This window comes from Phyllobates terribilis, unplaced genomic scaffold (genome assembly GCF_046119375.1).
Source record: "Phyllobates terribilis strain yellow unplaced genomic scaffold, ASM4611937v1 Scaffold_9__5_contigs__length_417890890, whole genome shotgun sequence".
Lineage (NCBI taxonomy): Eukaryota > Metazoa > Chordata > Amphibia > Anura > Dendrobatidae > Phyllobates > Phyllobates terribilis.
This window is the reverse complement of record NW_027362769.1, coordinates 317257861-317402039: the sequence shown is the minus strand read 5'-3', so window position 1 is coordinate 317402039 and position 144179 is coordinate 317257861.

The following is a 144179-nucleotide window of genomic DNA, read 5'->3' as shown; positions in this document are numbered from 1 at the left end:
GGACAGAGACTTGGGGGTAATCTCTGCTTCGAGGTACATCTTGTCAAGCTCACAGGAAGAAATAGATGGGTTATCAGGTACATAATGAGGAAAAGTCACTGTCTCTTTGTTATCTGGTGGTACCCCGGAGGATTCAGGAAACAACTGGAGGTCCTCCGCCGGGTCAGAAGAGTGCAGAGGCTTAGAGAAAACATCTGCTTCAGAGTACACTAGGTCAGACTCACTGGACGAAGCAGGCGAGGTATCGGGTACCGAGTATAGGAAAGTCTCTGTCCATTCACCACCATGTGGCACCCCGAAGGGTTCTGGAGACAACTGGCGGTCCTCCGCCTGGTAAGAGGGGTGTAGAGACTCACGGGTAACCTCTGCTTCAGAGTACACTAGGTCGGACTCACTGGACGAAGCAAGCGAGGTATCAGATCCAGGATATAGGAAAGTCTTTGTTCATTCACCACCAGGTGGCACCCTGAAGGGTTCTGGAGACAACTGGAGGTCCTCCGCCTGGTCGGAGGGGTGTAGAGACTCGTGGGTAACCTCTGCTTCAGAGTACACTAGGTTGGACTCAGTGGACGAAGCGAGCGAGGTATGAGGTATAGAGTATAGGAGAGTCTCTGTCCTTTCGCTACCAGGTAGCACCCCGAAGGGTTCAGGAGACAACTGGAGGTCCTTCGCCTGGTCGGAGGAGTGTAGAGACTCGGGGGTAACTACCACTTTGGGGTACCCATTGTCAGGCTCACAGGATGAAGCGGACAAAATATCGAGTACCGGGTGTAGAGAAGTATCTCTCCATTTGTCATCGAGTGGTATCCCGGAGGATTCAGGAGGCAACAGGGGGTCCTCCGCCAGGTAGTAGAGGTGCACAGACTCTGAGGTAACCACAGCTTTGGAGCATCCTTGGACATGCACACCGGTTAAAGTGGGTGAAGCATCTGATGCCGGGTGCAGGAAGTTCCCCTGTGTGGAGTCTGGATGGGCAGAAGTCTCTTCGGGCAGGAGAACTGGTGCAATACCCACGCACATTACCCGTTGGGGCTTCTCCGGGATACAGGGAGATGAAGCTTCAGTAGGGACTTCAAGGTTGGGGTCAGGAGGTCTCAGGGAGGACAGACCCTGGCGTGACGGCTTGCCTCTACGTCTAGCACGTCTGGACTGCCTCTTGAGGTTGGGAGAAGTATTCCGGAAAGCATAGTCACCCTCTGAGGATTCTGGGTGGGCAGTAGTCTCATTAGGCTGGAGGACTATTGCGCTACCCACACACATTACCCATTGGGGCTGCTCCGGGATATTGGGAAGTGAAGCTTCAGCAGGAGCCTCCGGGTTAGGATCATCGAAGACCATTAGAAAGGCCACCAGGAAGGCCATTAGGTCCAGGAGGATCGGATCCTGTGTTTCATATAGGGGGTTGATCCATTCCAAGGCATCACCCGCCAGGTAAGACATAATGAATGCCACCTTAACCCGATCGGTGGGAAAACATAGAGGGTACAACTTGAAGTGTAGCATGCATTGCTCCACAAATGCACGACTTTGTCTTGGATCCCCATAATAACATAGCGGATCCGCAGGAACGAGAGCAGATAGATCCATCTGGACGGGTGCGTAATTCGCCTGGAACTCAGCTAAAGGGAAAAAAAAAATTATTTATTTATTTTAATGCATGTATTCGCTGGAAAACTTCTCAGAGAGCGAAGGCCATGGGGCTCAACGGGAACCATGGCCTGAGCATGCTGTAATGCACACGCCCGGGCTGAGCGGCGTGTGCGTGTGATTCCACTGGACCGTGCCGGAGAGTGAATGCCTGGAGGGGCGTAACTAGGTATTCACCCGATCCGACCAGGGTCGCACGACGGCATAAGACGCCAGTGCACCAAGGAGGAACCGAGCAGAGGGACCAGGTGCTACTCCAGGACAGACCCCGGACACGGCTGTTGACCCACACAGGGGAATACAGGAACAGACTGGTAGGCTGGCACACAGACTGGTGGGTATAGGCAGGCTCAACTGGGATGCAGGTAGGCGGGTATGCAGGCAGTGGGGTACAGGCAAGCACAGCTAGAGTGCAGACAGGGAGGCACTAGCAGGTAGGAACACAGGCGGGATAGGACCCAGTACACACTGGGACTCAGGAACAATACAGGCAGAGGGGTACAGGCAAGCCCAGCTAGAGTGCAGACAGGAAGGCACTAGCAGGTAGGGACACTGGCGGGATAGGACCCAGTACACACTTGGACTCAGGAACAGAACCACAGATGTGGCGGACAAACACAGCAGAGTGAGGCCGCCCAGTGAGGTGAGCGAGAGCAGGGCAGGACGAGGCCGCCTGGAGTGGTGAGCAAGAGTAGAGCAGGACAAGGCCGCCAGGAGCGGTGAGCAAAGGGTCAGAGCTGAGCGAGACTGCCGGAGCAGTGAGCAAGAGTAAAGCAGGACGAGGCCGCCTGGAGCGGTGAGCAAGAGTGGAGCAAGACTGCCGGAGCAGTGAGCAAAAGGATAAGAGCGGAGCGAGACTGCCGGAGCAGTGAGCAAAAGGATAAGAGCGGAGCAAGGCTGCCGGAGCAGTGAGCAAAAGGATAAGAGCGGAGCAAGGCTGCCGGAGCAGCGAGCAAAAGGGGTCAGAGCAGGCTAGAACCGCCGGAGCGGTGAGCAAAGGAGTCAGAGCAGGCTAGAACCGCCGGAGCGGTGAGCAAAGGAGCCAGAGCAGGCTAGAACCGCCGGAGCGGTGAGCAAAGGAGTCGGAGCAGGGGGGACAGGGCTCTGTTCACACGGAACAGACAGGAAGAGAAAGGCAGAGCCAGATACCCACAGGGTACTTGCAGTGAAGTAGCGAGTGGACCTAAAACTCACAAATGGGAGTACAGAGACAACAAGCAGGAGTTAGGTGCGAGTTCAGACTCTGCAGAAAAAGGAAGGGAACAGACAAAGAGGCAAAACAGGTAAAGGATAGGAGAGAGTTCAGACTGGAACTGAGTGTACGGAGGAGAACGACACTGCAGCGGGATACAGGAGCGGGTCTGGGAATACTGCCCCCAGAGAGGTGGGACGAACAGGCAAGGAGCGTGTTCAGACAGGACAGACAAGATACAGGAGCGGGTCTAGGTAATCGGCCCCTAGAAGGCGGGAGGAACAGGCTAGGAGCGTGTTCAGACAGGACAGACAAGATACAGGAGCGGGTCTAGGTAATCGGCCCCTAGAAGGCGGGAGGAACAGGCTAGGAGCGTGTTCAGACAGGCCTGGAAATACAGCCTCCATAATAGGCAGACAAGAGAACACAGAACGGGACCTGGCACCTTCAGAGTGCAAGCACACACTGAATGAAACACTATGCTCAGGCAGGGATTGATTGGAGCAGCTGAGCTATATACCATGTGACAGACAGCAATAGGCTGAGGATGCACAAGGGGTGTGACCCACAGCAGGTACAAAAAGCAGGAAGTGATCGGGCGCCGCCCTTAAGCAGCAGAAACAGACACAAACAGACAGCATGGAGGGAAGCCAGAGAGACATTCTGGACAGGAGATCAAGTGCGCGCTCTTGCATAGTGGGAGATGGACCACTATGCAAGGACGCCGCCAGGTATGTTACATAGAATATATATCCCACAGGGGTAAAATTGAAAAAAGTTGAAAAAAATTTTTTTTTGGACTTAGTCATTTTTCCGGCGTTTATCAGACTTTCAGATAGGGGAGTGTCAATGAGCGTTCCGATTTCAGTTGCAGAACGATTCGCCCAATGAGTCCTTGATATTTAGTCGTTTTCAGCCAATTTTCTGGATTTTTGAAAATTTCACTTTTTTGTGAAAATATCCACTAAATGAGGGAATAATATGTGTGAGGGTGCCCCAGGAGAGTTCCACATGTGTGTGGGTAGAATATATATCCCATGGGGGAAAATTGAAAAAAGTTGAAAAAAAATTTTTTTTTGGACTTAGTCATTTTTCCGGCGTTTATCAGACTTTCAGATAGGAGAAATGTCAATGAGCGTTCCGATTTCAGTTGCAGAACGATTCGCCCAATGAGTCCTTGATATTTAGTCGTTTTCAGACAATTTTCTGGATTTTTGAAAATTTCACTTTTTTTGTGAAAATATCCACTAAATGAGGGAATAATATGTGTGGGGGTACCCCAGGAGAGTTCCAAATGTGTGTGGGTAGAATATATATCCCACGGGGGTAAAATTGAAAAAAGTTGAAAAATTTTTTTTTTTGGACTCAGTCATTTTTCCGGCGTTTATCAGACTTTCAGATAGGAGAAATGTCAGTGAGCGTTCCGATTTCAGTTCCAGAGCGATTCGCCCAATGAGTCCTTGATATTTAGTCGTTTTCATCCAATTTTCTGGATTTTTGAAAATTTCACTTTTTTTTGAAAATATCCATTAAATGAGGGAATAATATGTGTGAGGGTACCCCAGGAGAGTTCCAAATGTGTGTGGGTAGAATATATATCCCACGGGGGTAAAATTGAAAAAAGTTTTAAAAATTTTTTTTTGGACTTAGTCATTTTTCCGGCGTTTATCAGACTTTCAGATAGCGGAAGTGTCAATTAGCATTCCGATTTCAGTTGCATAGCGATTCGCCCAATGAGTCCTTGATATTTAGTCGTTTTCAGCCAATTTTCTGGATTTTTGAAAATTTCACTTTTTTGTGAAAATATACACTAAATGAGGGAATAATATGTGTGAGGGTACCCCAGGAGAGTTCCAAATGTGTGTGGGTAGAACATATATCCCACGGGGGTAAAATTGAAAAAAGTTTTTAAAAAATTTTTTTTGGACTTAGTCATTTTTCCGAGGTTTATCGGACTTTCAGATAGGAGAAATGTCAGTGAGCGTTCCGATTTCAGTTCCACAGCGATTCGCCCAATGAGTCCTTGATATTTAGTCGTTTTCAGCCAATTTTCTGGATTTTTGAAAATTTCACTTTTTTGTGAAAATATCCATTAAATGAGGGAATAATATGTGTGAGGGTACCGCAGGAGAGTTCCAAATGTGTGGGTAGAATATATATCCCACGGGGGTAAAATTGAAAAAAGTTTAAAAAAAATTTTTTTTGGACTTAGTCATTTTTCCAGCGTTTATCAGACTTTCAGATAGGGGAAGGGTCAATGAGCGTTCCGATTTCAGTTGCAGACCTATTCGCCCAATGAGTCCTTGATATTTAGTCGTTTTCAGCCAATTTTCTGGATTTTTTAAAATTTCACTTTTTTGTGAAAATATCCACTAAATGAGGGAATAATATGTGTGAGGGTACCCCAGGAGAGTTCCAAATGTGTGTGGGTAGAATATATATCCCACGGGGGTAAAATTGAAAAAAGTTGAAACATTTTTTTTTTTGGACTCAGTCATTTTTCCGGCGTTTATCAGACTTTCAGATAGGAGAAATGTCAGTGAGCGTTCCGATTTCAGTTCCAGAGCGATTCGCCCAATGAGTCCTTGATATTTAGTCATTTTCAGCCAATTTTCTGGATTTTTGAAAATTTCACTTTTTTGTGAAAATATCCATTAAACGAGGGAATAATATGTGTGAGGGTACCCCAGGAGAGTTCCAAATGTGTGTGGGTAGAATATATATCCCACGGGGGTAAAATTGAAAAAAGTTTAAAAAAATTTTTTTTTGGACTTAGTCATTTTTCCGGCGTTTATCAGACTTTCAGATAGCGGAAGGGTCAATGAGCGTTCCGATTTCAGTTGCAGAACTATTCGCCCAATGAGTCCTTGATATTTAGTCGTTTTCAGCCAATTTTCTGGATTTTTTAAAATTTCACTTTTTTGTGAAAATATCCACTAAATGAGGGAATAATATGTGTGAGGGTACCCCAGGAGAGTTCCAAATGTGTGTGGGTAGAATATATATCCCACGGGGGTAAAACTGAAAAAAGTTGAAACATTTTTTTTTTTGGACTCAGTCATTTTTCCGGCGTTTATCAGACTTTCAGATAGGAGAAATGTCAGTGAGCGTTCCGATTTCAGTTCCAGAGCGATTCGCCCAATGAGTCCTTGATATTTAGTCATTTTCAGCCAATTTTCTGGATTTTTGAAAATTTCACTTTTTTGTGAAAATATCCATTAAACGAGGGAATAATATGTGTGAGGGTACCCCAGGAGAGTTCCAAATGTGTGTGGGTAGAATATATATCCCACGGGGGTAAAATTGAAAAAAGTTTAAAAAAATTTTTTTTTGGACTTAGTCATTTTTCCGGCGTTTATCAGACTTTCAGATAGCGGAAGTGTCAATTAGCATTCCGATTTCAGTTGCAGAGCGATTCGCCCAATGAGTCCTTGATATTTAGTCGTTTTCAGCCAATTTTCTGGATTTTTGAAAATTTCACTTTTTTGTGAAAATATCCACTAAATGAGGGAATAATATGTGTGAGGGTACCACAGGAGAGTTCCAAATGTGTGTGGGTAGAATATATATCCCACGGGGGTAAAATTGAAAAAAGTTTAAAAAAAATTTTTTTTGGACTTAGTCATTTTTCCGGCGTTTATCAGACTTTCAGATAGCGGAAGTGTCACTTAGCATTCCGATTTCAGTTGCAGAGCGATTCGCCCAATGAGTCCTTGATATTTAGTCGTTTTCAGCCAATTTTCTGGATTTTTGAAAATTTCACTTTTTTGTGAAAATATCCACTAAATGAGGGAATAATATGTGTGAGGGTACCCCAGGAGAGTTCCAAATGTGTGTGGGTAGAACATATATCCCACGGGGGTAAAATTGAAAAAAGTTTTAAAAAAATTTTTTTTGGACTTAGTCATTTTTCCGAGGTTTATCGGACTTTCAGATAGGAGAAATGTCAGTGAGCGTTCCGATTTCAGTTCCACAGCGATTCGCCCAATGAGTCCTTGATATTTAGTCGTTTTCAGCCAATTTTCTGGATTTTTTAAAATTTCACTTTTTTGTGAAAATATCCACTAAATGAGGGAATAATATGTGTGAGGGTACCCCAGGAGAGTTCCAAATGTGTGTGGGTAGAATATATATCCCACGGGGGTAAAATTGAAAAAAGTTGAAACATTTTTTTTTTTGGACTCAGTCATTTTTCCGGCGTTTATCAGACTTTCAGATAGGAGAAATGTCAGTGAGCGTTCCGATTTCAGTTCCAGAGCGATTCGCCCAATGAGTCCTTGATATTTAGTCGTTTTCAGCCAATTTTCTGGATTTTTGAAAATTTCACTTTTTTGTGAAAATATCCATTAAACGAGGGAATAATATGTGTGAGGGTACCCCAGGAGAGTTCCAAATGTGTGTGGGTAGAATATATATCCCACGGGGGTAAAATTGAAAAAAGTTTAAAAAAATTTTTTTTTGGACTTAGTCATTTTTCCGGCGTTTATCAGACTTTCAGATAGCGGAAGTGTCAATTAGCATTCCGATTTCAGTTGCAGAGCGATTCGCCCAATGAGTCCTTGATATTTAGTCGTTTTCAGCCAATTTTCTGGATTTTTGAAAATTTCACTTTTTTGTGAAAATATCCACTAAATGAGGGAATAATATGTGTGAGGGTACCCCAGGAGAGTTCCAAATGTGTGTGGGTAGAATATATATCCCACGGGGGTAAAATTGAAAAAAGTTTAAAAAAAATTTTTTTTGGACTTAGTCATTTTTCCGGCGTTTATCAGACTTTCAGATAGCGGAAGTGTCAATTAGCATTCCGATTTCAGTTGCAGAGCGATTCGCCCAATGAGACCTTGATATTTAGTCGTTTTCAGCCAATTTTCTGCATTTTTGAAAATTTCACTTTTTTGTGAAAATATCCACTAAATGAGGGAATAATATGTGTGAGGGTACCCCAGGAGAGTTCCAAATGTGTGTGGGTAGAACATATATCCCACGGGGGTAAAATTGAAAAAAGTTTAAAAAAAATTTTTTTTGGACTTAGGCATTTTTCCGACGTTTATCGGACTTTCAGATAAGAGAAATGTCAGTGAGCGTTCCGATTTCAGTTCCAGAGCGATTCGCCCAATGAGTCCTTGATATTTAGTCGTTTTCAGCCAATTTTCTGGATTTTTGAAAATTTCACTTTTTTGTGAAAATATCCATTAAATGAGGGAATAATATGTGTGAGGGTACCGCAGGAGAGTTCCAAATGTGTGTGGGTAGAATATATATCCCACGGGGGTAAAATTGAAAAAAGTTTAAAAAAATTTTTTTTTGGACTTAGTCATTTTTCCGGCGTTTATCAGACTTTCAGATAGGGGAAGTGTCAATGAGCGTTCCGATTTCAGTTGCAGAACGATTCGCCCAATGAGTCTTTGATATTTAGTCGTTTTCAGCCAATTTTCTGGATTTTTTAAAATTTCACTTTTTTGTGAAAATATCCACTAAATGAGGGAATAATATGTGTGAGGGTACCCCAGGAGAGTTCCAAATGTGTGTGGGTAGAATATATATCCCACGGGAGTAAAATTGAAAAAAGTTGAAAAATTTTTTTTTTTGGACTCAGTCATTTTTCCGGCGTTTATCAGACTTTCAGATAGCGGAAGTGTCAAATAGCATTCTGATTTCAGTTGCAGAGCGATTCGCCCAATGAGTCCTTGATATTTAGTCGTTTTCAGCCAATTTTCTGGATTTTTGAAAATTTCACTTTTTTGTGAAAATATCCACTAAATGAGGGAATAATATGTGTGAGGGTACCCCAGGAGAGTTCCAAATGTGTGTGGGTAGAATATATATCCCACGGGGGTAAAATTGAAAAAAGTTGAAACATTTTTTTTTTTGGACTCAGTCATTTTTCCGGCGTTTATCAGACTTTCAAATAGGAGAAATGTCAGTGAGCGTTCCGATTTCAGTTCCAGAGTGATTCGCCCAATGAGTCCTTGATATTTAGTCGTTTTCCGCCAATTTTCTGGATTTTTGAAAATTTCACTTTTTTGTGAAAATATCCATTAAACGAGGGAATAATATGTGTGAGGGTACCCCAGGAGAGTTCCAAATGTGTGTGGGTAGAATATATATCCCACGGGGGTAAAATTGAAAAAAGTTTAAAAAAAATTTTTTTTGGACTTAGTCATTTTTCCGGCGTTTATCAGACTTTCAGATAGCGGAAGTGTCAATTAGCATTCCGATTTCAGTTGCAGAGCGATTCGCCCAATGAGACCTTGATATTTAGTCGTTTTCAGCCAATTTTCTGCATTTTTGAAAATTTCACTTTTTTGTGAAAATATACACTAAATGAGGGAATAATATGTGTGAGGGTACCCCAGGAGAGTTCCAAATGTGTGTGGGTAGAACATATATCCCACGGGGGTAAAATTGAAAAAAGTTTTAAAAAAATTTTTTTTGGACTTAGTCATTTTTCCGAGGTTTATCGGACTTTCAGATAGGAGAAATGTCAGTGAGCGTTCCGATTTCAGTTCCACAGCGATTCGCCCAATGAGTCCTTGATATTTAGTCGTTTTCAGCCAATTTTCTGGATTTTTGAAAATTTCACTTTTTTGTGAAAATATCCATTAAATGAGGGAATAATATGTGTGAGGGTACCGCAGGAGAGTTCCAAATGTGTGTGGGTAGAATATATATCCCACGGGGGTAAAATTGAAAAAAGTTTAAAAAAAATTTTTTTTGGACTTAGTCATTTTTCCAGCGTTTATCAGACTTTCAGATAGGGGAAGGGTCAATGAGCGTTCCGATTTCAGTTGCAGAACTATTCGCCCAATGAGTCCTTGATATTTAGTCGTTTTCAGCCAATTTTCTGGATTTTTTAAAATTTCACTTTTTTGTGAAAATATCCACTAAATGAGGGAATAATATGTGTGAGGGTACCCCAGGAGAGTTCCAAATGTGTGTGGGTAGAATATATATCCCACGGGGGTAAAATTGAAAAAAGTTGAAACACTTTTTTTTTTGGACTCAGTCATTTTTCCGGCGTTTATCAGACTTTCAGATAGGAGAAATGTCAGTGAGCGTTCCGATTTCAGTTCCAGAGCGATTCGCCCAATGAGTCCTTGATATTTAGTCGTTTTCAGCCAATTTTCTGGATTTTTGAAAATTTCACTTTTTTGTGAAAATATCCATTAAACGAGGGAATAATATGTGTGAGGGTACCCCAGGAGAGTTCCAAATGTGTGTGGGTAGAATATATATCCCACGGGGGTAAAATTGAAAAAAGTTTAAAAAAAATTTTTTTTGGACTTAGTCATTTTTCCGGCGTTTATCAGACGTTCAGATAGCGGAAGTGTCAATTAGCATTCCGATTTCAGTTGCAGAGCGATTCGCCCAATGAGACCTTGATATTTAGTCGTTTTCAGCCAATTTTCTGCATTTTTGAAAATTTCACTTTTTTGTGAAAATATCCACTAAATGAGGGAATAATATGTGTGAGGGTACCCCAGGAGAGTTCCAAATGTGTGTGGGTAGAACATATATCCCACGGGGGTAAAATTGAAAAAAGTTTAAAAAAAATTTTTTTTGGACTTAGGCATTTTTCCGACGTTTATCGGACTTTCAGATAAGAGAAATGTCAGTGAGCGTTCCGATTTCAGTTCCAGAGCGATTCGCCCAATGAGTCCTTGATATTTAGTCGTTTTCAGCCAATTTTCTGGATTTTTGAAAATTTCACTTTTTTGTGAAAATATCCACTAAATGAGGGAATAATATGTGTGAGGGTACCCCAGGAGAGTTCCAAATGTGTGTGGGTAGAATATATATCCCACGGGGGTAAAATTGAAAAAAGTTTAAAAAAAATTTTTTTTGGACTTAGTCATTTTTCCGGCGTTTATCAGACTTTCAGATAGCGGAAGTGTCAATTAGCATTCCGATTTCAGTTGCAGAGCGATTCGCCCAATGAGACCTTGATATTTAGTCGTTTTCAGCCAATTTTCTGCATTTTTGAAAATTTCACTTTTTTGTGAAAATATCCACTAAATGAGGGAATAATATGTGTGAGGGTACCCCAGGAGAGTTCCAAATGTGTGTGGGTAGAACATATATCCCACGGGGGTAAAATTGAAAAAAGTTTTAAAAAAATTTTTTTTGGACTTAGGCATTTTTCCGACGTTTATCGGACTTTCAGATAAGAGAAATGTCAGTGAGCGTTCCGATTTCAGTTCCAGAGCGATTCGCCCAATGAGTCCTTGATATTTAGTCGTTTTCAGCCAATTTTCTGGATTTTTGAAAATTTCACTTTTTTGTGAAAATATCCATTAAATGAGGGAATAATATGTGTGAGGGTACCGCAGGAGAGTTCCAAATGTGTGTGGGTAGAATATATATCCCACGGGGGTAAAATTGAAAAAAGTTTAAAAAAATTTTTTTTTGGACTTAGTCATTTTTCCGGCGTTTATCAGACTTTCAGATAGGGGAAGTGTCAATGAGCGTTCCGATTTCAGTTGCAGAACGATTCGCCCAATGAGTCTTTGATATTTAGTCGTTTTCAGCCAATTTTCTGGATTTTTTAAAATTTCACTTTTTTGTGAAAATATCCACTAAATGAGGGAATAATATGTGTGAGGGTACCCCAGGAGAGTTCCAAATGTGTGTGGGTAGAATATATATCCCACGGGGGTAAAATTGAAAAAAGTTTAAAAAAAATTTTTTTTGGACTTAGTCATTTTTCCGGCGTTTATCAGACTTTCAGATAGCGGAAGTGTCAATTAGCATTCCGATTTCAGTTGCAGAGCGATTCGCCCAATGAGACCTTGATATTTAGTCGTTTTCAGCCAATTTTCTGCATTTTTGAAAATTTCACTTTTTTGTGAAAATATCCACTAAATGAGGGAATAATATGTGTGAGGGTACCCCAGGAGAGTTCCAAATGTGTGTGGGTAGAATATATATCCCACGGGGGTAAAATTGAAAAAAGTTTAAAAAAATTTTTTTTTGGACTTAGTCATTTTTCCGGCGTTTATTAGACTTTCATATAGCGGAAGTGTCAATTAGCGTTCCGATTTCAGTTGCAGAGCGATTCGCCCAATGAGTCCTTGATATTTAGTCGTTTTCAGCCAATTTTCTGGATTTTTGAAAATTTCACTTTTTTGTGAAAATATCCACTAAATGAGGGAATAATATGTGTGAGGGTACCCCAGGAGAGTTCCAAATGTGTGTGGGTAGAACATATATCCCACGGGGGTAAAATTGAAAAAAGTTTAAAAAAAATTTTTTTTGGACTTAGGCATTTTTCCGACGTTTATCGGACTTTCAGATAGGAGAAATGTCAGTGAGCGTTCCGATTTCAGTTCCAGAGCGATTCGCCCAATGAGTCCTTGATATTTAGTCGTTTTCAGCCAATTTTCTGAATTTTTGAAAATTTCACTTTTTTGTGAAAATATCCATTAAATGAGGGAATAATATGTGTGAGGGTACCGCAGGAGAGTTCCAAATGTGTGTGGGTAGAATATATATCCCACGGGGGTAAAATTGAAAAAAGTTTAAAAAAAATTTTTTTTGGACTTAGTCATTTTTCCGGCGTTTATCAGACTTTCAGATAGCGGAAGTGTCAATTAGCGTTCCGATTTCAGTTGCAGAGCGATTCGCCCAATGAGTCCTTGATATTTAGTCGTTTTCAGCCAATTTTCTGGATTTTTGAAAATTTCACTTTTTTGTGAAAATATCCACTAAATGAGGGAATAATATGTGTGAGGGTACCCCAGGAGAGTTCCAAATGTGTGTGGGTAGAATATATATCCCACGGGGGTAAAATTGAAAAAAGTTTTAAAAAATTTTTTTTTGGACTTAGTCATTTTTCCGGCGTTTATCAGACTTTCAGATAGCGGAAGTGTCAATTAGCATTCCGATTTCAGTTGCAGAGCGATTCGCCCAATGAGTCCTTGATATTTAGTCGTTTTCAGCCAATTTTCTGGATTTTTGAAAATTTCACTTTTTTGTGAAAATATCCACTAAATGAGGGAATAATATGTGTGAGGGTACCCCAGGAGAGTTCCAAATGTGTGTGGGTAGAACATATATCCCACGGGGGTAAAATTGAAAAAAGTTTAAAAAAAATTTTTTTTGGACTGTCATTTTTCCGACGTTTATCGGACTTTCAGATAGGAGAAATGTCAGTGAGCGTTCCGATTTCAGTTCCAGAGCGATTCGCCCAATGAGTCCTTGATATTTAGTCGTTTTCAGCCAATTTTCTGGATTTTTGAAAATTTCACTTTTTTGTGAAAATATCCACCAAATGAGGGAATAATATGTGTGAGGGTACCCCAGGAGAGTTCCAAATGTGTGTGGGTAGAACATATATCCCACGGGGGTAAAATTGAAAAAAGTTTAAAAAAAATTTTTTTTGGACTGTCATTTTTCCGACGTTTATCGGACTTTCAGATAGGAGAAATGTCAGTGAGCGTTCCGATTTCAGTTCCAGAGCGATTCGCCCAATGAGTCCTTGATATTTAGTCGTTTTCAGCCAATTTTCTGGATTTTTGAAAATTTCACTTTTTTGTGAAAATATCCATTAAATGAGGGAATAATATGTGTGAGGGTACCGCAGGAGAGTTCCAAATGTGTGTGGGTAGAATATATATCCCACGGGGGTAAAATTTAAAAAAGTTTAAAAAAAATTTTTTTTGGACTTAGTCATTTTTCCGGCGTTTATCAGACTTTCAGAAAGGGGAAGTGTCAATGAGCGTTCCGATTTCAGTTGTATAACGATTCGCCCAATGAGTCTTTGATATTTAGTCGTTTTCAGCCAATTTTCTGGATTTTTTAAAATTTCACTTTTTTGTGAAAATATCCACTAAATGAGGGAATAATATGTGTGAGGGTACCCCAGGAGAGTTCCAAATGTGTGTGGGTAGAATATATATCCCACGGGGGTAAAATTGAAAAAAGTTTAAAAAAATTTTTTTTTGGACTTAGTCATTTTTCCGGCGTTTATCAGACTTTCAGATAGCGGAAGTGTCAATTAGCGTTCCGATTTCAGTTGCAGAGTGATTCGCCCAATGAGTCCTTGATATTTAGTCGTTTTCAGCCAATTTTCTGGATTTGTGAAGATATCACTTTTTTGTGAAAATATCCACTAAATGAGGGAATAATATGTGTGAGGGTACCCCAGGAGAGTTCCAAATGTGTGTGGGTAGAACATATATCCCACGGGGGTAAAATTGAAAAAAGTTTAAAAAAAATTTTTTTGGGACTTAGTCATTTTTCCGACGTTTATCGGACTTTCAGATAGGAGAAATGTCAGTGAGCTTTCCGATTTCAGTTGCAGAACGATTCGCCCAATGAGTCCTTGATATTTAGTCGTTTTCAGCCAATTTTCTGGATTTTTGAAAATTTCACTTTTTTTGTGAAAATATCCACTAAACGAGGGAATAATATGTGCGAGGGTACCCCAGGAGAGTTCCAAATGTGTGTGGGTAGAATATATATCCCACGGGGGTAAAATTGAAAAAAGTTTAAAAAAAAATTTTTTTGGACTTAGTCATTTTTCCGGCGTTTATTAGACTTTCAGATAGCGGAAGTGTCAATTAGCGTTCCGATTTCAGTTGCAGAGGGATTCGCCCAATGAGTCCTTGATATTTAGTCGTTTTCAGCCAATTTTTTGGATTTTTGAAAATTTCACTTTTTTGTGAAAATATCCACTAAATGAGGGAATAATATGTGTGAGGGTACCCCAGGAGAGTTCCAAATGTGTGTGGGTAGAATATATATCCCACGGGTGTAAAATTGAAAAAAGTTTAAAAAAAATTTTTTTTGGACTTAGTCATTTTTCCGGCGTTTATCAGACTTTCAGATAGGGGAAGTGTCAGTGAGCGTTCCGATTTCAGTTCCAGAGTGATTCACCCAATGAGTCCTTGATATTTAGTCGTTTTCAGCCAATTTTCTGGATTTTTGAAAATTTCACTTTTTTGTGAAAATATCCATTAAATGAGGGAATAATATGTGTGAGGGTACCCCAGGAGAGTTCCAAATGTGTGTGGGTAGAATATATATCCCACGGGGGTAAAATTGAAAAAAGTTTAAAAAAATTTTTTTTTGGACTTAGTCATTTTTCCGGCGTTTATTAGACTTTCAGATAGCGGAAGTGTCAATTAGCGTTCCGATTTCAGTTGCAGAGCGATTCGCCCAATGAGTCCTTGATATATAGTCGTTTTCAGCCAATTTTCTGGATTTTTGAAAATTTCACTTTTTTGTGAAAATATCCACTAAATGAGGGAATAATATGTGTGAGGGTACCCCAGGAGAGTTCCAAATGTGTGTGGTTAGAATATATATCCCACGGGGGTAAAATTGAAAAAAGTAAAAAAAAAAAATTTTTTTGACTTAGTCATTTTTCCGGCGTTTATCAGACTTTCAGATAGGGGAAGAGTCAATGAGAGTTCCGATTTCAGTTGCAGAGCGATTCGCCCAATGAGTCCTTGATATTTAGTCGTTTTCAGCCAATTTTCTGGATTTTTTAAAATTTCACTTTTTTGTGAAAATATCCACTAAATGAGGGAATAATATGTGTGAGGGTACCCCAGGAGAGTTCCAAATGTGTGTGGGTAGAACATATATCCCACGGGGGTAAAATTGAAAAAAGTTTAAAAAAAAATTTTTTGGGACTTAGTCATTTTTCCGACGTTTATCGGACTTTCAGATAGGAGAAATGTCAGTGAGCTTTCCGATTTCAGTTGCAGAACGATTCGCCCAATGAGTCCTTGATATTTAGTCGTTTTCAGCCAATTTTCTGGATTTTTGAAAATTTCACTTTTTTTGTGAAAATATCCACTAAACGAGGGAATAATATGTGCGAGGGTACCCCAGGAGAGTTCCAAATGTGTGTGGGTAGAATATATATCCCACGGGGGTAAAATTGAAAAAAGTTTAAAAAAATTTTTTTTTGGACTTAGTCATTTTTCCGGCGTTTATTAGACTTTCAGATAGCGGAAGTGTCAATTAGCGTTCCGATTTCAGTTGCAGAGCGATTCGCCCAATGAGTCCTTGATATATAGTCGTTTTCAGCCAATTTTCTGGATTTTTGAAAATTTCACTTTTTTGTGAAAATATCCACTAAATGAGGGAATAATATGTGTGAGGGTACCCCAGGAGAGTTCCAAATGTGTGTGGGTAGAATATATATCCCACGGGGGTAAAATTGAAAAAAGTTTCAAAAAATTTTTTTTTGGACTTAGTCATTTTTCCGGCGTTTATTAGACTTTCAGATAGCGGAAGTGTCAATTAGCGTTCCGATTTCAGTTGCAGAGCGATTCGCCCAATGAGTCCTTGATATTTAGTCGTTTTCAGCCAATTTTCTGGATTTTTGAAAATTTTACTTTTTTGTGAAAATATCCACTAAATGAGGGAATAATATGTGTGAGGGTACCCCAGGAGAGTTCCAAATGTGTGTGGTTAGAATATATATCCCACGGGGGTAAAATTGAAAAAAGTTAAAAAAAAAAATTTTTTCGACTTAGTCATTTTTCCGGCGTTTATCAGACTTTCAGATAGGGGAAGAGTCAATGAGAGTTCCGATTTCAGTTGCAGAGCGATTCGCCCAATGAGTCCTTGATATTTAGTCGTTTTCAGCCAATTTTCTGGATTTTTTAAAATTTCACTTTTTTGTGAAAATATCCACTAAATGAGGGAATATTATGTGTGAGGGTACCCCAGGAGAGTTCCAAATGTGTGTGGGTAGAATATATATCCCACGGGGGTAAAATTGAAAAAAGTTGAAAAAATTTTTTTTTTGGACTCAGTCATTTTTCCGGCGTTTATCAGACTTTCAGATAGGAGAAATGTCAGTGAGCGTTCCGATTTCAGTTGCAGAGTGATTCGCCCAATGAGTCCTTGATATTTAGTCGTTTTCAGCCAATTTTCTGGATTTGTGAAGATATCACTTTTTTGTGAAAATATCCACTAAATGAGGGAATAATATGTGTGAGGGTACCCCAGGAGAGTTCCAAATGTGTGTGGGTAGAACATATATCCCACGGGGGTAAAATTGAAAAAAGTTTAAAAAAAATTTTTTTGGGACTTAGTCATTTTTCCGACGTTTATCGGACTTTCAGATAGGAGAAATGTCAGTGAGCTTTCCGATTTCAGTTGCAGAACGATTCGCCCAATGAGTCCTTGATATTTAGTCGTTTTCAGCCAATTTTCTGGATTTTTGAAAATTTCACTTTTTTTGTGAAAATATCCACTAAACGAGGGAATAATATGTGCGAGGGTACCCCAGGAGAGTTCCAAATGTGTGTGGGTAGAATATATATCCCACGGGGGTAAAATTGAAAAAAGTTTAAAAAAATTTTTTTTTGGACTTAGTCATTTTTCCGGCGTTTATTAGACTTTCAGAAAGCGGAAGTGTCAATTAGCGTTCCGATTTCAGTTGCAGAGCGATTCGCCCAATGAGTCCTTGATATTTAGTCGTTTTCAGCCAATTTTCTGGATTTTTGAAAATTTCACTTTTTTGTGAAAATATCCACCAAATGAGGGAATAATATGTGTGAGGGTACCCCAGGAGAGTTCCAAATGTGTGTGGGTAGAACATATATCCCACGGGGGTAAAATTGAAAAAAGTTTAAAAAAAATTTTTTTTGGACTGTCATTTTTCCGACGTTTATCGGACTTTCAGATAGGAGAAATGTCAGTGAGCGTTCCGATTTCAGTTCCAGAGCGATTCGCCCAATGAGTCCTTGATATTTAGTCGTTTTCAGCCAATTTTCTGGATTTTTGAAAATTTCACTTTTTTGTGAAAATATCCATTAAATGAGGGAATAATATGTGTGAGGGTACCGCAGGAGAGTTCCAAATGTGTGTGGGTAGAATATATATCCCACGGGGGTAAAATTGAAAAAAGTTTAAAAAAAATTTTTTTTGGACTTAGTCATTTTTCCGGCGTTTATCAGACTTTCAGATAGGGGAAGTGTCAATGAGCGTTCCGATTTCAGTTGTATAACGATTCGCCCAATGAGTCTTTGATATTTAGTCGTTTTCAGCCAATTTTCTGGATTTTTTAAAATTTCACTTTTTTGTGAAAATATCCACTAAATGAGGGAATAATATGTGTGAGGGTACCCCAGGAGATTTCCAAATGTGTGTGGGTAGAATATATATCCCACGGGGGTAAAATTGAAAAAAGTTTAAAAAAAATTTTTTTTGGACTTAGTCATTTTTCCGGCGTTTATCAGACTTTCAGATAGCGGAAGTGTCAATTAGCGTTCCGATTTCAGTTGCAGAGTGATTCGCCCAATGAGTCCTTGATATTTAGTCGTTTTCAGCCAATTTTCTGGATTTGTGAAGATATCACTTTTTTGTGAAAATATCCACTAAATGAGGGAATAATATGTGTGAGGGTACCCCAGGAGAGTTCCAAATGTGTGTGGGTAGAACATATATCCCACGGGGGTAAAATTGAAAAAAGTTTAAAAAAATTTTTTTTGGGACTTAGTCATTTTTCCGACGTTTATCGGACTTTCAGATAGGAGAAATGTCAGTGAGCTTTCCGATTTCAGTTGCAGAACGATTCGCCCAATGAGTCCTTGATATTTAGTTGTTTTCAGCCAATTTTCTGGATTTTTGAAAATTTCACTTTTTTTGTGAAAATATCCACTAAACGAGGGAATAATATGTGCGAGGGTACCCCAGGAGAGTTCCAAATGTGTGTGGGTAGAATATATATCCCACGGGGGTAAAATTGAAAAAAGTTTAAAAAAAAATTTTTTTGGACTTAGTCATTTTTCCGGCGTTTATTAGACTTTCAGATAGCGGAAGTGTCAATTAGCGTTCCGATTTCAGTTGCAGAGGGATTCGCCCAATGAGTCCTTGATATTTAGTCGTTTTCAGCCAATTTTTTGGATTTTTGAAAATTTCACTTTTTTGTGAAAATATCCACTAAATGAGGGAATAATATGTGTGAGGGTACCCCAGGAGAGTTCCAAATGTGTGTGGGTAGAATATATATCCCACGGGTGTAAAATTGAAAAAAGTTTAAAAAAAATTTTTTTTGGACTTAGTTATTTTTCCGGCGTTTATCAGACTTTCAGATAGGGGAAGTGTCAGTGAGCGTTCCGATTTCAGTTCCAGAGTGATTCACCCAATGAGTCCTTGATATTTAGTCGTTTTCAGCCAATTTTCTGGATTTTTGAAAATTTCACTTTTTTGTGAAAATATCCATTAAATGAGGGAATAATATGTGTGAGGGTACCCCAGGAGAGTTCCAAATGTGTGTGGGTAGAATATATATCCCACGGGGGTAAAATTGAAAAAAGTTTAAAAAAATTTTTTTTTGGACTTAGTCATTTTTCCGGCGTTTATTAGACTTTCAGATAGCGGAAGTGTCAATTAGCGTTCCGATTTCAGTTGCAGAGCGATTCGCCCAATGAGTCCTTGATATATAGTCGTTTTCAGCCAATTTTCTGGATTTTTGAAAATTTCACTTTTTTGTGAAAATATCCACTAAATGAGGGAATAATATGTGTGAGGGTACCCCAGGAGAGTTCCAAATGTGTGTGGGTAGAATATATATCCCACGGGGGTAAATTTGAAAAAAGTTTCAAAAAATTTTTTTTTGGACTTAGTCATTTTTCCGGCGTTTATTAGACTTTCAGATAGCGGAAGTGTCAATTAGCGTTCCGATTTCAGTTGCAGAGCGATTCGCCCAATGAGTCCTTGATATTTAGTCGTTTTCAGCCAATTTTCTGGATTTTTGAAAATTTTACTTTTTTGTGAAAATATCCACTAAATGAGGGAATAATATGTGTGAGGGTACCCCAGGAGAGTTCCAAATGTGTGTGGGTAGAATATATATCCCACAGGGGTAAAATTGAAAAAAGTTGAAAAAAAATTTTTTTTGGACTTAGTCATTTTTCCGGCGTTTATCAGACTTTCAGATAGGGGAAGTGTCAATGAGCGTTCCAATTTCAGTTGCAGAACGATTCGCCCAATGAGTCCTTGATATTTAGTCGTTTTCAGCCAATTTTCTGGATTTTTGAAAATTTCACTTTTTTTGTGAAAATATCCACTAAATGAGGGAATAATATGTGTGAGGGTACCCCAGGAGAGTTCCAAATGTGTGTGGGTAAAATATATATCCCACGGGGGAAAATTGAAAAAAGTTGAAAGAAAATTTTTTTTTGGACTTAGTAATTTTCCCGGCGTTCATCAGACTTTCAGATAGGAGAAATGTCAGTGAGCATTCCGATTTCAGTTCCAGAGCGATTCGCCCAATGAGTCCTTGATATTTAGTCGTTTTCAGCCAATTTTCTGGATTTTTAAAAATTTCACTTTTTTGTGAAAATATCCACTAAATGAGGGAATAATATGTGTGAGGGTACCCCAGGAGAGTTCCAAATGTGTGTGGGTAGAATATATATCCCACGGGGGTAAAATTGAAAAAAGTTGAAAAAATTTTTTTTTGGACTGTCATTTTTCCGGCGTTTATCAGACTTTCAGATAGGGCAAATGTCAGTGAGCGTTCCGATTTCAATTCCAGAGCGATACGCCCAAAGAGTCCTTGCTATTTAGTCGTTTTCAGCCAATATTTTGGATTTTTGAAAATTTTACTTTTTTGTGAAAATATCCACTAAATGAGGGAATAAAATGTGTGAGGGTACCCCAGGAGAGTTCCAAATGTGTGTGGGTAGAATATATATCCCACGGGGGTAAGATTGAAAAAAGTTAAAAAAATTTTTTTTTTTACTTAGTCATTTTTCCGGCGTTTATCAGACTTTCAGATAGGAGAAATGTCATTGAGCGTTCTGATTTCAGTTCCAGAGCGATTCGCCAATTAGTCCTTGATATTTAGTCGTTTTCAGCCAATATTTTGGATTTTTGAAAATTTTACTTTTTTGTGAAAATATCCACTAAATGAGGGAATAATATGTGTGAGGGTACCCAGGAGAGTTCCAAATGTGTGTGGGTAGAATATATATCCCACGGGGGTAAAATTGAAAAAAGTTAAAAAAAATTTTTTTTTGGACTTAGTCATTTTTCCGGCGTTTATCAGACTTTCAGATTGGAGAAATGTCAGTGAGCGTTCCGATTTCAGTTCCAGAGCGATTCGCCCAATGAGTCCTTGATATTTAGTCGTTTTCAGCCAATTTTCTGGATTTTTGAAAATTTCACTTTTTTGTGAAAATATCCACTAAATGAGGGAATATTATGTGTGAGGGTACTCCAGGAGAGTTCCAAATGTGTGTGGGTAGAATATATATATCCCATGGGGGTAAAATTGAAAAAAGTTGATAAAAATTTTTTTTTGGACTTAGTCATTTTTCTGGCGTTCATCAGACTTTCAGATAGGAGAAATATCAGTGAGCGTTCCGATTTCTGTTCCAGAGCGATTCACCCAATGAGTCCTTGATATTTAGTCGTTTTCAGCCAATTTTCTGGATTTTTGAAAATATGACTTTTTTGTGAAAATATCCATTAAATGAGGGAATAATATGTGTGAGGGTACCCCAGGAGAGTTCCAAATGTGTGTGGGTAGAATATATATCCCACGGGGGTAAGTTTGAAAAAAGTAAAAAAAAAAAATTTTTTTGGACTTTGTCATTTTTCCGGCGTTTATCAGACTTTCAGATAGGGCAAATGTCAGTGAGCATTCCGATTTCAGTTGCAGAGCGATACGCCCAATGAGTCCTTGCTATTTAGTCGTTTTCAGCCAATATTTTGGATTTTTGAAAATTTTACTTTTTTGTGAAAATATCCACTAAATGAGGGAATAATATGTGTGAGGGTACCCCATGAGAGTTCCAAATGTGTGTGGGTAGAATATATATCCCACGGGGGTAAAATTGAAAAAAGTTGAAAAATTTTTTTTGTTGGACTCAGTCATTTTTCCGACGTTTATCAGACTTTCAGATAGGGGAAATGTCAGTGAGCATTCCGATTTCAGTTCCAGAGCGATTCGTCCACTGAGTCCTTGATATTTAGTCATTTTCAGCCAATTTTTTGGATTTTTGAAAATTTCACTTTTTTGTGAAAATATCCACTAAATGAGGGAATAAAATGTGTGAGGGTACCCCAAGAGAGTTCCAAATGTGTGTGGGTAGAATATATATCCCACGGGGGTAAAATTGAAAAAAGTAAAAAAAAAATTTTTTTTGGACTTAGTCATTTTTCCGGCGTTTATCAGACTTTCAGATTGGAGAAATGTCAGTGAGCGTTCCGATTTCAGTTCCAGAGCGATGCGCCCAATGAGTCCTTGATATTTAGTCGTTTTCAGCCAATTTTCTGGATTTTTGAAAATTTCACTTTTTTGTGAAAATATCCATTAAATGAGGGAATAATATGTGTGAGGGTACCCCAGGAGAGTTCCAAATGTGTGTGGGTAGAATATATATCCCACAGGGGTAAAATTGAAAAAAGTTTAAAAAAAAATTTTTTTGGACTTAGTCATTTTTCCGGCGTTTATCAGACTTTCAGATAGGGGTAATGTCAGTGAGCGTTCCGATTTCAGTTCCAGAGCGATTCGCCCAATGAGTCCTTGATATTTAGTCGTTTTCATCCAATTTTCTGTATTTTTGAAAATTTCTCTTTTTTGTGAAAATATCCACTAAATGAGGGAATATTATGTGTGAGGGTACCCCAGGAGAGTTCCAAATGTGTGTGGGTAGAATATATATCAAACGGGGGTAAAATTGAAATAAGTTTAAAAAAAATTTTTTTTGGACTTAGTCATTTTTCTGGCGTTTATCAGACTTTCAGATAGGGGAAGTGTAAATGATCGTTCCGATTTCAGTTCCAGAGCCATTCGCCCAATGAGTCCTTGATATTTACTCGTTTTCAGCCATTTTTCTGGATTTTTGAAAATTTCTAATTTTTGTGAAAATATCCACTAAATGAGGGAATAATATGTGTGAGGGTACCCCAGGAGAGTTCCAAATGTGTGTGGGTAGAATATATATCCCACAGGGGTAAAATTGAAAAAAGTTGAAAAAAATTTTTTTTTGGACTTAGTCATTTTTCCGGCGTTTATCAGACTTTCAGATAGGGGAAATGTCAGTGAGCGTTCCGATTTCAGTTCCAGAGCGATTTGCCCAATGAGTCCTTGATATTTAGTCGTTTTCAGCCAATTTTCTGTATTTTTGAAAATTTCTCTTTTTTGTGAAAATATCCACTAAATGAGGGAATATTATGTGTGAGGGTACCCCAGGAGAGTTCCAAATGTGTGTGGGTAGAATAGATATCCCACGGGGGTAAAATTGAAAAAAGTTGAAAAAAATTTTTTTTTGGACTTAGTCATTCTTCTGGCGTTTATCAGACTTTCAGATAGGAGAAATGTCAGTGAGCGTTCCGATTTCTGTTCCAGAGCGATTTGCCCAATGAGTCCTTGATATTTAGTCGTTTTCAGCCAATTTTCTGGATTTTTGAAAATATGACTTTTTTGTGACAATATCCATTAAATGAGGGAATAATATGTGTGAGGGTACCCCAGGAGAGTTCCAAATGTGTGTGGGTAGAATATATATCCCACGGGGGTAAAATTGAAAAAAGTTTAAAAAAAATTTTTTTTGGACTTAGTCATTTTTCTGGCATTTATCAGACTTTCAGATAGGAGAAATGTCAGTGAGCGTTCCGATTTCTGTTCCAGAGCGATTCGCCCAATGAGTCCTTGATATTTAGTCGTTTTCAGCCAATTTTCTGGATTTTTGAAAATATGACTTTTTTGTGAAAATATCCATTAAATGAGGGAATAATATGTGTGAGGGTACCCCAGGAGAGTTCCAAATGTGTGTGGGTAGAATATATATCCCACAGGGGTAAAATTGAAAAAAGTTGAAAAAAATTTTTTGTTGGACTTAGTCATTTTTCCGGCGTTTATCAGACTTTCAGATAGGGGAAATGTCAGTGAGCGTTCCGATTTCAGTTCCAGAGCGATTTGCCCAATGAGTCCTTGATATTTAGTCGTTTTCAGCCAATTTTCTGGATTTTTTAAAATTTCAATTTTTTGTGAAAATATCCACTAAATAAGGGAATATTATGTGTGAGGGTACTCCAGGAGAGTTCCAAATGTGTGTGGGTAGAATATATATTTCCCACGGGGGTAAAATTGAAAAAAGTTGAAAAAATTTTTATTTTGGACTTAGTCATTTTTCTGGCATTTATCAGACTTTCAGATAGGAGAAATGTCAGTGAGCGTTCCGATTTCTGTTCCAGAGCGATTCGCCCAATGAGTCCTTGATATTTAGTCGTTTTCAGCCAATTTTCTGGATTTTTGAAAATATGACTTTTTTGTGAAAATATCCATTAAATGAGGGAATAATATGTGTGAGGGTACCCCAGGAGAGTTCCAAATGTGTGTGCGTAGACTATATTTCCCACGGGGGTAAAATTGAAAAAAGTTGAAAAAATTTTTATTTTGGACTTAGTCATTTTTCTGGCATTTATCAGACTTTCAGATAGGAGAAATGTCAGTGAGCGTTCCGATTTCTGTTCCAGAGCGATTCGCCCAATGAGTCCTTGATATTTAGTCGTTTTCAGCCAATTTTCTGGATTTTTGAAAATATGACTTTTTTGTGACAATATCCATTAAATGAGGGAATAATATGTGTGAGGGTATCCCAGGAGAGTTCCAAATGTGTGTGGGTAGAATATATATCCCACAGGGGTAAAATTGAAAAAAGTTGAAAAAAATTTTTTTTTTGGAATTAGTCATTTTTCCGGCGTTTATCAGACTTTCAGATAGGGAAAATGTCAGCGAGCATTCCGATTTCAGTTCCAGAGCGATTCGCCCAATGAGTCCTTGATATTTAGTCATTTTCAGCCAATTTTCTGGATTTTTGAAAATTTCACTTTTTTGTGAAAATATCCAGTAAATGAGGGAATAATATGTGTGAGTGTACCCCAGGAGAGTTCGAAATGTGTGTGCGTAGAATATATATCCCACGGGGGTAAAATTGAAAAAAGTTTTGAAAAAAATTTTTTTGGACTTAGTCATTTTCCCGGCGTTTATCATACTTTCAGATAGGAGAAATGTCAGTGAGCGTTCCGATTTCAGTTCCAGAGCGATTCACCAATGAGTCCTTGATATTTAGTCGTTTTCAGCCAATTTTCTGGATTTTTGAAAGTTTCACTTTTTTGTGAAAATATCCACTAAATGAGGCAATAATATGTGTGAGGGTTCCCCAGGAGAGTTCCAAATGTGTGTGGTTAGAATAAATATCCCACGGGGGTAAAATTGAGAAAAGTTGAAAAATTTTTTTTTTTGGACTGTCATTTTTCCGACGTTTATCAGACTTTCAGATAGGGGAAATGTCAGTGAGCATTCCGATTTCAGTTCCAGAGCGATTCGCCCAATGAGTCCTTGATATTTAGTCGTTTTCAGCCAATTTTCTGGATTTTTTAAAATTTCACTTTTTTGTGAAAATATCCATTAAATGAGGGAATAATATGTGTGAGGGTACCCCAGGAGAGTTCCATATGTGTGTGGGTAGAATATATATCCCACGGGGGTAAAATTGAAAAAAGTTTAAAAAAATTATTTTTTGGACTTAGTCATTTTTCCGGCGTTTATCAGACTTTCAGATAGGGGAAGTGTCAATGAGAGTTCCGATTTCAGTTCCAGAGCGATTCGCCCAATGAGTCCTTGATATTTAGTCGTTTTCAGCCAATTTTCTGGATTTTTGAAAATTTCACTGTTTTGTGAAAATATCCACTAAATGAGGGAATAATATGTGTGAGGGTACCCCAGGAGAATTCCAAATGTGTGTGGGTAGAATATATATCCCACGGGGGTAAAATTGAAAAAGTTTAAAAAAAAATTTTTTGGGACTTAGTCATTTTTCCGGCGTTTATCGGACTTTCAGATAGGAGAAATGTCAGTGAGCGTTCCGATTTCAGTTCCAGAGCGATTCACCAATTAGTCCTTGATATTTAGTCGTTTTCAGCCAATTTTCTGGATTTTTGAAAATTTCAGTTTTTTGTGAAAATATCCATTAAATGAGGGAATAATATGTGTGAGGGTACCCCAGGAGAGTTCCAAATGTGTGTGGGTAGAATATATATCCCACGGGGGTAAAATTGAAAAAAGTTAAAAAAAATTTTTTTTTTGACTTAGTCATTTTTCCGGCGTTTATCAGACTTTCAGATTGGAGAAATGTCAGTGAGCATTCCGATTTCAGTTCCAGAGCAATTCGCCCAATGAGTCCTTGATATTTAGTCGTTTTCAGCCAATTTTCTGGATTTTTGAAAATGTCACTTTTTTGTGAAAATATCCACTAAATGAGGGAATAATATGTGTGAGGGTACCCCAGGAGAGTTCCAAATGTGTGTGGGTAGAATATATATCCCACGGGGGTAAAATTGAAAAAAGTTGAAACAATTTTTTTTTTGGACTTAGTCATTTTTCCGACGTTTATCAGACTTTCAGATAGGGGAAATGTCAGTGAGCGTTCCAATTTCAGTTCTAGACCGATTCGCCCAATGAGTCCTTGATATTTAGTCGTTTTCAGCCAATTTTCTGGATTTTTGAAAGTTTCACTTTTTTGTGAAAATATCCACTAAATGAGGCAGTAATATGTGTGAGGGTTCCCCAGAAGAGTTCCAAATGTGTGTGGGTAGAATATATATCCCACGGGGGTAAAATTGAGAAAAGTTGAAAAATTTTTTTTTTTGGACTCAGTCATTTTTCCGACGTTTATCAGACTTTCAGATAGGGGAAATGTCAGTGAGCATTCCGATTTCAGTTCCAGAGCGATTCGTCCAATGAGTCCTTGATATTTAGTCATTTTCAGCCAAATTTTTGGATTTTTGAAAATTTCACTTTTTTGTGAAAATATCCACTAAATGAGGGAATAATATGTGTGAGGGTACCCTAGGAGAGTTCCAAATGTGGGTGGGTAGAATATATATCCCACAGGGGTAAAATTGAAAAAAGTTGAAAAAAAAATTTTTTTGGACTTAGTCATTTTTCCGGCGTTTATCAGACTTTCAGATAGGGGAAATGTCAGTGAGCGTTCCGATTCCAGTTCTAAACCGATTCGCCCAATGAGTCCTTGATATTTAGTCGTTTTCAGCCAATTTTCTGGATTTTTGAAAGTTTCACTTTTTTGTGAAAATATCCACTAAATGAGGCAATAATATGTGTGAGGGTTCCCCAGGAGAGTTCCAAATGTGTGTGGTTAGAATAAATATCCCACGGGGGTAAAATTGAGAAAAGTTGAAAAATTTTTTTTTTTGGACTGTCATTTTTCCGACGTTTATCAGACTTTCAGATAGGGGAAATGTCAGTGAGCATTCCGATTTCAGTTCCAGAGCGATTCGCCCAATGAGTCCTTGATATTTAGTCGTTTTCAGCCAATTTTCTGGATTTTTGAAAATTTCACTGTTTTGTGAAAATATCCACTAAATGAGGGAATAATATGTGTGAGGGTACCCCAGGAGAGTTCCAAATGTGTGTGGGTAGAATATATATCCCACGGGGGTAAAATTGAAAAAAGTTAAAAAAAATTTTTTTTTTGACTTAGTCATTTTTCCGGCGTTTATCAGACTTTCAGATTGGAGAAATGTCAGTGAGCATTCCGATTTCAGTTCCAGAGCGATTCGTCCAATGAGTCCTTGATGTTTAGTCATTTTCAGCCAAATTTTTGGATTTTTGAAAATTTCACTTTTTTGTGAAAATATCCACTAAATGAGGGAATAATATGTGTGAGGGTACCCCAGGAGAGTTCCAAATGTGTGTGGGTAGAATATATATCCCACGGGGGTAAAATTGAAAAAAGTTGAAAAAATTTTTTTTGGACTGTCATTTTTCCGGCGTTTATCAGACTTTCAGATTGGAGAAATGTCAGTGAGCGTTCCGATTTCAGTTCCAGAGCGATTCGCCAATTAGTCCTTGATATTTAGTCGTTTTCAGCCAATTTTCTGGATTTTTGAAAATTTTACTTTTTTGTGACAATATCCACTAAATGAGGGAATAATATGTGTGAGGGTACCCCAGGAGAGTTCCAAATGTGTGTGGGTAGAATATATATCCCACGGGGGTAAAATTGAAAAAAGTTGAACAATTTTTTTTTTTGGACTCAGTCATTTTTCAGGCGTTTATCAGACTTTCAGATAGGAGAAATGTCAGTGAGCTTTCCGATTTCAGTTCCAGAGCGATTCGCCCAATGAGTCCTTGATATTTATTCGTTTTCAGCCAATTTTCTGGATTTTTGAAAATTTCACTTTTTTGTGAAAATATCCATTAAATGAGGGAATAATATGTGTGAGGGTACCCCAGGAGAGTTCTAAATGTGTGTGGGTAGAATATATATCCCACGTGGGTAAAATTTAAAAAAGTTTAAAAAAAATTTTTTTTGGACTTAGTCTTTTTTCCGGCGTTTATCAGACTTTCAGATAGGAGAAATGTCAGTGAGCGTTCCGATTTCAGTTCCAGAGCGATTCACCAATTAGTCCTTGATATTTAGTCGTTTTCAGCCAATTTTCTGGATTTTTGAAAATTTCACTGTTTTGTGAAAATATCCACTAAATGAGGGAATAATATGTGTGAGGGTACCCCAGGAGAATTCCAAATGTGTTTGGGTAGAATATATATCCCACGGGGGAAAATTGAAAAAAGTTGAAAAAAATTTTTTTTTTGGACTTAGTCATTTTTCCGGCGTTTATCAGACTTTCAGATAGGAGAAATGTCAGTGAGCGTTCCGATTTCAGTTCCAGAGGAATTCGCCCAATGAGTCCTTGATATTTAGTGGTTTTCAGCCAATTTTCTGGATTTTTGAAAATTTCAGTTTTTTGTGAAAATATCCATTAAATGAGGGAATAATATGTGTGAGGGTACCCCAGGAGAGTTCCAAATGTGTGTGGGTAGAATATATATCCCACGGGGGTAAAATTGAAAAAAGTTTAAAAAAATTTTTTTTTGGACTTAGTAATTTTTCCTGCGTTTATCAGTCTTTCAGATAGGAGAAATGTCAGTGAGCGTTCCGATTTCAGTTCCAGACCGATTCGCCAATTAGTCCTTGATATTTAGTCGTTTTCCGACAATATTTTGGATTTTTGAAAATTTTACTTTTTTGTGAAAACATAATATGTGTGAGGGTACCCCAGGAGAGTTCCAAATGTGTGTGGGTAGAATATATATCCCAAGGGGGTAAAATTGAAAAAAGTTGAACAATTTTTTTTTTTTGGACTCAGTCATTTTTCTGGCGTTTATCAGACTTTCAGATAGGAGAAATGTCAGTGAGCTTTCCGATTTCAGTTCCAGAGCGATTCGCCCAATGAGTCCTTGATATTTATTCGTTTTCAGCCAATTTTCTGGATTTTTGAAAATTTCACTTTTTTGTGAAAATATCCATTAAATGAGGGAATAATATGTGTGAGGGTACCCCAGGAGAGTTCTAAATGTGTGTGGGTAGAATATATATCCCACGTGGGTAAAATTTAAAAAAGTTTAAAAAAAATTTTTTTTGGACTTAGTCATTTTTCCGGCGTTTATCAGACTTTCAGATAGGAGAAATGTCAGTGAGCGTTCCGATTTCAGTTCCAGAGCGATTCACCAATTAGTCCTTGATATTTAGTCGTTTTCAGCCAATTTTCTGGATTTTTGAAAATTTCACTGTTTTGTGAAAATATCCACTAAATGAGGGAATAATATGTGTGAGGGTACCCCAGGAGAATTCCAAATGTGTGTGGGTAGAATATATATCCCACGGGGGAAAATTGAAAAAAGTTGAAAAAAATTTTTTTTTTGGACTTAGTCATTTTTCCGGCGTTTATCAGACTTTCAGATAGGAGAAATGTCAGTGAGCTTTCCGATTTCAGTTCCAGAGCGATTCGCCCAATGAGTCCTTGATATTTAGTCGTTTTCAGCCAATTTTCTGGATTTTTGAAAATTTCACTTTTTTGTGAAAATATCCATTAAATGAGGGAATAATATGTGTGAGGGTACCCCAGGAGAGTTCTAAATGTGTGTGGGTAGAATATATATCCCACGTGGGTAAAATTGAAAAAAGTTGAAAAATTTTTTTTTTCGACTGTCATTTTTCCGGCGTTTATCAGACTTTCAGATAGGGCAAATGTCAGTGAGCGTTCCGATTTCAGTTCCAGAGCGATACGCCCAATGAGTCCTTGCTATTTAGTCGTTTTCAGCCAATATTTTGGATTTTTGAAAATTTTACTTTTTTGTGAAAATATCCACTAAATGAGGGAATAAAATGTGTGAGGGTACCCCAGGAGAGTTCCAAATGTGTGTGGGTAGAATATATATCCCACGGGGGTAAGATTGAAAAAAGTTAAAAAATTTTTTTTTTTGACTTAGTCATTTTTCCGGCGTTTATCAGACTTTCAGATAGGAGAAATGTCATTGAGCGTTCTGATTTCAGTTCCAGAGCGATTCGCCAATTAGTCCTTGATATTTAGTCGTTTTCAGCCAATATTTTGGATTTTTGAAAATTTTACTTTTTTGTGAAAATATCCACTAAATGAGGGAATAACATGTGTGAGGGTACCCAGGAGAGTTCCAAATGTGTGTGGGTAGAATATATATCCCATGGGGGTAAAATTGAAAAAAGTTTAAAAAAAAATTTTTTTGGACTTTGTCATTTTTCCGGCGTTTATCAGACTTTCAGATAGGGGAAATGTCAGTGAGCGTTCCGATTTCAGTTCCAGAGCGATTTGCCAAATGAGTCCTTGATATTTAGTCGTTTTCAGCCAATTTTCTGTATTTTTGAAAATTTCACTTTTTTGTGAAAATATCCACTAAATGAGGGAATATTATGTGTGAGGGTACTCCAGGAGAGTTCCAAATGTGTGTGGGTAGAATATATATCCCACAGGGGTAAAATTGAAAAAAGTTGAAAAAAATTTTTTTTTGGACTTAGTCATTTTTCCGGCGTCTAGCAGACTTTCAGATAGGGGAAATGTCAGTGAGCGTTCCGATTTCAGTTCCAGAGCGATTCGCGCAATGAGTCCTTGATATTTAGTCGTTTTCAGCCAATTTTCTGGATTTTTGAAAATTTCACTTTTTTGTGAAAATATCCATTAAAAGAGGGAATAATATGTGTGAGGGTACCCCAGGAGAGTTCCAAATGTGTGTGGGTAGAATATATATCCCACGGGGGTAAAATTGAAATAAGTTGAAACAATTTTTTTTTGGACTTAGTCATTTTTCCGACGTTTATCAGACTTTCAGATAGGGGAAATGTCAGTGAGCGTTCCAATTTCAGTTCTAGACCGATTCGCCCAATGAGTCCTTGATATTTAGTCGTTTTCAGCCAATTTTCTGGATTTTTGAAAGTTTCACTTTTTTGTGAAAATATCCACTAAATGAGGCAGTTATATGTGTGAGGGTTCCCCAGAAGAGTTCCAAATGTGTGTGGGTAGAATATATATCCCACGGGGGTAAGTTTGAAAAAAGTAAAAAAAATTAATTTTTTTGGACTTTGTCATTTTTCTGGCGTTTATCAGACTTTCAGATAGGGCAAATGTCAGTGAGCGTTCCGATTTCAGTTGCAGAGCGATACTCCCAATGAGTCCTTGCTATTTAGTCGTTTTCATCCAATATTTTGGATTTTTGAAAATTTTACTTTTTTGTGAAAATATCCACTAAATGAGGGAATAATATGTGTGAGGGTACCCCAGGAGAGTTCCAAATGTGTGTGGGTAGAATATATATCCCACGGGGGTAAAATTGAAAAAAGTTGAAAAATTTTTTTTTTTGGACTTAGTCATTTTTTCGGCGTTTATCAGACTTTCAGATTGGAGAAATGTCAGTGAGCGTTCCGATTTCAGTTCCAGAGCGATGCGCCCAATGAGTCCTTGATATTTAGTCGTTTTCAGCCAATTTTCTGTATTTTTGAAAATTTCACTTTTTTGTGAAAAAATCCACTAAATGAGGGAATATTATGTGTGAGGGTACTCCAGGAGAGTTCCAAATGTGTGTGGGTAGAATATATATATCCCACGGGGGTAAAATTGAAAAAAGTTGAAAAAAAATTTTTTTTGGACTTAGTCATTTTTCCGGCGTTTATCAGACTTTCAGATAGGGGAAATGTCAGTGAGCATTCCGATTTCAGTTCCAGAGCGATTCGCCCAATGAGTCCTTGATATTTAGTCGTTTTCAGCCAATTTTCTGGATTTTTGAAAATATCACTTTTTTGTGAAAATATCCATTAAATGAGGGAATAATATGTGTGAGGGTACCCCAGGAGAGTTCCAAATGTGTGTGGGTAGAATATATTTCCCACGGGGGTAAAATTGAAAAAAGTTTAAAAAAAATTGTTTTTGGACTTAGTAATTTTTCTGGCGTTTATTAGACTTTCAGATAGGGGAAGTGTCAATGAGCGTTCCGATTTCAGTTGCAGAGTGATTTGCCCAATGAGTCCTTGATATTTAGTCGTTTTCAGCCAATTTTCTGGATTTTTGAAAATTTCACTTTTTTGTGAAAATATCCACTAAATGAGGGAATATTATGTGTGAGGGTACTCCAGGAGAGTTCCAAATGTGTGTGGGTAGAATATATATATCCCATGGGGGTAAAATTGAAAAAAGTTGAAAAAAATTTTTTTTTGGACTTAGTCATTTTTCTGGCGTTTATCAGACTTTCAGATAGGGGAAGTGTCAATGAGCGTTCCGATTTCAGTTGCAGAGCGATTCGCCCCATGAGTCCTTGATATTTAGTTGTTTTCAGCCAATTTTCTGGATTTTTGAAAATTTCACTTTTTTATGAAAATATCCACTAAATGAGGGAATAATATGTGTGAGGGTACCCCAGAAGAGTTCCAAATGTGTGTGGGTAGAATATATATCCCACAGGGGTAAAATTGAAAAAAGTTGAAAAAAATTTTTTTTGGACTTAGTCATTTTTCCGGCGTTTATCAGACTTTCAGATAGGGGAAATGTCAGTGAGCGTTCCGATTTCAGTTCCAGAGCGATTTGCCCAATGAGTCCTTGATATTTAGTCGTTTTCAGCCAATTTTCTGTATTTTTGAAAATTTCTCTTTTTTGTGAAAATATCCACTAAATGAGGGTATATTATGTGTGAGGGTACTCCAGGAGAGTTCCAAATGTGTGTGGGTAGAATATATATATCCCACGGGGGTAAAATTGAAAAAAGTTGAAAAAAATTTTTTTTTGGACTTAGTCATTTTTCCGGCGTTTATCAGACTTTCAGATAGGGGAAGTGTCAATGAGCGTTCCGATTTCAGTTGCAGAGAGATTCGCCCAATGAGTCCTTGATATTTAGTCGTTTTCAGCCAATTTTCTGGATTTGTGAAAATTTCACTTTTTTGTGAAAATATGTGTGAGGGTACCCCAGGAGAGTTCCAAATGTGTGTGGGTAGAATAGATATCCCACGGGGATAAAATTGAAAAAGTTTAAAAAAATTTTTTTTTGGACTTAGTCCTTTTTCCGGCGTTTATCAGACTTTCAGATAGAGGAAGTGTCAATGAGCGTTCCGATTTCAGTTGCAGAGAGATTCGCCCAATGAGTCCTTGATATTTAGTCGTTTTCAGCCAATTTTCTGGATTTTTGAAAATATCACTTTTTTGTGAAAATATCCACTAAATGAGGGAATATTATGTGTGAGGGTACTCCAGGAGAGTTCCAAATGTGTGTGGGTAGAATATATATATCCCATGGGGGTAAAATTGAAAAAAGTTGAAAAAAATTTTTTTTTGGACTTAGTCATTTTTCTGGCGTTTATCAGACTTTCAGATAGGGGAAGTGTCAATGAGCGTTCCGATTTCAGTTGCAGAGCGATTCGCCCCATGAGTCCTTGATATTTAGTTGTTTTCAGCCAATTTTCTGGATTTTTGAAAATTTCACTTTTTTATGAAAATATCCACTAAATGAGGGAATATTATGTGTGAGGGTACTCCAGGAGAGTTCCAAATGTGTGTGGGTAGAATATATATATCCCACGGGGGTAAAATTGAAAAAAGTTGAAAAAAAATTTTTTTTTGACTTAGTCATTTTTCTGGCGTTTATCAGACTTTCAGATAGGAGAAATGTCAGTGAGCGTTCCGATTTCTGATCCAGAGCGATTCGCCCAATAAGTGCTTGATATTTAGTCGTTTTCAGCCAATTTTCTGTATTTTTGAAAATTTCTCTTTTTTGTGAAAATATCCACTAAATGAGGGTATATTATGTGTGAGGGTACTCCAGGAGAGTTCCAAATGTGTGTGGGTAGAATATATATATCCCACGGGGGTAAAATTGAAAAAAGTTGAAAAAAATTTTTTTTTGGACTTAGTCATTTTTCCGGCGTTTATCAGACTTTCAGATAGGGGAAGTGTCAATGAGCGTTCCGATTTCAGTTGCAGAGAGATTCGCCCAATGAGTCCTTGATATTTAGTCGTTTTCAGCCAATTTTCTGGATTTGTGAAAATTTCACTTTTTTGTGAAAATATGTGTGAGGGTACCCCAGGAGAGTTCCAAATGTGTGTGGGTAGAATAGATATCCCACGGGGATAAAATTGAAAAAGTTGAAAAAAATTTTATTTGGACTTAGTCCTTTTTCCGGCGTTTATCAGACTTTCAGATAGAGGAAGTGTCAATGAGCGTTCCGATTTCAGTTGCAGAGAGATTTGCCCAATGAGTCCTTGATATTTAGTCGTTTTCAGCCAATTTTCTGGATTTGTGAAAATTTCACTTTTTTGTGAAAATATCCACTAAATGAGGGAATAATACGTGTGAGGGTACCCCAGGAGAGTTCCAAATGTGTGTTGGTAGAATATATATCCCACGGGGGAAAATTTGAAAAAAGTTGAAAAAAATTTTTTTTTGGACTTGGTCATTTTTCCGGCGTTTATCAGACTTTCAGATAGGGGGAATGTCAGTGAGCATTCTGAATTCAGTTCCAGAGCGATTCGCCCAATGAGTCCTTGATATTTAGTCGTTTTCAGCCAATTTTCTGGATTTTTGAAAATGTCACTTTTTTGTGAAAATATCCATTAAAAGAGGGAATAATATGTGTGAGGGTACCCCAGGAGAGTTCCAAATGTGTGTGGGTAGAATAAATATCCCAAGGGGGTAAAATTGAAAAAAGTTTAAAAAAAATTTTTTTTGGACTTAGTCCTTTTTCCGGCGTTTATCAGACTTTCAGATAGGGGAAGTGTCAATGAGCGTTCCGATTTCAGTTGCAGAGCTCTTCGCCCAATGAGTCCTTGATATTTAGTCGTTTTCAGCCAATTTTCTGGATTTGTGAAAATTTCACTTTTTTGTGAAAATATCCACTAAATGAGGGAATAATATGTGTGAGGGTACCCCAGGAGATTTCCAAATGTGTGTGGGTAGAATATATTTCCCACGGGGGTAAAATTGAAAAAAGTTTTAAAAATTTTTTTTTTTGGACTTAGTCATTTTTCCTGCGTTTATCAGACTTTCAGATAGGGGAAATGTCAGTGAGCGTTCCGATTTCAGTTCCAGAGCGATTAGCCCAATGAGTCCTTGATATTTAGTCGTTTTCAGCCAATTTTCTGGATTTTTGAAAATTTTACATTTTTGTGAAAATATCCACTAAATGAGGGAATAATATGTGTGAGGGTACCCCAGGAGAGTTCCAAATGTCTGTGGGTAGAATATATTTCCCACGGGGGTAAAATTTGAAAAAGTTGAAAAAAAAATTTTTTTTGGACTTAGTCATTTTTCCTGCGTTTATCAGACTTTCAGATAGGGGAAATGTCAGTGAGCGTTCCGATTTCAGTTCCAGAGCGATTCGCCCAATGAGTCCTTGATATTTAGTCGTATTCAGCCAATTTTCTGGATTTTTGAAAATTTTACATTTTTGTGAAAATATCCACTAAATGAGGGTATAATATGTGTGAGGGTACCCCAGGAGAGTTCCAAATGTGAGTGGGTAGAATATATATCCCACGGGGGTAAAATTGAAAAAAGTTGAAAAAAATTTTTTTTTGGACTTAGTCATTTTTCCGGCGTTTAGCAGACTTTCAGATAGGGGAAATGTCAGTGAGCGTTCCGATTTCAGTTGCAGAGCGATTCGCCCAATGAGTCCTTGATATTTAGTCGTATTCAGCCAATTATCTGGATTTTTGAAAATTTCACTTTTTTGTCAAAATATCCACTAAATGAGGGAATAATATGTGTGAGGGTACCCCAGGAGAGTTCCAAATGTGTGTGGGTAGAATATATATCCCACGGGGGAAAATTTGAAAAAAGTTGAAAAAAATTTTTTTTTGGACTTAGTCATTTTTCCGGCGTTTAGCAGACTTTCAGATAGGGGAAATGTCAGTGAGCGTTCCGATTTCAGTTGCAGAGCGATTCACCCAATGAGTCCTTGATATTTAGTCGTATTCAGCCAATTATCTGGATTTTTGAAAATTTCACTTTTTTGTCAAAATATCCACTAAATGAGGGAATAATATGTGTGAGGGTACCCCAGGAGAGTTCCAAATGTGTGTGGGTAGAATATATATCCCAATGGGGTAAAATTGAAAAAAGTTTAAAAAAATTTTTTTTTGGACTTGGTCATTTTTCCTGCGTTTATTAGACTTTCAGATAGGGGAAATGTTAGTGAGCATTCCGATTTCAGTTCCAGAGCGATTCGCCCAATGAGTCCTTGATATTTAGTCGTTTTCAGACAATTTTCTGGTTTTTTGAAAATTTCACTTTTTTTGTGAAAATATCCACTAAATGAGGGAATAATATGTCTGAGGGCACCCCAGGAGAGTTCCAAATGTGTGTGGGTAGAATATATATCCCACGGGGTTAAATGTGAAGAAAGTTTAAAAAAAATTTTTTTTTGGGCTTAGTCATTTTTCCGGCGTTTATCAGACTTTCAGATAGGGGGAATGTCAGTGACCATTCCGATTTCAGTTCCAGAGCGATTCGCCCAATGAGTCCTTGATATTTAGTCGTTTTCAGCCAATTTTCTGGATTTTTGAAAATTTCACTTTTTTTGTGAAAATATCCACTAAATGAGGGAATAATATGTCTGAGGGTACCCCAGGAGAGTTCCAAATGTGTGTGGGTAGAATAGATATCCCACGGGGGTAAAATTGAAAAAAGTTAAAAAAAAATTTTTTTTGGACTTAGTCCTTTTTCCGGCGTTTATCAGACTTTCACATAGGGGAAGTGTCAATGAGCGTTCCGATTTCAGTTGCAGAGCGATTCACCCAATGAGTCCTTGATATTTATTCGTTTTCAGCCAATTTTCTGGATTTTTGAAAATTTCACTTTTTTGGGAAAATATCCACTAAATGAGGGAATATTATGTGTGAGGGTACTCCAGGAGAGTTCCAAATGTGTGTGGGTAGAATATATATATGCCATGGGGGTAAAATTGAAAAAAGTTGAAAAAAATTTTTTTTTGGACTAAGTCATTTTTCTGGCGTTTATCAGACTTTCAGATAGGAGAAATGTCAGTGAGCGTTCCGATTTCTGTTCCAGAGCGATTCGCCCAATGATTCCTTGATATTTAGTCGTTTTCAGCCAATTTTCTGGATTTTTGAAAAATTCACTTTTTTGTGAAAATATCCATTAAAAGAGGGAATAATATGTGTGAGAGTATCCCAGGAGAGTTCCAAATGTGTGTGGGTAGAATACATATCACACGGGTGTAAAATTGAAAAAAGTTTAAAAAAAATTTTTTTTGGACTTAGTCATTTTTACGGCGTTTATCAGACTTACAGATAGGGGAAGTGTGAATGAGCATTCCGATTTCAGTTACAGAGCGATTCGCCCAATGAGTCCTTGATATTTAGTCGTTTTCAGCCAATTTTCTGGATTTTTGAAAATATCACTTTTTTGTGAAAATATCCACTAAATGAGGGAATAATATGTGTGAAGGTACCCCAGGAGAGTTCCAAATGTGTGTGGGTAGAATATATATCCCACAGGGGTAAAATTTAAAAAAGTTAAAAAATATATTTTTTTGGACTTAGTCATTTTTCCGGCGTTTATCAGACTTTCAGATAGGGGAAATGTCAGTGAGCGTTCCGATTTCAGTTCCAGAGCGATTCGGCCTTTGAGTCCTTGATATTTAGTCGTTTTCAGCCAATTTTCTGGATTTTTGAAAATTTTACTTTTTTGTGAAAATATCCATTAAAAGAGGGAATAATATGTGTGAGGGTACCCCAGGAGAGTTCCAAATGTGTGTGGGTAGAATATATATCCCACGGGGGTAAAATTGAAAAAAGTTTAAAAAAATTTTTTTTTGGACTTACTCATTTTTCTGGCGTTTATCAGACTTTCAGATAGGGGAAGTGTCAATGAGCGTTCCGATTTCAGTTGCAGAGTGATTCGCCCAATGAGTCCTAGATATTTAGTCGTTTTTAGCCAATTTTCTGGATTTTTGAAAATTTCACTTTTTTGTGAAAATATCCACTAAATGAGGGAATAATATGTGTGAGGGTACTCCAGGAGAGTTCCAAATGTGTGTGGGTAGAATATATATCCCACAGGGGTAAAATTGAAAAAAGTTGAAAAAAAATTTTGGACTTTGTCATTTTTCCGGCGTTTATCAGACTTTCAGATAGGGGGAATGTCAGTGAGCGTTCCAATTTCAGTTCCAGAGCGATTCGCCCAATGAGTCCTTGATATTTAGTCTTTTTCAGCCAATTTTCTGGATTTGTGAAAATTTCACTTTTTTGTGAAAATATCCACTAAATGAGGGAATAATATGTGTGAGGGTACCCCAGGAGAGTTCCAAATGTGTGTGGGTAGAATATATATCCCACGGGGGTAAAATTGAAAAAAGTTTAAAAAAATTTTCTTTTGGACTTAGTCATTTTTCCTGCGTTTATCAGACTTTCAGATAGCGGAAATGTCAGTGAGTGTTCCGATTTCAGTTCCAGAGCGATTTGCCCAATGAGTCCTTGATATTTATTAGTTTTCAGCCAATTTTCTGGATTTTTGAAAATGTCACTTTTTTGGGAAAATATCCACTAAATGAGGGAATAATATGTGTGAAGGTACCCCAGGAGAGTTCCAAATGTGTGTGGGTAGAATATATATCCCACAGGGGTAAAATTGAAAAAAGTTTAAAAAAATTTTTTTTTGGACTTTGTCATTTTTCCGGCGTTTATCAGACTTTCAGATAGGTGAAATGTCAGTGAGCGTTCCAATTTCAGTTCCAGAGCGATTCGCCAAATGAGTCCTTGATATTTAGTCGTTTTCAGCCAATTTTCTGGATTTTTGAAAATTTAACTTTTTTGTGAAAATATCCATTAAAAGAGGGAATAATATGTGTGAGGGTACCCCAGGAGAGTTCCAAGTGTGTCTGGGTAGAATAGATATCCCACGGGGGTAAAATTGAAAAAAGTTTAAAAAAAAATTTTTTTGGTCTTAGTCATTTTTCCGGCATTTATCAGACTTTCAGATAGGGGAAGTGTCAATGAGCGTTCCGATTTCAGTTGCAGAGCGATTCGCCCAATGAGTCCTTGATATTTAGTCGTTTTCAGCCAATTTACTGGATTTTTGAAAATTTCACTTTTTTTGTGAAAATATCCACTAAATGAGGGAATAATATGTGTGAGGGTACTCCAGGAGAGTTCCAAATGTGTGTGGGTAGAATAGATATCCCACGGGGGTAAAATTGAAAAAAGTTTAAAAAAAATTTTTTTTGGACTTAGTCATTTTTCTGGCGTTTATCAGACTTTCAGATAGGGGAAGTGTCAATGAGCGTTTCGATTTCAGTTCCAGAGCGATTCGCCCAATGAGTCCTTGATATTTAGTCGTTTTCAGGAAATTTTCTGGATTTTTGAAAATTTTACTTTTTTGTGAAAATATTCATTAAAAGAGGGAATAATATGTGTGAGGGTACCCCAGTAGAGTTCCAAATGTGTGTGGGTAGAATAGATATCCCACGGGGGTAAAATTGAAAAAAGTTTAAAAAAAATTTTTTTGGACTTAGTCATTTTTCCGACGTTTATCAGACTTTCAGATAGGGGAAGTGTCAATGAGCGTTACGATTTCAGTTGCAGAGTGATTCGCCCAATGTGTCCTAGATATTTAGTCGTTTTCAGCCAATTTTCTGGATTTTTGAAAATTTCACTTTTTTGTTAAAATATCCACTAAATGAGGGAATAATATGTGTGAGGGTACTCCAGGAGAGTTCCAAATGTGTGTGGGTAGAATATATATCCCACAGGGGTAAAATTGAAAAAAGTTTAAAAAAATTTTTTTTTGGACTTAGTCATTTTTCTGGCGTTTATCAGACTTTCAGATAGGGGAAGTGTCAATGAGCGTTCCAATTTCAGTTGCAGAGTGATTCACCCAATGAGTCCTAGATATATAGTCGTTTTCAGCCAATTTTCTGGATTTTTGAAAATTTCACTTTTTTGTGAAAATATCCACTAAATGAGGGAATAATATGTGTGAGGGTACTCCAGGAGAGTTCCAAATGTGTGTGGGTAGAATATATATCCCACAGGGGTAAAATTGAAAAAAGTTTTAAAAAATTTTTTTTTGGACTTTGTCATTTTTCCGGCGTTTATCAGACTTTCAGATAGGGGAAGTGTCAATGAGCGTACCGATTTCAGTTCCAGAGCGATTCGCCCAATGAGTCCTTGATATTTAGTCGTTTTCAGCCAATTTTCTGGATTTTTGAAAATTTCACTTTTTTGTGAAAATATCCATTAAAAGAGGGAATAATATGTGTGAGGGTACCCCAGGAGAGTTCCAAATGTGTGTGGGTAGAATAGATATTCCACGGGGGTAAAATTAAAAAAAGGTTAAAAAAAATTTTTTTGGGACTTAGTCCTTTTTACGGCATTTATCAGACTTTCAGATAGGGTAAGTGTCAATGAGCGTTCCGATTTCAGTTCCAGAGCGATTCGCCCAATGAGTCCTTGATATTTAGTCTTTTTCAGCCAATTTTCTGGATTTGTGAAAATTTCACTTTTTTGTGAAAATATCCACTAAATGAGGGAATAATATGTGTGAGGGTACCCCAGGAGAGTTCCAAATGTGTGTGGGTAGAATATATATCCCACGGGGGTAAAATTGAAAAAAGTTTAAAAAAATTTTCTTTTGGACTTAGTCATTTTTCCTGCGTTTATCAGACTTTCAGATAGCGGAAATGTCAGTGAGTGTTCCGATTTCAGTTCCAGAGCGATTCGCCCAATGAGTCCTTGATATTTATTAGTTTTCAGCCAATTTTCTGGATTTTTGAAAATGTCACTTTTTTGGGAAAATATCCACTAAATGAGGGAATATTATGTGTGAGGGTACTCCAGGAGAGTTCCAAATGTGTGTGGGTAGAATATATATCCCACGGGGGTAAAATTGAAAAAAGTTGAAACATTTTTTTTTTTGGACTCAGTCATTTTTCCGGCGTTTATCAGACTTTCAGATAGGGGAAATGTCAGTGAGCGTTCCGATTTCAGTTCCAGAGCGATTCGCCAAATGAGTCCTTGATATTTAGTAGTTTTCAGCCATTTTTCTGGATTTTTGAAAATTTCACTTTTTTGTGAAAATATCCACTAAATGAGGGAATAATATGTGTGAGGGTACCCCAGGAGAGTTCCAAATGTGTGTGGGTAGAATAGATATCCCACGGGGGTAAAATTGAAAAAAGTTTAAAAAAAAATTTTTTTGGTCTTAGTCATTTTTCCGGCATTTATCAGACTTTCAGATAGGGGAAGTGTCAATGAGCGTTCCGATTTCAGTTGCAGAGCGATTCGCCCAATGAGTCCTTGATATTTAGTCGTTTTCAGCCAATTTTCTGGATTTTTGAAAATTTCACTTTTTTTGTGAAAATATCCACTAAATGAGGGAATAATATGTGTGAGGGTACTCCAGGAGAGTTCCAAATGTGTGTGGGTAGAATAGATATCCCACGGGGGTAAAATTGAAAAAAGTTTAAAAAAAATTTTTTTTGGACTTAGTCATTTTTCTGGCGTTTATCAGACTTTCAGATAGGGGAAGGGTCAATGAGCGTTTCGATTTCAGTTGCAGAGCGATTCGCCCAATGAGTCCCTGATACTTAGTCGTTTTCAGCCAATTTTCTGGATTTTTGAAAATTTCACTTTTTTGTGAAAATATCCATTAAAAGAGGGAATAATATGTGTGAGGGTACCCCAGGAGAGTTCCAAATGTCTGTGGGTAGAATAGATATCCCACGGGGGTAAAATTGAAAAAAGTTTAAAAAAAAATTTTTTTGGACTTAGTCATTTTTCCGGCATTTATCAGACTTTCAGATAGGGGAAGTGTCAATGAGCGTTCCGATTTCAGTTGCAGAGTGATTCGCCCAATGAGTCCTTGATATTTAGTCGTTTTCAGCCAATTTTCTGGATTTTTGAAAATTTCACTTTTTTCTGAAAATATCCACTAAATGAGGGAATAATATGTGTGAGGGTACCCCAGGAGAGTTCCAAATGTGTGTGGGTAGAATATATATCCCACGGAGGTAAAATTGAAAAAAGTTGAAAAAAAATTTTTTTTTGGGCTTAGTCATTTTTCCGGCGTTTATCAGACTTTCAGATAGGGGAAGTGTCAATGAGTGTTAAGATTTCAGTTCCAGAGCGATTCGCCCAATGAGTCCTTGATATTTAGTCGTTTTCAGCCAATTTTCTGGATTTGTGAAAATTTCACTTTTTTGTGAAAATATCCACTTAATGAGGGAATAATATGCGTGAGGGTACCCCAGGAGAGTTCCAAATGTGTGTGGGTAGAATATATATCCCACGGGGGTAAAATTGAAAAAAGTTTAAAAAAATTTTTTTTTGGGCTTAGTCCTTTTTCCGGCATTTATCAGACTTTCAGATAGGGGAAGTGTCAATGAGCGTTCTGATTTCAGTTGCAGAGCGATTCGCCCAATGAGTCCTTGATATTTAGTCGTTTTCAGCCAATTTTCTGGATTTTTGAAAATTTCACTTTTTTGTGAAAATTTCTGGATTTTTGAAAATATCACTTTTTTGTGAAAATATCCATTAAATGAGGGAATAATATGTGTGAGGGTACCCCAGGAGAGTTCCAAATGTGTGTGGGTAGAATAGATATCCCACGGGGGTAAAATTGAAAAAAGTTTAAAAAAATTTTTTTTTGGACTTAGTCATTTTTCCGGCATTTATCAGACTTTCAGATAGGGGAAGTGTCAATGAGAGTTCCGATTACAGTTGCAGAGCGATTCGCCCAATGAGTCCTTGATATTTAGTCGTTTTCAGCCAATTTTCTGGATTTTTGAAAATTTCACTTTTTTCTGAAAATATCCACTAAATGAGGGAATAATATGTGTGAGGGTACCCCAGGAGAGTTCCAAATGTGTGTGGGTAGAATATGTATCCCACGGGGGTAAAATTGAAAAAAGTTTAAAAAAATTTTTTTTTGGACTTAGTCATTTTTCTGGCGTTTATCAGACTTTCAGATAGGGGAAGTGTCAATGAGCGTTCCGATTTCAGTTCCAGAGCGATTCGCCCAATGAGTCCTTGATATTTAGTTGTTTTCAGCCAATTTTCTGGATTTTTGAAAATTTCACTTTTTTGTGAAAATATCCACTAAATGAGGGAATAATATGTGTGAGGGTACTCCAGGAGAGTTCCAAATGTGTGTGGGTAAAATAGATATCCCATGGGGGTAAAATTGAAAAAAGTTTAAAAAAAATTTTTTTTGGACTTAGTCATTTTTCCGGCGTTCATCAGACTTTCAGATAGGGGAAGTTTCAATGAGCGTTCCGATTTCAGTTGCAGAGCGATTCGCCCAATGAGTCCCTGATACTTAGTCGTTTTCAGCCAATTTTCTGGATTTTTGAAAATTTCACTTTTTTGTGAAAATATCCACTAAATGAGGGAATAATATGTGTGAGGGTACTCCAGGAGAGTTCCAAATGTGTGTAGGTAGAATAGATATCCCACGGGGGTAAAATTGAAAAAAGTTTAAAAAAAATTTTTTTTGGACTTAGTCATTTTTCTGGCGTTTATCAGACTTTCAGATAGGGGAAGTGTCAATGAGCGTTCCGATTTCAGTTGCAGAGTGATTCGCCCAATGAGTCCTAGATATTTAGTCGTTTTCAGCCAATTTTCTGGATTTTTGAAAATTTCACTTTTTTGTGAAAATATCCACTAAATGAGGGAATAATATGTGTGAGGGTACTCCAGGAGAGTACCAAATGTGTGTGGGTAGAATATATATCCCACAGGGGTAAAATTGAAAAAAGTTTAAAAAAAATTTTTTTTGGACTTTGTCATTTTTCCGTCGTTTATCAGACTTTCAGATAGGGGAAATGTCAGTGAGCGTTCCGATTTCAGTTCCAGAGCGATTCACCAAATGAGTCCTTGATATTTAGTCGTTTTCAGCCAATTTTCTGGATTTTTGAAAATTTTACTTTTTTGTGAAAATGTCCATTAAAAGAGGGAATAATATGTGTGAGGGTACCCCAGGAGAGTTCCAAATGTGTGTGGGTAGAATAGATATCCCACGGGGGTAAAATTGAAAAAAGTTTAAAAAAAAATTTTTTTGGACTTAGTCATTTTTCCGGCATTTATCAGACTTTCAGATAGGGGAAGTGTCAATGAGCGTTCCGATTTCAGTTGCAGAGCGATTCGCCCAATGAGTCCTTGATATTTAGTCGTTTTCAGCCAATTTTCTGGATTTTTGAAAATTTCACTTTTTTTGTGAAAATATCCACTAAATGAGGGAATAATATGTGTGAGGGTACCCCAGGAGAGTTCCAAATGTGTGTGGGTAGAATATATATCCCATGGGGGTAAAATTGAAAAAAGTTTAAAAAAATTTTTTTTTGGACTTAGTCATTTTTCTGGCGTTTATCAGACTTTCAGATAGGGGAAGTGTCAATGGGCGTTCCGATTTCAGTTGCAGAGTGATTCGCCCAATGAGTCCTTGATATTTAGTCGCTTTCAGCCAATTTTCTGGATTTTTGAAAATTTCACTTTTTTGTGAAAATATCCACTAAATGAGGGAATAATATGTGTGAGGGTACCCCAGGAGAGTTCCAAATGTGTGTGGGTAGAATATGTATCCCACGGGGGTAAAATTGAAAAAAGTTTAAAAAAATTTTTTTTTGTACTTAGTCAGTTTTCTGGCATTTATCAGACTTTCAGATAGGGGAAGTGTCAATGAGCGTTCCGATTTCAGTTCCAGAGCGATTCGCCCAATGAGTCCTTGATATTTAGTCGTTTTCAGCCAATTTTCTGGATTTTTGAAAATTTTACTTTTTTGTGAAAATATTCATTAAAAGAGGGAATAATATGTGTGAGGGTACCCCAGGAGAGTTCCAAATGTGTGTGGGTAGAATAGATATCCCACGGGGGTAAAATTGAAAAAAGTTTAAAAAAAATTTTTTTGGACTTAGTCATTTTTCCGGCGTTTATCAGACTTTCAGATAGGGGAAGTGTCAATGAGCGTTACGATTTCAGTTGCAGAGTGATTCGCCCAATGTGTCCTAGATATTTAGTCGTTTTCAGCCAATTTTCTGGATTTTTGAAAATTTCACTTTTTTTGTGAAAATATCCACTAAATGAGGGAATAATATGTGTGAGGGTACCCCAGGAGAGTTCCAAATGTGTGTGGGTAGAATATATATCCCATGGGGGTAAAATTGAAAAAAGTTTAAAAAAATTTTTTTTTGGACTTAGTCATTTTTCTGGCGTTTATCAGACTTTCAGATAGGGGAAGTGTCAATGAGCGTTCCGATTTCAGTTCCAGAGCGATTCGCCCAATGAGTCCTTGATATTTAATTGTTTTCAGCCAATTTTCTGGATTTTTGAAAATTTCACTTTTTTGTGAAAATATCCACTAAATGAGGGAATAATATGTGTGAGGGTACTCCAGGAGAGTTCCAAATGTGTGTGGGTAAAATAGATATCCCACGGGGGTAAAATTGAAAAAAGTTTAAAAAAAATTTTTTTTGGACTTAGTCATTTTTCCGGCGTTCATCAGACTTTCAGATAGGGGAAGTTTCAATGAGCGTTCCGATTTCAGTTGCAGAGCGATTCGCCCAATGAGTCCCTGATACTTAGTCGTTTTCAGCCAATTTTCTGGATTTTTGAAAATTTCACTTTTTTGTGAAAATATCCACTAAATGAGGGAATAATATGTGTGAGGGTACTCCAGGAGAGTTCCAAATGTGTGTAGGTAGAATAGATATCCCACGGGGGTAAAATTGAAAAAAGTTAAAAAAAAATTTTTTTTGGACTTAGTCATTTTTCCGGCATTTATCAGACTTTCAGATAGGGGAAGTGTCAATGAGCGTTCCGATTACAGTTGCAGAGCGATTCGTCCAATGAGTCCTTGATATTTAGTCGTTTTCAGCCAATTTTCTGGATTTTTGAAAATTTCACTTTTTTGTGAAAATATCCACTAAATGAGGGAATAATATGTGTGAGGGTACCCCAGGAGAGTTCCAAATGTGTGTGGGTAGAATATATATCCCACGGGGGTAAAATTGAAAAAAGTTTAAAAAAATTTTTTTTTGGACTTTGTCATTTTTCTGGCGTTTATCAGACTTTCAGATAGGGGAAGTGTCAATGAGCGTTCCGATTTCAGTTGCAGAGTGATTCGCCCAATGAGTCCTAGATATTTAGTCGTTTTCAGCCAATTTTCTGGATTTTTGAAAATTTCACTTTTTTGTGAAAATATCCACTAAATGAGGGAATAATATGTGTGAGGGTACTCCAGGAGAGTACCAAATGTGTGTGGGTAGAATATATATCCCACAGGGGTAAAATTGAAAAAAGTTTAAAAAAAATTTTTTTTGGACTTTGTCATTTTTCCGTCGTTTATCAGACTTTCAGATAGGGGAAATGTCAGTGAGCGTTCCGATTTCAGTTCCAGAGCGATTCACCAAATGAGTCCTTGATATTTAGTCGTTTTCAGCCAATTTTCTGGATTTTTGAAAATTTTACTTTTTTGTGAAAATGTCCATTAAAAGAGGGAATAATATGTGTGAGGGTACCCCAGGAGAGTTCCAAATGTGTGTGGGTAGAATAGATATCCCACGGGGGTAAAATTGAAAAAAGTTAAAAAAAAAATTTTTTTGGACTTAGTCATTTTTCCGGCGTTTATCAGACTTTCAGATAGGGGAAGTGTCAATGAGCGTTCCGATTTCAGTTGCAGAGCGATTCGCCCAATGAGTCCTTGATATTTAGTTGTTTTCAGCCAATTTTCTGGATTTTTGAAAATTTCACTTTTTTGTGAAAATATCCACTAAATGAGGGAATAATATGTGTGAGGGTACTCCAGGAGAGTTCCAAATGTGTGTGGGTAGAATATATATCCCACAGGGGTAAAATTGAAAAAAGTTTAAAAAAAATTTTTTTTGGACTTAGTCATTTTTCCGGCGTTTATCAGACTTTCAGATAGGGGAAGTGTCAATGAGCATTACGATTTCAGTTGCAGAGTGATTCGCCCAATGAGTCCTTGATATTTAGTCGTTTTCAGCCAATTTTCTGGATTTTTGAAAATTTCACTTTTTTTGTGAAAATATCCACTAAATGAGGGAATAATATGTGTGAGGGTACCCCAGGAGAGTTCCAAATGTGTGTGGGTAGAATAGATATCTCACGGGGGTAAAATTGAAAAAAGTTTAAAAAAAATTTTTTTGGACTTAGTCATTTTTCCGGCGTTTATCAGACTTTCAGATAGGGGAAGTGTCAATGAGCGTTACGATTTCAGTTGCAGAGTGATTCGCCCAATGTGTCCTAGATATTTAGTCGTTTTCAGCCAATTTTCTGGATTTTTGAAAATTTCACTTTTTTGTGAAAATATCCACTAAATGAGGGAATAATATGTGTGAGGGTACTCCAGGAGAGTTCCAAATGTGTGTGTGTAGAATATGTATCCCACCGGGGTAAAATTGAAAAAAGTTTAAAAAAATTTTTTTTTGGACTTAGTCATTTTTCTGCCGTTTATCAGACTTTCAGATAGGGGAAGTGTCAATGAGCGTTCCGATTTCAGTTCCAGAGCGATTCGCCCAATGAGTCCTTGATATTTAGTTGTTTTCAGCCAATTTTCTGGATTTTTGAAAATTTCACTTTTTTGTGAAAATATCCACTAAATGAGGGAATAATATGTGTGAGGGTACTCCAGGAGAGTTCCAAATGTGTGTGGGTAAAATAGATATCCCACGGGGGTAAAATTGAAAAAAGTTTAAAAAAAATTTTTTTTGGACTTAGTCATTTTTCCGGCGTTCATCAGACTTTCAGATAGGGGAAGTGTCAATGAGCGTTCCGATTTCAATTGCAGAGTGATTCGCCCAATGAGTCCTTGATATTTAGTCGCTTTCAGCCAATTTTCTGGATTTTTGAAAATTTCACTTTTTTGTGAAAATATCCACTAAATGAGGGAATAATATGTGTGAGGGTACTCCAGGAGAGTTCCAAATGTGTGTGGGTAGAATATATATCCCACAGGGGTAAAATTGAAAAAAGTTTAAAAAAAATTTTTTTTGGACTTTGTCATTTTTCCGGCGTTTATCAGACTTTCAGATAGGGGAAATGTCAGTGAGCATTCCGATTTCAGTTCCAGAGCGATTCGCCCAATGAGTCCTTGATATTTAGTCGTTTTCAGCCAATTTTCTGGATTTTTGAAAATTTTACTTTTTTGTGAAAATATCCATTAAAAGAGGGAATAATATGTGTGAGGGTACCCCAGGAGAGTTCCAAATGTGTGTGGGTAGAATAGATATCCCACGGGGGTAAAATTGAAAAAAGTTTAAAAAAAAATTTTTTTGGACTTAGTCATTTTTCCGGCGTTTATCAGACTTTCAGATAGGGGAAGTGTCAATGAGCGTTCCGATTTCAGTTGCAGAGCGATTCGCCCAATGAGTCCTTGATATTTAGTTGTTTTCAGCCAATTTTCTGGATTTTTGAAAATTTCACTTTTTTGTGAAAATATCCACTAAATGAGGGAATAATATGTGTGAGGGTACTCCAGGAGAGTTCCAAATGTGTGTGGGTAGAATATATATCCCACAGGGGTAAAATTGAAAAAAGTTTAAAAAAAATTTTTTTTGGACTTAGTCATTTTTCCGGCGTTTATCAGACTTTCAGATAGGGGAAGTGTCAATGAGCGTTACGATTTCAGTTGCAGAGTGATTCGCCCAATGAGTCCTTGATATTTAGTCGTTTTCAGCCAATTTTCTGGATTTTTGAAAATTTCACTTTTTTTGTGAAAATATCCACTAAATGAGGGAATAATATGTGTGAGGGTACCCCAGGAGAGTTCCAAATGTGTGTGGGTAGAATATATATCCCATGGGGGTAAAATTGAAAAAAGTTTAAAAAATTTTTTTTTTGTACTTAGTCAGTTTTCTGGCGTTTATCAGACTTTCAGATAGGGTAAGTGTCAATGAGCGTTCCGATTTCAGTTCCAGAGCGATTCGCCCAATGAGTCCTTGATATTTAGTCGTTTTCAGCCAATTTTCTGGATTTTTGAAAATTTTACTTTTTTGTGAAAATATTCATTAAAAGAGGGAATAATATGTGTGAGGGTACCCCAGGAGAGTTCCAAATGTGTGTGGGTAGAATAGATATCTCACGGGGGTAAAATTGAAAAAAGTTTAAAAAAATTTTTTTTGGACTTAGTCATTTTTCCGGCGTTTATCAGACTTTCAGATAGGGGAAGTGTCAATGAGCGTTACGATTTCAGTTGCAGAGTGATTCGCCCAATGTGTCCTAGATATTTAGTCGTTTTCAGCCAATTTTCTGGATTTTTGAAAATTTCAATTTTTTGTGAAAATATCCACTAAATGAGGGAATAATATGTGTGAGGGTACTCCAGGAGAGTTCCAAATGTGTGTGGGTAGAATATATATCCCACAGGGGTAAAATTGAAAAAAGTTTAAAAAAAATTTTTTTTGGACTTTGTCATTTTTCCGGCGTTTATCAGACTTTCAGATAGGGGAAATGTCAGTGAGCATTCCGATTTCAGTTGCAGAGTGATTCGCCCAATGAGTCCTTGATATTTAGTCGTTTTCAGCCAATTTTCTGGATTTTTGAAAATTTCACTTTTTTGTGAAAATATCCACTAAATGAGGGAATAATATGTGTGAGGGTACCACAGGAGAGTTCCAAATGTGTGCGGGTAGAATATGTATCCCACGGGGGTAAAATTGAAAAAAGTTTAAAAAAATTTTTTTTTGGACTTAGTCATTTTTCTGGCGTTTATCAGACTTTCAGATAGGGAAAGTGTCAATGAGCGTTACGATTTCAGTTGCAGAGTGATTCGCCCAATCTGTCCTAGATATTTAGTCGTTTTCAGCCAATTTTCTGGATTTTTGAAAATTTCACTTTTTTGTGAAAATATCCACTAAATGAGGGAATAATATGTGTGAGGGTACTCCAGGAGAGTTCCAAATGTGTGTGGGTAAAATAGATATCCCACCGGGGTAAAATTGAAAAAAGTTTAAAAAAAATTTTTTTTGGACTTAGTCATTTTTCCGGCGTTCATCAGACTTTCAGATAGGGGAAGTGTCAATGAGCGTTCCGATTTCAGTTGCAGAGTGATTCGCCCAATGAGTCCTTGATATTTAGTCGCTTTCAGCCAATTTTCTGGATTTTTGAAAATTTCACTTTTTTGTGAAAATATCCACTAAATGAGGGAATAATATGTGTGAGGGTACTCCAGGAGAGTTCCAAATGTGTGTGGGTAGAATATATATCCCACAGGGGTAAAATTGAAAAAAGTTTAAAAAAAATTTTTTTTGGACTTAGTCATTTTTCCGGCGTTTATCAGACTTTCAGATAGGGGAAGTGTCAATGAGCGTTACGATTTCAGTTGCAGAGTGATTCGCCCAATGAGTCCTTGATATTTAGTCGTTTTCAGCCAATTTTCTGGATTTTTGAAAATTTCACTTTTTTTGTGAAAATATCCACTAAATGAGGGAATAATATGTGTGAGGGTACCCCAGGAGAGTTCCAAATGTGTGTGGGTAGAATATATATCCCATGGGGGTAAAATTGAAAAAAGTTTAAAAAAATTTTTTTTTGGACTTAGTCATTTTTCTGGCGTTTATCAGACTTTCAGATAGGGGAAGTGTCAATGAGCGTTCCGATTTCAGTTGCAGAGTGATTCGCCCAATGAGTCCTTGATATTTAGTCGCTTTCAGCCAATTTTCTGGATTTTTGAAAATTTCACTTTTTTGTGAAAATATCCACTAAATGAGGGAATAATATGTGTGAGGGTACCCCAGGAGAGTTCCAAATGTGTGTGGGTAGAATATGTATCCCACGGGGGTAAAATTGAAAAAAGTTTAAAAAATTTTTTTTTTGTACTTAGTCAGTTTTCTGGCGTTTATCAGACTTTCAGATAGGGGAAGTGTCAATGAGCGTTCCGATTTCAGTTCCAGAGCGATTCGCCCAATGAGTCCTTGATATTTAGTCGTTTTCAGCCAATTTTCTGGATTTTTGAAAATTTTACTTTTTTGTGAAAATATTCATTAAAAGAGGGAATAATATGTGTGAGGGTACCCCAGGAGAGTTCCAAATGTGTGTGGGTAGAATAGATATCTCACGGGGGTAAAATTGAAAAAAGTTTAAAAAAATTTTTTTTGGACTTAGTCATTTTTCCGGCGTTTATCAGACTTTCAGATAGGGGAAGTGTCAATGAGCGTTACGATTTCAGTTGCAGAGTGATTCGCCCAATGTGTCCTAGATATTTAGTCGTTTTCAGCCAATTTTCTGGATTTTTGAAAATTTCAATTTTTTGTGAAAATATCCACTAAATGAGGGAATAATATGTGTGAGGGTACTCCAGGAGAGTTCCAAATGTGTGTGGGTAGAATATATATCCCACAGGGGTAAAATTGAAAAAAGTTTTAAAAAAATTTTTTTTGGACTTTGTCATTTTTCCGGCGTTTATCAGACTTTCAGATAGGGGAAATGTCAGTGAGCATTCCGATTTCAGTTGCAGAGTGATTCGCCCAATGAGTCCTTGATATTTAGTCGTTTTCAGCCAATTTTCTGGATTTTTGAAAATTTCACTTTTTTGTGAAAATATCCACTAAATGAGGGAATAATATGTGTGAGGGTACCACAGGAGAGTTCCAAATGTGTGCGGGTAGAATATGTATCCCACGGGGGTAAAATTGAAAAAAGTTTAAAAAAATTTTTTTTTGGACTTAGTCATTTTTCTGGCGTTTATCAGACTTTCAGATAGGGAAAGTGTCAATGAGCGTTACGATTTCAGTTGCAGAGTGATTCGCCCAATCTGTCCTAGATATTTAGTCGTTTTCAGCCAATTTTCTGGATTTTTGAAAATTTCACTTTTTTGTGAAAATATCCACTAAATGAGGGAATAATATGTGTGAGGGTACTCCAGGAGAGTTCCAAATGTGTGTGGGTAAAATAGATATCCCACCGGGGTAAAATTGAAAAAAGTTTAAAAAAAATTTTTTTTGGACTTAGTCATTTTTCCGGCGTTCATCAGACTTTCAGATAGGGGAAGTGTCAATGAGCGTTCCGATTTCAGTTGCAGAGTGATTCGCCCAATGAGTCCTTGATATTTAGTCGCTTTCAGCCAATTTTCTGGATTTTTGAAAATTTCACTTTTTTGTGAAAATATCCACTAAATGAGGGAATAATATGTGTGAGGGTACTCCAGGAGAGTTCCAAATGTGTGTGGGTAGAATATATATCCCACAGGGGTAAAATTGAAAAAAGTTTAAAAAAAATTTTTTTTGGACTTTGTCATTTTTCCGGCGTTTATCAGACTTTCAGATAGGGGAAATGTCAGTGAGCATTCCGATTTCAGTTCCAGAGCGATTCGCCCAATGAGTCCTTGATATTTAGTCGTTTTCAGCCAATTTTCTGGATTTTTGAAAATTTTACTTTTTTGTGAAAATATCCATTAAAAGAGGGAATAATATGTGTGAGGGTACCCCAGGAGAGTTCCAAATGTGTGTTGGTAGAATAGATATCCCACGGGGGTAAAATTGAAAAAAGTTTAAAAAAAAATTTTTTTGGACTTAGTCATTTTTCCGGCGTTTATCAGACTTTCAGATAGGGGAAGTGTCAATGAGCGTTCCGATTTCAGTTGCAGAGCGATTCGCCCAATGAGTCCTTGATATTTAGTTGTTTTCAGCCAATTTTCTGGATTTTTGAAAATTTCACTTTTTTGTGAAAATATCCACTAAATGAGGGAATAATATGTGTGAGGGTACTCCAGGAGAGTTCCAAATGTGTGTGGGTAGAATATATATCCCACAGGGGTAAAATTGAAAAAAGTTTAAAAAAAATTTTTTTTGGACTTAGTCATTTTTCCGGCGTTTATCAGACTTTCAGATAGGGGAAGTGTCAATGAGCGTTACGATTTCAGTTGCAGAGTGATTCGCCCAATGTGTCCTAGATATTTAGTCGTTTTCAGCCAATTTTCTGGATTTTTGAAAATTTCACTTTTTTGTGAAAATATCCACTAAATGAGGGAATAATATGTGTGAGGGTACTCCAGGAGAGTTCCAAATGTGTGTGGGTAGAATATATATCCCACAGGGGTAAAATTGAAAAAAGTTTTAAAAAAATTTTTTTTGGACTTTGTCATTTTTCCGGCGTTTATCAGACTTTCAGATAGGGGAAATGTCAGTGAGCATTCCGATTTCAGTTGCAGAGTGATTCGCCCAATGAGTCCTTGATATTTAGTTGTTTTCAGCCAATTTTCTGGATTTTTGAAAATTTCACTTTTTTGTGAAAATATCCACTAAATGAGGGAATAATATGTGTGAGGGTACTCCAGGAGAGTTCCAAATGTGTGTGGGTAGAATATATATCCCACAGGGGTAAAATTGAAAAAAGTTTTAAAAAAATTTTTTTTGGACTTTGTCATTTTTCCGGCGTTTATCAGACTTTCAGATAGGGGAAATGTCAGTGAGCATTCCGATTTCAGTTGCAGAGTGATTCGCCCAATGAGTCCTTGATATTTAGTCGTTTTCAGCCAATTTTCTGGATTTTTGAAAATTTCACTTTTTTGTGAAAATATCCACTAAATGAGGGAATAATATGTGTGAGGGTACCACAGGAGAGTTCCAAATGTGTGCGGGTAGAATATGTATCCCACGGGGGTAAAATTGAAAAAAGTTTAAAAAAATTTTTTTTTGGACTTAGTCATTTTTCTGGCGTTTATCAGACTTTCAGATAGGGAAAGTGTCAATGAGCGTTACGATTTCAGTTGCAGAGTGATTCGCCCAATCTGTCCTAGATATTTAGTCGTTTTCAGCCAATTTTCTGGATTTTTGAAAATTTCACTTTTTTGTGAAAATATCCACTAAATGAGGGAATAATATGTGTGAGGGTACTCCAGGAGAGTTCCAAATGTGTGTGGGTAGAATACATATCCCACGGGGGTAAAATTGAAAAAAGTTTAAAAAAAAATTTTTTTGGACTTAGTCATTTTTCCGGCGTTTATCAGACTTTCAGATAGGGGAAGTGTCAATGAGCGGTCCGATTTCAGTTGCAGAGCGATTCGCCCAATGAGTCCTTGATATTTAGTCGTTTTTAGCCAATTTTCTGGATTTTTGAAAATTTCACTTTTTTGTGAAAATATCCACTAAATGAGGGAATAATATGTGTGAGGGTACCACAGGAGAGTTCCAAATGTGTGTGGGTAGAATATGTATCCCACGGGGGTAAAATTGAAAAAAGTTTAAAAAAATTTTTTTTTGGACTTAGTCATTTTTCTGGCGTTTATCAGACTTTCAGATAGGGGAAGTGTCAATGAGCATTCCGATTTCAGTTCCAGAGCGATTCGCCCAATGAGTCCTTGATATTTAGTCGTTTTCAGCCAATTTTCTGGATTTTTGAAAATTTCACTTTTTTGTGAAAATATCCACTAAATGAGGGAATAATATGTGTGAGGGTACTCCAGGAGAGTTCCAAATGTGTGTGGGTAGAATATATATCCCACAGGGGTAAAATTGAAAAAAGTTTTAAAAAAATTTTTTTTGGACTTTGTCATTTTTCCGGCGTTTATCAGACTTTCAGATAGGGGAAATGTCAGTGAGCATTCCGATTTCAGTTGCAGAGTGATTCGCCCAATGAGTCCTTGATATTTAGTTGTTTTCAGCCAATTTTCTGGATTTTTGAAAATTTCACTTTTTTGTGAAAATATCCACTAAATGAGGGAATAATATGTGTGAGGGTACTCCAGGAGAGTTCCAAATGTGTGTGGGTAGAATATATATCCCACAGGGGTAAAATTGAAAAAAGTTTTAAAAAAATTTTTTTTGGACTTTGTCATTTTTCCGGCGTTTATCAGACTTTCAGATAGGGGAAATGTCAGTGAGCATTCCGATTTCAGTTGCAGAGTGATTCGCCCAATGAGTCCTTGATATTTAGTCGTTTTCAGCCAATTTTCTGGATTTTTGAAAATTTCACTTTTTTGTGAAAATATCCACTAAATGAGGGAATAATATGTGTGAGGGTACCACAGGAGAGTTCCAAATGTGTGCGGGTAGAATATGTATCCCACGGGGGTAAAATTGAAAAAAGTTTAAAAAAAAATTTTTTTGGACTTAGTCATTTTTCCGGCGTTTATCAGACTTTCAGATAGGGGAAGTGTCAATGAGCGGTCCGATTTCAGTTGCAGAGCGATTCGCCCAATGAGTCCTTGATATTTAGTCGTTTTTAGCCAATTTTCTGGATTTTTGAAAATTTCACTTTTTTGTGAAAATATCCACTAAATGAGGGAATAATATGTGTGAGGGTACCACAGGAGAGTTCCAAATGTGTGTGGGTAGAATATGTATCCCACGGGGGTAAAATTGAAAAAAGTTTAAAAAAATTTTTTTTTGGACTTAGTCATTTTTCTGGCGTTTATCAGACTTTCAGATAGGGGAAGTGTCAATGAGCATTCCGATTTCAGTTCCAGAGCGATTCGCCCAATGAGTCCTTGATATTTAGTCGTTTTCAGCCAATTTTCTGGATTTTTGAAAATTTTACTTTTTTGTGAAAATATTCATTAAAAGAGAGAATAATATGTGTGAGGGTACCCCAGGAGAGTTCCAAATGTGTGTGGGTAGAATAGATATCCCACGGGGGTAAAATTGAAAAAAGTTTAAAAAAAATTTTTTGGGGATTTTGTCATTTTTCCGGCGTTTATCAGACTTTCACATAGGGGAAGTGTCAATGAGCGTTACGATTTCAGTTGCAGAGTGATTCGCCCAATGAGTCCTTGATATTTAGTTGTTTTCAGCCAATTTTCTGGATTTTTGAAAATTTCACTTTTTTGTGAAAATATCCACTAAATGAGGGAATAATATGTGTGAGGGTACTCCAGGAGAGTTTCAAATGTGTGTGGGTAGAATATATATCCCACGGGGGTAAAATTGAAAAAAGTTTAAAAAATTTTTTTTTTGTACTTAGTCATTTTTCTGGCGTTTATCAGACTTTCAGATAGGGGAAGTGTCAATGAGCATTCCGATTTCAGTTGCAGAGTGATTCGCCCAATGAGTCCTTGATATTTAGTCGTTTTCAGCCAATTTTCTGGATTTTTGAAAATTTCACTTTTTTGTGAAAATATCCACTAAATGAGGGAATAATATGTGTGAGGGTACCACAGGAGAGTTCCAAATGTGTGTGGGTAGAATATGTATCCCACGGGGGTAAAATTGAAAAAAGTTTAAAAAAATTTTTTTTTGGACTTAGTCATTTTTCTGGCGTTTATCAGACTTTCAGATAGGGGAAGTGTCAATGAGCATTCCGATTTCAGTTCCAGAGCGATTCGCCCAATGAGTCCTTGATATTTAGTCGTTTTCAGCCAATTTTCTGGATTTTTGAAAATTTTACTTTTTTGTGAAAATATTCATTAAAAGAGGGAATAATATGTGTGAGGGTACCCCAGGAGAGTTCCAAATGTGTTTGGGTAGAATTGATATCCCACGGGGGTAAAATTGAAAAAAGTTTAAAAAAAATTTTTTTGGACTTAGTCATTTTTCCGGCGTTTATCAGTTTTTCAGATAGGGGAAGTGTCAATGAGCCTTACGATTTCAGTTGCAGAGTGATTCGCCCAATGAGTCCTAGATATTTAGTCGTTTTCAGCCAATTTTCTGGATTTTTGAAAATTTCACTTTTTTGTGAAAATATCCACTAAATGAGGGAATAATATGTGTGAGGGTGCCCCAGGAGAGTTCCAAATGTGTGTGGGTAGAATATATATCCCACGGGGGTAAAATTGAAAAAAGTTTAAAAAAAATTTTTTTTGTACTTAGTCATTTTTCTGGCGTTTATCAGACTTTCAGATAGGGGAAGTGTCAATGAGCATTCCGATTTCAGTTGCAGAGTGATTCGCCCAATGAGTCCTTGATATTTAGTCGTTTTCAGCCAATTTTCTGGATTTTTGAAAATTTCACTTTTTTGTGAAAATATCCACTAAATGAGGGAATAATATGTGTGAGGGTGCCCCAGGAGAGTTCCAAATGTGTGTGGGTAGAATATATATCCCACGGGGGTAAAATTGAAAAAAGTTTAAAAAAATTTTTTTTTGTACTTAGTCATTTTTCTGGCGTTTATCAGACTTTCAGATAGGGGAAGTGTCAATGAGCATTCCGATTTCAGTTGCAGAGTGATTCGCCCAATGAGTCCTTGATATTTAGTCGTTTTCAGCCAATTTTCTGGATTTTTGAAAATTTCACTTTTTTGTGAAAATATCCACTAAATGAGGGAATAATATGTGTGAGGGTACTCCAGGAGAGTTCCAAATGTGTGTGGGTAGAATATATATCCCACAGGGGTAAAATTGAAAAAAGTTTAAAAAAATTTTTTTGGGGATTTTGTCATTTTTCCGGCGTTTATCAGACTTTCAGATAGGGGAAATGTCAATGAGCGTTCCGATTTCAGTTGCAGAGCGATTCGCCCAATGAGTCCTTGATATTTAGTCGTTTTCAGCCAATTTTCTGGATTTTTGAAAATTTCATTTTTTTGTGAAAATATCCATTAAATGAGGGAATAATATGTGTGAGGGTACCCCAGGAGAGTTCCAAATGTGTGTGGGTAGAATAGATATCCCACGGGGGTAAAATTGAAAAAAGTTTAAAAAAAATTTTTTTTGGACTTAGTCATTTTTCCGGCATTTATCAGACTTTCAGATAGGGGAAGTGTCAATGAGCGTTCCGATTACAGTTGCAGAGCGATTCGCCCAATGAGTCCTTGATATTTAGTCGTTTTCAGCCAATTTTCTGGATTTTTGAAAATGTTACTTTTTTGTGAAAATATTCATTAAAAGAGGGAATAATATGTGTGAGGGTACCCCAGGAGAGTTCCAAATGTGTGTGGGTAGAATAGATATCCCACGGGGGTAAAATTGAAAAAAGTTTAAAAAAAATTTTTTTGGACTTAGTCATTTTTCCGGCGTTTATCAGACTTTCAGATAGGGGAAGTGTCAATGAGCATTCCGATTTCAGTTGCAGAGCGATTCGCCCAATGAGTCCTTGATATTTAGTCGTTTTCAGCAAATTTTCTGGATTTTTGAAAATTTCACTTTTTTGTGAAAATATCCACTAAATGAGGGAATAATATGTGTGAGGGTGCCCCAGGAGAGTTCCAAATGTGTGTGGGTATAATATATATCCCACGGGGGTAAAATTGAAAAAAGTTTAAAAAAATTTTTTTTTGTACTTAGTCATTTTTCTGGCGTTTATCAGACTTTCAGATAGGGGAAGTGTCAATGAGCATTCCGATTTCAGTTGCAGAGTGATTCGCCCAATGAGTCCTTGATATTTAGTCGTTTTCAGCCAATTTTCTGGATTTTTGAAAATTTCACTTTTTTGTGAAAATATCCACTAAATGAGGGAATAATATGTGTGAGGGTACTCCAGGAGAGTTCCAAATGTGTGTGGGTAGAATATATATCCCACAGGTGAAAAATTGAAAAAAGTTGAAAAAAATTTTTTTTTGGACTTTGTCATTTTTCCGGCGTTTATCAGACTTTCAGATAGGGGAAGTGTCAATGAGCATTCCGATTTCAGTTCCAGAGCGATTCGCCCAATGAGTCCTTGATATTTAGTCGTTTTCAGCCAATTTTCTGGATTTTTGAAAATTTTACTTTTTTGTGAAAATATTCATTAAAAGAGGGAATAATATGTGTGAGGGTACCCCAGGAGAGTTCCAAATGTGTGTGGGTAGAATAGATATCCCACGGGGGTAAAATTGAAAAAAGTTTAAAAAAAATTTTTTTGGACTTAGTCATTTTTCCGGCGTTTATCAGACTTTCAGATAGGGGAAGTGTCAATGAGCCTTACGATTTCAGTTGCAGAGTGATTCGCCCAATGAGTCCTAGATATTTAGTCGTTTTCAGCCAATTTTCTGGATTTTTGAAAATTTCACTTTTTTGTGATAATATCCACTAAATGAGGGAATAATATGTGTGAGGGTACTCCAGGAGAGTTCCAAATGTGTGTGGGTAGAATATATATCCCACAGGGGTAAAATTGAAAAAAGTTTAAAAAAACTTTTTTTGGGGATTTTGTCATTTTTCCGGCGTTTATCAGACTTTCAGATAGGGGAAATGTCAATGAGCGTTCCAATTTCAGTTGCAGAGCGATTCGCCCAATGAGTCCTTGATATTTAGTCGTTTTCAGCCAATTTTCTGGATTTTTGAAAATTTCACTTTTTTGTGAAAATATCCACTAAATGAGGGAATAATATGTGTGAGGGTGCCCCAGGAGAGTTCCAAATGTGTGTGGGTAGAATATATATCCCACGGGGGTAAAATTGAAAAAAGTTTAAAAAAATTTTTTTTTGTACTTAGTCATTTTTCTGGCGTTTATCAGACTTTCAGATAGGGGAAGTGTCAATGAGCATTCCGATTTCAGTTGCAGAGTGATTCGCCCAATGAGTCCTTGATATTTAGTCGTTTTCAGCCAATTTTCTGGATTTTTGAAAATTTCACTTTTTTGTGAAAATATCCACTAAATGAGGGAATAATATGTGTGAGGGTACCACAGGAGAGTTCCAAATGTGTGTGGGTAGAATATGTATCCCACGGGGGTAAAATTGAAAAAAGTTTAAAAAAACTTTTTTTTGGACTTAGTCATTTTTCTGGCGTTTATCAGACTTTCAGATAGGGGAAGTGTCAATGAGCATTCCGATTTCAGTTCCAGAGCGATTCTCCCAATGAGTCCTTGATGTTTAGTCGTTTTCAGCCAATTTTCTGGATTTTTGAAAATTTTACTTTTTTGTGAAAATATTCATTAAAAGAGGGAATAATATGTGTGAGGGTACCCCAGGAGAGTTCCAAATGTGTGTGGGTAGAATAGATATCCCACGGGGGTAAAATTTAAAAAAGTTTAAAAAAAATTTTTTTGGACTTAGTCATTTTTCCGGCGTTTATCAGTTTTTCAGATAGGGGAAGTGTCAATGAGCCTTACGATTTCAGTTGCAGAGTGATTCGCCCAATGAGTCCTAGATATTTAGTCGTTTTCAGCCAATTTTCTGGATTTTTGAAAATTTCACTTTTTTGTGAAAATATCCACTAAATGAGGGAATAATATGTGTGAGGGTACTCCAGGAGAGTTCCAAATGTGTGTGGGTAGAATATATATCCCACAGGGGTAAAATTGAAAAAAGTTTAAAAAAATTTTTTTGGGGATTTTGTCATTTTTCCGGCGTTTATCAGACTTTCAGATAGGGGAAATGTCAATGAGTGTTCCGATTTCAGTTGCAGAGCGATTCGCCCAATGAGTCCTTGATATTTAGTCGTTTTCAGCCAATTTTCTGGATTTTTGAAAATTTCATTTTTTTGTGAAAATATCCATTAAATGAGGGAATAATATGTGTGAGGGTACCCCAGGAGAGTTCCAAATGTGTGTGGGTAGAATAGATATCCCACGGGGGTAAAATTGAAAAAAGTTTAAAAAAATTTTTTTTTGTACTTAGTCATTTTTCTGGCGTTTATCAGACTTTCAGATAGGGGAAGTGTCAATGAGCATTCCGATTTCAGTTGCAGAGTGATTCGCCCAATGAGTCCTTGATATTTAGTCGTTTTCAGCCAATTTTCTGGATTTTTGAAAATTTTACTTTTTTGTGAAAATATCCACTAAATGAGGGAATAATATGTGTGAGGGTACTCCAGGAGAGTTCCAAATGTGTGTGGGTAGAATATATATCCCACAGGTGAAAAATTGAAAAAAGTTGAAAAAAATTTTTTTTTGGACTTTGTCATTTTTCCGGCGTTTATCAGACTTTCAGATAGGGGAAGTGTCAATGAGCATTCCGATTTCAGTTCCAGAGCGATTCGCCCAATGAGTCCTTGATATTTAGTCGTTTTCAGCCAATTTTCTGGATTTTTGAAAATTTTACTTTTTTGTGAAAATATTCATTAAAAGAGGGAATAATATGTGTGAGGGTACCCCAGGAGAGTTCCAAATGTGTGTGGGTAGAATAGATATCCCACGGGGGTAAAATTGAAAAAAGTTTAAAAAAAATTTTTTTGGACTTAGTCATTTTTCCGGCGTTTATCAGACTTTCAGATAGGGGAAGTGTCAAGGAGCCTTACGATTTCAGTTGCAGAGTGATTCGCCCAATGAGTCCTAGATATTTAGTCGTTTTCAGCCAATTTTCTGGATTTTTGAAAATTTCACTTTTTTGTGAAAATATCCACTAAATGAGGGAATAATATGTGTGAGGGTACTCCAGGAGAGTTCCAAATGTGTGTGGGTAGAATATATATCCCACAGGGGTAAAATTGAAAAAAGTTTAAAAAAACATTTTTTGGGGATTTTGTCATTTTTCCGGCGTTTATCAGACTTTCAGATAGGGGAAATGTCAATGAGCGTTCCAATTTCAGTTGCAGAGCGATTCGCCCAATGAGTCCTTGATATTTAGTCGTTTTCAGCCAATTTTCTGGATTTTTGAAAATTTCACTTTTTTGTGAAAATATCCACTAAATGAGGGAATAATATGTGTGAGGGTGCCCCAGGAGAGTTCCAAATGTGTGTGGGTAGAATAGATATCCCACGGGGGTAAAATTGAAAAAAGTTTAAAAAAAATTTTTTTGGACTTAGTCATTTTTCCGGCGTTTATAAGACTTTCAGATAGGGGAAGTGTCAATGAGCATTCCGATTTCAGTTGCAGAGCGATTCGCCCAATGAGTCCTTGATATTTAGTCGTTTTCAGCCAATTTTCTGGATTTTTGAAAATTTCACTTTTTTGTGAAAATATCCACTAAATGAGGGAATAATATGTGTGAGGGTGCCCCAGGAGAGTTCCAAATGTGTGTGGGTAGAATATATATCCCACGGGGGTAAAATTGAAAAAAGTTTAAAAAAATTTTTTTTTGTACTTAGTCATTTTTCTGGCGTTTATCAGACTTTCAGATAGGGGAAGTGTCAATGAGCATTCCGATTTCAGTTGCAGAGTGATTCGCCCAATGAGTCCTTGATATTTAGTCGTTTTCAGCCAATTTTCTGGATTTTTGAAAATTTCACTTTTTTGTGAAAATATCCACTAAATGAGGGAATAATATGTGTGAGGGTACTCCAGGAGAGTTCCAAATGTGTGTGGGTAGAATATATATCCCACAGGTGAAAAATTGAAAAAAGTTGAAAAAATTTTTTTTTTGGACTTTGTCATTTTTCCGGCGTTTATCAGACTTTCAGATAGGGGAAGTGTCAATGAGCATTCCGATTTCAGTTCCAGAGCGATTCGCCCAATGAGTCCTTGATATTTAGTCGTTTTCAGCCAATTTTCTGGATTTTTGAAAATTTTACTTTTTTGTGAAAATATTCATTAAAAGAGGGAATAATATGTGTGAGGGTACCCCAGGAGAGTTCCAAATGTGTGTGGGTAGAATAGATATCCCACGGGGGTAAAATTGAAAAAAGTTTAAAAAAAATTTTTTTGGACTTAGTCATTTTTCCGGCGTTTATCAGACTTTCAGATAGGGGAAGTGTCAATGAGCCTTACGATTTCAGTTGCAGAGTGATTCGCCCAATGAGTCCTAGATATTTAGTCGTTTTCAGCCAATTTTCTGGATTTTTGAAAATTTCACTTTTTTGTGAAAATATCCACTAAATGAGGGAATAATATGTGTGAGGGTACTCCAGGAGAGTTCCAAATGTGTGTGGGTAGAATATATATCCCACAGGGGTAAAATTGAAAAAAGTTTAAAAAAACTTTTTTTGGGGATTTTGTCATTTATCCGGCGTTTATCAGACTTTCAGATAGGGGAAATGTCAATGAGCGTTCCAATTTCAGTTGCAGAGCGATTCGCCCAATGAGTCCTTGATATTTAGTCGTTTTCAGCCAATTTTCTGGATTTTTGAAAATTTCACTTTTTTGTGAAAATATCCACTAAATGAGGGAATAATATGTGTGAGGGTGCCCCAGGAGAGTTCCAAATGTGTGTGGGTAGAATATATATCCCACGGGGGTAAAATTGAAAAAAGTTTAAAAAAATTTTTTTTTGTACTTAGTCATTTTTCTTGCGTTTATCAGACTTTCAGATAGGGGAAGTGTCAATGAGCATTCCGATTTCAGTTGCAGAGTGATTCGCCCAATGAGTCCTTGATATTTAGTCGTTTTCAGCCAATTTTCTGGATTTTTGAAAATTTCACTTTTTTGTGAAAATATCCACTAAATGAGGGAATAATATGTGTGAGGGTACCACAGGAGAGTTCCAAATGTGTGTGGGTAGAATATGTATCCCACGGGGGTAAAATTGAAAAAAGTTTAAAAAAATTTTTTTTTGGACTTAGTCATTTTTCTGGCGTTTATCAGACTTTCAGATAGGGGAAGTGTCAATGAGCATTCCGATTTCAGTTCCAGAGCGATTCGCCCAATGAGTCCTTGATATTTAGTCGTTTTCAGCCAATTTTCTGGATTTTTGAAAATTTTACTTTTTTGTGAAAATATTCATTAAAAGAGGGAATAATATGTGTGAGGGTACCCCAGGAGAGTTCCAAATGTGTGTGGGTAGAATAGATATCCCACGGGGGTAAAATTGAAAAAAGTTTAAAAAAAATTTTTTTGGACTTAGTCATTTTTCCGGCGTTTATCAGTTTTTCAGATAGGGGAAGTGTCAATGAGCCTTACGATTTCAGTTGCAGAGTGATTCGCCCAATGAGTCCTAGATATTTAGTCGTTTTCAGCCAATTTTCTGGATTTTTGAAAATTTCACTTTTTTGTGAAAATATCCACTAAATGAGGGAATAATATGTGTGAGGGTACTCCAGGAGAGTTCCAAATGTGTGTGGGTAGAATATATATCCCACAGGGGTAAAATTGAAAAAAGTTTAAAAAAATTTTTTTTTGGACTTTGTCATTTTTCCGGTGTTTATCAGACTTTCAGATAGGGGAAATGTCAATGAGCGTTCCGATTTCAGTTGCAGAGCGATTCGCCCAATGAGTCCTTGATATTTAGTCGTTTTCAGCCAATTTTCTGGATTTTTGAAAATTTCACTTTTTTATGAAAATATCCACTAAATGAGGGAATAATATGTGTGAGGGTACTCCAGGAGAGTTCCAAATGTGTGTGGGTAGAATATATATCCCACAGGGGTAAAATTGAAAAAAGTTTAAAAAAAATTTTTTGGGGATTTTGTCATTTTTCCGGCGTTTATCAGACTTTCAGATAGGGGAAATGTCAATGAGTGTTCCGATTTCAGTTGCAGAGCGATTCGCCCAATGAGTCCTTGATATTTAGTCGTTTTCAGCCAATTTTCTGGATTTTTGAAAATTTCATTTTTTTGTGAAAATATCCATTAAATGAGGGAATAATATGTGTGAGGGTACCCCAGGAGAGTTCCAAATGTGTGTGGGTAGAATAGATATCCCACGGGGGTAAAATTGAAAAAAGTTTAAAAAAAATTTTTTTGGACTTAGTCATTTTTCCGGCATTTATCAGACTTTCAGATAGGGGAAGTGTCAATGAGCGTTCCGATTTCAGTTGCAGAGCGATTCGCCCAATGAGTCCTTGATATTTAGTCGTTTTCAGCCAATTTTCTGGATTTTTGAAAATTTCACTTTTTTATGAAAATATCCACTAAATGAGGGAATAATATGTGTGAGGGTACTCCAGGAGAGTTCCAAATGTGTGTGGGTAGAATATATATCCCACAGGGGTAAAATTGAAAAAAGTTTAAAAAAATTTTTTTTGGGATTTTGTCATTTTTCCGGCGTTTATCAGACTTTCAGATAGGGGAAGTGTCAATGAGCGTTCCGATTTCAGTTGCAGAGCGATTCGCCCAATGAGTCCTTGATATTTAGTTGTTTTCAGCCAATTTTCTGGATTTTTGAAAATTTCACTTTTTTGTGAAAATATCCACTAAATGAGGGAATAATATGTGTGAGGGTACCCCAGGAGAGTTCCAAATGTGTGTGGGTAGAATAGATATCCCACGGGGGTAAAATTGAAAAAAGTTTAAAAAAAATTTTTTTGGGACTTAGTCATTTTTCCGGCATTTATCAGACTTTCAGATAGGGGAAGTGTCAATGAGCGTTCCGATTACAGTTGCAGAGCGATTCGCCCAATGAGTCCTTGATATTTAGTCGTTTTCAGCCAATTTTCTGGATTTTTGAAAATGTTACTTTTTTGTGAAAATATTCATTAAAAGAGGGAATAATATGTGTGAGGGTACCCCAGGAGAGTTCCAAATGTGTGTGGGTAGAATAGATATCCCACGGGGGTAAAATTGAAAAAAGTTTAAAAAAAATTTTTTTGGACTTAGTCATTTTTCCGGCATTTATCAGACTTTCAGATAGGGGAAGTGTCAATGAGCGTTCCGATTTCAGTTGCAGAGCTATTCGCCCAATGAGTCCTTGATATTTAGTCGTTTTCAGCCAATTTTCTGGATTTTTGAAAATTTCACTTTTTTATGAAAATATCCACTAAATGAGGCAATAATATGTGTGAGGGTGCCCCAGGAGAGTTCCAAATGTGTGTGGGTATAATATATATCCCACGGGGGTAAAATTGAAAAAAGTTGAAAAAAATTTTTTTTGTACTTAGTCATTTTTCTGGCGTTTATCAGACTTTCAGATAGGGGAAGTGTCAATGAGCATTCCGATTTCAGTTGCAGAGTGATTCGCCCAATGAGTCCTTGATATTTAGTCGTTTTCAGCCAATTTTCTGGATTTTTGAAAATTTCACTTTTTTGTGAAAATATCCACTAAATGAGGGAATAATATGTGTGAGGGTACTCCAGGAGAGTTCCAAATGTGTGTGGGTAGAATATATATCCCACAGGTGAAAAATTGAAAAAAGTTGAAAAAAATTTTTTTTTGGACTTTGTCATTTTTCCGGCGTTTATCAGACTTTCAGATAGGGGAAGTGTCAATGAGCATTCCGATTTCAGTTCCAGAGCGATTCGCCCAATGAGTCCTTGATATTTAGTCGTTTTCAGCCAATTTTCTGGATTTTTGAAAATTTTACTTTTTTGTGAAAATATTCATTAAAAGAGGGAATAATATGTGTGAGGGTACCCCAGGAGAGTTCCAAATGTGTGTGGGTAGAATAGATATCCCACGGGGGTAAAATTGAAAAAAGTTTAAAAAAAATTTTTTTGGACTTAGTCATTTTTCCGGCGTTTATCAGACTTTCAGATAGGGGAAGTGTCAATGAGCCTTACGATTTCAGTTGCAGAGTGATTCGCCCAATGAGTCCTAGATATTTAGTCGTTTTCAGCCAATTTTCTGGATTTTTGAAAATTTCACTTTTTTGTGATAATATCCACTAAATGAGGGAATAATATGTGTGAGGGTACTCCAGGAGAGTTCCAAATGTGTGTGGGTAGAATATATATCCCACAGGGGTAAAATTGAAAAAAGTTTAAAAAAACTTTTTTTGGGGATTTTGTCATTTTTCCGGCGTTTATCAGACTTTCAGATAGGGGAAATGTCAATGAGCGTTCCAATTTCAGTTGCAGAGCGATTCGCCCAATGAGTCCTTGATATTTAGTCGTTTTCAGCCAATTTTCTGGATTTTTGAAAATTTCACTTTTTTGTGAAAATATCCACTAAATGAGGGAATAATATGTGTGAGGGTGCCCCAGGAGAGTTCCAAATGTGTGTGGGTAGAATATATATCCCACGGGGGTAAAATTGAAAAAAGTTTAAAAAAATTTTTTTTTGTACTTAGTCATTTTTCTGGCGTTTATCAGACTTTCAGATAGGGGAAGTGTCAATGAGCATTCCGATTTCAGTTGCAGAGTGATTCGCCCAATGAGTCCTTGATATTTAGTCGTTTTCAGCCAATTTTCTGGATTTTTGAAAATTTTACTTTTTTGTGAAAATATTCATTAAAAGAGGGAATAATATGTGTGAGGGTACCCCAGGAGAGTTCCAAATGTGTGTGGGTAGAATAGATATCCCACGGGGGTAAAATTTAAAAAAGTTTAAAAAAAATTTTTTTGGACTTAGTCATTTTTCCGGCGTTTATCAGTTTTTCAGATAGGGGAAGTGTCAATGAGCCTTACGATTTCAGTTGCAGAGTGATTCGCCCAATGAGTCCTAGATATTTAGTCGTTTTCAGCCAATTTTCTGGATTTTTGAAAATTTCACTTTTTTGTGAAAATATCCACTAAATGAGGGAATAATATGTGTGAGGGTACTCCAGGAGAGTTCCAAATGTGTGTGGGTAGAATATATATCCCACAGGGGTAAAATTGAAAAAAGTTTAAAAAAATTTTTTTGGGGATTTTGTCATTTTTCCGGCGTTTATCAGACTTTCAGATAGGGGAAATGTCAATGAGTGTTCCGATTTCAGTTGCAGAGCGATTCGCCCAATGAGTCCTTGATATTTAGTCGTTTTCAGCCAATTTTCTGGATTTTTGAAAATTTCATTTTTTTGTGAAAATATCCATTAAATGAGGGAATAATATGTGTGAGGGTACCCCAGGAGAGTTCCAAATGTGTGTGGGTAGAATAGATATCCCACGGGGGTAAAATTGAAAAAAGTTTAAAAAAAATTTTTTTGGACTTAGTCATTTTTCCGGCGTTTATAAGACTTTCAGATAGGGGAAGTGTCAATGAGCATTCCGATTTCAGTTGCAGAGCGATTCGCCCAATGAGTCCTTGATATTTAGTCGTTTTCAGCCAATTTTCTGGATTTTTGAAAATTTCACTTTTTTGTGAAAATATCCACTAAATGAGGGAATAATATGTGTGAGGGTGCCCCAGGAGAGTTCCAAATGTGTGTGGGTAGAATATATATCCCACGGGGGTAAAATTGAAAAAAGTTTAAAAAAATTTTTTTTTGTACTTAGTCATTTTTCTGGCGTTTATCAGACTTTCAGATAGGGGAAGTGTCAATGAGCATTCCGATTTCAGTTGCAGAGTGATTCGCCCAATGAGTCCTTGATATTTAGTCGTTTTCAGCCAATTTTCTGGATTTTTGAAAATTTTACGTTTTTGTGAAAATATCCACTAAATGAGGGAATAATATGTGTGAGGGTACTCCAGGAGAGTTCCAAATGTGTGTGGGTAGAATATATATCCCACAGGTGAAAAATTGAAAAAAGTTGAAAAAAATTTTTTTTTGGACTTTGTCATTTTTCCGGCGTTTATCAGACTTTCAGATAGGGGAAGTGTCAATGAGCATTCCGATTTCAGTTCCAGAGCGATTCGCCCAATGAGTCCTTGATATTTAGTCGTTTTCAGCCAATTTTCTGGATTTTTGAAAATTTTACTTTTTTGTGAAAATATTCATTAAAAGAGGGAATAATATGTGTGAGGGTACCCCAGGAGAGTTCCAAATGTGTGTGGGTAGAATAGATATCCCACGGGGGTAAAATTGAAAAAAGTTTAAAAAAAATTTTTTTGGACTTAGTCATTTTTCCGGCGTTTATCAGACTTTCAGATAGGGGAAGTGTCAAGGAGCCTTACGATTTCAGTTGCAGAGTGATTCGCCCAATGAGTCCTAGATATTTAGTCGTTTTCAGCCAATTTTCTGGATTTTTGAAAATTTCACTTTTTTGTGAAAATATCCACTAAATGAGGGAATAATATGTGTGAGGGTACTCCAGGAGAGTTCCAAATGTGTGTGGGTAGAATATATATCCCACAGGGGTAAAATTGAAAAAAGTTTAAAAAAACATTTTTTGGGGATTTTGTCATTTTTCCGGCGTTTATCAGACTTTCAGATAGGGGAAATGTCAATGAGCGTTCCAATTTCAGTTGCAGAGCGATTCGCCCAATGAGTCCTTGATATTTAGTCGTTTTCAGCCAATTTTCTGGATATTTGAAAATTTCACTTTTTTGTGAAAATATCCACTAAATGAGGGAATAATATGTGTGAGGGTGCCCCAGGAGAGTTCCAAATGTGTGTGGGTAGAATAGATATCCCACGGGGGTAAAATTGAAAAAAGTTTAAAAAAAATTTTTTTGGACTTAGTCATTTTTCCGGCGTTTATAAGACTTTCAGATAGGGGAAGTGTCAATGAGCATTCCGATTTCAGTTGCAGAGCGATTCGCCCAATGAGTCCTTGATATTTAGTCGTTTTCAGCCAATTTTCTGGATTTTTGAAAATTTCACTTTTTTGTGAAAATATCCACTAAATGAGGGAATAATATGTGTGAGGGTGCCCCAGGAGAGTTCCAAATGTGTGTGGGTAGAATATATATCCCACGGGGGTAAAATTGAAAAAAGTTTAAAAAAATTTTTTTTTGTACTTAGTCATTTTTCTGGCGTTTATCAGACTTTCAGATAGGGGAAGTGTCAATGAGCATTCCGATTTCAGTTGCAGAGTGATTCGCCCAATGAGTCCTTGATATTTAGTCGTTTTCAGCCAATTTTCTGGATTTTTGAAAATTTCACTTTTTTGTGAAAATATCCACTAAATGAGGGAATAATATGTGTGAGGGTACTCCAGGAGAGTTCCAAATGTGTGTGGGTAGAATATATATCCCACAGGTGAAAAATTGAAAAAAGTTGAAAAAATTTTTTTTTTGGACTTTGTCATTTTTCCGGCGTTTATCAGACTTTCAGATAGGGGAAGTGTCAATGAGCATTCCGATTTCAGTTCCAGAGCGATTCGCCCAATGAGTCCTTGATATTTAGTCGTTTTCAGCCAATTTTCTGGATTTTTGAAAATTTTACTTTTTTGTGAAAATATTCATTAAAAGAGGGAATAATATGTGTGAGGGTACCCCAGGAGAGTTCCAAATGTGTGTGGGTAGAATAGATATCCCACGGGGGTAAAATTGAAAAAAGTTTAAAAAAAATTTTTTTGGACTTAGTCATTTTTCCGGCGTTTATCAGACTTTCAGATAGGGGAAGTGTCAATGAGCCTTACGATTTCAGTTGCAGAGTGATTCGCCCAATGAGTCCTTGATATTTAGTCGTTTTCAGCCAATTTTCTGGATTTTTGAAAATTTCACTTTTTTATGAAAATATCCACTAAATGAGGGAATAATATGTGTGAGGGTACTCCAGGAGAGTTCCAAATGTGTGTGGGTAGAATATATATCCCACAGGGGTAAAATTGAAAAAAGTTTAAAAAAATTTTTTTTGGGATTTTGTCATTTTTCCGGCGTTTATCAGACTTTCAGATAGGGGAAGTGTCAATGAGCGTTCCGATTTCAGTTGCAGAGCGATTCGCCCAATGAGTCCTTGATATTTAGTTGTTTTCAGCCAATTTTCTGGATTTTTGAAAATTTCACTTTTTTGTGAAAATATCCACTAAATGAGGGAATAATATGTGTGAGGGTACCCCAGGAGAGTTCCAAATGTGTGTGGGTAGAATAGATATCCCACGGGGGTAAAATTGAAAAAAGTTTAAAAAAAATTTTTTTGGGACTTAGTCATTTTTCCGGCATTTATCAGACTTTCAGATAGGGGAAGTGTCAATGAGCGTTCCGATTACAGTTGCAGAGCGATTCGCCCAATGAGTCCTTGATATTTAGTCGTTTTCAGCCAATTTTCTGGATTTTTGAAAATGTTACTTTTTTGTGAAAATATTCATTAAAAGAGGGAATAATATGTGTGAGGGTACCCCAGGAGAGTTCCAAATGTGTGTGGGTAGAATAGATATCCCACGGGGGTAAAATTGAAAAAAGTTTAAAAAAAATTTTTTTGGACTTAGTCATTTTTCCGGCATTTATCAGACTTTCAGATAGGGGAAGTGTCAATGAGCGTTCCGATTTCAGTTGCAGAGCTATTCGCCCAATGAGTCCTTGATATTTAGTCGTTTTCAGCCAATTTTCTGGATTTTTGAAAATTTCACTTTTTTATGAAAATATCCACTAAATGAGGGAATAATATGTGTGAGGGTACTCCAGGAGAGTTCCAAATGTGTGTGGGTAGAATATATATCCCACAGGGGTAAAATTGAAAAAAGTTTAAAAAAATTTTTTTTGGGATTTTGTCATTTTTCTGGCGTTTATCAGACTTTCAGATAGGGGAAGTGTCAATGAGCGTTCCGATTTCAGTTGCAGAGCGATTCGCCCAATGAGTCCTTGATATTTAGTTGTTTTCAGCCAATTTTCTGGATTTTTGAAAATTTCACTTTTTTGTGAAAATATCCACTAAATGAGGGAATAATATGTGTGAGGGTACTCCAGGAGAGTTCCAAATGTGTGTGGGTAGAATATATATCCCGCAGGGGTAAAATTGAAAAAAGTTGAAAAAAAATTTTTTTTTGTACTTAGTCATTTTTCTGGCGTTTATCAGACTTTCAGATAGGGGAAGTGTCAATGAGCATTCCGATTTCAGTTGCAGAGTGATTCGCCCAATGAGTCCTTGATATTTAGTCGTTTTCAGCCAATTTTCTGGATTTTTGAAAATTTCACTTTTTTGTGAAAATATCCACTAAATGAGGGAATAATATGTGTGAGGGTACTCCAGGAGAGTTCCAAATGTGTGTGGGTAGAATATATATCCCACAGGTGAAAAATTGAAAAAAGTTGAAAAAATTTTTTTTTTGAACTTTGTCATTTTTCCGGCGTTTATCAGACTTTCAGATAGGGGAAGTGTCAATGAGCATTCCGATTTCAGTTCCAGAGCGATTCGCCCAATGAATCCTTGATATTTAGTCGTTTTCAGCCAATTTTCTGGATTTTTGAAAATTTTACTTTTTTGTGAAAATATTCATTAAAAGAGGGAATAATATGTGTGAGGGTACCCCAGGAGAGTTCCAAATGTGTGTGGGTAGAATAGATATCCCACGGGGGTAAAATTGAAAAAAGTTTAAAAAAAAATTTTTTGGACTTAGTCATTTTTCCGGCGTTTATCAGACTTTCAGATAGGGGAAGTGTCAATGAGCCTTACGATTTCAGTTGCAGAGTGATTCGCCCAATGAGTCCTAGATATTTAGTCGTTTTCAGCCAATTTTCTGGATTTTTGAAAATTTCACTTTTTTGTGAAAATATCCACTAAATGAGGGAATAATATGTGTGAGGGTACTCCAGGAGAGTTCCAAATGTGTGTGGGTAGAATATATATCCCACAGGTGAAAAATTGAAAAAAGTTGAAAAAAATTTTTTTTTGGACTTTGTCATTTTTCCGGCGTTTATCAGACTTTCAGATAGGGGAAGTGTCAATGAGCATTCCGATTTCAGTTCCAGAGCGATTCGCCCAATGAGTCCTTGATATTTAGTCGTTTTCAGCCAATTTTCTGGATTTTTGAAAATTTTACTTTTTTGTGAAAATATTCATTAAAAGAGGGAATAATATGTGTGAGGGTACCCCAGGAGAGTTCCAAATGTGTGTGGGTAGAATAGATATCCCACGGGGGTAAAATTGAAAAAAGTTTAAAAAAAATTTTTTTGGACTTAGTCATTTTTCCGGCGTTTATCAGACTTTCAGATAGGGGAAGTGTCAATGAGCGTTCCGATTACAGTTGCAGAGCGATTCGCCCAATGAGTCCTTGATATTTAGTCGTTTTCAGCCAATTTTCTGGATTTTTGAAAATGTTACTTTTTTGTGAAAATATTCATTAAAAGAGGGAATAATATGTGTGAGGGTACCCCAGGAGAGTTCCAAATGTGTGTGGGTAGAATAGATATCCCACGGGGGTAAAATTGAAAAAAGTTTAAAAAAAATTTTTTTGGACTTAGTCATTTTTCCGGCGTTTATCAGTTTTTCAGATAGGGGAAGTGTCAATGAGCCTTACGATTTCAGTTGCAGAGTGATTCGCCCAATGAGTCCTAGATATTTAGTCGTTTTCAGCCAATTTTCTGGATTTTTGAAAATTTCACTTTTTTGTGAAAATATCCACTAAATGAGGGAATAATATGTGTGAGGGTACTCCAGGAGAGTTCCAAATGTGTGTGGGTAGAATATATATCCCACAGGGGTAAAATTGAAAAAAGTTTAAAAAAATTTTTTTTTGGACTTTGTCATTTTTCCGGCGTTTATCAGACTTTCAGATAGGGGAAATGTCAATGAGCGTTCCGATTTCAGTTGCAGAGCGATTCGCCCAATGAGTCCTTGATATTTAGTCGTTTTCAGCCAATTTTCTGGATTTTTGAAAATTTCACTTTTTTTATGAAAATATCCACTAAATGAGGCAATAATATGTGTGAGGGTACTCCAGGAGAGTTCCAAATGTGTGTGGGTAGAATATATATCCCACAGGGGTAAAATTGAAAAAAGTTTAAAAAAAATTTTTTGGGGATTTTGTCATTTTTCCGGCGTTTATCAGACTTTCAGATAGGGGAAATGTCAATGAGTGTTCCGATTTCAGTTGCAGAGCGATTCGCCCAATGAGTCCTTGATATTTAGTCGTTTTCAGCCAATTTTCTAGATTTTTGAAAATTTCATTTTTTTGTGAAAATATCCATTAAATGAGGGAATAATATGTGTGAGGGTACCCCAGGAGAGTTCCAAATGTGTGTGGGTAGAATAGATATCCCACGGGGGTAAAATTGAAAAAAGTTTAAAAAAAATTTTTTTGGACTTAGTCATTTTTCCGGCATTTATCAGACTTTCAGATAGGGGAAGTGTCAATGAGCGTTCCGATTTCAGTTGCAGAGCGATTCGCCCAATGAGTCCTTGATATTTAGTCGTTTTCAGCCAATTTTCTGGATTTTTGAAAATTTCACTTTTTTATGAAAATATCCACTAAATGAGGGAATAATATGTGTGAGGGTACTCCAGGAGAGTTCCAAATGTGTGTGGGTAGAATATATATCCCACAGGGGTAAAATTGAAAAAAGTTTAAAAAATTTTTTTTGGGGATTTTGTCATTTTTCCGGCGTTTATCAGACTTTCAGATAGGGGAAGTGTCAATGAGCGTTCCGATTTCAGTTGCAGAGCGATTCGCCCAATGAGTCCTTGATATTTAGTTGTTTTCAGCCAATTTTCTGGATTTTTGAAAATTTCACTTTTTTGTGAAAATATCCACTAAATGAGGGAATAATATGTGTGAGGGTACCCCAGGAGAGTTCCAAATGTGTGTGGGTAGAATAGATATCCCACGGGGGTAAAATTGAAAAAAGTTTAAAAAAAATTTTTTTGGGACTTAGTCATTTTTCCGGCATTTATCAGACTTTCAGATAGGGGAAGTGTCAATGAGCGTTCCGATTACAGTTGCAGAGCGATTCGCCCAATGAGTCCTTGATATTTAGTCGTTTTCAGCCAATTTTCTGGATTTTTGAAAATGTTACTTTTTTGTGAAAATATTCATTAAAAGAGGGAATAATATGTGTGAGGGTACCCCAGGAGAGTTCCAAATGTGTGTGGGTAGAATAGATATCCCACGGGGGTAAAATTGAAAAAAGTTTAAAAAAAATTTTTTTTTGACTTAGTCATTTTTCCGGCATTTATCAGACTTTCAGATAGGGGAAGTGTCAATGTGCGTTCCGATTTCAGTTGCAGAGCTATTCGCCCAATGAGTCCTTGATATTTAGTCGTTTTCAGCCAATTTTCTGGATTTTTGAAAATTTCACTTTTTTATGAAAATATCCACTAAATGAGGGAATAATATGTGTGAGGGTACTCCAGGAGAGTTCCAAATGTGTGTGGGTAGAATATATATCCCACAGGGGTAAAATTGAAAAAAGTTTAAAAAAATTTTTTTTGGGATTTTGTCATTTTTCTGGCGTTTATCAGACTTTCAGATAGGGGAAGTGTCAATGAGCGTTCCGATTTCAGTTGCAGAGCGATTCGGCCAATGAGTCCTTGATATTTAGTTGTTTTCAGCCAATTTTCTGGATTTTTGAAAATTTCACTTTTTTGTGAAAATATCCACTAAATGAGGGAATAATATGTGTGAGGGTACTCCAGGAGAGTTCCAAATGTGTGTGGGTAGAATATATATCCCGCAGGGGTAAAATTGAAAAAAGTTGCAAAAAATTTTTTTTTTGTACTTAGTCATTTTTCTGGCGTTTATCAGACTTTCAGATAGGGGAAGTGTCAATGAGCATTCCGATTTCAGTTGCAGAGTGATTCGCCCAATGAGTCCTTGATATTTAGTCGTTTTCAGCCAATTTTCTGGATTTTTGAAAATTTCACTTTTTTGTGAAAATATCCACTAAATGAGGGAATAATATGTGTGAGGGTACTCCAGGAGAGTTCCAAATGTGTGTGGGTAGAATATATATCCCACAGGTGAAAAATTGAAAAAAGTTGAAAAAAATTTTTTTTTGGACTTTGTCATTTTTCCGGCGTTTATCAGACTTTCAGATAGGGGAAGTGTCAATGAGCATTCCGATTTCAGTTCCAGAGCGATTCGCCAAATGAATCCTTGATATTTAGTCGTTTTCAGCCAATTTTCTGGATTTTTGAAAATTTTACTTTTTTGTGAAAATATTCATTAAAAGAGGGAATAATATGTGTGAGGGTACCCCAGGAGAGTTCCAAATGTGTGTGGGTAGAATAGATATCCCACGGGGGTAAAATTGAAAAAAGTTTAAAAAAAAATTTTTTGGACTTAGTCATTTTTCCGGCGTTTATCAGACTTTCAGATAGGGGAAGTGTCAATGAGCCTTACGATTTCAGTTGCAGAGTGATTCGCCCAATGAGTCCTAGATATTTAGTCGTTTTCAGCCAATTTTCTGGATTTTTGAAAATTTCACTTTTTTGTGAAAATATCCACTAAATGAGGGAATAATATGTGTGAGGGTACTCCAGGAGAGTTCCAAATGTGTGTGGGTAGAATATATATCCCACAGGTGAAAAATTGAAAAAAGTTGAAAAAAATTTTTTTGGACTTAGTCATTTTTCCGGCGTTTATCAGACTTTCAGATAGGGGAAGTGTCAATGAGCATTCCGATTTCAGTTGCAGAGCGATTCGCCCAATGAGTCCTTGATATTTAGTTGTTTTCAGCCAATTTTCTGGATTTTTGAAAATTTCACTTTTTTGTGAAAATATCCACTAAATGAGGGAATAATATGTGTGAGGGTACTCCAGGAGAGTTCCAAATGTGTGTGGGTAGAATATATATGCCACAGGGGTAAAATTGAAAAAAGTTGAAAAAAAATTTTTTTTTGGACTTAGTCATTTTTCTGGCGTTTATCAGACTTTCAGATAGGGGAAGTGTCAATGACCGTTCCGATTTCAGTTGCAGAGTGATTCGCCCAATGAGTCCTTGATATTTAGTCGTTTTCAGCCAATTTTCTGGATTTTTGAAAATTTCACTTTTTTGTGAAAATATCCACTAAATGAGGGAATAATATGTGTGAGGGTACCCCAGGAGAGTTCCAAATGTGTGTGGGTAGAATATGTATCCCACGGGGGTAAAATTGAAAAAAGTTTAAAAAAATTTTTTTTTGGACTTAGTCATTTTTCTGGTGTTTATCAGACTTTCAGATAGGGGAAGTGTCAATGAGCGTTACGATTTCAGTTGCAGAGTGATTCGCCCAATCTGTCCTAGATATTTAGTCGTTTTAAGCCAATTTTCTGGATTTTTGAAAATTTCACTTTTTTGTAAAAATATCCACTAAATGAGGGAATAATATGTGTGAGGGTACTCCAGGAGAGTTCCAAATGTGTGTGGGTAGAATAGATATCCCACGGGGGTAAAATTGAAAAAAGTTTAAAAAAAAATGTTTTTGGACTTAGTCATTTTTCCGGCGTTTATCAGACTTTCAGATAGGGGAAGTGTCAATGAGCGTTCCGATTTCAGTTGCAGAGCGATTCGCCCAATGAGTCCTTGATATTTAGTTGTTTTCAGCCAATTTTCTGGATTTTTGAAAATTTCACTTTTTTGTGAAAATATCCACTAAATGAGGGAATAATATGTGTGAGGGTACTCCAGGAGAGTTCCAAATGTGTGTGGGTAGAATATATATCCCACAGGGGTAAAATTGAAAAAAGTTGAAAAAAAATTTTTTTTTGGACTTAGTCATTTTTCTGGCGTTTATCAGACTTTCAGATAGGGGAAGTGTCAATGACCGTTCCGATTTCAGTTGCAGAGTGATTCGCCCAATGAGTCCTTGATATTTAGTCGTTTTCAGCCAATTTTCTGGATTTTTGAAAATTTCACTTTTTTGTGAAAATATCCACTAAATGAGGGAATAATATGTGTGAGGGTACCCCAGGAGAGTTCCAAATGTGTGTGGGTAGAATATGTATCCCACGGGGGTAAAATTGAAAAAAGTTTAAAAAAATTTTTTTTTGGACTTAGTCATTTTTCTGGTGTTTATCAGACTTTCAGATAGGGGAAGTGTCAATGAGCATTCCGATTTCAGTTCCAGAGCGATTCGCCCAATGAGTCCTTGATATTTAGTCGTTTTCAGCCAATTTTCTGGATTTTTGAAAATTTTACTTTTTTGTGAAAATATTCATTAAGAGGGAATAATATGTGTGAGGGTACCCCAGGAGAGTTCCAAATGTGTGTGGGTAGAATAGATATCCCACGGGGGTAAAATTGAAAAAAGTTTAAAAAAAAATTTTTTGGACTTAGTCATTTTTCCGGCGTTTATCAGACTTTCAGATAGGGGAAGTGTCAATGAGCATTCCAATTTCAGTTGCAGAGCGATTCGCCCAATGAGTCCTTGATATTTAGTCGTTTTCAGCCAATTTTCTGGATTTTTGAAAATTTCACTTTTTTGTGAAAATATCCATTAAATGAGGGAATAATATGTGTGAGGGTACCCCAGGAGAGTTCCAAATGTGTGTGGGTAGAATATATATCCCACGGGGGTAAAATTGAAAAAAGTTTAAAAAATTTTTTTTTTGTACTTAGTCATTTTTCTGGCGTTTATCAGACTTTCAGATAGGGGAAGTGTCAATGAGCATTCCGATTTCAGTTGCAGAGTGTTTCGCCCAATGAGTCCTTGATATTTAGTCGTTTTCAGCCAATTTTCTGGATTTTTGAAAATTTCACTTTTTTGTGAAAATATCCACTAAATGAGGGAATAATATGTGTGAGGGTACTCCAGGAGAGTTCCAAATGTGTGTGGGTAGAATAGATATCCCACGGAGGTAAAATTGAAAAAAGTTTAAAAAAAAATTTTTTTGGACTTAGTCATTTTTCCTGCGTTTATCAGACTTTCAGATAGGGGAAGTGTCAATGAGCGTTCCGATTTCAGTTGCAGAGCGATTCGCCCAATGAGTCCTTGATACAGTTATATGAAAAAGTTTGGGCACCCCTATTAATCTTAAGCTTAATGTTTTATAAAAATTGGTGTTTTTGCAACACCTATTTCAGTTTGATATATGTAATAACTGTTGTACACAGTAATGTTCTGCCATGAAATAAGGTTTATTGTACTAACAGAAAATGTGCAATCTGCATTCAAACAAAATTTGACAGGTGCATAAGTATGGGCACCCTTATCATTTTCTTGTTTTAAATACTCCTACCTACTTTTTGCTGACTTACTAAAGCACTTTTTTTTGTTTTGTAACCTCATTGAGCTTTGAACTTCATATCCAGGTGTATGCAATCATGAGAAAAGCTACTTAAAGTGGCCACTTGCAAGTTGTTCTCCTGTTTGAATCTTCTCTGAAGAGTGTCATCATGGGCTATCAAAACAACTGTCAAATGATCTGAAAACAAAGATTATTCAACATAGTTGTTCAGGGGAAGGATACAAAATGCTGTCTCAGAGATTTAACCTGTCAGTTTCCACTGTGAGGAACATAGTAAGGAAATGGAAGAACACAGGGACAGTTCTTGTTAAGGCCAGAAGTGGCAGGCCAAGAAAAACATCAGAAAGGCAGAGAAGAAGAATGGTGAGATCAGTCAAGGACAATCCTCAGACCACCTCCAGAGAGCTGCAGCATCAACTTGCTGCAGATGGTGTCACTGTGCATCGGTCAACTATACAACGCACTTTGCACAAGGAGAAGCTGAATGGGAGAGTGATGCGAAAGAAGCCGTTTCTGCAAGCACGCCACAAACAGAGTCGGCTGAGGTATGCAAAAGCACATTTGGAGAAGCCAATTTATTTTTGGAAGAAGGTCCTGTGGACTGATGAAACCAAGATTGAGTTGTTTGGTCATACAAAAAGGCGTTATGCATGGCGGCAAAAAAACACAGCATTCCAAGAAAAACACTTGCTACCCACAGTAAAATTTGGTGGAGGTTCCATCATGCTTTGGGGCTGTGTGGCCAATGCCGGCACCGGGAATCTTGTTAAAGTTGAGGGACGCATGGATTCCACTCAGTATCAGCAGATTCTTGACAATAATGTTCAAGAATCAGTGACAAAGTTGAAGTTGCGCAGGAGGTGGATCTTTCAGCAAGACAATGATCCAAAACACTGCTCCAAATCTACTCAGGCATTCATGCAGTGGAACAATTACAATGTTCTGGAATGGCCATCCCAGTCCCCAGACCTGAATATCAATGAACACCTGTGGGATCATTTGAAGAGGGCTGTCCATGCTCGGCGACCATCAAACTTAACTGAACTGGAATTGTTTTGTAAAGAGGAATGGTCAAAAATACCTTCATCCAGGATCCAGGAAATCATTAAAAGCTACAGGAAGCGACTAGAGGCTGTTATTTATGCAAAAGGAGGATCTACTAAATATTAATGTCACTTTTCTGGTGAGGTGCCCATACTTATGCACCTGTCAAACTTTGTTTGAATGCAGATTGCACATTTTCTGTTAGTACAATAAACCTCATTTCAAGGCAGAAACATTACTGTGTCCAACAGTTATTACAAATATCAAACTGAAATAGCTGTTGCAAAAACACCAATTTTTATAAAACATTAAGCTTAAGATTAATAGGGGTGCCCAAACTTTTTCATATAACTGTATTTAGCCGTTTTCAGCCAATTTTCTGGATTTTTGAAAATTTCACTTTTTTGTGAAAATATCCACTAAATGAGGGAATAATATGTGTGAGGGTACTCCAGGAGAGTTCCAAATGTGTGTGGGTAGAATAGATATCCCACGGGGGTAAAATTAAAAAAAGTTTAAAAAAAATTTTTTTTGGACTTAGTCATTTTTCCGGCGTTTATCAGACTTTCAGATAGGGGAAGTGTCAATGAGCGTTCCGATTTCAGTTGCAGAGGGATTCGCCCAATGAGTCCTTGATATTTAGTCGTTTTCAGCCAATTTTCTGGATTTTTGAAAATATCACTTTTTTGTGAAAATATCCATTAAATGAGGGAATAATATGTGTGAGGGTACCCCAGGAGAGTTCCAAATGTGTGTGGGTAGAATATATATTCCACGGGGGTAAAATTGAAAAAATTTTAAAAAAAATTTTTTTTGGACTTAGTCATTTTTCTGGCGTTTTTCAGACTTTCAGATAGGGGAAGTGTCAATGAGCATTCCGATTTCAGTTGCAGAGTGATTCGCCCAATGAGTCCTTGATATTTAGTCGTTTTCAGCCAATTTTCTGGATTTTTGAAAATTTCACTTTTTTGTGAAAATATCCACTAAATGAGGGAATAATATGTGTGAGGGTACTCCAGGGGAGTTCCAAATGTGTGTGGGTAGAATATATATCCCACAGGGGTAAAATTGAAAAAAGTTGAAAAAATTTTTTTTTGGGATTTTGTAATTTTTCCGGCGTTTATCAGACTTTCACATAGGGGAAATGTCAGTGAGCATTCCGATTTCAGTTCCAGAGCGATTCGCCCAATGAGTCCTTGATATTTAGTCGTTTTCAGCCAATTTTCTGGATTTTTGAAAATTTCACTTTTTTGTGAAAATATCCACTAAATGAGGGAATAATATGTGTGAGGGTACCCCAGGAGAGTTCCAAATGTGTGTGGGTAGAATAGATATCCCACGGGGGTAAAACTGAAAAAAGTTTAAAAAAAATTTTTTGGGACTTAGTCATTTTTCCGGCGTTTATCAGACTTTCAGATAGGAGAAATGTCAGTGAGCATTCCGATTTCAGTTGCAGAGCGATTCGTCCAATGAGTCCTTGATATTTAGTCATTTTCAGCCAATTTTCTGGATTTTTGAAAATTTTACTTTTTTGTGAAAATATCCATTAAATGAGGGAATAATATGTGTGAGGGTACCCCAGGAGAGTTCCAAATGTGTGTGAGTAGAATATATATCCCACGGGGGTAAAATTGAAAAATGTTGAAAAAAATTTTTTTTTGGACTTAAGGCCCCGTCACACTAAGCGATGCAGCAGCGATCCCGACAACGATACGACCTGTCAGGGATCGTTGCTGCATCGCTAATACATCGCTGGTGAGCTGTCAAACAGGCAGGCTCACCAGCGATCAGGGGAGCAGCGATATCGTGGAAAGACTCGTTCCACGATGTCCTGCTCCAGTTACCAGCCTGCTGCAAGCAGGAGCAGGCTGGTAACTATGGTAAACATCGGGTTACTAAGTGCGCGTGTGCCCCTAGTAACCCGCTGTTTACCATGGATACCACTCTGCTACCGTGCGCTGGAGCCTCCGCTCACCGTAGCAGAGTGGTATCTATGGTAAACAGCGGGTTACTAAGTGCGCGCGTGCCCCTAGTAACCCGATATTTACCATGGATACCACTCTGCTACCGTGTGCTGGAGCCTCCGCTCACCGTAGCAGAGTGGTATCTATGGTAAACAGCGGGTTACTAAGTGCGCGCGTGCCCCTAGTAACCCGATATTTACCATGGATACCAGCCAGATCGTTGGTCCCGCTGGTCACACACAGCGATGTGTGCTGGCCAGCGGGAGGCCAACGACCAAAAAATGGTCCAGGACACTTTGCAACGATCAGCGACCTCACAGCAGGGGCCTGATCGTTGCAAAGTGTCACACACAGCGACATCGCTGGTGAGGTCGCTGGTGAGTCACCAAAACCGTGACACAGCAGCGATCTCGCTAGCGATATCGCTTAGTGTGACGGGGCCTTTAGTCATTTTTTTGGCGTTTATCAGACTTTCAGATAGGAGAAATGTCAGTGAGCATTCCGATTTCTGTTCCAGAGCGATTCGCCCAATAAGTCCTTGATATTTAGTCGTTTTCAGCCAATTATCTGGATTTTTGAAAATATCACTTTTTTGTGAAAATATCCATTAAAAGAGGGAATAATATGTGTGAGGGTACCCCAGGAGTGTTCCAAATGTGTGTGGGTAGAATAGATATCCCACGGGGGTAAAATTGAAAAAAGTTTAAAAAAAAATTTTTTTGGACTTAGTCATTTTTCCGGCGTTTATCAGACTTTCAGATAGGGGAAGTGTCAATGAGCGTTCCGATTTCAGTTGCAGAGCGATTCGCCCAATGAGTCCTTGATACAGTTATATGAAAAAGTTTGGGCACCCCTATTAATCTTAAGCTTAATGTTTTATAAAAATTGGTGTTTTTGCAACAGCTATTTCAGTTTGATATATGTAATAACTGTTGTACACAGTAATGTTCTGCCATGAATTAAGGTTTATTGTACTAACAGAAAATGTGCAATCTGCATTCAAACAAAATTTGACAGGTGCATAAGTATGGGCACCCTTATCATTTTCTTGTTTTAAATACTCCTACCTACTTTTTGCTGACTTACTAAAGCACTTTTTTTTGTTTTGTAACCTCATTGAGCTTTGAACTTCATATCCAGGTGTATGCAATCATGAGAAAAGCTACTTAAAGTGGCCACTTGCAAGTTTTTCTCCTGTTTGAATCTTCTCTGAAGAGTGTCATCATGGGCTCCTCAAAACAACTGTCAAATGATCTGAAAACAAAGATTATTCAATATAGTTGTTCAGGGGAAGGATACAAAATGCTGTCTCAGAGATTTAACCTGTCAGTTTCCACTGTGAGGAACATAGTAAGGAAATGGAAGAACACAGGGACAGTTCTTGTTAAGGCCAGAAGTGGCAGGCCAAGAAAAACATCAGAAAGGCAGAGAAGAAGAATGGTGAGATCAGTCAAGGACAATCCTCAGACCACCTCCAGAGAGCTGCAGCATCAACTTGCTGCAGATGGTGTCACTGTGCATCGGTCAACTATACAACGCACTTTGCACAAGGAGAAGCTGAATGGGAGAGTGATGCGAAAGAAGCCGTTTCTGCAAGCACGCCACAAACAGAGTCGGCTGAGGTATGCAAAAGCACATTTGGAGAAGCCAATTTATTTTTGGAAGAAGGTCCTGTGGACTGATGAAACCAAGATTGAATTGTTTGGTCATACAAAAAGGCGTTATGCATGGCGGCAAAAAAACACAGCATTCCAAAAAAACACTTGCTACCCACAGTAAAATTTGGTGGAGGTTCCATCATGCTTTGGGGCTGTGTGGCCAATGCCGGCACCGGGAATCTTGTTAAAGTTGAGGGACGCATGGATTCCACTCAGTATCAGCAGATTCTTGACAATAATGTTCAAGAATCAGTGACAAAGTTGAAGTTGCGCAGGAGGTGGATCTTTCAGCAAGACAATGATCCAAAACACTGCTCCAAATCTACTCAGGCATTCATGCAGAGGAACAATTACAATGTTCTGGAATGGCCATCCCAGTCCCCAGACCTGAATATCAATGAACACCTGTGGGATCATTTGAAGAGGGCTGTCCATGCTCGGCGACCATCAAACTTAACTGAACTGGAATTGTTTTGTAAAGAGGAATGGTCAAAAATACCTTCATCCAGGATCCAGGAAATCATTAAAAGCTACAGGAAGCGACTAGAGGCTGTTATTTATGCAAAAGGAGGATCTACTAAATATTAATGTCACTTTTCTGGTAAGGTGCCCATACTTATGCACCTGTCAAATTTTGTTTGAATGCAGATTGCACATTTTCTGTTAGTACAATAAACCTCATTTCAAGGCAGAAACATTACTGTGTCCAACAGTTATTACAAATATCAAACTGAAATAGCTGTTGCAAAAACACCAATTTTTATAAAACATTAAGCTTAAGATTAATAGGGGTGCCCAAACTTTTTCATATAACTGTATTTAGTCGTTTTCAGCCAATTTTCTGGATTTTTGAAAATTTCACTTTTTTGTGAAAATATCCACTAAATGAGGGAATAATATGTGTGAGGGTACTCCAGGAGAGTTCCAAATGTGTGTGGGTAGAATATATATCCCACAGGGGTAAAATTGAAAAAAGTTGAAAAAATTTTTTTTTGGGACTTAGTCATTTTTCCAGCGTTTATCAGACTTTCAGAGAGGAGAAATGTCAGTGAGCATTCCGATTTCAGTTCCAGAGCGATTCGTCCAATGAGTCCTTGATATTTAGTCATTTTCAGCCAATTTTCTGGATTTTTGAAAATTTTACTTTTTTGTGAAAATATCCACTAAATGAGGGAATAATATGTGTGAGGGTACCCCAGGAGAGTTCCAAATGTGTGTGGGTAGAATATATATCCCACAGGGGTAAAATTGAAAAAAGTTTTACAAAATTTTTTTTGGACTTAGTAATTTTTCTGGCGTTTATCAGACTTTCAGATAGGGGAAGTGTCAATGAGCGTTCCGATTTCAGTTGCAGAGTGATTCGCCCAATGAGTCCTTGATATTTAGTCGTTTTCAGCCAATTTTCTGGATTTTTGAAAATTTCACTTTTTTGTGAAAATATCCACTAAATGAGGGAATAATATGTGTGAGGGTACCCCAGGAGAGTTCCAAATGTGTGTGGGTAGAATATATATCCCACGGGGGTAAAATTGAAAAAAGTTAAAAAAAATTTTTTTTTGGACTTTGTCATTTTTCCTGCGTTTATCAGACTTTCAGATAGGGGAAGTGTCAATGAGAGTTCCGATTTCAGTTGCAGAGCGATTCGCCCAATGAGTCCTTGATATTTAGTCGTTTTCAGCCAATTTTCTGTTTTTTTGAAAATTTCACTTTTTTGTGAAAATATCCACTAAATGAGGGAATAATATGTGTGAGGGTACCCCAGGAGAGTTCCAAATGTGTGTGGGTAGAATATATATCCCACGGGGGTAAAATTAAAAAAAGTTTTAAAAAAATTTTTTTTGGACTTAGTCATTTTTCCGGCGTTTATCAGACTTTCAGATAGGGGAAGTGTCAATGAGCGTTCCGATTTCAGTTGCAGAGCGATTCGCCCAATGAGTTCTTGATATTTAGTCGTTTTCAACCAATTTTCTGGATTTTTGAAAATATCACTTTTTTGTGAAAATATCCATTAAATGAGGGAATAATATGTGTGACGGTACCACAGGAGAGTTCCAAATGTGTGTGGGTAGAATAGATATCCCACGGGGGTAAAATTGAAAAAAGTTTAAAAAAAAATTTTTTTGGACTTAGTAATTTTTCCGGCGTTTATCAGACTTTCAGATAGGGGAAGTGTCAATGAGCGTTCCGATTTCAGTTGCAGAGCGATTCGCCCAATGAGTCCTTGATATTTACTCATTTTCAGCCAATTTTCTGGATTTTTGAAAATTTCACTTTTTTGTGAAAATATCCACTAAATGAGGGAATAATATGTGTGAGGGTACTCCAGGAGAGTTCCAAATGTGTGTGGGTAGAATAGATATCCCACGGGGGTAAAATTGAAAAAAGTTTTAAAAAAATTTTTTTGGGACTTAGTCATTTTTCTGGCGTTTATCAGACTTTCAGATAGGGGAAGTGTCAATGAGCGTTCCTATTTCAGTTGCAGAGTGATTCGCCCAATGAGTCCTTGATATTTAGTCGTTTTCAGCCAATTTTCTGGATTTTTGAAAATATCACTTTTTTGTGAAAATATCCATTAAATGAGGGAATAATATGTGTGAGGGTACCCCAGGAGAGTTCCAAATGTGTGTGGGTAGAATATATAGCCCACAGGGGTAAAATTAAAAAAAGTTAAAAAAAAAATTTTTTGGGACTTAGTCATTTTTCCGGCATTTATCAGACTTTCAGATAGGGGAAGTGTCAATGAGCGATCCGATTTCAGTTGCAGAGCGATTCGCCCAATGAGTCCTTGATATTTAGTCGTTTTCAGCCAATTTTCTGGATTTTTGAAAATTTCACTTTTTTGTGAAAATATCCACTAAATGAGGGAATAATATGTGTGAGGGTACCCCAGGAGAGTTCCAAATGTGTGTGGGTAGAATATGTATCCCTCGGGGGTAAAATTGAAAAAAGTTGAAAAAAATTTTTTTTGGACTTTGTCATTTTTCCGGCGTTTATCAGACTTTCAGATAGGGGAAATGTCAGTGAGTGTTCCGATTTCACTTCCAGAGCGATTCGCCCAGTGAGTCCTTGATATTTAGTCGTTTTCAACCAATATTTTGGATTTTTGAAAATTTCTCTATTTTGTGAAAATATCCATTAAATGAGGGAATAATATGTGTGAGGGTACCCCAGGAGAGTTCCAAATGTGTGTGGGTAGAATATATATTCCACGGGGGTAAAATTGAAAAAAGTTTAAAAAAATTTTTTTTTGGACTTAGTCATTTTTCTGGCGTTTATCAGACTATCAGATAGGGGAAGTGTCAATGAGCGTTCCGATTTCAGTTGCAGAGCGATTCGCCCAATGATTCCATGATATTTAGTCGTTTTCAGCCAATTTTCTGGATTTTTGAAAATATCACTTTTTTGTGAAAATATCCATTAAAAGAGGGAATAATATGTGTGAGGGTACCCCAGGAGAGTTCCAAATGTGTGTGGGTAGAATATATATCCCACGGGGGTAAAATTGAAAAAAGTTAAAAAAATTTTTTTTTTGGACTTTGTCATTTTTCCTGCGTTTATCAGACTTTCAGATAGGAGAAATGTCAGTGAGCGTTCCGATTTCAGTTCCAGAGCGATTCTCCCAATGAGACCTTGATATTTAGTCGTTTTCAGCCAATTTTCTGTTTTTTTGAAAATTTAACTTTTTTGTGAAAATATCCACTAAATGAGGGAATAATATGTGTGAGGGTACCCCAGGAGAGTTCCAAATGTGTGTGGGTAGAATATATATCCCACGGGGGTAAAATTGAAAAAAGTTAAAAAAAATTTTTTTTGGACTTAGTCATTTTTCCGGCGTTTATCAGACTTTCGGATAGGAGAAATGTCAGTGAGCATTCCGATTTCAGTTCCAGAGCGATTCGCCCAATGAGTCCTTGATATTTAGTCGTTTTCAGCCAATTTTCTGGATTTTTAAAAATTTTACTTTTTTGTGAAAATATCCATTAAAAGAGGGAATAATATGTGTGAGGGTACCCCAGGAGAGTTCCAAATGTGTGTGGGTAGAATAGATATCCCACGGGGGTAAAATTGAAAAAAGTAAAAAAAAAAATTTTTGGGGACTTAGTCATTTTTCCGACGTTTATCAGACTTTCAGATAGGGGAAGTGTCAATGAGCGTTCCGATTTCAGTTGCAGAGCGATTCGCCCAATGAGTCCTTGATATTTACTCATTTTCAGCCAATTTTCTGGATTTTTGAAAATTTCACTTTTTTGTGAAAATATCCACTAAATGAGGGAATAATATGTGTGAGGGTACCCCAGGAGAGTTCCAAATGTGTGTGGGTAGAATATATATCCCACAGGGGTAAAATTGAAAAAAGTTGAAAAAAAATTTTTTTTGGACTTTGTCATTTTTCCAGCGTTTATCAGACTTTCAGATAGGGGAAATGTCAGTGAGCGTTCCGATTTCAGTTCCAGAGCGATTCGCCCAATGATTCCTTGATATTTAGTCGTTTTCAGCCAATTTTCAGGATTTTGGAAAATTTTACTTTTTTGTGAAAATATCCATTAAAAGAGGGAATAATATGTGTGAGGGTATCCCAGGAGAGTTCCAAATGTGTGTGGGTAGATTTGATATCCCACGGGGGTAAAATTGAAAAAAGTTTAAAAAAAATTTTTTTTGGACTTTGTCATTTTTCCGGCGTTTATCAGACTTTCAGATAGGGGAAGTGTCAATGAGCGTTCCGATTTCAGTTGCAGAGCGATTCGCCCAATGAGTCCTTGATATTTAGTCGTTTTCAGCCAATTTTCTGGATTTTTGAAAATTTTACTTTTTTGTGAAAATATCCACTAAATGAGGGAATAATATGTGTGAGGGTACTCCAGGAGAGTTCCAAATGTGTGTGGGTAGAATATATATCCCACAGGGGTAAAATTGAAAAAAGTTGAAAAAAATTTTTTTTTGGACTTTGTCATTTTTCCGGCGTTTATCAGACTTTCAGATAGGGGAAATGTCAGTGAGCATTCCGATTTCAGTTCCAGAGTGATTCGCCCAATGAGTCCTTGATATTTAGTCGTTTTCAGCCAATTTTCTGGATTTTTAAAAATTTCACTTTTTTGTGAAAATATCCACTAAATGAGGGAATAATATGTGTGAGGGTACCCCAGGAGAGTTCCAAATGTGTGTGGGTAGAATATATATCCCACGGGGGTAAAATTGAAAAAAGTTTAAAAAAATTTTTTTGGACTTAGTCATTTTTCCGGCGTTTATCAGACTTTCAGATAGGAGAAATGTCAGTGAGCATTCCGATTTCAGTTCCAGAGCGATTCGCCCAATGAGTCCTTGATATTTAGTCGTTTTCAGCCAATTTTCTGGATTTTTGAAAATTTAACTTTTTTGTGAAAATATCCACTAAATGAGGGAATAATATGTGTGAGGGTACTCCAGGAGAGTTCCAAATGTGTGTGGGTAGAATAGATATCCCACGGGGGTAAAATTGAAAAAAGTTTTAAAAAAATTTTTTTGGGACTTAGTCATTTTTCTGGCGTTTATCAGACTTTCAGATAGGGGAAGTGTCAATGAGCGTTCCTATTTCAGTTGCAGAGTGATTCGCCCAATGAGTCCTTGATATTTAGTCGTTTTCAGCCAATTTTCTGGATTTTTGAAAATATCACTTTTTTGTGAAAATATCCATTAAATGAGGGAATAATATGTGTGAGGGTACCCCAGGAGAGTTCCAAATGTGTGTGGGTAGAATATATAGCCCACAGGGGTAAAATTAAAAAAAGTTAAAAAAAATTTTTTTTGGGACTTAGTCATTTTTCCGGCATTTATCAGACTTTCAGATAGGGGAAGTGTCAATGAGCGATCCAATTTCAGTTGCAGAGCGATTCGCCCAATGAGTCCTTGATATTTAGTCGTTTTCAGCCAATTTTCTGGATTTTTGAAAATTTCACTTTTTTGTGAAAATATCCACTAAATGAGGGAATAATATGTGTGAGGGTACCCCAGGAGAGTTCCAAATGTGTGTGGGTAGAATATGTATCCCTCGGGGGTAAAATTGAAAAAAGTTGAAAAAAATTATTTTTTGGACTTAGTCATTTTTCCGGCGTTTATCAGACTTTCAGATAGGGGAAATGTCAGTGAGTGTTCCGATTTCACTTCCAGAGCGATTCGCCCAGTGAGTCCTTGATATTTAGTCGTTTTCAACCAATATTTTGGATTTTTGAAAATTTCTCTATTTTGTGAAAATATCCATTAAATGAGGGAATAATATGTGTGAGGGTACCCCAGGAGAGTTCCAAATGTGTGTGGGTAGAATATATATTCCACGGGGGTAAAATTGAAAAAAGTTTAAAAAAATTTTTTTTTGGACTTAGTCATTTTTCCGGCGTTTATCAGACTTTCAGATAGGGGAAATGTCAGTGAGTGTTCCGATTTCACTTCCAGAGCGATTCGCCCAGTGAGTCCTTGATATTTAGTCGTTTTCAGCCAATATTTTGGATTTTTGAAAATTTCTCTATTTTGTGAAAATATCCATTAAATGAGGGAATAATATGTGTGAGGGTACCCCAGGAGAGTTCCAAATGTGTGTGGGTAGAATATATATTCCACGGGGGTAAAATTGAAAAAAGTTTAAAAAAATTTTTTTTTGGACTTAGTCATTTTTCTGGCGTTTATCAGACTATCAGATAGGGGAAGTGTCAATGAGCGTTCCGATTTCAGTTGCAGAGCGATTCGCCCAATGATTCCATGATATTTAGTCGTTTTCAGCCAATTTTCTGGATTTTTGAAAATATCACTTTTTTGTGAAAATATCCATTAAAAGAGGGAATAATATGTGTGAGGGTACCCCAGGAGAGTTCCAAATGTGTGTGGGTAGAATATATATCCCACGGGGGTAAAATTGAAAAAAGTTAAAAAAATTTTTTTTTTGGACTTTGTCATTTTTCCTGCGTTTATCAGACTTTCAGATAGGGGAAATGTCAGTGAGCGTTCCGATTTCAGTTCCAGAGCGATTCTCCCAATGAGTCCTTGATATTTAGTCGTTTTCAGCCAATTTTCTGTTTTTTTGAAAATTTAACTTTTTGTGAAAATATCCACTAAATGAGGGAATAATATGTGTGAGGATACCCCAGGAGAGTTCCAAATGTGTGTGGGTAGAATATATATCCCACGGGGGTAAAATTGAAAAAAGTTAAAAAAAATTTTTTTTGGACTTAGTCATTTTTCCGGCGTTTATCAGACTTTCGGATAGGAGAAATGTCAGTGAGCATTCCGATTTCAGTTCCAGAGCGATTCGCCCAATGAGTCCTTGATATTTAGTCGTTTTCAGCCAATTTTCTGGATTTTTAAAAATTTTACTTTTTTGTGAAAATATCCATTAAAAGAGGGAATAATATGTGTGAGGGTACCCCAGGAGAGTTCCAAATGTGTGTGGGTAGAATAGATATCCCACGGGGGTAAAATTGAAAAAAGTAAAAAAAAAAATTTTTGGGGACTTAGTCATTTTTCCGACGTTTATCAGACTTTCAGATAGGGGAAGTGTCAATGAGCGTTCCGATTTCAGTTGCAGAGCGATTCGCCCAATGAGTCCTTGATATTTACTCATTTTCAGCCAATTTTCTGGATTTTTGAAAATTTCACTTTTTTGTGAAAATATCCACTAAATGAGGGAATAATATGTGTGAGGGTAGCCCAGGAGAGTTACAAATGTGTGTGGGTAGAATATATATCCCACGGGGTAAAATTGAAAAAAGTTGAAAAAAATTTTTTTTTGGACTTTGTCATTTTTCCGGCGTTTATCAGACTTTCAGATAGGGGAAATGTCAGTGAGTGTTCCGATTTCAGTTCCAGAGCAATTCGCCCAATGAGTCCTTGATATTTAGTCGTTTTCAGCCAATTTTCAGGATTTTTGAAAATTTTACTTTTTTGTGAATATATCCATTAAAAGAGGGAATAATATGTGTGAGGGTATTCCAGGAGAGTTCCAAATGTGTGTGGGTAGAATAGATATCCCACAGGGGTAAAATTGAAAAAAGTTGAAAAAAATTTTTTTTTGGACTTTGTCATTTTTCCGGCGTTTATCAGACTTTCAGATAGGGGAAGTGTCAATGAGCGTTCCGATTTCAGTTGCAGAGCGATTCGCCCAATGAGTCCTTGATATTTAGTCGTTTTCAGCCAATTTTCTGGATTTTTGAAAATTTTACTTTTTTGTGAAAATATCCACTAAATGAGGGAATAATATGTGTGAGGGTACTCCAGGAGAGTTCCAAATGTGTGTGGGTAGAATATATATCCCACAGGGGTAAAATTGAAAAAAGTTGAAAAAAATTTTTTTTTGGACTTTGTCATTTTTCCGGCGTTTATCAGACTTTCAGATAGGGGAAATGTCAGTGAGCATTCCGATTTCAGTTCCAGAGTGATTCGCCCAATGAGTCCTTGATATTTAGTCGTTTTCAGCCAATTTTCTGGATTTTTAAAAATTTTACTTTTTTGTGAAAATATCCATTAAAAGAGGGAATAATATGTGTGAGGGTACCCCAGGAGAGTTCCAAATGTGTGTGGGTAGAATAGATATCCCACGGGGGTAAAATTGAAAAAAGTAAAAAAAAAAATTTTTTTAGACTTAGTCATTTTTCCGGCGTTTATCAGACTTTCAGATAGGGGAAGTGTCAATGAGCGTTCCGATTTCAGTTGCAGAGCGATTCGCCCAATGAGTCCTTGATATTTAGTCGTTTTCAGCCAATTTTCTGGATTTTTGAAAATTTCACTTTTTTGTGAAAATATCCACTAAATGAGGGAATAATATGTGTGAGGGTACCCCAGGAGAGTTCCAAATGTGTGTGGGTAGAATATATATCCCACGGGGTAAAATTGAAAAAAGTTTAAAAAATTTTTTTTTGGACTTTGTCATTTTTCCGGCGTTTATCAGACTTTCAGATAGGAGAAATGTCAGTGAGCATTCCGATTTCAGTTCTAGAGCGATTCGCCCAATGAGTCCTTGATATTTAGTCGTTTTCAGCCAATTTTCTGGATTTTTGAAAATTTCACTTTTTTGTGAAAATATCCACTAAATGAGGGAATAATATGTGTGAGGGTACCCCAGGAGAGTTCCAAATGTGTGTGGGTAGAATATATATCCCACGGGGTAAAATTGAAAAAAGTTTAAAAAATTTTTTTTTGGACTTTGTCATTTTTCCGGCGTTTATCAGACTTTCAGATAGGAGAAATGTCAGTGAGCATTCCGATTTCAGTTCTAGAGCGATTTGCCCAATGAGTCCTTGATATTTAGTCGTTTTCAGTCAATTTTCTGGATTTTTAAAAATTTTACTTTTTTGTGAAAATATCCATTAAAAGAGGGAATAATATGTGTGAGGGTACCCCAGGAGAGTTCCAAATGTGTGTGGGTAGAATAGATATCTCACGGGGGTAAAATTGAAAAAAGTAAAAAAAAAATTTTTTGGGGACTTAGTCATTTTTCCGGCGTTTATCAGACTTTCAGATAGGGGAAGTGTCAATGAGCGTTCCGATTTCAGTTGCAGAGCGATTCCCAAATGAGTCCTTGATATTTACTCATTTTCCGCCAATTTTCTGGATTTTTGAAAATTTCACTTTTTTGTGAAAATATCCACTAAATGAGGAAATAATATGTGTGAGGGTACCCCAGGAGAGTTCCAAATGTGTGTGGGTAGAATATATATCCCACGGGGGTAAAATTGAAAAAAGTTTAAAAAAAATTTTTTTTGGACTTAGTCATTTTTCTGGCGTTTATCAGACTTTCAGATAGGGGAAGTGTCAATGAGCGTTCCGATTTCAGTTGCAGAGCGATTCGCCCAATGCGTCCTTGATATTTAGTCGTTTTCAGCCAATTTTCTGGATTTTTGAAAATTTTACTTTTTTTGTGAAAATATCCACTAAATGAGGGAATAATATGTGTGAGGGTACTCCAGGAGAGTTCCAAATGTGTGTGGGTAGAATATATATCCCACAGGGGTAAAATTGAAAAAAGTTGAAAAAAAATTTTTTTTGGACTTTGTCATTTTTCCGGCGTTTATCAGACTTTCAGATAGGGGAAATGTCAGTGAGCGTTCCGATTTCAGTTCCAGAGCAATTCGCCCAATGACTCCTTGATATTTAGTCGTTTTCAGCCAATTTTCAGGATTTTTGAAAATTTTACTTTTTTGTGAAAATATCCACTAAATGAGGGAATAATATGTGTGAGGGTACCCCAGGAGAGTTCCAAATGTGTGTGGGTAGAATATATATCCCACGGGGGTAAAATTGAAAAAAATTTAAAAAAATTTTTTTTTGGACTTAGTCATTTTTCTGGCGTTTATCAGACTTTCAGATAGGGGAAGTGTCAATGAGCATTCCGATTTCAGTTCCAGAGCGATTCGCCCAATGAGTCCTTGATATTTAGTCGTTTTCAGCCAATTTTCTGGATTTTTGAAAATTTCACTTTTTTGTGAAAATATCCACTAAATGAGGGAATAATATGTGTGAGGGTACCCCAGGAGAGTTCCAAATGTGTGTGGGTAGAATATATATCCCACGGGGATAAAATTGAAAAAAGTTTAAAAATTTTTTTTTATGGATTTAGTCATTTTTCCGGCGTTTATCAGACTTTCAGATAGGAGAAATGTCAGTGAGCATTCCGATTTCAGTTCTAGAGCGATTTGCCCAATGAGTCCTTGATATTTAGTCGTTTTCAGCCAATTTTCTGGATTTTTGAAAATTTCACTTTTTTGTGAAAATATCCACTAAATGAGGGAATAATATGTGTGAGGGTACCCCAGGAGAGTTCCAAATGTGTGTGGGTAGAATATATATCCCACGGGGGTAAAATTGAAAAAAGTAAAAAAAAAAAATTTTTGGACTTAGTAATTTTTCCGGCGTTTATCAGAATTTCAGATAGGAGAAATGTCAGTGAGCATTCCGATTTCAGCTCCAGAGCGATTCGCCCAATGAGTCCTTGATATTTACTCATTTTCAGCCAATTTTCTGGATTTTTGAAAATTTCACTTTTTTGTGAAAATATCCACTAAATGAGGGAATAATATGTGTGAGGGTACTCCAGGAGAGTTCCAAATGTGTGTGGGTAGAATAGATATCCCACGGTGGTAAATTTGAAAAAAGTTAAAAAAAATTTTTTTGGGGACTTAGTCATTTTTCCAGCGTTTATCAGACTTTCAGATAGGAGAAATGTCAGTGAGCATTCCGATTTCAGTTCCAGAGCGATTCGCCCAATGAGTCCTTGATATTTAGTCGTTTTCAGCCAATTTTCTGGATTTTTGAAAATTTCATTTTTTTGTGAAAATATCCACTAAATGAGGGAATAATATGTGTGAGGGTACTCCAGGAGAGTTCCAAATGTGTGTGGGTAGAATAGATATCCCACGGTGGTAAATTTGAAAAAAGTTTAAAAAAATTTTTTTGGGGACTTAGTCATTTTTCCAGCGTTTATCAGAATTTCAGATAGGAGAAATGTCAGTGAGCATTCCGATTTCAGCTCCAGAGCGATTCGCCCAATGAGTCCTTGATATTTACTCATTTTCAGCCAATTTTCTGGATTTTTGAAAATTTCACTTTTTTGTGAAAATATCCACTAAATGAGGGAATAATATGTGTGAGGGTACTCCAGGAGAGTTCCAAATGTGTGTGGGTAGAATAGATATCCCACGGTGGTAAATTTGAAAAAAGTTAAAAAAAAATTTTTTGGGGACTTAGTCATTTTTCCAGCGTTTATCAGACTTTCAGATAGCGGAAATGTCAGTGAGCGTTCCGATTTCAGTTCCAGAGCGATTCGCCCAATGAGTCCTTGATATTTAGTCGTTTTCAGCCAATTTTCAGGATTTTTGAAAATTTCACTTTTTTGTGAAAATATCCATTAAAGAGGGAATAATATGTGTGAGGGTATCCCAGGAGAGTTCCAAATGTGTGTGGGTAGAATATATATCCCACGGGGGTAAAATTGAAAAAAGTTTAAAAAAAAATTTTTTTGGACTTAGTCATTTTTCCGGCGTTTATCAGACTTTCAGATAGGGGAAGTGTCAATGAGCGTTCCGATTTCAGTTGCAGAGCGATTCGCCCAATGCGTCCTTGATATTTAGTCGTTTTCAGCCAATTTTCTGGATTTTTGAAAATTTTACTTTTTTTGTGAAAATATCCACTAAATGAGGGAATAATATGTGTGAGGGTACTCCAGGAGAGTTCCAAATGTGTGTGGGTAGAATATATATCCCACAGGGGTAAAATTGAAAAAAGTTGAAAAAAAATTTTTTTTGGACTTTGTCATTTTTCCGGCGTTTATCAGACTTTCAGATAGGGGAAATGTCAGTGAGCGTTCCGATTTCAGTTCCAGAGCAATTCGCCCAATGACTCCTTGATATTTAGTCGTTTTCAGCCAATTTTCAGGATTTTTGAAAATTTTACTTTTTTGTGAAAATATCCACTAAATGAGGGAATAATATGTGTGAGGGTACCCCAGGAGAGTTCCAAATGTGTGTGGGTAGAATATATATCCCACGGGGGTAAAATTGAAAAAAATTTAAAAAAATTTTTTTTTGGACTTAGTCATTTTTCCGGCGTTTATCAGACTTTCAGATAGGAGAAATGTCAGTGAGCATTCCGATTTCAGCTCCAGAGCGATTCGCCCAATGAGTCCTTGATATTTACTCATTTTCAGCCAATTTTCTGGATTTTTGAAAATTTCATTTTTTTGTGAAAATATCCACTAAATGAGGGAATAATATGTGTGAGGGTACTCCAGGAGAGTTCCAAATGTGTGTGGGTAGAATAGATATCCCACGGTGGTAAATTTGAAAAAAGTTTAAAAAAATTTTTTTGGGGACTTAGTCATTTTTCCAGCGTTTATCAGACTTTCAGATAGGAGAAATGTCAGTGAGCATTCCGATTTCAGTTCCAGAGCGATTCGCCCAATGAGTCCTTGATATTTAGTCGTTTTCAGTCAATTTTCTGGATTTTTGAAAATTTCACTTTTTTGTGAAAATATCCACTAAATGAGGGAATAATATGTGTGAGGGTACCCCAGGAGAGTTCCAAATGTGTGTGGGTAGAATATATATCCCACGGGGGTAAAATTGAAAAAAGTTTAAAAAAATTTTTTTGGACTTAGTCATTTTTCCGGCGTTTATCAGACTTTCAGATAGGGGAAGTGTCAATAAGCGTTCCGATTTCAGTTGCAGAGCGATTCGCCCAATGCGTCCTTGATATTTAGTCGTTTTCAGCCAATTTTCTGGATTTTTGAAAATTTTACTTTTTTTGTGAAAATATCCACTAAATGAGGGAATAATATGTGTGAGGGTACTCCAGGAGAGTTCCAAATGTGTGTGGGTAGAATATATATCCCACAGGGGTAAAATTGAAAAAAGTTGAAAAAAAATTTTTTTTGGACTTTGTCATTTTTCCGGCGTTTATCAGACTTTCAGATAGGGGAAATGTCAGTGAGCGTTCCGATTTCAGTTCCAGAGCGATTCGCCCAATGAGTCCTTGATATTTAGTCGTTTTCAGCCAATTTTCTGGATTTTTGAAAATTTTACTTTTTTTGTGAAAATATCCACTAAATGAGGGAATAATATGTGTGAGGGTATCCCAGGAGAGTTCCAAATGTGTGTGGGTAGAATATATATCCCACAGGGGTAAAATTGAAAAAAGTTGAAAAAATTTTTTTTTTGGACTTTGTCATTTTTTTGGCGTTTATCAGACTTTCAGATAGGAGAAATGTCAGTGAGCGTTCCGATTTCTGTTCCAGAGCGATTCGCCCAATGAGTCCTTGATATTTAGTCATTTTCAGTAAATTTTCTGGATTTTTGAAAATATCACATTTTGTGAAAATATCCATTAAATGAGGGAATAATATGTGTGAGGGTACCCCAGGAGAGTTTCAAATGTGTGTGGGTAGAATATATATCCCACGGGGGTAAAATTGAAAAAAGTTTTAAAAAAAATTTTTTTGGACTTAGTCATTTTTCTGGCGTTTATCAGACTTTCAGATAGAGGAAGTGTCAATGAGCGTTCCGATTTCAGTTGCAGAGTGATTCACCCAATGAGTCCTTGATATTTAGTCGTTTTCAGCCAATTTTCTGGATTTTTGAAAATTTCATTTTTTTGTAAAAATATCCATTAAAAGAGGGAATAATATGTGTGAGGGTACCCCAGGAGAGTTCCAAATGTGTGTGGGTAGAATATATATCCCACGGGGGTAAAATTGAAAAAAGTTTAAAAAAATTTTTTTTTGGACTTAGTCATTTTTCCGGCGTTTATCAGACTTTCAGATAGGAGAAATGTCAGTGAGCATTCCGATTTCTGTTCCAGAGCGATTCGCCCAATGAGTCCTTGATATTTAGTCGTTTTCAGTCAATTTTCTGGATTTTTGAAAATTTCACTTTTTTGTGAAAATATCCACTAAATGAGGGAATAATATGTGTGAGGGTACCCCAGGAGAGTTTCAAATGTGTGTGGGTAGAATATATATCCCACGGGGGTAAAATTGAAAAAAGTTTTTAAAAAATTTTTTTTTTGGACTTTGTCATTTTTTTGGCGTTTATCAGACTTTCAGATAGGAGAAATGTGAGTGAGCGTTCCGATTTCAGTTCCAGAGCGATTCGCCCAATGAGTCCTTGAAATTTACTCATTTTCAGCCAATTTTCTGGATTTTTGAAAATTTCACTTTTTTGTGAAAATATCCACTAAATGAGGGAATAATATGTGTGAGGGTACCCCAGGAGAGTTCCAAATGTGTGTGGGTAGAATAGATATCCCACGGTGGTAAATTTGAAAAAAGTTTAAAAAATTTTTTTTGGGGACTTAGTCATTTTTCCAGCGTTTATCAGACTTTCAGATAGGAGAAATGTCAGTGAGCATTCCGATTTCAGTTCCAGAGCGATTCGCCCAATGAGTCCTTGATATTTAGTCGTTTTCAGTCAATTTTCTGGATTTTTGAAAATTTCACTTTTTTGTGAAAATATCCATTAAAAGAGGGAATAATATGTGTGAGGGTATCCCAGGAGAGTTCCAAATGTGTGTGGGTAGAATATATATCCTACGGGGGTAAAATTGAAAAAAGTTTAAAAAAATATTTTTTTGGACTTAGTCATTTTTCCGGCGTTTATCAGACTTTCAGATAGAGGAAGTGTCAATGAGCGTTCCGATTTCAGTTGCAGAGTGATTCACCCAATGAGTCCTTGATATTTAGTCGTTTTCAGCCAATTTTCTGGATTTTTGAAAATTTCATTTTTTTGTGAAAATATCCACTAAATGAGGGAATAATATGTGTGAGGGTACCACAGGAGAGTTCTAAATGTGTGTGGGTAGAATATATATCCCACGGGGGTAAAATTGAAAAAAGTTTAAAAAAATTTTTTTTTGGACTTAGTCATTTTTCCGGCGTTTATCAGACTTTCAGATAGGAGAAATGTCAGTGAGCATTCCGATTTCTGTTCCAGAGCGATTCGCCCAATGAGTCCTTGATATTTAGTCGTTTTCAGTCAATTTTCTGGATTTTTGAAAATATCACTTTTTTGTGAAAATATCCATTAAATGAGGGAATAATATGTGTGAGGATACCCCAGGAGAGTTCCAAATGTGTGTGGGTAGAATATATATCCCACAGGGGTAAAATTGAAAAAAGTTGAAAAAAATTTTTTTTTGGACTTTGTCATTTTTCCGGCGTTTATCAGACTTTCAGATAGGGGAAATGTCAGTGAGCGTTCCGATTTCAGTTCCAGAGCGATTCGCCCAATGAGTCCTTGAAATTTACTCATTTTCAGCCAATTTTCTGGATTTTTGAAAATTTCACTTTTTTGTGAAAATGTCCACTAAATGAGGGAATAATATGTGTGAGGGTACTCCAGGAGAGTTCCAAATGTGTGTGGGTAGAATAGATATCCCACAGTGGTAAATTTGAAAAAAGTTTAAAAAAAATTTTTGGGGACTTAGTCATTTTTCCGGCGTTTATCAGACTTTCAGATAGGAGAAATGTCAGTGAGCATTCCGATTTCAGTTCCAGAGCGATTCGCCCAATGAGTCCTTGATATTTAGTCATTTTCAGTCAATTTTCTGGATTTTTGAAAATTTCATTTTTTGTGAAAATATCCATTAAATGAGGGAATAATATGTGTGAGGGTACCCCAGGAGAGTTCCAAATGTGTGTGGCTAGAATATATTTCCCACGGGGGTAAAATTGAAAAAAGTAAAAAAAAAATTTTTTTGGACTTAGTCATTTTTCCGGCGTTTATCAGACTTTCAGATAGGAAAAATGTCAGTGAGCATTCCGATTTCAGCTCCAGAGCGATTCGCCCAATGAGTCCTTGATATTTACTCATTTTCAGCCAATTTTCTGGATTTTTGAAAATTTCACTTTTTTGTGAAAATGTCCACTAAATGAGGGAATAATATGTGTGAGGGTACTCCAGGAGAGTTCCAAATGTGTGTGTGTAGAATAGATATCCCACGGTAGTAAATTTGAAAAAAGTTTAAAAAAATTTTTTGGGGACTTAGTCATTTTTCCGGCGTTTATCAGACTTTCAGATAGGAGAAATGTCAGTGAGCATTCCGATTTCAGTTCCAGAGCGATTCGCCCAATGAGTCCTTGATAGTTAGTCATTTTCAGTCAATTTTCTGGATTTTTGAAAATATCACATTTTGTGAAAATATCCATTAAATGAGGGAATAATATGTGTGAGGGTACCCCAGGAGAGTTTCAAATGTGTGTGGGTAGAATATATATCCCACGGGGGTAAAATTGAAAAAAGTTTTAAAAAAATTTTTTTTGGACTTAGTCATTTTTCTGGCGTTTATCAGACTTTCAGATAGAGGAAGTGTCAATGAGCGTTCCGATTTCAGTTGCAGAGTGATTCACCCAATGAGTCCTTGATATTTAGTCGTTTTCAGCCAATTTTCTGGATTTTTGAAAATTTCATTTTTTTGTAAAAATATCCATTAAAAGAGGGAATAATATGTGTGAGGGTACCCCAGGAGAGTTCCAAATGTGTGTGGGTAGAATATATATCCCACGGGGGTAAAATTGAAAAAAGTTTAAAAAAATTTTTTTTTGGACTTAGTCATTTTTCCGGCGTTTATCAGACTTTCAGATAGGGGAAATGTCAGTAAACGTTCCGATTTCAGTTCCAGAGCGATTCGCCCAATGAGTCCTTGATATTTAGTCGTTTTCAGCCAATTTTCTGTTTTTTTGAAAATTTCACTTTTTTGTGAAAATATCCACTAAATGAGGGAATAATATGTGTGAGGATACCCCAGGAGAGTTCCAAATGTGTGTGGGTAGAATATATATCCCACAGGGGTAAAATTGAAAAAAGTTGAAAAAATTTTTTTTTTGGACTTTGTCATTTTTCCGGCGTTTATCAGACTTTCAGATAGGGGAAATGTCAGTGAGTGTTCCGATTTCAGTTCCAGAGCGATTCTCCCAATGAGTCCTTGATATTTAGTCGTTTTCAGCCAATTTTCAGGATTTTTGAAAATTTTACTTTTTTGTGAAAATATCCATTAAAAGAGGGAATAATATGTGTGAGGGTACCCCAGGAGAGTTCCAAATGTGTGTGGGTAGAATATATATCCCACGTGGGTAAAATTGAAAAAAGTTAAAAAAAATTTTTTTTTGGACTTAGTCATTTTTCTGGCGTTTATCAGACTTTCAGATAGGGGAAGTGTCAATGATCATTCCGATTTCAGTTGCAGAGTGATTCGCCCAATGAGTCCTTGATATTTAGTCGTTTTCAGCCAATTTTCTGGATTTTTGAAAATTTCACTTTTTTGTGAAAATATCCACTAAATGAGGGAATAATATGTGTGAGGGTACCCCAGGAGAGTTCCAAATGTGTGTGGGTAGAATATATATCCCACGGGGGTAAAATTGAAAAAAGTTTTTAAAAAATTTTTTTTTTGGACTTTGTCATTTTTTTGGCGTTTATCAGACTTTCAGATAGGAGAAATGTGAGTGAGCGTTCCGATTTCAGTTCCAGAGCGATTCGCCCAATGAGTCCTTGAAATTTACTCATTTTCAGCCAATTTTCTGGATTTTTGAAAATTTCACTTTTTTGTGAAAATATCCACTAAATGAGGGAATAATATGTGTGAGGGTACCCCAGGAGAGTTCCAAATGTGTGTGGGTAGAATAGATATCCCACGGTGGTAAATTTGAAAAAAGTTTAAAAAATTTTTTTTGGGGACTTAGTCATTTTTCCAGCGTTTATCAGACTTTCAGATAGGAGAAATGTCAGTGAGCATTCCGATTTCAGTTCCAGAGCGATTCGCCCAATGAGTCCTTGATATTTAGTCGTTTTCAGTCAATTTTCTGGATTTTTGAAAATTTCACTTTTTTGTGAAAATATCCATTAAAAGAGGGAATAATATGTGTGAGGGTATCCCAGGAGAGTTCCAAATGTGTGTGGGTAGAATATATATCCTACGGGGGTAAAATTGAAAAAAGTTTAAAAAAATATTTTTTTGGACTTAGTCATTTTTCCGGCGTTTATCAGACTTTCAGATAGAGGAAGTGTCAATGAGCGTTCCGATTTCAGTTGCAGAGTGATTCACCCAATGAGTCCTTGATATTTAGTCGTTTTCAGCCAATTTTCTGGATTTTTGAAAATTTCATTTTTTTGTGAAAATATCCACTAAATGAGGGAATAATATGTGTGAGGGTACCACAGGAGAGTTCTAAATGTGTGTGGGTAGAATATATATCCCACGGGGGTAAAATTGAAAAAAGTTTAAAAAAATTTTTTTTTGGACTTAGTCATTTTTCCGGCGTTTATCAGACTTTCAGATAGGAGAAATGTCAGTGAGCATTCCGATTTCTGTTCCAGAGTGATTCGCCCAATGAGTCCTTGATATTTAGTCGTTTTCAGTCAATTTTCTGGATTTTTGAAAATATCACTTTTTTGTGAAAATATCCATTAAATGAGGGAATAATATGTGTGAGGATACCCCAGGAGAGTTCCAAATGTGTGTGGGTAGAATATATATCCCACAGGGGTAAAATTGAAAAAAGTTGAAAAAAATTTTTTTTTGGACTTTGTCATTTTTCCGGCGTTTATCAGACTTTCAGATAGGGGAAATGTCAGTGAGCGTTCCGATTTCAGTTCCAGAGCGATTCGCCCAATGAGTCCTTGAAATTTACTCATTTTCAGCCAATTTTCTGGATTTTTGAAAATTTCACTTTTTTGTGAAAATGTCCACTAAATGAGGGAATAATATGTGTGAGGGTACTCCAGGAGAGTTCCAAATGTGTGTGGGTAGAATAGATATCCCACAGTGGTAAATTTGAAAAAAGTTTAAAAAAAATTTTTGGGGACTTAGTCATTTTTCCGGCGTTTATCAGACTTTCAGATAGGAGAAATGTCAGTGAGCATTCCGATTTCAGTTCCAGAGCGATTCGCCCAATGAGTCCTTGATATTTAGTCATTTTCAGTCAATTTTCTGGATTTTTGAAAATTTCATTTTTTGTGAAAATATCCATTAAATGAGGGAATAATATGTGTGAGGGTACCCCAGGAGAGTTCCAAATGTGTGTGGCTAGAATATATTTCCCACGGGGGTAAAATTGAAAAAAGTAAAAAAAAAATTTTTTTGGACTTAGTCATTTTTCCGGCGTTTATCAGACTTTCAGATAGGAAAAATGTCAGTGAGCATTCCGATTTCAGCTCCAGAGCGATTCGCCCAATGAGTCCTTGATATTTACTCATTTTCAGCCAATTTTCTGGATTTTTGAAAATTTCACTTTTTTGTGAAAATGTCCACTAAATGAGGGAATAATATGTGTGAGGGTACTCCAGGAGAGTTCCAAATGTGTGTGTGTAGAATAGATATCCCACGGTAGTAAATTTGAAAAAAGTTTAAAAAAATTTTTTGGGGACTTAGTCATTTTTCCGGCGTTTATCAGACTTTCAGATAGGAGAAATGTCAGTGAGCATTCCGATTTCAGTTCCAGAGCGATTCGCCCAATGAGTCCTTGATAGTTAGTCATTTTCAGTCAATTTTCTGGATTTTTGAAAATATCACATTTTGTGAAAATATCCATTAAATGAGGGAATAATATGTGTGAGGGTACCCCAGGAGAGTTTCAAATGTGTGTGGGTAGAATATATATCCCACGGGGGTAAAATTGAAAAAAGTTTTAAAAAAATTTTTTTTGGACTTAGTCATTTTTCTGGCGTTTATCAGACTTTCAGATAGAGGAAGTGTCAATGAGCGTTCCGATTTCAGTTGCAGAGTGATTCACCCAATGAGTCCTTGATATTTAGTCGTTTTCAGCCAATTTTCTGGATTTTTGAAAATTTCATTTTTTTGTAAAAATATCCATTAAAAGAGGGAATAATATGTGTGAGGGTACCCCAGGAGAGTTCCAAATGTGTGTGGGTAGAATATATATCCCACGGGGGTAAAATTGAAAAAAGTTTAAAAAAATTTTTTTTTGGACTTAGTCATTTTTCCGGCGTTTATCAGACTTTCAGATAGGGGAAATGTCAGTAAACGTTCCGATTTCAGTTCCAGAGCGATTCGCCCAATGAGTCCTTGATATTTAGTCGTTTTCAGCCAATTTTCTGTTTTTTTGAAAATTTCACTTTTTTGTGAAAATATCCACTAAATGAGGGAATAATATGTGTGAGGATACCCCAGGAGAGTTCCAAATGTGTGTGGGTAGAATATATATCCCACAGGGGTAAAATTGAAAAAAGTTGAAAAAATTTTTTTTTTGGACTTTGTCATTTTTCCGGCGTTTATCAGACTTTCAGATAGGGGAAATGTCAGTGAGTGTTCCGATTTCAGTTCCAGAGCGATTCTCCCAATGAGTCCTTGATATTTAGTCGTTTTCAGCCAATTTTCAGGATTTTTGAAAATTTTACTTTTTTGTGAAAATATCCATTAAAAGAGGGAATAATATGTGTGAGGGTACCCCAGGAGAGTTCCAAATGTGTGTGGGTAGAATATATATCCCACGTGGGTAAAATTGAAAAAAGTTAAAAAAAATTTTTTTTTGGACTTAGTCATTTTTCTGGCGTTTATCAGACTTTCAGATAGGGGAAGTGTCAATGATCATTCCGATTTCAGTTGCAGAGTGATTCGCCCAATGAGTCCTTGATATTTAGTCGTTTTCAGCCAATTTTCTGGATTTTTGAAAATTTCACTTTTTTGTGAAAATATCCACTAAATGAGGGAATAATATGTGTGAGGGTACCCCAGGAGAGTTCCAAATGTGTGTGGGTAGAATATATATCCCACGGGGTAAAATTGAAAAAAGTTGAAAAAAAATTTTTTTTGGACTTTGTCATTTTTCCGGCGTTTATCAGACTTTCAGACAGGGGAAGTGTCAATGAGCATTCCGATTTCAGTTGCAGAGTGATTAGCCCAATGAGTCCTTGATATTTAGTCGTTTTCAGCCAGTTTTCTGTTTTTTTGAAAATTTCACTTTTTTGTGAAAATATCCACTAAATGAGGGAATAATATGTGTGAGGGTACCACAGGAGAGTTCTAAATGTGTGTGGGTAGAATATATATCCCACGGGGGTAAAATTGAAAAAAGTTGAAAAAAATTTTTTTTGGACTTAGTCATTTTTTTGCCGTTTATCAGACTTTCAGATAGGAGAAATGTCAGTGAGCATTCCGATTTCTGTTCCAGAGCGATTCGCCCAATGAGTCCTTGATATTTAGTCGTTTTCAGTCAATATTCTGGATTTTTAAAAATATCACTTTTTTGTGAAAATATCCATTAAATGAGGGAATAATATGTGTGAGGGTACCCCAGGAGAGTTCCAAATGTGTGTGGGTAGAATATATATCCCACGTGGGTAAAATTGAAAAAAGTTAAAAAAAAATTTTTTTTGGACTTAGTCATTTTTCCGGCGTTTATCAGACTTTCAGATAGGAGAAATGTCAGTGAGCATTCCGATTTCAGTTCCAGAGCGATACGCCCAATGAGTCCTTGATATTTAGTCGTTTTCAGCCAATTTTCTGGATTTTTGAAAATTTCACTTTTTTGTGAATATATCCACTAAATGAGGGAATAATATGTGTGAGGGTACCCCAGGAGAGTTCCAAATGTGTGTGGGTAGAATATATATCCCACGGGGTAAAATTGAAAAAAGTTAAAAAAAAATTTTTTTTGGATTTTGTCATTTTTCCGGCGTTTATCAGACTTTCAGATAGGGGAAATGTCAGTGAGCGTTCCGATTTCAGTTCCAGAGCGATTCGCCCAATGAGTCCTTGATATTTAGTCGTTTTCAGCCAATTTTCTGGATTTTTAAAAATTTTACTTTTTTGTGAAAATATCCATTAAAAGAGGGAATAATATGTGTGAGGGTACCCCAGGAGAGTTCCAAATGTGTGTGGGTAGAATATATATCCCACAGGGGTAAAATTGAAAAAAGTTTTAAAAAAAATTTTTTGGGACTTAGTCATTTTTCTGGCGTTTATCAGACTTTCAGACAGAGGAAGTGTCAATGAGCGTTCCGATTTCAGTTGCAGAGTGATTAGCCCAATGAGTCCTTGATATTTAGTCGTTTTCAGCCAATTTTCTGGATTTTTGAAAATTTCACTTTTTTGTGAAAATATCCATTAAAAGAGGGAATAATATGTGTGAGGGTACCCCAGGAGAGTTCCAAATGTGTGTGGGTAGAATATATATCGCACAGGGGTAAAATTGAAAAAAGTTTTTAAAAAAATTTTTTGGGACTTAGTCATTTTTCTGGCGTTTATCAGACTTTCAGACAGAGGAAGTGTCAATGAGCGTTCCGATTTCAGTTGCAGAGTGATTAGCCCAATCAGTCCTTCATATTTAGTAGTTTTAAGCCAATATTCTGTATTTTTGAAAATTTCACTTTTTCGTGAAAATATCCATTAAATGAGGGAATAATATGTGTGAGGGTACCCCAGGAGAGTTCCAAATGTGTGTGGGTAGAATATATATCCCACAGGGGTAAAATTGAAAAAAGTTTTAAAAAAAATTTTTTTTGGACTTAGTCATTTTTCTGTCGTTTATCAGACTTTCAGATAGGGGAAGTGTCAATGAGCATTCCGATTTCAGTTGCAGAGCGATTCGCCCAATGAGTCCTTGATATTTAGTCGTTTTCAGCCAATTTTCTGGATTTTTAAAAATTTTACTTTTTTGTGAAAATATCCATTAAAAGAGGGAATAATATGTGTGAGGGTACCCCAGGAGAGTTCCAAATGTGTGTGGGTAGAATATATATCCCACAGGGGTAAAATTGAAAAAAGTTTTAAAAAAAATTTTTTGGGACTTAGTCATTTTTCTGGCGTTTATCAGACTTTCAGACAGAGGAAGTGTCAATGAGCGTTCCGATTTCAGTTGCAGAGTGATTAGCCCAATGAGTCCTTGATATTTAGTCGTTTTGAGCCAATTTTCTGGATTTTTGAAAATTTCACGTTTTTGTGAAAATATCCATGAAAAGAGGGAATAATATGTGTGAGGGTACCCCAGGAGAGTTCCAAATGTGTGTGGGTAGAATATATATCCCACAGGGGTAAAATTGAAAAAAGTTTTTAAAAAAATTTTTTGGGACTTAGTCATTTTTCTGGCGTTTATCAGACTTTCAGACAGAGGAAGTGTCAATGAGCGTTCCGATTTCAGTTGCAGAGTGATTAGCCCAATCAGTCCTTGATATTTAGTAGTTTTAAGCCAATTTTCTGTATTTTTGAAAATTTCACTTTTTCGTGAAAATATCCATTAAATGAGGGAATAATATGTGTGAGGGTACCCCAGGAGAGTTCCAAATGTGTGTGGGTAGAATATATATCCCACAGGGGTAAAATTGAAAAAAGTTGAAAAAATTTTTTTTTGACTGTCATTTTTCTGGCGTTTATCAGACTTTCAGATAGGGGAAGTGTCAATGAGCATTCCGATTTCAGTTGCAGAGTGATTCGCCCAATGAGTCCTTGATATTTAGTCGTTTTCAGCCAATTTTCTGGATTTTTGAAAATTTTATTTTTTTGTGAAAATATCCATTAAAAGAGGGAATAATATGTGTGAGGGTACCCCAGGAGAGTTCCAAATGTGTGTGGGGAGAATATATATCCCACGGGGGTAAAATTGAAAAAAGTTTAAAAAAATTTTTTTTTGGACTTAGTCATTTTTCTGGCGTTTATCAGACTTTCAGATAGGGGAAGTGTCAATGAGCGTTCCGATTTCAGTTGCAGAGTGATTCGCCCAATGAGTCCTTGATATTTAGTCGTTTTCAGCCAATTTTCTGGATTTTTGAAAATTTCACTTTTTTGTGAAAATATCCACTAAATGAGGGAATAAAATGTGTGAGGGTACCCCAGGAGTGTTCCAAATGTGTGTGGGTAGAATAGATATCCCACGGGGTAAAATTGAAAAAAGTTTAAAAAAAAATTTTTTTTGGACTTAGTCATTTTTCTGTCGTTTATCAGACTTTCAGATAGGGGAAGTGTCAATGAGCATTCCGATTTCAGTTGCAGAGTGATTCGCCCAATGAGTCCTTGATATTTAGTCGTTTTCAGCCAATTTTCTGGATTTTTGAATATTTCACTTTTTTGTGAAAATATCCATTAAATGAGGGAATAATATGTGTGAGGGTACCCCAGGAGAGTTCCAAATGTGTGTGGGTAGAATATATATCCCACAGGGGTAAAATTGAAAAAAGTTTTAAAAAAAATTTTTTGGGACTTAGTCATTTTTCTGGCGTTTATCAGACTTTCAGACAGAGGAAGTGTCAATGAGCGTTCCGATTTCAGTTGCAGAGTGATTAGCCCAATGAGTCCTTGATATTTAGTCGTTTTCAGCCAATTTTCTGGATTTTTGAAAATTTCACTTTTTTGTGAAAATATCCACTAAATGAGGGAATAATATGTGTGAGGGTACCCCAGGAGAGTTCCAAATGTGTGTGGGTAGAATATATATCCCACGGGGGTAAAATTGAAAAAAGTTTAAAAAATTTTTTTTTTGACTTAGTCATTTTTCCGGCGTTTATCAGACTTTCAGATAGGGGAAATGTCAGTGAACGTTCCGATTTCAGTTCCAGAGCGATTCGCCCAATGAGTCCTTGATATTTAGTCGTTTTCAGCCAATTTTCTGTTTTTTTGAAAATTTCACTTTTTTGTGAAAATATCCACTAAATGAGGGAATAATATGTGTGAGGGTAAAACAGGAGAGTTCGGAATGTGTGTGGGTAGAATATATATCCCACGGGGGTAAAATTGAAAAAAGTTGAAAAAAATTTTTTTTTGGACTTAGTCATTTTTTTGGCGTTTATCAGACTTTCAGATAGGAGAAATGTCAGTGAGCATTCCGATTTCTGTTCCAGAGCGATTCGCCCAATGAGTTCTTGATATTTAGTAGTTTTAAGCCAATTTTCTGTATTTTTGAAAATTTCACTTTTTCGTGAAAATATCCACTAAATGAGGGAATAATATGTGTGAGGGTACCCCAGGAGAGTTCCAAATGTGTGTGGGAAGAATATATATCCCACGGGGGTAAAATTGAAAAAAGTTTAAAAAAATTTTTTTTTGGACTTAGTCATTTTTCTGCCGTTTATCAGACTTTCAGATATGGGAAGTGTCAATGAGCATTCCGATTTCAGTTGCAGAGCGATTCGCCCAATGAGTCCTTGATATTTAGTATTTTTCAGCCAATTTTCTGGTTTTTTGAAAATTTCACTTTTTTGCGAAAATATCCACTAAATGAGGGAATAATATGTGTGAGGGTACCCCAGGAGAGTTCCAAATGTGTGTGGGTAGAATATATATCCCACGGGGGTAAAATTGAAAAAAGTTTAAAAAAATTTTTTTTTGGACTTAGTCATTTTTCTGGCGTTTATCAGACTTTCAGATAGGGGAAGTGTCAATGAGCATTCCAATTTCAGTTGCAGAGCGATTCACCCAGTGAGTCCTTGATATTTAGTCGTTTTCAGCCAATATTTTGGATTTTTGAAAATTTCTCTTTTTTGTGAAAATATCCACTAAATGAGGGAATAAAATGTGTGAGGGTACCCCAGGAGAGTTCCAAATGTGTGTGGGTAGAATATATATCCCACTGGGGTAAAATTGAAAAAAGTTGAAAAAAATTTTTTTTTGGACTGTCATTTTTCCGACGTTTATCGGACTTTCAGATAGGAGAAATGTCAGTGAGCGTTCCGATTTCAGTTCCAGAGCGATTCGCCCAATGAGTCCTTGATATTTAGTCGTTTTCAGCCAATTTTCTGGATTTTTGAAAATTTCACTTTTTTGTGAAAATATCCACTAAATGAGGGAATAATATGTGTGAGGGTAACCCAGGAGAGTTCCAAATGTGTGTGGGTAGAATATATATCCCACGGGGGTAAAATTGAAAAAAGTTGAAAAAAATTTTTTTTTGGACTTAGTCATTTTTCCGGCGTTTATCAGACTTTCAGGTAGGAGAAATGTCAGTGAGCGTTCTGATTTCAGTTCCAGAGCGATTCACCCAATGAGTCCTTGATATTTAGTAGTTTACAGCTAATTTTCTGGATTTTTGAAAATTTCACTTTTTTGTGAAAATATCCACTAAATGAGGGAATAATATGTGTGAGGGTACCCCAGTGGAGTTCCAAATGTGTGTGGGTAGAATATATATCCCACGGGGGTAAAATTGAAAAAAGTTTAAAAAAAATTTTTTTTGGACTTAGTCATTTTTCTGGCCTTTATCAGACTTTCAGATTGGGGAAGTGTCAATGAGCATTCCAATTTCAGTTGCAGAGCGATTCGCCCAGTGAGTCCTTGATATTTAGTCGTTTTCAGCCAATATTTTGGATTTTTGAAAATTTCTCTTTTTTGTGAAAATATCCACTAAATGAGAGAATAATATGTGTGAGGGTACCCCAGGAGAGTTCCAAATGTGTGTGGGTAGAATATATATCCCACGGGGGTCAAATTGAAAAAAGTTTAAAAAAATTTTTTTTTGTACTTAGTCATTTTTCTGGCGTTTATCAGACTTTCAGATAGGGGAAGTGTCAATCAGCATTCCGATTTTAGTTGCAGAGCGATTCGCCCAATGAGTCCTTGATATTTAGTAGTTTTCAGCTAATTTTCTGGATTTTTGAAAATTTCACTTTTTTGTGAAAATATCCACTAAATGAGGGAATAATATGTGTGAGGGTACCCCAGTGGAGTTCCAAATGTGTGTGGGTAGAATATATATCCCACGGGGGTAAAATTGAAAAAAGTTTAAAAAAAACTTTTTTTGGACTTAGTCATTTTTCTGGCGTTTATCAGACTTTCAGATTGGGGAAGTGTCAATGAGCATTCCAATTTCAGTTGCAGAGCGATTCGCCCAGTGAGTCCTTGATATTTAGTCGTTTTCAGCCAATATTTTGGATTTTTGAAAATTTCCCTTTTTTGTGAAAATATCCACTAAATAAGAGAATAATATGTGTGAGGGTACCTGAGGAGAGTTCCAAATGTGTGTGGGTAGAATATATATCCCACGGGGGTAAAATTGAAAAAAGTTTAAAAAAAATTTTTTTTGGACTTAGTCATTTTTCTGGCGTTTATCAGACTTTCAGATTGGGGAAGTGTAAATGAGCATTCCAATTTCAGTTGCAGAGCGATTCGCCCAGTGAGTCCTTGATATTTAGTCGTTTTCAGCCAATATTTTGGATTTTTGAAAATTTCTCTTTTTTGTGAAAATATCCACTAAATGAGAGAATAATATGTGTGAGGGTACCCCAGGAGAGTTCCAAATGTGTGTGGGAAGAATATATATCCCACGGGGGTAAAATTGAAAAAAGTTTAAAAAAATTTTTTTTTGGACTTAGTCATTTTTCTGCCGTTTATCAGACTTTCAGATATGGGAAGTGTCAATGAGCATTCCGATTTCAGTTGCAGAGCGATTCGCCCAATGAGTCCTTGATATTTAGTATTTTTCAGCCAATTTTCTGGTTTTTTGAAAATTTCACTTTTTTGCGAAAATATCCACTAAATGAGGGAATAATATGTGTGAGGGTACCCCAGGAGAGTTCCAAATGTGTGTGGGTAGAATATATATCCCACGGGGGTAAAATTGAAAAAAGTTTAAAAAAATTTTTTTTTGGACTTAGTCATTTTTCTGGCGTTTATCAGACTTTCAGATAGGGGAAGTGTCAATGAGCATTCCAATTTCAGTTGCAGAGCGATTCACCCAGTGAGTCCTTGATATTTAGTCGTTTTCAGCCAATATTTTGGATTTTTGAAAATTTCTCTTTTTTGTGAAAATATCCACTAAATGAGGGAATAAAATGTGTGAGGGTACCCCAGGAGAGTTCCAAATGTGTGTGGGTAGAATATATATCCCACTGGGGTAAAATTGAAAAAAGTTGAAAAAAATTTTTTTTTGGACTGTCATTTTTCCGACGTTTATCGGACTTTCAGATAGGAGAAATGTCAGTGAGCGTTCCGATTTCAGTTCCAGAGCGATTCGCCCAATGAGTCCTTGATATTTAGTCGTTTTCAGCCAATTTTCTGGATTTTTGAAAATTTCACTTTTTTGTGAAAATATCCACTAAATGAGGGAATAATATGTGTGAGGGTACCCCAGGAGAGTTCCAAATGTGTGTGGGTAGAATATATATCCCACGGGGGTAAAATTGAAAAAAGTTGAAAAAAAATTTTTTTTGGACTTAGTCATTTTTCCGACGTTTATCGGATTTTCAGATAGGAGAAATGTCAGTGAGCGTTCCGATTTCAGTTCCAGAGCGATTCGCCCTATGAGTCCTTGATATTTAGTCATTTTCAGCCAATTTTCTGGATTTTTGAAAATTTCACTTTTTTGTGAAAATATCCACTAAATGAGGGAATAATATGTGTGAGGGTAACCCAGGAGAGTTCCAAATGTGTGTGGGTAGAATATATATCCCACGGGGGTAAAATTGAAAACAGTTGAAAAATTTTTTTTTTTTGGACTTAGTCATTTTTCCGGCGTTTATCAGACTTTCAGGTAGGAGAAATGTCAGTGAGCATTCCGATTTCAGTTCCAGAGCGATTCACCCAATGAGTCCTTGATATTTAGTAGTTTTCAGCTAATTTTCTGGATTTTTGAAAATTTCTCTTTTTCGTGAAAATATCCACTAAATGAGAGAATAATATGTGTGAGGGTACCCCAGGAGAGTTCCAAATGTGTGTGGGTAGAATATATACCCCACGGGGGTAAAATTGAAAAAAGTTTAAAAAAATTTTTTTTTGGACTTAGTCATTTTTCTGGCGTTTATCAGACTTTCAGATAGGGGAAGTGTCAATGAGCATTCCGATTTTAGTTGCAGAGCGATTCGCCCAATGAGTCCTTGATATTTAGTCGTTTTCAGCTAATTTTCTGGATTTTTGAAAAATTCACTTTTTTGTGAAAATATCCACTAAATGAGGGAATAATATGTGTGAGGGTACCCCAGGAGAGTTCCAAATGTGTGTGGGTAGAATATATATCCCACGGGGGTAAAATTGAAAAAAGTTTAAAAAATTTTTTTTTTGGACTTAGTCATTTTTCCGGCGTTTATCAGACTTTCAGATAGGGGAAGTGTGAATGAGCGTTCCGATTTCAGTTGCAGAGCGATTCGCCCAATGAGGCCTTGATATTTAGTAGTTTTCAGCCAATTTTCTGGATTTTTGAAAATTTCAAATTTTTGTGAAAATATCCACTAAATGAGGGAATAATATGTGTGAGGGTACCCCAGGAGAGTTCCAAATGTGTGTGGGTAGAATATATATCCCACGGGGGTAAAATTGAAAAAAGTTTAAAAAATTTTTTTTTTGGACTTACTCATTTTTCCGGCGTTTATCAGACTTTCAAATAGGGGAAGTGTGAATGAGCGTTCCGATTTCATTTGCAGAGCGATTCGCCCAATGAGTCCTTGATATTTAGTAGTTTTCAGCCAATTTTCTGGATTTTTGAAAATTTCACATTTTTGTGAAAATATCCACTAAATGAGGGAATAATATGTGTGAGGGTACCCCAGGAGAGTTCCAAATGTGTGTGGGTAGAATATATATCCCACGGGGGTAAAATTTAAAAAAGTTGAAAAAAATTTTTTTTTGGACTTAGTCATTTTTCTGGCCTTTATCATACTTTCAGATTGGGGAAGTGTCAATGAGCATTCCAATTTCAGTTGCAGAGCGATTCGCCCAGTGAGTCCTTGATATTTAGTCGTTTTCAGCCAATATTTTGGATTTTTGAAAATTTCTCTTTTTTGTGAAAATATCCACTAAATGAGAGAATAATATGTGTGAGGGTACCCCAGGAGAGTTCCAAATGTGTGTGGGTAGAATATATATCCCACTGGGGTAAAATTGAAAAAAAGTTGAAAAAAATTTTTTTTTGGACTGTCATTTTTCCGACGTTTATCGGACTTTCAGATAGGAGAAATGTCAGTGAGCATTCCGATTTCAGTTCCAGAGCGATTCGCCCAATGAGTCCTTGATATTTAGTCGTTTTCAGCCAATTTTCTGGATTTTTGAAAATTTCACTTTTTTGTGAAAATATCCACTAAATGAGGGAATAATATGTGTGAGGGTAACCCAGGAGAGTTCCAAATGTGTGTGGGTAGAATATATATCCCACGGGGGTAAAATTGAAAAAAGTTGAAAAAAATTTTTTTTTGGACTTAGTCATTTTTCTGGCGTTTATCAGACTTTCAGGTAGGAGAAATGTCAGTGAGCGTTCTGATTTCAGTTCCAGAGCGATTCACCCAATGAGTCCTTGATATTTAGTAGTTTTCAGCTAATTTTCTGGATTTTTGAAAATTTCACTTTTTTGTGAAAATATCCACTAAATGAGGGAATAATATGTGTGAGGGTACCCCAGTGGAGTTCCAAATGTGTGTGGGTAGAATATATATCCCACGGGGGTAAAATTGAAAAAAGTTTAAAAAAAATTTTTTTTGGACTTAGTCATTTTTCTGGCCTTTATCAGACTTTCAGATTGGGGAAGTGTCAATGAGCATTCCAATTTCAGTTGCAGAGCGATTCGCCCAGTGAGTCCTTGATATTTAGTCGTTTTCAGCCAATATTTTGGATTTTTGAAAATTTCTCTTTTTTGTGAAAATATCCACTAAATGAGAGAATAATATGTGTGAGGGTACCCCAGGAGAGTTCCAAATGTGTGTGGGTAGAATATATATCCCACGGGGGTCAAATTGAAAAAAGTTTAAAAAAATTTTTTTTTGTACTTAGTCATTTTTCTGGCGTTTATCAGACTTTCAGATAGGGGAAGTGTCAATCAGCATTCCGATTTTAGTTGCAGAGCGATTCGCCCAATGAGTCCTTGATATTTAGTCGTTTTCAGCCAATATTTTGGATTTTTGAAAATTTCTCTTTTTTGTGAAAATATCCACTAAATGAGAGAATAATATGTGTGAGGGTACCCCAGGAGAGTTCCAAATGTGTGTGGGTAGAATATATATCCCACGGGGGTAAAATTGAAAAAAGTTGAAGAAAATTTTTTTTTGGACTTAGTCATTTTTCCGGCGTTTATCAGACTTTCAGATAGGGGAGATGTCAGTGAGCGTTCCGATTTCAGTTCCAGAGCGATTCGCCCAATGAGTACTTGATATTTAGTCGTTTTCAGCCAATTTTCTGGATTTTTGAAAATTTCACTTTTTTGTGAAAATATCCACTAAATGAGGGAATAATATGTGTGAGGGTACCCCAGGAGAGTTCCAAATGTGTGTGGGTAGAATATATATCCCACGGGGGTAAAATTGAAAAAAGTTGAAAAAAAATTTTTTTTGGACTTAGTCATTTTTCCGACGTTTATCGGATTTTCAGATAGGAGAAATGTCAGTGAGCGTTCCGATTTCAGTTCCAGAGCGATTCGCCCAATGAGTCCTTGATATTTAGTCATTTTCAGCCAATTTTCTGGATTTTTGAAAATTTCACTTTTTTGTGAAAATATCCACTAAATGAGGGAATAAAATGTGTGAGGGTAACCCAGGAGAGTTCCAAATGTGTGTGGGTAGAATATATATCCCATGGGGGTAAAATTGAAAACAGTTGAAAAATTTTTTTTTTTTGGACTTAGTCATTTTTCCGGCGTTTATCAGACTTTCAGGTAGGAGAAATGTCAGTGAGCATTCCGATTTCAGTTCCAGAGCGATTCACCCAATGAGTCCTTGATATTTAGTAGTTTTCAGCTAATTTTCTGGATTTTTGAAAATTTCTCTTTTTCGTGAAAATATCCACTAAATGAGAGAATAATATGTGTGAGGGTACCCCAGGAGAGTTCCAAATGTGTGTGGGTAGAATATATACCCCACGGGGGTAAAATTGAAAAAAGTTTAAAAAAATTTTTTTTTGGACTTAGTCATTTTTCTGGCGTTTATCAGACTTTCAGATAGGGGAAGTGTCAATGAGCATTCCGATTTTAGTTGCAGAGCGATTCGCCCAATGAGTCCTTGATATTTAGTCGTTTTCAGCTAATTTTCTGGATTTTTGAAAAATTCACTTTTTTGTGAAAATATCCACTAAATGAGGGAATAATATGTGTGAGGGTACCCCAGGAGAGTTCCAAATGTGTGTGGGTAGAATATATATCCCACGGGGGTAAAATTGAAAAAAGTTTAAAAAATTTTTTTTTTGGACTTAGTCATTTTTCCGGCGTTTATCAGACTTTCAGATAGGGGAAGTGTGAATGAGCGTTCCGATTTCAGTTGCAGAGTGATTCGCCCAATGAGGCCTTGATATTTAGTAGTTTTCAGCCAATTTTCTGGATTTTTGAAAATTTCAAATTTTTTTGAAAATATCCACTAAATGAGGGAATAATATGTGTGAGGGTACCCCAGGAGAGTTCCAAATGTTTGTGGGTAGAATATATATCCCACGGGGGTAAAATTTAAAAAAGTTGAAAAAATTTTTTTTTTGGACTTAGTCATTTTTCCGGCGTTTATCAGACTTTCAGATAGGGGAAATGTCAGTGAGCGTTCCGATTTCAGTTCCAGAGCGATTCGCCCAATGAGTCCTTGATATTTAGTAGTTTTCAGCCAATTTTCTGGATTTTTGAAAATTTCACATTTTTGTGAAAATATCCACTAAATGAGGGAATAATATGTGTGAGGGTACCCCAGGAGAGTTCCAAATGTGTGTGGGTAGAATATATATCCCACGGGGGTAAAATTTAAAAAAGTTGAAAAAAAATTTTTTTTTGGACTTAGTCATTTTTCCGGCGTTTATCAGACTTTCAGATAGGGGAAATGTCAGTGAGCGTTCCGATTTCAGTTCCAGAGCGATTCGCCCAATGAGTCCTTGATATTTAGTCGGTTTCAGCCAATTTTCTGGATTTTTGAAAATTTCACTTTTTTGTGAAAATATCCACTAAATGAGGGAATAATATGTGTGAGGGTACCCCAGGAGAGTTCCAAATGTGTGTGGGTAGAATATATATCCCACGGGGGTAAAATTGAAAAAAGTTTAAAAAATTTTTTTTTGGACTTACTCATTTTTCCGGCGTTTATCAGACTTTCAAATAGGGGAAGTGTGAATGAGCGTTCCGATTTCATTTGCAGAGCGATTCGCCCAATGAGTCCTTGATATTTAGTAGTTTTCAGCCAATTTTCTGGATTTTTGAAAATTTCACATTTTTGTGAAAATATCCACTAAATGAGGGAATAATATGTGTGAGGGTACCCCAGGAGAGTTCCAAATGTGTGTGGGTAGAATATATATCCCACGGGGGTAAAATTTAAAAAAGTTGAAAAAAATTTTTTTTTGGACTTAGTCATTTTTCTGGCCTTTATCAGACTTTCAGATTGGGGAAGTGTCAATGAGCATTCCAATTTCAGTTGCAGAGCGATTCGCCCAGTGAGTCCTTGATATTTAGTCGTTTTCAGCCAATATTTTGGATTTTTGAAAATTTCTCTTTTTTGTGAAAATATCCACTAAATGAGAGAATAATATGTGTGAGGGTACCCCAGGAGAGTTCCAAATGTGTGTGGGTAGAATATATATCCCACGGGGGTCAAATTGAAAAAAGTTTAAAAAAATTTTTTTTTGTACTTAGTCATTTTTCTGGCGTTTATCAGACTTTCAGATAGGGGAAGTGTCAATCAGCATTCCGATTTTAGTTGCAGAGCGATTCGCCCAATGAGTCCTTGATATTTAGTCGTTTTCAGCCAATATTTTGGATTTTTGAAAATTTCTCTTTTTTTTGAAAATATCCACTAAATGAGAGAATAATATGTGTGAGGGTACCCCAGGAGAGTTCCAAATGTGTGTGGGTAGAATATATATCCCACGGGGGTAAAATTGAAAAAAGTTGAAGAAAATTTTTTTTTGGACTTAGTCATTTTTCCGGCGTTTATCAGACTTTCAGATAGGGGAAATGTCAGTGAGCGTTCCGATTTCAGTTCCAGAGCGATTCGCCCAATGAGTACTTGATATTTAGTCGTTTTCAGCCAATTTTCTGGATTTTTGAAAATTTCACTTTTTTGTGAAAATATCGACTAAATGAGGGAATAATATGTGTGAGGGTACCCCAGGAGAGTTCCAAATGTGTGTGGGTAGAATATATATCCCACGGGGGTAAAATTGAAAAAAGTTTAAAAAAATTTTTTTTTGGACTTAGTCATTTTTCTGGCGTTTATCAGACTTTCAGATAGGGGAAGTGTCAATCAGCATTACGATTTTAGTTGCAGAGCGATTCGCCCAATGAGCCCTTGATATTTAGTCGTTTTCAGCTAATTTTCTGGATTTTTGAAAATTTCACTTTTTTGGGAAAATATCCACTAAATGAGAGAATAATATGTGTGAGGGTACCCCAGGAGAGTTCCAAATGTGTGTGGGTAGAATATATATCCCACGGGGGTAAAATTGAAAAAAGTTTAAAAAAATTTTTTTTTGAACTTAGTCATTTTTCTGGCGTTTATCAGACTTTCAGATAGGGGAAGTGTGAATGAGCGTTCCGATTTCAGTTGCAGAGCGATTCGCCCAATGAGTCCTTGATATTTAGTCGTTTTCAGCCATTTTCTGAATTTTTGAAAATTTCACTTTTTTGTGAAAATATCCACTAAATGAGGGAATAATATGTGTGAGGGTAACCCAGGAGAGTTCCAAATGTGTGTGGGTAGAATATATATCCCACGGGGGTAAAATGGAAAAAAGTTGAAAACAATTTTTTTTTGGACTGTCATTTTTCCGGCGTTTATCAGACTTTCAGGTAGGAGAAATGTCAGTGAGCGTTCCGATTTCAGTTCCAGAGCGATTCACCCAATGAGTCCTTGATATTTAGTAGTTTTCAGCTAATTTTCTGGATTTTTGAAAATTTCACTTTTTTGTGAAAATATCCACTAAATGAGGGAATAATATGTGTGAGGGTAACCCAGGAGAGTTCCAAATGTGTGTGGGTAGAATATATATCCCACGGGGGTAAAATTGAAAAAAGTTGAAAAAAAATTTTTCTTGGACTTAGTCATTTTTCCGACGTTTATCGGATTTTCAGATAGGAGAAATGTCAGTGAGCGTTCCGATTTCAGTTCCAGAGCGATTCGCCCAATGAGTCCTTGATATTTAGTCATTTTCAGCCAATTTTCTGGATTTTTGAAAATTTCACTTTTTTGTGAAAATATCCACTAAATGAGGGAATAATATGTGTGAGGGTAACCCAGGAGAGTTCCAAATGTGTGTGGGTAGAATATATATCCCACGGGGGTAAAATTGAAAACAGTTGAAAAATTTTTTTTTTTTGGACTTAGTCACTTTTCCGGCGTTTATCAGACTTTCAGGTAGGAGAAATGTCAGTGAGCGTTCCGATTTCAGTTCCAGAGCGATTCACCCAATGAGTCCTTGATATTTAGTAGTTTTCAGCTAATTTTCTGGATTTTTGAAAATTTCTCTTTTTCGTGAAAATATCCACTAAATGAGAGAATAATATGTGTGAGGGTACCCCAGGAGAGTTCCAAATGTGTGTGGGTAGAATATATACCCCACGGGGGTAAAATTGAAAAAAGTTTAAAAAAATTTTTTTTTGGACTTAGTCATTTTTCTGGCGTTTATCAGACTTTCAGATAGGGGAAGTGTCAATGAGCATTCCGATTTTAGTTGCAGAGCGATTCGCCCAATGAGTCCTTGATATTTAGTCGTTTTCAGCTAATTTTCTGGATTTTTGAAAAATTCACTTTTTTGTGAAAATATCCACAAAATGAGGGAATAATATGTGTGAGGGTACCCCAGGAGAGTTCCAAATGTGTGTGGGTAGAATATATATCCCACGGGGGTAAAATTGAAAAAAGTTTAAAAAATTTTTTTTTTGGACTTAGTCATTTTTCCGGCGTTTATCAGACTTTCAGATAGGGGAAGTGTGAATGAGCGTTCCGATTTCAGTTGCAGAGCGATTCGCCCAATGAGGCCTTGATATTTAGTAGTTTTCAGCCAATTTTCTGGATTTTTGAAAATTTCAAATTTTTGTGAAAATATCCACTAAATGAGGGAATAATATGTGTGAGGGTACCCCAGGAGAGTTCCAAATGTGTGTGGGTAGAATATATATCCCACGGGGGTAAAATTTAAAAAAGTTGAAAAAATTTTTTTTTTGGACTTAGTCATTTTTCCGGCGTTTATCAGACTTTCAGATAGGGGAAATGTCAGTGAGCGTTCCGATTTCAGTTCCAGAGCGATTCGCCCAATGAGTCCTTGATATTTAGTAGTTTTCAGCCAATTTTCTGGATTTTTGAAAATTTCACATTTTTGTGAAAATATCCACTAAATGAGGGAATAATATGTGTGAGGGTACCCCAGGAGAGTTCCAAATGTGTGTGGGTAGAATATATATCCCACGGGGGTAAAATTTAAAAAAGTTGAAAAAAAATTTTTTTTTGGACTTAGTCATTTTTCCGGCGTTTATCAGACTTTCAGATAGGGGAAATGTCAGTGAGCGTTCCGATTTCAGTTCCAGAGCGATTCGCCCAATGAGTCCTTGATATTTAGTCGGTTTCAGCCAATTTTCTGGATTTTTGAAAATTTCACTTTTTTGTGAAAATATCCACTAAATGAGGGAATAATATGTGTGAGGGTACCCCAGGAGAGTTCCAAATGTGTGTGGGTAGAATATATATCCCACGGGGGTAAAATTGAAAAAAGTTTAAAAAAATTTTTTTTTGGACTTACTCATTTTTCCGGCGTTTATCAGACTTTCAAATAGGGGAAGTGTGAATGAGCGTTCCGATTTCATTTGCAGAGCGATTCGCCCAATGAGTCCTTGATATTTAGTAGTTTTCAGCCAATTTTCTGGATTTTTGAAAATTTCACATTTTTGTGAAAATATCCACTAAATGAGGGAATAATATGTGTGAGGGTACCCCAGGAGAGTTCCAAATGTGTGTGGGTAGAATATATATCCCACGGGGGTAAAATTTAAAAAAGTTGAAAAAAATTTTTTTTTGGACTTAGTCATTTTTCCGGCGTTTATCAGACTTTCAGATAGGGGAAATGTCAGTGAGCGTTCCGATTTCAGTTCCAGAGCGATTCGCCCAATGAGTCCTTGATATTTAGTCGTTTTCAGCCAATTTTCTGGATTTTTGAAAATTTCACTTTTTTGTGAAAATATCGACTAAATGAGGGAATAATATGTGTGAGGGTACCCCAGGAGAGTTCCAAATGTGTGTGGGTAGAATATATATCCCACGGGGGTAAAATTGAAAAAAGTTTAAAAAAATTTTTTTTTGGACTTAGTCATTTTTCTGGCGTTTATCAGACTTTCAGATAGGGGAAGTGTCAATCAGCATTACGATTTTAGTTGCAGAGCGATTCGCCCAATGAGCCCTTGATATTTAGTCGTTTTCAGCTAATTTTCTGGATTTTTGAAAATTTCACTTTTTTGGGAAAATATCCACTAAATGAGAGAATAATATGTGTGAGGGTACCCCAGGAGAGTTCCAAATGTGTGTGGGTAGAATATATATCCCACGGGGGTAAAATTGAAAAAAGTTTAAAAAAATTTTTTTTTGAACTTAGTCATTTTTCTGGCGTTTATCAGACTTTCAGATAGGGGAAGTGTGAATGAGCGTTCCGATTTCAGTTGCAGAGCGATTCGCCCAATGAGTCCTTGATATTTAGTCGTTTTCAGCCATTTTCTGAATTTTTGAAAATTTCACTTTTTTGTGAAAATATCCACTAAATGAGGGAATAATATGTGTGAGGGTAACCCAGGAGAGTTCCAAATGTGTGTGGGTAGAATATATATCCCACGGGGGTAAAATGGAAAAAAGTTGAAAACAATTTTTTTTTGGACTGTCATTTTTCCGGCGTTTATCAGACTTTCAGGTAGGAGAAATGTCAGTGAGCGTTCCGATTTCAGTTCCAGAGCGATTCACCCAATGAGTCCTTGATATTTAGTAGTTTTCAGCTAATTTTCTGGATTTTTGAAAATTTCACTTTTTTGTGAAAATATCCACTAAATGAGGGAATAATATGTGTGAGGGTAACCCAGGAGAGTTCCAAATGTGTGTGGGTAGAATATATATCCCACGGGGGTAAAATTGAAAAAAGTTGAAAAAAAATTTTTCTTGGACTTAGTCATTTTTCCGGCATTTATCAGACTTTCAGGCAGGAGAAATGTCAGTGAGCGTTCCGATTTCAGTTCCAGAGCGATTCGCCCAATGAGTCCTTGATATTTAGTCGTTTTCAGCCAATTTTCTGGATTTTTGAAAATTTCACTTTTTTGTGAAAATATCCACTAAATCAAGGAATAATATGTGTGAGGGTAACCCAGGAGAGTTCCAAATGTGTGTGGGTAGAATATATATCCCACGGGGGTAAAATTGAAAAAAGTTGAAAAAAATTTTTTTTTTGGACTTAGTCATTTTTCCGGCGTTTATCAGACTTTCAGGTAGGAGAAATGTCAGTGAGCGTTCCGATTTCAGTTCCAGAGCGATTCACCCAATGAGTCCTTGATATTTAGTAGTTTTCAGCTAATTTTCTGGATTTTTGAAAATTTCTCTTTTTTGTGAAAATATCCACTAAATGAGAGAATAATATGTGTGAGGGTACCCCAGGAGTGTTCCAAATGTGTGTGGGTAGAATATATATTCCACGGGGGTAAAATTGAAAAAAGTTTAAAAAAAATTTTTTTTGGACTTAGTCATTTTTCTGGCGTTTATCAGACTTTCAGATAGGGGAAGTGTCAATCAGCATTACGATTTTAGTTGCAGAGCGATTCGCCCAATGAGTCCTTGATATTTAGTCGTTTTCAGCTAATTTTCTGGATTTTTGAAAATTTCACTTTTTTGTGAAAATATCCACTAAATGAGGGAATAATATGTGTGAGGGTACCCCAGGAGAGTTCCAAATGTGTGTGGGTAGAATATATATCCCACGGGGGTAAAATTGAAAAAAGTTTAAAAAATTTTTTTTTTGGACTTAGTCATTTTTCCGGCGTTTATCAGACTTTCAGATAGGGGAAGTGTGAATGAGCGTTCCGATTTCAGTTGCAGAGCGATTCGCCCAATGAGTCCTTGATATTTAGTAGTTTTCAGCCAATTTTCTGGATTTTTGAAAATTTCTCATTTTTGTGAAATTATCCACTAAATGAGGGAATAATATGTGTGAGGGTACCCCAGAAGAGTTCCAAATGTGTGTGGGTAGAATATATATCCCACGGGGGTAAAATTTAAAAAAGTTGAAAAAAATTTTTTTTTGGACTTAGTCATTTTTCCGGCGTTTATCAGACTTTCAGGTAGGAGAAATGTCAGTGAGCGTTCCGATTTCAGTTCCAGAGCGATTCACCCAATGAGTCCTTGATATTTAGTAGTTTTCAGCTAATTTTCTGGATTTTTGAAAATTTCACTTTTTTGTGAAAATATCCACTAAATGAGGGAATAATATGTGTGAGGGTACCCCAGTGGAGTTCCAAATGTGTGTGGGTAGAATATATATCCCACGGGGGTAAAATTGAAAAAAGTGTAAAAAAAATTTTTTTTGGACTTAGTCATTTTTCGGGCGTTTATCAGACTTTCAGATTGGGGAAGTGTCAATGAGCATTCCAATTTCAGTTGCAGAGCGATTCGCCCAGTGAGTCCTTGATATTTAGTCGTTTTCAGCCAATATTTTGGATTTTTGAAAATTTCTCTTTTTTGTGAAAATATCCACTAAATGAGAGAATAATATGTGTGAGGGTACCCCAGGAGAGTTCCAAATGTGTGTGGGTAGAATATATATCCCACGGGGGTAAAATTGAAAAAAGTTTAAAAAAATTTTTTTTTGGACTTAGTCATTTTTCTGGCGTTTATCAGACTTTCAGATAGGGGAAGTGTCAATCAGCATTACGATTTTAGTTGCAGAGCGATTCGCCCAATGAGTCCTTGATATTTAGTCGTTTTCAGCTAATTTTCTGGATTTTTGAAAATTTCACTTTTTTGTGAAAATATCCACTAAATGAGGGAATAATATGTGTGAGGGTACCCCAGTGGAGTTCCAAATGTGTGTGGGTAGAATATATATCCCACGGGGGTAAAATTGAAAAAAGTGTAAAAAAAATTTTTTTTGGACTTAGTTATTTTTCTGGCGTTTATCAGACTTTCAGATTGGGGAAGTGTCAATGAGCATTCCAATTTCAGTTGCAGAGCGATTCGCCCAGTGAGTCCTTGATATTTAGTCGTTTTCAGCCAATATTTTGGATTTTTGAAAATTTCTCTTTTTTGTGAAAATATCCACTAAATGAGGGAATAATATGTGTGAGGGTACCCCAGGAGAGTTCCAAATGTGTGTGGGTAGAATATATATCCCACGGGGGTAAAATTGAAAAAAGTTTAAAAAATTTTTTTTTTGGACTTAGTCATTTTTCCGGCGTTTATCAGACTTTCAGATAGGGGAAGTGTGAATGAGCGTTCCGATTTCAGTTGCAGAGCGATTCGCCCAATGAGTCCTTGATATTTAGTGGTTTTCAGCCAATTTTCTGGATTTTTGAAAATTTCACATTTTTGTGAAATTATCCACTAAATGAGGGAATAATATGTGTGAGGGTACCCCAGGAGAGTTCCAAATGTGTGTGGGTAGAATATATATCCCACGGGGGTAAAATTTAAAAAAGTTGAAAAAAATTTTTTTTTGGACTTAGTCATTTTTCCGGCGTTTATCAGACTTTCAGATAGGGGAAATGTCAGTGAGCGTTCCGATTTCAGTTCCAGAGCGATTCACCCAATGAGTCCTTGATATTTAGTCGTTTTCAGCCAATTTTCTGAATTTTTGAAAATTTCTCATTTTTGTGAAATTATCCACTAAATGAGGGAATAATATGTGTGAGGGTACCCCAGGAGAGTTCCAAATGTGTGTGGGTAGAATATATATCCCACGGGGGTAAAATTTAAAAAAGTTGAAAAAATTTTTTTTTTGGACTTAGTCATTTTTCCGGCGTTTATCAGACTTTCAGGTAGGAGAAATGTCAGTGAGCGTTCCGATTTCAGTTCCAGAGCGATTCACCCAATGAGTCCTTGATATTTAGTAGTTTTCAGCTAATTTTCTGGATTTTTGAAAATTTCACTTTTTTGTGAAAATATCCACTAAATGAGGGAATAATATGTGTGAGGGTACCCCAGTGGAGTTCCAAATGTGTGTGGGTAGAATATATATCCCACGGGGGTAAAATTGAAAAAAGTGTAAAAAAAATTTTTTTTGGACTTAGTCATTTTTCAGGCGTTTATCAGACTTTCAGATTGGGGAAGTGTCAATGAGCATTCCAATTTCAGTTGCAGAGCGATTCGCCCAGTGAGTCCTTGATATTTAGTCGTTTTCAGCCAATATTTTGGATTTTTGAAAATTTCTCTTTTTTGTGAAAATATCCACTAAATGAGAGAATAATATGTGTGAGGGTACCCCAGGAGAGTTCCAAATGTGTGTGGGTAGAATATATATCCCACGGGGGTAAAATTGAAAAAAGTTTAAAAAAATTTTTTTTTGGACTTAGTCATTTTTCTGGCGTTTATCAGACTTTCAGATAGGGGAAGTGTCAATCAGCATTACGATTTTAGTTGCAGAGCGATTCGCCCAATGAGTCCTTGATATTTAGTCGTTTTCAGCTAATTTTCTGGATTTTTGAAAATTTCACTTTTTTGTGAAAATATCCACTAAATGAGGGAATAATATGTGTGAGGGTACCCCAGTGGAGTTCCAAATGTGTGTGGGTAGAATATATATCCCACGGGGGTAAAATTGAAAAAAGTGTAAAAAAAATTTTTTTTGGACTTAGTTATTTTTCTGGCGTTTATCAGACTTTCAGATTGGGGAAGTGTCAATGAGCATTCCAATTTCAGTTGCAGAGCGATTCGCCCAGTGAGTCCTTGATATTTAGTCGTTTTCAGCCAATATTTTGGATTTTTGAAAATTTCTCTTTTTTGTGAAAATATCCACTAAATGAGGGAATAATATGTGTGAGGGTACCCCAGGAGAGTTCCAAATGTGTGTGGGTAGAATATATATCCCACGGGGGTAAAATTTAAAAAAGTTGAAAAAAATTTTTTTTTGGACTTAGTCATTTTTCCGGCGTTTATCAGACTTTCAGATAGGGGAAATGTCAGTGAGCGTTCCGATTTCAGTTCCAGAGCGATTCACCCAATGAGTCCTTGATATTTAGTCGTTTTCAGCCAATTTTCTGAATTTTTGAAAATTTCACTTTTTTGTGAAAATATCCACTAAATGAGGGAATAATATGTGTGAGGGTAACCCAGGAGAGTTCCAAATGTGTGTGGGTAGAATATATATCCCACGGGGGTAAAATTGAAAAAAGTTGAAAAAAATTTTTTTTTGGACTTAGTCATTTTTCCGGCGTTTATCAGACTTTCAGATAGGGGAAATGTCAGTGAGCGTTCCGATTTCAGTTCCAGAGCGATTCACCCAATGAGTCCTTGATATTTAGTAGTTTTCAGCCAATTTTCTGGATTTTTGAAAATTTCACTTTTTTGTAAAAATATCCACTAAATGAGGGAATAATATGTGTGAGGGTAACCCAGGAGAGTTCCAAATGTGTGTGGGTAGAATATATATCCCACGGGGGTAAAATTGAAAAAAGTTGAAAAAAATTTTTTTTTGGACTTAGTCATTTTTCCGGCATTTATCAGACTTTCAGGTAGGAGAAATGTCAGTGAGCGTTCCGATTTCAGTTCCAGAGCGATTCACCCAATGAGTCCTTGATATTTAGTAGTTTTCAGCTAATTTTCTGGATTTTTGAAAATTTCACTTTTTTGTGAAAATATCCACTAAATGAGGGAATAATATGTGTGAGGGTACCCCAGGAGAGTTCCAAATGTGTGTGGGTAGAATATATATCCCACGGGGGTAAAATTGAAAAAAGTTGAAAAAAAATTTTTTTTGGACTTAGTCATTTTTCCGACGTTTATCGGACTTTCAGATAGGAGAAATGTCAGTGAGCGTTCCGATTTCAGTTCCAGAGCGATTCGCCCAATGAGTCCTTGATATTTAGTCGTTTTCAGCCAATTTTCTGGATTTTTGAAAATTTCACTTTTTTGTGAAAATATCCACTAAATGAGGGAATAATATGTGTGAGGGTAACCCAGGAGAGTTCCAAATGTGTGTGGGTAGAATATATATCCCACAGGGGTAAAATTGAAAAAAGTTGAAAAAAATTTTTTTTGGGACTTAGTCATTTTTCCGGCGTTTATCAGACTTTCAGGTAGGAGAAATGTCAGTGAGCATTCCGATTTCAGTTCCAGAGCGATTCACCCAATGAGTCCTTGATATTTAGTAGTTTTCAGCTAATTTTCTGGATTTTTGAAAATTTCACTTTTTTGTAAAAATATCCACTAAATGAGGGAATAATATGTGTGAGGGTAACCCAGGAGAGTTCCAAATGTGTGTGGGTAAAATATATATCCCACGGGGGTAAAATTGAAAAAAGTTGAAAAAAATTTTTTTTTGGACTTAGTCATTTTTCCAGCATTTATCAGACTTTCAGGTAGGAGAAATGTCAGGGAGCGCTCCAATTTCAGTTCCAGAGCGATTCACCCAATGAGTCCTTGATATTTAGTAGTTTTCAGCTAATTTTCTGGATTTTTGAAAATTTCACTTTTTTGTGAAAATATCCACTAAATGAGGGAATAATATGTGTGAGGGTAACCCAGGAGAGTTCCAAATGTGTGTGGGTAGAATATATATCCCACGGGGGTAAAATTGAAAAAAGTTGAAAAAAATTTTTTTTTGGACTTAGTCATTTTTCCGGCATTTATCAGACTTTCAGGTAGGAGAAATGTCAGTGAGCGTTCCGATTTCAGTTCCAGAGCGATTCACCCAATGAGTCCTTGATATTTAGTAGTTTTCAGCTAATTTTCTGGATTTTTGAAAATTTCACTTTTTTGTGAAAATATCCACTAAATGAGGGAATAATATGTGTGAGGGTACCCCAGGGGAGTTCCAAATGTGTGTGGGTAGAATATATATCCCACGGGGGTAAAATTGAAAAAAGTTGAAAAAAATTTTTTTTTGGACTTAGTCATTTTTCTGGCGTTTATCAGACTTTCAGATTGGGGAAGTGTCAATGAGCATTCCAATTTCAGTTGCAGAGCGATTCGCCCAGTGAGTCCTTGATATTTAGTCGTTTTCAGCCAATATTTTGGATTTTTGAAAATTTCACTTTTTTGTGAAAATATCCACTAAATGAGGGAATAAAATGTGTGAGGGTACCCCAGGAGAGTTCCAAATGTGTGTGGGTAGAATATATATCCCACAGGGGTAAAATTGAAAAAAGTTGAAAAAAATTTTTTTTGGGACTTAGTCATTTTTCCGGCGTTTATCAGACTTTCAGGTAGGAGAAATGTCAGTGAGCATTCCGATTTCAGTTCCAGAGCGATTCACCCAATGAGTCCTTGATATTTAGTAGTTTTCAGCTAATTTTCTGGATTTTTGAAAATTTCACTTTTTTGTAAAAATATCCACTAAATGAGGGAATAATATGTGTGAGGGTAACCCAGGAGAGTTCCAAATGTGTGTGGGTAGAATATATATCCCACGGGGGTAAAATTGAAAAAAGTTGAAAAAAATTTTTTTTTGGACTTAGTCATTTTTCCAGCATTTATCAGACTTTCAGGTAGGAGAAATGTCAGTGAGCGCTCCAATTTCAGTTCCAGAGCGATTCGCCCAATGAGTCCTTGATATTTAGTCGTTTTCAGCCAATTTTCTGGATTTTTGAAAATTTCACTTTTTTGTGAAAATATCCACTAAATGAGGGAATAATATGTGTGAGGGTAACCCAGGAGAGTTCCAAATGTGTGTGGGTAGAATATATATCCCACAGGGGTAAAATTGAAAAAAGTTGAAAAAATTTTTTTTTGGGACTTAGTCATTTTTCCGGCGTTTATCAGATTTTCAGGTAGGAGAAATGTCAGTGAGCATTCCGATTTCAGTTCCAGAGCGATTCACCCAATGAGTCCTTGATATTTAGTAGTTTTCAGCTAATTTTCTGGATTTTTGAAAATTTCACTTTTTTGTGAAAATATCCACTAAATGAGGGAATAATATGTGTGAGGGTACCCCATTGGAGTTCCAAATGTGTGTGGGTAGAATATATATCCCACGGGGGTAAAATTGAAAAAAGTTTAAAAAAAATTTTTTTGGGACTTAGTCATGTTTCTGGCGTTTATCAGACTTTCAGATAGGGGAAGTGTGAATGAGCGTTCCGATTTCAGTTGCAGAGCGATTCGCCCAATGAGTCCTTGATATTTAGTAGTTTTCAGCCAATTTTCTGGATTTTTGAAAATTTCACATTTTTGTGAAAATATCCACTAAATGAGGGAGTAATATGTGTGAGGGTACCCCAGGAGAGTTCCAAATGTGTGTGGGTAGAATATATATCCCACGGGGGTAAAATTTAAAAAAGTTGAAAAAAATTTTTTTTTGGACTTGGTCATTTTTCCGGCGTTTATCAGACTTTCAGATAGGGGAAATGTCAGTGAGTGTTCCGATTTCAGTTCCAGAGCGATTCGCCCAATGAGTACTTGATATTTAGTCGTTTTCAGCCAATTTTCTGGATTTTTGAAAATTTCACTTTTTTGTGAAAATATCCACTAAATGAGGGAATAATATGTGTGAGGGTAACCCAGGAGAGTTCCAAATGTGTGTGGGTAGAATATATATCCCACGGGGGTAAAATTGAAAAAAGTTGAAAAAAATTTTTTTTTGGACTTACTCATTTATCCGGCGTTTATCAGACTTTCAGATAGGGGAAGTGTGAATGAGCGTTCCGATTTCAGTTGCAGAGCGATTCGCCCAATGAGTCCTTGATATTTAGTAGTTTTCAGCCAATTTTCTGGATTTTTGAAAATTTCACATTTTTGTGAAAATATCCACTAAATGAGGGAATAATATGTGTGAGGGTACCCCAGGAGAGTTCCAAATGTGTGTGGGTAGAATATATATCCCACGGGGGTAAAATTGAGAAAAGTTGAAAAAAATTTTTTTTTGGACTTAGTCATTTTTCCGGCGTTTATCAGACTTTCAGATAGGGGAAATGTCAGTGAGCGTTCCGATTTCAGTTCCAGAGCGATTCGCCCAATGAGTCCTTGATATTTAGTCGTTTTCAGCCAATTTTCTGGATTTTTGAAAATTTCACTTTTTTGTGAAAATATCCACTAAATGAGGGAATTATATGTGTGAGGGTACCCCAGGAGAGTTCCAAATGTGTGTGGGTAGAATATATATCCCACGGGGGTAAAATTGAAAAAAGTTTAAAAATTTTTTTTTTTGGACTTACTCATTTTTCCGGCGTTTATCAGACTTTCAGATAGGGGAAGTGTGAATGAGCGTTCCGATTTCAGTTGCAGAGCAATTCGCCCAATGAGTCCTTGATATTTAGTCGTTTTCAGCCTATTTTCTGGATTTTTGAAAATTTCACTTTTTTGTGAAAATATCCACTAAATGAGGGAATAATATGTGTGAGGGTAACCCAGGAGAGTTCCAAATGTGTGTGGGTAGAATATATATCCCACAGGGGTAAAATTGAAAAAAGTTTAAAAAAATTTTTTTTGGGACTTAGTCATTTTTCCGGCGTTTATCAGATTTTCAGGTAGGAGAAATGTCAGTGAGCATTCCGATTTCAGTTCCAGAGCGATTCACCCAATGAGTCCTTGATATTTAGTAGTTTTCAGCTAATTTTCTGGATTTTTGAAAATTTCACTTTTTTGTGAAAATATCCACTAAATGAGGGAATAATATGTGTGAGGGTACCCCATTGGAGTTCCAAATGTGTGTGGGTAGAATATATATCCCACGGGGGTAAAATTGAAAAAAGTTTAAAAAAAATTTTTTTGGGACTTAGTCATGTTTCTGGCGTTTATCAGACTTTCAGATAGGGGAAGTGTCAATGAGCAATCCAATTTTAGTTGCAGAGCGATTCGCCCAATGAGTCCTTGATATTTAGTCGTTTTCAGCTACTTTTCTGGATTTTTGAAAATTTCACTTTTTTGTGAAAATATCCACTAAATGAGGGAATAATATGTGTGAGGGTACCCCAGGAGAGTTACAAATGTGTGTGGGTAGAATATATATCCCACGGGGGTAAAATTGAAAAAAGTTTTAAAAATTTTTTTTTTGGACTTAGTCATTTTTCCGGCGTTTATCAGACTTTCAGATAGGGGAAGTGTGAATGAGCGTTCCGATTTCAGTTGCAGAGCGATTCGCCCAATGAGTCCTTGATATTTAGTAGTTTTCAGCCAATTTTCTGGATTTTTGAAAATTTCACATTTTTGTGAAAATATCCACTAAATGAGGGAGTAATATGTGTGAGGGTACCCCAGGAGAGTTCCAAATGTGTGTGGGTAGAATATATATCCCACGGGTGTAAAATTTAAAAAAGTTGAAAAAAATTTTTTTTTGGACTTGGTCATTTTTCCGGCGTTTATCAGACTTTCAGATAGGGGAAATGTCAGTGAGTGTTCCGATTTCAGTTCCAGAGCGATTCGCCCAATGAGTACTTGATATTTAGTCGTTTTCAGCCAATTTTCTGGATTTTTGAAAATTTCACTTTTTTGTGAAAATATCCACTAAATGAGGGAATAATATGTGTGAGGGTAACCCAGGAGAGTTCCAAATGTGTGTGGGTAGAATATATATCCCACGGGGGTAAAATTGAAAAAAGTTGAAAAAAATTTTTTTTTGGACTTACTCATTTTTCCGGCGTTTATCAGACTTTCAGATAGGGGAAGTGTGAATGAGCGTTCCGATTTCAGTTGCAGAGCGATTCGCCCAATGAGTCCTTGATATTTAGTAGTTTTCAGCCAATTTTCTGGATTTTTGAAAATTTCACATTTTTGTGAAAATATCCACTAAATGAGGGAATAATATGTGTGAGGGTACCCCAGGAGAGTTCCAAATGTGTGTGGGTAGAATATATATCCCACGGGGGTAAAATTGAGAAAAGTTGAAAAAAATTTTTTTTTGGACTTAGTCATTTTTCCGGCGTTTATCAGACTTTCAGATAGGGGAAATGTCAGTGAGCGTTCCGATTTCAGTTCCAGAGCGATTCGCCCAATGAGTCCTTGATATTTAGTCGTTTTCAGCCAATTTTCTGGATTTTTGAAAATTTCACATTTTTGTGAAAATATCCACTAAATGAGGGAATTATATGTGTGAGGGTACCCCAGGAGAGTTCCAAATGTGTGTGGGTAGAATATATATCCCACGGGGGTAAAATTGAAAAAAGTTTAAAAATTTTTTTTTTTGGACTTACTCATTTTTCCGGCGTTTATCAGACTTTCAGATAGGGGAAGTGTGAATGAGCGTTCCGATTTCAGTTGCAGAGCGATTCGCCCAATGAGTCCTTGATATTTAGTAGTTTTCAGCTAATTTTCTGGATTTTTGAAAATTTCACTTTTTTGTGAAAATATCCACTAAATGAGGGAATAATATGTGTGAGGGTACCCCAGGAGAGTTCCAAATGTGTGTGGGTAGAATATATATCCCACGGGGGTAAAATTGAAAAAAGTTTAAAAAAATTTTTTTTTGGACTTAGTCATTTTTCCGGCGTTTATCAGACTTTCAGATAGGGGAAGTGTGAATGAGCATTCCGATTTCAGTTGCAGAGCGATTCGCCCAATGCGTCCTTGATATTTAGTAGTTTTCAGCTAATTTTCTGGATTTTTGAAAATTTCACTTTTTTGTGAAAATATCCACTAAATGAGGGAATAATATGTGTGAGGGTACCCCAGGAGAGTTCCAAATGTGTGTGGGTAGAATATATATCCCACGGGGGTAAAATTTAAAAAAGTTGAAAAAAATTTTTTTTTGGACTTAGTCATTTTTCCGGCGTTTATCAGACTTTCAGATAGGGGAAATGTCAGTGAGCGTTCCGATTTCAGTTCCAGAGCGATTCGCCCAATGAGTCCTTGATATTTAGTCGTTTTCAGCCAATTTTCTGGATTTTTGAAAATTTCACTTTTTTGTGAAAATATCCACTAAATGAGGGAATTATATGTGTGAGGGTACCCCAGGAGAGTTCCAAATGTGTGTGGGTAGAATATATATCCCACGGGGGTAAAATTGAAAAAAGTTTAAAAAATTTTTTTTTTGGACTTACTCATTTTTCCGGCGTTTATCAGACTTTCAGATAGGGGAAGTGTGAATGAGCATTCCGATTTCAGTTGCAGAGCGATTCGCCCAATGAGTCCTTGATATTTAGTAGTTTTCAGCCAATTTTCTGGATTTTTGAAAATTTCACTTTTTTGTGAAAATATCCACTAAATGAGGGAATAATATGTGTGAGGGTACCACAGGAGAGTTCCAAATGTGTGTGGGTGGAATATATATCCCACAGGGGTAAAATTGAAAAAAGTTGAAAAAAATTTTTTTTTGGACTTAGTCATTTTTCCGGCGTTTATCAGACTTTCAGATAGGGGAAATGTCAGTGAGCGTTCCGATTTCAGTTCCAGAGCGATTCGCCCAATGAGTCCTTGATATTTAGTCGTTTTCAGCCAATTTTCTGGATTTTTGAAAATTTCACATTTTTGTGAAAATATCCACTAAATGAGGGAATTATATGTGTGAGGGTACCCCAGGAGAGTTCCAAATGTGTGTGGGTAGAATATATATCCCACGGGGGTAAAATTGAAAAAAGTTTAAAAATTTTTTTTTTTGGACTTACTCATTTTTCCGGCGTTTATCAGACTTTCAGATAGGGGAAGTGTGAATGAGCGTTCCGATTTCAGTTGCAGAGCGATTCGCCCAATGAGTCCTTGATATTTAGTAGTTTTCAGCTAATTTTCTGGATTTTTGAAAATTTCACTTTTTTGTGAAAATATCCACTAAATGAGGGAATAATATGTGTGAGGGTACCCCAGGAGAGTTCCAAATGTGTGTGGGTAGAATATATATCCCACGGGGGTAAAATTGAAAAAAGTTTAAAAAAATGTTTTTTTGGACTTAGTCATTTTTCCGGCGTTTATCAGACTTTCAGATAGGGGAAGTGTGAATGAGCATTCCGATTTCAGTTGCAGAGCGATTCGCCCAATGCGTCCTTGATATTTAGTAGTTTTCAGCTAATTTTCTGGATTTTTGAAAATTTCACTTTTTTGTGAAAATATCCACTAAATGAGGGAATAATATGTGTGAGGGTACCCCAGGAGAGTTCCAAATGTGTGTGGGTAGAATATATATCCCACGGGGGTAAAATTTAAAAAAGTTGAAAAAAATTTTTTTTTGGACTTAGTCATTTTTCCGGCGTTTATCAGACTTTCAGATAGGGGAAATGTCAGTGAGCGTTCCGATTTCAGTTCCAGAGCGATTCGCCCAATGAGTCCTTGATATTTAGTCGTTTTCAGCCAATTTTCTGGATTTTTGAAAATTTCACTTTTTTGTGAAAATATCCACTAAATGAGGGAATTATATGTGTGAGGGTACCCCAGGAGAGTTCCAAATGTGTGTGGGTAGAATATATATCCCACGGGGGTAAAATTGAAAAAAGTTTAAAAAATTTTTTTTTTGGACTTACTCATTTTTCCGGCGTTTATCAGACTTTCAGATAGGGGAAGTGTGAATGAGCATTCCGATTTCAGTTGCAGAGCGATTCGCCCAATGAGTCCTTGATATTTAGTAGTTTTCAGCCAATTTTCTGGATTTTTGAAAATTTCACTTTTTTGTGAAAATATCCACTAAATGAGGGAATAATATGTGTGAGGGTACCACAGGAGAGTTCCAAATGTGTGTGGGTGGAATATATATCCCACAGGGGTAAAATTGAAAAAAGTTGAAAAAAATTTTTTTTTGGACTTAGTCATTTTTCCGGCGTTTATCAGACTTTCAGATAGGGGAAATGTCAGTGAGCGTTCCGATTTCAGTTCCTGAGCGATTCGCCCAATGAGTCCTTGATATTTAGTCGTTTTCAGCCAATTTTCTGGATTTTTGAAAATTTCACTTTTTTGTGAAAATATCCACTAAATGAGGGAATAATATGTGTGAGGGTACCCCAGGAGAGTTCCAAATGTGTGTGGGTAGAATATATATCCCACGGGGGTAAAATTGAAAAAAGTTTAAAAAAATTTTTTTTTGGACTTAGTCATTTTTCCGGCGTTTATCAGACTTTCAGATAGGGGAAATGTCAGTGAGCGTTCCGATTTCAGTTCCAGAGCGATTCGCCCAATGAGTCCTTGATATTTAGTCGTTTTCAGCCAATTTTCTGGATTTTTGAAAATTTCACTTTTTTGTGAAAATATCCACTAAATGAGGGAATAATATGTGTGAGGGTACCCCAGGAGAGTACCAAATGTGTGTGGGTAGAATATATATCCCACGGGGGTAAAATTGAAAAAAGTTTAAAAAAAATTTTTTTTGGACTTAGTCATTTTTCCGACGTTTATCGGATTTTCAGATAGGAGAAATGTCAGTGAGCGTTCCGATTTCAGTTCCAGAGCGATTCGCCCAATGAGTCCTTGATATTTAGTCGTTTTCAGCCAATTTTCTGGATTTTTGAAAATTTCACTTTTTTGTGAAAATATCCACTAAATGAGGGAATAATATGTGTGAGGGTAACCCAGGAGAGTTCCAAATGTGTGTGGGTAGAATATATATCCCACGGGGGTAAAATTGAAAAAAGTTGAAAAAAATTTTTTTTTGGACTTAGTCATTTTTCCGGCGTTTATCAGACTTTCAGATAGGGGAAATGTCAGTGAGCGTTCCGATTTCAGTTCCAGAGCGATTCGCCCAATGAGTCCTTGATATTTAGTCGTTTTCAGCCAATTTTCTGGATTTTTGAAAATTTCACTTTTTTGTGAAAATATCCACTAAATGAGGGAATAATATGTGTGAGGGTACCCCAGGAGAGTTCCAAATGTGTGTGGGTAGAATATATATCCCACGGGGGTAAAATTGAAAAAAGTTTAAAAAAAATTTTTTTTGGACTTAGTCATTTTTCCGACGTTTATCGGATTTTCAGATAGGAGAAATGTCAGTGAGCGTTCCGATTTCAGTTCCAGAGCGATTCGCCCAATGAGTCCTTGATATTTAGTCGTTTTCAGCCAATTTTCTGGATTTTTGAAAATTTCACTTTTTTGTGAAAATATCCACTAAATGAGGGAATAATATGTGTGAGGGTAACCCAGGAGAGTTCCAAATGTGTGTGGGTAGAATATATATCCCACGGGGGTAAAATTGAAAAAAGTTTAAAAAAAAATTTTTTTTGGACTTAGTCATTTTTCCGGCGTTTATCAGACTTTCAGATAGGGGAAGTGTGAATGAGCATTCCGATTTCAGTTGCAGAGCGATTCGCCCAATGCGTCCTTGATATTTAGTAGTTTTCAGCTAATTTTCTGGATTTTTGAAAATTTCACTTTTTTGTGAAAATATCCACTAAATGAGGGAATAATATGTGTGAGGGTACCCCAGGAGAGTTCCAAATGTGTGTGGGTAGAATATATATCCCACGGGGGTAAAATTGAAAAAAGTTGAAAAAATTTTTTTTTGGACTTAGTCATTTTTCCGGCGTTTATCAGACTTTCACATAGGAGAAATGTCAGTGAGCATTCCGATTTCAGTTCCAGAGCGATTCGCCCAATGAGTCGTTGATATTTAGTAGTTTTCAGCCAATTTTCTGGATTTTTGAAAATTTCACTTTTTTGTGAAATTATCCACTAAATGAGGGAATAATATGTGTGAGGGTACCCCAGGAGAGTTCCAAATGTGTGTGGGTAGAATATATTTCCCACGGGGGTAAAATTGAAAAAAGTTTAAAAATTTTTTTTTTTGGACTTAGTCATTTTTCTGGCGTTTATCAGACTTTCAGATTGGGGAAGTGTGAATGAGCATTCCAATTTCAGTTGCAGAGCGATTCGCCCAGTGAGTCCTTGATATTTATTCGTTTTCAGCCAATATTTTGGATTTTTGAAAATTTCTCTTTTTTGTGAAAATATCCACTAAATGAGGGAATAAAATGTGTGAGGGTACCCCAGGAGAGTTCCAAATGTGTGTGGGTAGAATATATATCCCACAGGGGTAAAATTGAAAAAAGTTGAAAAAAATTTTTTTTTGGACTTAGTCATTTTTCCGGCGTTTATCAGACTTTCAGATAGGGGAAATGTCAGTGAGCGTTCCGATTTCAGTTCCTGAGCGATTCGCACAGTGAGTCCTTGATATTTAGTCGTTTTCAGCCAATATTTTGGATTTTTGAAAATTTCTCTTTTTTGTGAAAATATCCACTAAATGAGAGAATAAAATGTGTGAGGGTACCCCAGGAGAGTTCCAAATGTGTGTGTGTAGAATATATATCCCACGAGGGTAAAATTGAAAAAAGTTGAAAAAAATTTTTTTTTGGACTTAGTCATTTTTCCGACTTTTATCGGACTTTCAGATAGGGGAAATGTCAGTGAGCGTTCCGATGTCAGTTTCAGAGTGATTCGCCTAATGAGTCCTTGATATTTAGTCGTTTTCAGCCAATTTTCTGGATTTTTGAAAATTTCACTTTTTTGTGAAAATAACCATTAAATGAGGAAATAATATGTGTGAGGGTACCCCAGGAGAGTTCCAAATGTGTGTGGGTAGAATATATATCCCACGGGGGTAAAATTGAAAAAAGTTGAAAAAAAATTTTTTTTGGACTTAGTAATTTTTCCGGCGTTAATCAGACTTTCAGATAGGGGAAGTGTGAATGAGCGTTACGATTTCAGTTGCAGAGCGATTCGCCCAATGAGTCCTTGATATTTAGTAGTTTTCAGCTAATTTTCTGGATTTTTGAAAATTTCACTTTTTTGTGAAAATATCCGCCAAATGAGGGAATAATATGTGTGAGGGTACCCCAGGAGAGTTCCAAATGTGTGTGGGTAGAATATATATCCCACGGTGGTAAAATTGAAAAAAGTTTTAAAAAAATTTTTTTTGGACTTAGTCATTTTTCCGGCGTTTATCAGACTTTCAGATAGGGGAAGTGTGAATGAGCGTTCCGATTTCAGTTGCAGAGCGATTCGCCCAATGAGTCCTTGATATTTAGTCGTTTTCAGCCAATTTTCTGGATTTTTGAAAATTTCACTTTTTTGTGAAAATATCCACTAAATGAGGGAATAATATGTGTGAGGGTACCCCAGGAGAGTTCCAAATGTGTGTGGGTAGAATAGATATCCCACGGGGGTAAAATTGAAAAAAGTATAAAAAACTTTTTTTTTGGACTTAGTCATTTTTCCGGCGTTTATCAGACTTTCAGATAGGGGAAGTGTGAATGAGCGTTCCGATTTCAGTTCCAGAGCGATTCGCCCAATGAGTCCTTGATATTTAGTCGTTTTCAGCCAATATTTTGGATTTTTGAAAATTTCTCTTTTTTGTGAAAATATCCACTATATGAGGGAATAATATGTGTGAGGGTACCCCAGGAGAGTTCCAAATGTGTGTGGGTAGAATATATATCCCACGGGGGTAAAATTGAAAAAAGTTTAAAAAAATTTTTTTTGGACTTAGTCATTTTTCCGGCGTTTATCAGACTTTCAGATAGGGGAAATGTCAGTGAGCGTTCCGATTTCAGTTCCAGAGCAATTGCCCAGTGAGTCCTTGATATTTAGTCGTTTTCAGCCAATATTTTGGATTTTTGAAAATTTCACTTTTTTGTGAAAATATCCACTAAATGAGGGAATAATATGTGTGAGGGTACCCCAGGAGAGTTCCAAATGTGTGTGGGTAGAATATATATCCCACGGGGGTAAAATTGAAAGAAGTTGAAAAAAATTTTTTTTTGGACTTAGTCATTTTTCTGGCGTTTATCAGACTATCAGATAGGGGAAGTGTGAATGAGCGTTCCGATTTCAGTTGCAGAGCGATTCGCCCAATGAGTCCTTGATATTTAGTCGTTTTCAGCCAATTTTCTGGATTTTTGAAAATTTCACTTTTTTGTGAAAATATCCACTAAATGAGGGAATAATATGTGTGAGGGTACCCCAGGAGAGTTCCAAATGTGTGTGGGTAGAATATATATCCCACGGGGGTAAAATTGAAAAAAGTTTAAAAAAATTTTTTTTTGGACTTAGTCATTTTTTCGACGTTTATCAGACTTTCAGATAGGGGAAATGTCAGTGAGCATTCCGATTTCAGGTCCGGAGCGATTCGCTCAATGAGTCCTTGATATTTAGTCGTTTTCAGCCAATTTTCTGGATTTTTGAAAATTTCACTTTTTTGTGAAAATATCCACCAAATGGGGGAATAATATGTGTGAGGGTACGCCAGGCGAGTTCAAAATGTGTGTGGGTAGAATATATATCCCACGAGGGTAAAATTGAAAAAAGTTTAAAAATTTTTTTTTTGGACTTAGTCATTTTTCTGGCGTTTATCAGACTTTCAGATGGGGCAAATGTCAGTGAGCGTTCCAATTTCAGTTCCAGAGCGATTCGCCCAATGAGTCCTTGATATTTAGTCATTTTCAGCCAATTTTCAAGATTTTTGAAAATTTCACTTTTTTGTGAAAATATCCACTAAATGATGGAATAATATGTGTGAGGGTACCCTAGGAGAGTTTCAAATGTGTGTGGGTAGAATATATATTCCAGAGGGGTAAAATTGAAAAAAGTTTAAAAAAATTTTTTTTTGGACTTAGCAATTTTTCCGGCTTTTATCAGACTTTCAGATAGGGGAAGTGTCAATCAGCGTTCCGATTTCAGTTGCAGAGCGATTTGCCCAATAAGTCCTTGATATTTAGTCGTTTTCAGTCAATTTTCTGGATTTTTGAAAATTTTACTTTTTTTGTGAAAATATCCACTAAATGAGGGAATAATATGTGTGAGGGTACCCCAGGAGAGTTCCAAATGTGTGTGGGTAGAATATATATCCCACGGGGGTAAATTTGAAAAAAGTTGAAAAAAAATTTTTTTTTGGACATAGTCATTTTTCCGGCGTTTATCAGACTTTCAGATAGGTCAAATGTCAGTGACCGTTCCGATTTCAGTTCCAGTGCGATTTGCCCAATGAGTCCTTGATATTTAGTCGTTTTCAGCCAATTTTCTGGATTTTTGAAAATTTCATTTTTTTGTGAAAATATCCACCAAATGGGGGAATAATATGTGTGAGGGTACCCCAGGAGAGTTCCACATGTGTGTGGGTAGAATATATATCCCACGGCGGTAAAATTGAAAAAAAACTTTTTTTGAACTTAGTCATTTTTCCAGCGTTTATCAGACTTTCAGATAGGGAAAATGTCAGTGAGCGTTCCAGTTTCAGTTCCAGAGCGATTCGCCCAATGCGTCCTTGATGTTTAGTTGTTTTCAGCCAATTTTCTGGTTTTTGAAAATTTCACTTTTTTGTGAAAATATCCACTAAATGAGGGAATAATATGTGTGAGTGTATCCCAGGAGAGTTCCAAATGTGTGTGAGTAGAATATATATCGCACGGGGGTAAAATTGAAAAAAGTTGAAAACATTTTTTTTTTGGACTTAGTCATTTTTCCGGCGTTGATCAGACTTTCAGATAGGGGAAATGTCAGTGAGCGTTCCGATTTCAGTCCCAGAGCGAGTCGCCCAATGAGACCTTGATATTTAGTCGTTTTCAGCCAATTTTCTGGATTTTTGAAAATTTCACTTTTTTGTGAAAATATCAACCAAATGAGGGAATACTATGTGTGAGGGTACCCCAGGAGAGTTCCAAATGTGTGTGGGTAGAATATATATCCCATGGGGGTAAAATTGAAAAAAGTTAAAAAAAAATTTTTTTGACTTAGTCATTTTTCCGGCGTTGATCAGACTTTCAGATAGGGGAAATGTCAGTGAGCGTTACGATTTCAGTTCCAGAGCGATTCGCCCAATTTGTCCTTGATATTTAGTCGTTTTCAGCCAATATTTTGGATTTTTGAAAATTTCACTTTTTTGTGAAAATATCCACTAAATTAGGGAATAATATGTGTGAGGGTAGCCCAGGAGAGTTCCAAATGTGTGTGGGTAGAATATATATCCCACCGGGGTAAAATGGAAAAAGGTTGAAAAAAATTTTTTTTTGGACTTAGTCATTTTTCCGGCGTTTATCAGACTTTCAGATAGGGCAAATGTCAATGAGCGTTCCGATTTCAGTTCCAGAGCGATTCGCCCAATGAGTCCTTGATATTGGGTCGTTTTCAGCCAATTTTCTGGATTTTTGAAAATTTCACTTTTTTGTGAAAATATTCACTAAATGAGGGAATAATATGTGTGAGGGTACCCCAGGAGAGTTCCAAATGTGTGTGGGAAGAATAGATATCCCACGGGGGTAAAATTGAAAAAAGTTGAAAAAATTTTTTTTTTGTACTTAGTAATTTTTCCGTGGCTTATCAGACTTTCAGATAGAGCAAATGTCAGTGAGTGTTCCGATTTCAGTTCCAGAGCGATTCGCCCAATGAGTCCTTGATATTTATTCGCTTTCAGCCAATTTTCTGGATTTTTGAAAATTTCACATTTTTGTGAAAATATCCACTAAATGAGGGAATAATATGTCTGAGGGTACCACAGGAGATTTCCAAATGTGTGTGGGTACAATATATATCCCACGGGGTAAAATTGAAAAAAGTTGAAAAATTTTTTATTTGGACTTAGTCATTTTTCCGGCGTTTATCAGACTTTCAGATAGGGGAAATGTCATTGAGCGTTCCGATTTCAGTTCCAGAGCGATTCGCCCAATGAGTCCTTGATATTTAGTCGTTTTCAACCAATTATCTGGATTTTTGAAAATTTAACTTTTTTGTGAAAATATCCACTAAATGGGGGAATAATATGTGTGAGGGTACCCCAGGAGAGTTCCAAATGTGTGTGGGTAGAATATATATCCCACGGGGGTAAAATTGAAAAAAGTTTAAAAAAAATTTTTTTTTTTTGGACTGTCATTTTTCCGGCGTTTATCAGACTTTCAGATAGGTCAAATGTCAGTGAGCGTTCCGATTTCAGTTCCAGAGTGATTCGCCCAATGAGTCCTTGATATTTAGTCGTTTTCAGCCAATATTTTGGATTTTTGAAAATTTCACTTTTTTGTGAAAATATCTACTAATTGAGGGAATAATATTTGTGAGGGTACCCCAGGAGAGTTGCAAATGTGTGTGGGTAGAATATATATCCCACGGGGGTAAAATTGAAAAAAGTTGAAAAAAATTTTTTTTTGGACTTAGTTATTTTTCCGCCGTTTATCAGACTTTCAGATTGGGCAAATGTCAGTGAGCGTTCCGATTTCAATTACAGAGCGATTCGCCCAATTAGTCTTTGATATTTAGTCGTTTTCAGCCAATTTTCTGGATTTTTGAAAGTTCAACTTTTTTTTGAAAATATCCACTAAATAAGGGAATAATGTGTGTGAGGGTACCCCAGGAGAGTTCCAAATGTGTGTGAGTAGAATATATATCCCACGGGGGTAAAATTGAAAAAAGTTGAAAATTTTTTTTTTTTTGGACTTAGTCATTATTCCGGCATTTATCAGACTTTCTGATAGGGGAAATGTCAGTGAGCATTACGATTTCAGTTCCAGAGCGATTCGCCCAATGAGTCCTTGATATTTAATCCTTTTCAGCCAATTTTCTGGAGTTTTGAAAATTTCACTTTTTTGTGAAAATATCCACTAAATGAGGGAATAATATGTGTGAGGGTACCCCAGGAGAGTTCCAAATGTGTGTGAGTAGAATATATATCCCACGGGGGTAAAATTGAAAAAAGTTGAAAATTTTTTTTTTTTTGGACTTAGTCATTTTTCCGGCATTTATCAGACTTTCTGATAGGTGAAATGTTAGTGAGCATTCCGATTTCAGTTCCAGAGTGATTCGCCCAATGAGTCCTTGATATTTAGTTGTTTTCAGCCAATTTTCTGGATTTTTGAAAATTCACTTTTTTGTGAAATTATCCACTAAATGAGGGAATAATATGTGTGAGGGTACCCCAGGAGAGTTCCATATGTGTGTGGGTAGAATATCTATCCCACGGGGGAAAATTCAAAAAAGTTGAAAAAAATATTTTTTTGGACTTAGTCATTTTTCCGCCGTTTATCAGACTTTCAGATGGGCAAATGTCAGTGAGCGTTCCGATTTCAGCTCCAGAGCAATTTGCCCAATGAGTTCTTGATAGTTAGTCGTTTTCAGCCAATTTTCTGGATTTTTGAAAATTTCACTTTTTTGTGAAAATATCCACTAAATGAGGGAATAATATGTCTGAGGGTACCCCAGGAGATTTCCATATGTGTGTGGGTAGAATATATATCCCACGGGGGCAAAATTCAAAAAAGTTGAAAAAAATATTTTTTTGAACTTAGTTATTTTTCCGCCGTTTATCAGACTTTCAGATTGGGCAAATGTCAGTGAGCGTTCCGATTTCAATTCCAGAGCGATTCGCCCAATAAGTCCTTGATATTTAGTCGTTTTCAGCCAATTTTCTGTATTTTTGAAAGTTCAACTTTTTTGTGAAAATATCCACTAAATGAGGGAATAATATGTGTGAGGGTACCCCAGGAGAGTTCCAAATGTGTGTGGGTAGAATATATATCCCACGGGGGTAAATTGAAAAAAGTTTAAAAAAATTTTTTTTTGGACTTAGTCATTTTTCCAGCGTTTATCAGACTTTCAGATGTGGCAAATGTCAGTGAGCGTTCCGATTTCATCTCCAGAGCGATTCGCCTAATGAGTCCTTGATATTTAGTAGTTTTCAGCCAATTTTCTGGATTTTTGAAAATTTCACTTTTGTTGTGAAAATATCCACTAAATGAGGGAATAATATGTGTGAGGGTACCCCAGGAGAGTTCCAAATGTGTGTGGGTAGAATATATATCCCACAGGGGTAAAATTGAAAAAAGGTGAAAATAAAATTTTTTTGGACTTAGTCATTTTTCCGGCGTTCATCAGACTTTCAGATAGGGGAAATGTCAGTGAGCATTCCGATTTCAGTTCCAGAGCGATTCAACCAATGAGTCCTTGATATTTAGTCGTTTTCAGCCAATTTTCTAGATTTTTGAAAATTTCACTTTTTTGTGAAAATATCCACTAAATGAGGGAATAATATGTGTGAGGGTACCGTAGGGGAGTTCCAAATGTGTGTTGGTAGAATATATATCCCACGGGGGTAAAATTGAAAAAAGTTGAAAAAATTTTTTTTGGCCTTAGTAATTTTTCCGGCGTTTATCAGACTTTCAGATAGGGGAAATGTCAGTGAGCGTTCCGATTTCAGTTCCAGAGCGATTCAACCATTGAGTCCTTGATATTTAGTCGTTTTCAGTCAATTTTCTGGATATTTGAAAATTTCACTTTTTTGTGAAAATATCCACTAAATGAGGGAATAATATGTGTGAGGGTACCCCAGGATAGTTCCAAATGTGTGTGAGTAGAATATATATCCCATGGGCGTAAAATTGAAAAAAGTTGAAAAATTTTTTTTTGGTCTTAGTCATTTTTCCGGCGTTTATCACACTTTCAGCTAGGGGAAATGTCAGTGAGCATTCCGATTTCAGTTCCAGAGCGATTCAACCAATGAGTCCTTGATATTTAGTCGTTTTCAGCCAATTTTCTAGATTTTTGAAAATTTCACGTTTTTGTGAAAATATCCACTAAATGAGGGAATAATATGTGTGAGGGTACCCCAGGAGAGTTCCAAATGTTTGTGAGTAGAATATATATCCCACGGGGGTAAAATTGAAAAAAAAATTTTTTTGGACTTAGTCATTTTTCCGGCGTTTATCAGACTTTCAGATGGGGCAAATGTCAGTGAGCATTCCGATTTCAGTTCCAGAGCGATTCAACCAATGAGTCCTTGATATTTAGTTATTTTCATCCAATTT